The sequence below is a fragment of the Erinaceus europaeus genome, chromosome 14 (assembly GCF_950295315.1).
Source record: "Erinaceus europaeus chromosome 14, mEriEur2.1, whole genome shotgun sequence".
Taxonomy (NCBI): Eukaryota; Metazoa; Chordata; class Mammalia; order Eulipotyphla; family Erinaceidae; genus Erinaceus; species Erinaceus europaeus.
Window position 1 is genome coordinate 86102290 of NC_080175.1, and position 144179 is coordinate 86246468.

The 144179-nt window shown below is 38.3% G+C and overlaps 1 long non-coding RNA gene and 1 other non-coding gene across 2 annotated transcripts; one reads left to right on the forward strand and one right to left on the reverse strand.

Annotated features, from left to right (window-relative positions):
* The first annotated feature begins 14684 nt into the window (after window positions 1-14684).
* On the forward strand, window positions 14685-109242 carry LOC132532825 (uncharacterized). Its single transcript, XR_009544768.1, has 3 exons — window positions 14685-15287; window positions 85189-85314; window positions 108400-109242. It is a non-coding gene; the product is annotated as an uncharacterized LOC132532825 (long non-coding RNA).
* Window positions 96719-96824, reverse strand: LOC132532899 (U6 spliceosomal RNA). The gene has a single exon (XR_009544819.1). It is a non-coding gene; the product is annotated as a U6 spliceosomal RNA (small nuclear RNA).
* Window positions 109243-144179: the final 34937 nt, after the last annotated feature.

The window sequence follows — 144179 nt, forward strand, 5'->3', positions numbered from 1 at the left end:
TTCATCACAACATTGAAACATTATAGGGAACAACCCTAGAAAATGTCTCATATTTACTATAAAGTCTGTTTTTGAGAGAACATTATTTGTGTTGTCACACTGTCCTATTTATGGGAAACCTTTTTCTCTGTACCTGGAAAAATACTGAACAACTAGTTCTATTTTACCCAGTGGACAATTAATTGTTTTAGTTATCATGTTTGCCATTTTGCCAGGCTTCTAGAGAGCTTTTAGAAACAAAACTGCAACATAGTAAGCCAGAGTTGAGTAGTGCTCTGGTAAAAAAAAAAAAATGGTGGAGATAGAAATATACTGACACTTATTTTGTGGAAATGTGGGAAAGTACTCTCATGAAAACAACTATGTAAATCAGCATTTCCTTAATAAAGTCATACTGAAGTTGGAAAAACATATATCTATGTAATGTTGTTGAGAGTTCTCAGTCTTCAGGTAGACAATAGAGGAAACCAATAGATGTGTAGGGGTATTTATTAAAGTCTGGGTGGCATCTAGTCACTGGACTGAAGTCTTCCTGGTGTAGATGATGATAACAGTTAAAACGTTTTAAAAGTTGGGTGTCGTAGTGATGGCATAATGGTTATGTAGAGGACTTTTGCATCCTGAGGCACCAAGGTTCCAGGTTCAATTCCTAGGCTACAATTAGAGATATATAATGCCCTGGTAAAAACAAAAACAAAACAAACAAAAACCTCAAAATAGTTATGAATCCCATTAGGCAAATGGGTGGGATTAAGTGGAGTTAGAGACCTGGCCTATAACAGTGAGAGAGGATCTAGGTGAAGGAGAGTGTCTGACAGACACCTCTCGTGGGGAGAGGGGGGAGTTGTACCTATGTGTCAACAACTGCACTATAAACCATTAACCACTGCTCCAATAAAGTGAAAACAAAACAGTACAAAACAGAACAAAAACAAAGCTTCACAAAAGGTCACTTCCACAAACATTCAAGTCGTTCTCATAGTTGATACTCTTTCTGTCACTGTTCCGCATCCTCTCTCCTTCTTGCACGAGGACTTTTTTTTGTTTGTTTGTTAGTACATCATTTTTTACTTGCATTTTTCAGCAATTTCAGTAACTGCTAAGGGACTGTGCTACTTTGTAAAGTCAAACTTTTTATTTTTATGTTTTGATTGGCAGTTTCAATGATTTCCTAAGTACTTCCTAGTAAATGAGTAAAGAAAGGAATGAATAATTCTCTGTCCCACCCTCACTTTATATTTAGAAATTACCAGTGTGTAGCAATATATTTGTTTAATAAAGCTTCATCATTTAAATCTATCTAGTCATGGAGGGAGGAAATACTCAGCAAGAGTATATTAGACTTATATATCTGAGGCCCCAGGAAATACTCAGCAGAAGATTACCAGACATGTATCTGAGGCCCGAGGAAATAATTCACCAAGAGAGTACTAGACTCATATATCTGAGGCCCCAGGAAATACTCAGCAAGAGCGTTCTAGACTCACACATCTGAGCCTCAGGAAATGCTCCGCAAGAGTGTTCTAAACTCATATATCAGAGGCCCCAGAAGCCTTAGCTTTAATCCCCAGAAGCATTTATTCCAGAGCTGAACAGTGCTCTGGTCTGAATTTCTCACTTCTTCTTTCTCTCATGAAAATCAATAAATCCATTTAAATTGATGTATAATTTACATGCTCTCTAAGGAGAAAAGGAAATGAAAATTGCCTTATAAAAACAGGTGACTGAAAATATACATATAAAACAGCAAAAATCCATTAATCTATTCAGTGAAAATTTCACAACAAATTAAATTAATAGAAGCTAATAAAGGACCTAAATTGTTGTGGTGTGAAGAGAAGTTGTTCCCATGTGCCAAGGACTGCATTACAAATCATCCTTCCCTTATAGAATCTCTCTGAGTTAAAAGAGTACAAAGCTTTGGGTTACATAGTTTGATTTTAAAAGTTCTGCTGAGTGGTATTACGTTACATGATAGAATTGTTCTGAGAAGCACACAAAAATAGGTTGCTATTATATGCAGTGAAGAAAAAGTAACTGGTTACCTGTTGTGCTACAGTAGGAGAGGCAGAGAATAAGTTAATGTGTTAATAGTCTTGTGTCATGCAAAACATCAAATAGAGCGGATGGGAACTGTGGCTCTAGAGGTGAGTACATGGCCAGAGTGCGGGATATGCATGCTTAAGGCCCTCAGTGATCTTTCCTGTGTGTTCTCCTTCCCTTCCCTCCCTTCCCCTCCCCTCCCTTTTTGTTTTACTTATTTACTATTGGATAGACAGAGAGAAATTGAGAGGGGAGGAGGAGGTAGAGAGGGAAAGAGACAGAAAGGCACCTGCACCTAGGGCTTGAACCTGGGTCTTTGCCCACACACTGTAATGTGTGCACTTAACCAGGTGCACCACCACCTGACCCCATAGATTCCTAGTCTTCAAAATGGTCATAAGAACTCAACAGTGGCATTTCCATGCTCAAAGATATGGGTTCAGTTCCTACCTCCAGAGAAAAGCTTCAGTAATGGTGAAGCAGTGTCATGGGTGTCTCGCTCCCCTTCTCTCTCTCCCTATTCCTCTCTGTCTCTATAAGAACATGAGAACAAAGGGTTACTGGTAGTTGTGGAGTCATTGTGCAGCCTCTCAAATCACAGAGATAAAACAAAACAAAGCAAAAAACCCATAAAAGTTGAACTTTCTTGAAGGAAAATTTAATATCAAGATACTACTATCTCTTTAATCAGTTGTTTCTTCAAATGTATAAAGACATTTATAGAGAGGTGGAGAAACAGGGTAGGAGAAAATCAATAACAGTTTTGATATTCAAAACTGAATATTCCCAGTTTCCAGGTCTGAATAAAGTTCAGACTATAAATAAAAACTGTGCATATCTATGGAGTAACTTACAAATAATGGTGTTTTATGGGTGTCAGGTGGTGGCGCAACTGGTTGAGCGCACATGTTACAATGGGCAAGGACCTGAGTTCAAGACCCCAGTTCCCACCTCCAGAAGGAAAGCTTTGTGAATGGTGAAGCAGTACTGCAGTTATCTTTCTGTCTCTCTCCCTTCCTAATACCCCCTTCCTCTCAGTTTCTGACTGTCTCTATCCAGTGAATAAATAAAGATAATTTAAAAAAAACATTAAGAAAACAAATAATATTTTCTGAACTCTCTCAGTTCGTCATGGAAAACAAAGCCAGGCTCCCATTCCATCACTGTGATAGTGAAGCTGCAGTACAAAGAAGTCACAGGGTCTATGCTCCATAGAACAATTTCAAACACAATTAAGTAAAACCAGAATTTGTTACTACCACTCATCTGGTCCTTCCATTTTCATTTAAACATTAACAGTTTAGCAGGATTATTCACAGGGGGTAATGCATACATTATAGTTCGCACAGTACATGCCTACCAGGGAGGAAAAGGAACCAAGTAACAGATGTCCCTGGGTCACAGTTTACTGACTTTGTATTTCTGTTTTCAGAAAGGCGGGTGGACATGTCTCTTTCAGTCCTGAGTTACAGGAGCTCCCACATTTCTACAAATTGGATATCTATCTGTTAGACTGTGTTGAACCAGACTTCCATAATATGGAAAAGAAAGCAATCTTCAAGGGAGTTGTAGATAAAGTCATCAAAATTATGTCCTACCTGTGGCCATAGCCAAGAAAACTCTGCCAATTCTACTCCACCGGGGCTTGACTGGCAGCCTGCATCACCTGGTTTTGCCTGCTTTGTTCTGCATTCCTGACTTTCATTCCAAGTTGGGTTTTCTTCAAGATTCTTTAGGCTCAAACATTAGGTGAATCTAAATGATGAGAAATTCACTGTTTTCAGAAAGAGTCAGTCTATTCCACATGCATAATGTACATTAGCAATGGCTTCGTTCAGGCACCTACTGAATTCTTCTTTCAAATATGTTAGAGTTTGTGTGTATGTGTGTGCTTTAACAAAATGGTTTTATCTTACATTATATAATTATTCTTGGTAAATGACCCTAAACTTATTAAGACAAAATAATTTCTTGAAATGTTTTGTTATGTACCAGGAAATACATAAATTTGAAAGCTTGTGAATTTTTCTAATGACTCTTTCAATAATTCTTTTTTCTTTTTAAGTTGTGTTAGTCATTTAATATTTTTATAAAATTAAGAGTTAACAGGGGAATAATTCCACACTGTTCCCACCACCAGTGTCTGTGCCTCATTCTCTCTATTGGAAACTATGGTCACAGTTCTTCCAAGGTCACAGATGTGGGATGACTATTATTTTTGTATCTATATTTATATAGATATTTCCCCTTTTTTTCTATGATCTTGCCTTCTCTTCCTTTTTAAGTCACACCTACACCTATTACTACATCTGAGTGTCCTTTTCTTTTCTTTCTTCTTCTATCAAGATCCTATTGAAATTGGAGTTTAGAGCCCTCTGGTCATCTTCCCACTATCATATCTCCCCTTCTGGGAGTATGGACCAAAATACTTTATGGGACACACAAGGTGGGAATTTTGGCTTCTCTGATAGTTTCTCCACTGGACATGGGCATTGGCAGGTTGATCCATACCCCCAGCTTGTTTCTATTTATCCCAAGCGAGTTAGGACACTGGAGAAGTGACACACTGGTGGGGTTGAGAGACTCCTATTTCTGAATGCACGGTACTTGAAGCAATTCAACTGTGTGCTTTATAAATTAAAATTAAAATTAACTTCAAAAATACATTTAGACTTCCTCTTTTTCTTGATACTTTATTAACACTGGAAGGAAGGTTGAGAAAATTCAAAACAGTTATTTAATTTTGTAATGTGGAAGAAATAAGCTGTTGTGAGTTCAAAATTATAAGGTTGGAAGATGAAATTACTCAAATATCTTTTCCTTAAAGCAGATGTGTTATGTACCATATATGTATATATTTTAACACATATGCCCGCTATATACTACACATTTATACTAATAACAAATATATACATGCACAAAATAGTTTGTGCATAATAGAATTGTGTGCATAAGTTTCATTTGAATCAAAAACACAAGCAAATGATTAATATTTAATTTTGATTCAGTCTTTAATATTGAGTTTGCTATAATATATCCTAATCATGCCTTCTGCATGTTTCATAAACTATAATTAAATAAATGGAGTGTTATAGTGGGAGATTTAATGATTTTCTTATTCATAATACCTGGAATCTGATAAATAAAGATAGCATATTTTACAAACTATATATGATTATGTATGAAGTGTTGTTGATTAATCTATCACTATGAAGTTGAGTCTTCAAACTCCAAAGTTGAATGACAACACAATTGCCATTCTGTTATCTTCATGTACGCTTCAGCTCCCTAATATTGACAGATGTCATCTTAAAGTCTGCTGGAACAAGGAAGAAAATAAATAAACATTCACAGATCCTACTGAGCTTAAAAGAATTTCAGGCAGGAGACCAAATCGGTACTGGACTGGCATTGACAATATGTCCCTGGCAATGTTAATAGCTAACATTTATTGAGCTCTTACTATCTGACAGACACTGCTCTAAATGCCGCATCATGTTAATTCATTTAATTCCAAATTATATTCCTCCATGAGGATAATTTCTGGAACCATCCGTTCCACCCCGGTTCCATGGCTGCCAGTTCTTAGCAACATCGCCCCGCCAGATATTCGTCGGGATGCGGCATCATCTAAGTTCATTTCCCACGTCTACGCTCGACCGGACCTGCCAATATACGCGGATATCTTCGCCCACCCTGTCCAACGCTTGACGTCTCGTCACCCAATCTGGTCCCCTATGCCTACACTGAACTTCTCTGTTCCAGTCTCTTGGAAACAGAGCTGGCAGTCAGCTGAGGTAAAGAACAAACACCTCATCACAGACCCCTGCAAGCGTCAACCCGGCTTTGACCTAGCACGTTATGATTGGGCTCTCCTCCATTGCTATCGAACAGGCCATGGCCGGTGTGCCGCTATGTTCCATCGCTGGGGAGCCAGAGACGACCCGAACTGCCCCTGCGGCTCCAGACAGACTATGACCCACATAGTCAATGACTGCCACCTCTCCAGATTCAAAGGAGGTCTCGAAACTTTACATCAGGCTCAACCTGATGCTGTTGACTGGCTACGGAAGAAGGGCAAACGCTAGAAGAAGAAGGAGGAGGTGGAGGAGGAGGAGGAGGAGGAGGAGGAGGAGGAGGAGGAGGAGGAGGAGGAGGAGGAGGAGGAGGAGGAGGAGGAGAAGAAGAAGAAGAAGAAAAAGAAGAAGAAGAAGAAGAAGAAGAAGAAGAAGAAGAAGAAGAAGAAGAAGAAGAAGAAGAAGAAGAAGAAGAAGAAGAAGAAGAAGAAGAAGAAGAAGAAGAACAAGAGTCAGGATCCACCACCCTGGGAATGATTGAGATCCCCTGTAGGGCGATGGAGCTCCTTCCCATCAGCTGGCCAAAGGGATGCATTGGATCGACCTTCTCGTGGTGCATCCCGTGAGTACCCGTTCATTGGGGAAACTGACGATCCTTCCTAGCCGACTGAATCCAAATGGATCCCAGTCACTTTCAAAGCCAGCAACAAGCAGCTCCTGAAAGCTTTCAACCTGACCTGTTGACTGGCTACGGAAGAAGGGCAAACGCTAGAAGAAGAATTTAATCCATTACAAATAAATATCCTGGGACCAAAAGATAGCTTAAAAGGTAGAGCTTGTTCCTTACTCTGAGTGCAACCCATGTTCAAACGCCAATACCACATGGGGTTGCCATGATTCTGTGTCCCTCTCTCACTTCCCTTCTATCTGAATGAAAAAGTTGGCCTAGGAACTGTGAAACTGTGCATGCAATGAGGCAGAGATCTGGGCGGGGGGGAATCTCTGCTCCTGGTTTATAAGTAAGGAAAGTATGGTCTAGAGAGTTTTTGAGACTTGACTATATTTGCTTCCCTAGCAATTAGCACACCATGTATTTGGAACCATTGTTTTGACTCTTTAAGTCTGGTTACTATTCCCAGGTAAGTATTAATGACTATCTACCCCATGTCTGCATATCATTTCCAAAGTCAACTTATATTCCCCAAAATAATTCTTAATACTTAAAACATTTTTTATTATCTTTATTTATTGATTGGATAGAGATAGAAATCGAGAGGAAGGGGAGACAGAGAAGGAAAAAGAGAGAGAAAGACACCTGCAACCCTGCTTCACCACTGGCAAAGCTTCACCACTGGGGATGGGAACTTGAATCCTGCTCCTTGAGCATTGTAACATGTGCCACCACCCAGCCCCCAAAATAATCATTTATAAATATTTTATTTAATTAGTTTTGGGTTTACAGAAAAAATGCTGTAAAGATTGTAGAAAGAGGGAGCTGGACGGTTTTGCAGCGGGTTAAGCGCACATGGCGCAAATTGCAAGGTTCGGCGTAAGGATGCCGGTTCAAGACCCCAACTCCCCACCTGCAGGCGGGTCGTTTCACAAGAGGTGAGGCAGGTCTGCAGGTGTCTGTCTTTGCGCCATGTGGGCTTAAACCGTTGCACTAATGCCCAGCCCTCACAAGATCTAATTTACACATGACCTTCAATGAAATTGTGAGTTAACATGGAAAAGTCAGTTGTTATTGCAATTTATTTTATTAGGTTGTTTTTTTTTTTTTTTTACAACTTGTTAAAACTTGTTATTTGTTTTTGTTTTTGGTTATTTGTTCTGGTTATTTGTTTTGTTTTTGTTGTTGGTTTTCCTGTTTAGGCTGAACAATTAATAAATTGACAAAACAAAATTGCATAATGATCACCTAATATGTATCAACCAAAACATTATTTGTGAAGTCTGATTTCAAAAGAAATATTATGACTTTGAAGAAAATAGGGTAGCATTCTATACTAAGCCGTACATGACTGTCTCTGAATAAGTTTCCTATTTTTTCATTTAGTTCTCTAGACATTGTAGTTACTTTTCTTCTTGAAGTTATGACATTAATTTGTAAGAATTTTATGTGGTCCTTAAAATAGCACTACTTACCTTATTTTCATTGATAATAAAGCTAATTTTGAATGTGTTTTATAAAACACATACTCAAAAATTTATTGGTAAGATTTTTTTAAGTAGCTACAGGTGATTCACACCTGTTTTGTGTTTTCTAAAATATATCCCAAGAACAAAATAAAAAATAAATCATTAGTAAATATTTTGTCTCCTGAGTACAGAAAAGACATATAATGTTGCAATAAGAATAATTTAGATGACATATAAGTCAGAAACTCACTGTGATTTTAAAAGTAATAAATATTTATTGTATATTTTCAGGGGATTAGACTGTGGTATCATTTGTCATAGTGTGATAACTTAATGATATACTCTTTTAAAGTCAATTTATTTATAAACTGATAATAAAAAATATCTGAGGGAGTCGGGCCGTAGTGCAGTGGGATAAGCGCACGTAGTACAAAGCAAATGACCCAAGGACAAGCGTAAGGATCCTGGTTCCAGACCCTGGCTCCCCACCTGCAGAGGAGTTACCTCAAAAGCGGTGAAGCTGGTCTGCAGGTGTCTTTCTCTCCCCCTCTCTGTCTTCCCCTCCTCTCTCCATTTCTCTCTGTCCTATTCAACAACAACAACATCAATAACAACAATAAAAATAACTACAACAAGGGCAACAAAAGGGAATAAATAAATAAATATAAAAATTAAAAAATATCTGTTTATTCATTTATTTAATTAATTTAAGAGACATTCTTTGAGTACCCTTATGATATAGAAATTACTTTAGACATTTTAATAATAAGTTCTATTTTTTTCCCTTAATAACATTTTAAAACTTGAGATTTGGGGACAAGGTAATGTACACTCAATATACTCAATACATATGTCATGAAGTCCAAGGACTGAAGTTCAAGACTCTGGTCCTCACTTGCAAGGGGGAGGGTAGATTCATAAGCAGTGAATTAGTAGTGCAGGTGAGTCTCTCTTTCCCTGTCTCCCCCTTTTTCTTAATTTGTCTTTGTCAAGAAAAAGAATGAAATAAAAGAGAAAGAAAGAAGGTGGAATAAAGGAGAGAGGAAGAAAGAAAGAAAGAAAGAAAGAAAGAATATAGAGACCACTGAGAGAGGTGGACTCATAATGCAGGCAGCAAAATAAAAATTTTAAAAATGGCATTTATTCACTTGTGGAAATTTTTTCCATCAAAGTAAAATAACACATGTTATTGTAGATTTTGTCAGTTAATGTAAAATGCTTTTCCTCCTTCATAAAATATTATCAATAGTATCAGTTAAAAGCTATTAGTTGAAGGTGTATAACTATCTTTATTTATATAAAGTATCTTATATAAAGTATTTATATAAAGTATCTTCAATATTAAAGGAAAATAATAGTAGTTAGGGGATAATTCAGTGGATAGAGTGTATTCTTTGCATTAGTGAGGCCCTATGTTCAAAAAAAGAGTGCTCTATATGATGAAGCAACCCTCTAGCGTCTTTCTCATTCTCTATTTCTGTAATTTACTTGTTTACATACATAAATATTTTAAAATGTATATAATGGCATGTTAAAATAGACAGGATGTGATATATTCACTAATATAGGTCATCCTACTAAGAAATAAGAAAATCCGTCCATGACATTCAGGCATTAGTCTGACCTGTGCAGCTAGGCCAAGGGGCTTTTAGGAGCTATCCTGGTTCTCACTGTATCCCTGTTGTCCTCCATTTGACATGAACAGTCTCACAGAACACTAATATCAGACAAGGTCTCCCTGAGATCATGACACAGTGAGAAAAAACAAGGACATTTCACAGTCACATCTAAGCATATACAGAAATAAGGTCATTGTGAATATCACAAAACATTTAGCATTTCTCTTCTGGCTACATTGAGTAAGTGCTATATTTATTTATTTCTACTGCTCACTTTATCTTTGCCTTCATTTATCCTTCTTGAACATGGGGTATTTTGAGCTACCCTACTATAGATTTGTCCCTGTTTCCTTCCCTTCCCTCCCTCCCACTCTTCTCTCCTTCTTTCCTTCCTGTCTCGCTTTCTTCTCTTTTCTTTTTGCCACCAGAGTTATCACTGTGACTTGGTACCTGTATGACTCTACCTTTCCTGTCAACTATTTTTATAGAGGTTGAGAGACTGAGGAAGAGAGAGGGAGAGAGAGGGAGAGGGAGAGGGAGAGGGAGAGGGAGAGGGAGAGAGAGAGAGAGAGAGAGAGAGAGAGAGAAACCAGCAACATTACTCCATTGCTTATGCAGTTTCTCCCTTTCAGATGGGGACCAAGGGATTGAACTTGGATCCTTTTATATTGTAATATGCATGCTTCACTGGGTGCACCACCATTCAACTTCCTGTCTTCATTTTTGGACAGCATCTAATTCAGAGTGAATCCTCATTTTTTTTTTCTTTTCCCTGAGCACTACTCAGCTCTAGTTTACAGTGGTGCTGGGGATTAAACCTTGGACTTTGGTGCCTTAAGCATGAAAGTCTTACATAAGCATTATACTATCTTCCCAGCCTCATCCTTACTTTTTAAAAAATAATTTTATTGGGGGGGAGGTAATGGTTTATTATATGGTTATTGACACATGGGTACAATTTGCTATCTTCCCTTGATAGAGTTCTGCAGAAAATTTATCTCCAACTTAGAGCCTTTCTCACCATCATGCACCAGGAACTTAACACCGTCTCCACCCCTTCCTTCCCTTTATTCCTTAGAGTTCTTTGCTTTGATGCCACACCACACCTAGTAGAAATTTTGCAGTGTGTAAACTCTTTCTTATGTCCCATCTATTCATGAGATCATCTGATATTCATCCTTCTCTTTTTGACTCTCTAATTTAACATGATTTGTTCAAGTTCCACACAAGATGAGACAAATGAGATTTTTAATAGGTGAGTTGGATTCCTATATATCTATCTATATTATATATCTCTATCTCTATCTCTATCTCTATCTCTATCTCTATCTCTATATCTATATCGTTATGATTTTCTCAACCATTCTTCTATTGTTGGGCATCTGGGTTGCTTCCAAACTGGCTCTTTGGATAGAAGTTTTTGTTTAATTTGGATAAATCCTAGGATAGAAATTGTTGTGCCATAGGGTAGATCTATTTCTACTATTTTGAGGAATTTCTAGAGACTATTTTCCTCAGGGGTTAGACCATTCCCACCATCAATGTCAAAGGGGTCCTTTTCTCACAAATCCTCTCCAACACTTGCTGCTTATTTTTAAAAAAAATTTATTTATTTATTGATTCCCTTTTGTTGCTCTTGTTGTTTTATTGTTGTAGTCGTTGTTGTTGTTATTGATGCCATCAACACTTGCTGTTTCTGTCCTTTCTACTGTTTGACATCTTCACAGATGTGAAGTGGTATCTCTCTGCTGTCTTTATTTGAATTTCTCTGATAATCAGTAACTTCAACTATTTCACATAATCAAAGCCTGAATACTGTAACTAGCTATTTCTCTCACAGAGATCCTCATGGTTGAATATTGTGTGTCATTCTGTTCTGCAACCTAAAATATATCTAACTTGTTCAAATGCAGGTGTGCGTTTTGACTATGCTTTTATCAAGAGAGTAATGATACAACAAAATCTTTCCTTAGATTCCATTATAGGAGGATACGATTGCATTACTTCTCACTGAAACATCGTGTCTAGATGAAGAACTTGACAACAGGTCTTATTGCACCAAATCAAAGGACTCTGGGGAAGAAGGAAAAGGATGGGATAGAAAGGGACTGGGGTCCTGGTGCATGATGACTGTAACGGACCTAGGTTGGGGGAGAGAGTTCTGTTTTCTGAGCAGTGCTCAGCTCTGGCTTATGGTGGTGTGGGAGACTCAACCTGGGTCCTGGGAGCCTCAAGCATAAGAGTTGGTTTTCATAACCATTATCCTATCTCCTCCACCCGAGAGTGTTTTCTAGACATCTATCATGGAGGGGGGGGTGATATGAGGTGATATATGTATCATCTCTACACCGTATAGTATATATAGTATTTATACATGCATAAAGTATTAACTCCCTCAATAAAGTGAGTGGAAACAGAAAATGATCCATAGACCTAGAGCTAAACTAGCACTCTCTAGCTATATGACTCTTAGCAGATTCTTAGTGTTTTTAGTTCCTCTATAGATCTATAAAATTGAGATAGTAATAATTTCACTTTTAGGTTTATTATGGGACTGGCAATTCCTGGGACATTGCTAGTGTTTAACAGGTATTAATCATTGTTGTTTAATATAGCTGATGCTGAAAAGAAGGTAACACTAGCCCCAAAACAGAAATATTTCAACAAGGAGAGTAAAGTGAGAGCTGGTTCAGTAAGCGTTTTTGTCAGTACGTGGCCAGTCATGAGAAAATCAGTATTACTCAACATTAAAGGGACATTAAATAGAATTAGATAGTTTATATTAAATTGTGACTTCCTTCTGTGGATTCTTTAAATTTGAAGATTTTTCAAATGGGCTTCTTCTTTGTCTCTCCATATACAGTTGTAAGTTCTTATACTGGTCTTCAGAGATGCCACTCCCCAGATGCACTCCTTCCTGCAATCAGACAGACCTGCTAGTATTCAGGCCCTTGTATGTTCCCTTCCTCTTTTATTTTATTATTATTATTATTTTATTGCCACCAGGGTTATTGCTGAGATTTGGTGCCTATACAACGAATCTACTGCTCCTGGTAGCTATCCCCACCCCTTTTTTTCTTTCTATTTTTTTATTTGAGAGGACAGAGAGGAACAGAGAGGGGCTGGGAGATAGAAGAGAGAAAAAGATAAGACACCTGCAGACCTGCTTCACCACTTATGAAGTGTACTCCCTGAAGGTGGGGAGCGGTGGCTCCAGCCTGGGTACTTGCACTTGGTGTATGTGCACTTAACCCTGTCCACCACCGGCTGGCCCCTTGTTATCTTCCTTGTGACCTTAACTGAATGCTGCAACTTCTAATCTGAACAGTAGATAGTGATATATTAGATGCTGCATGGTCTCTTAATCTGGGTCCCAAGAAAATAATCTTTTATTACTTGAGAGGGTCACTCACTCTCCTTTGGATGGTGAATCTTTGAACCAAACTACCATGCTCTGAAATTTTCAAACCATGAAGATAGTTGAGTATAATGCCACAGTTCACATGTTTCTGAGCTCTCAGAAACAGCTTTTTTTTTTTTCAACAACAGCTATATAAATGAGGTATCATGATTATCTAATACAGTCAAATCTCAGATCCCACTGTTAGTCCATGAAAAGCTTCAGCTGATATCTCCCGGCTAATCTCAGTGACTCCACAGGCTAATTCATTAAGGTAGTAGTAAAATGTAATTTTTTAATCTATAAGTTTTGGGGTATTTTTGTTATGTAGCAATAAATGAAAATGAGGCATGGTTTTGACAGTCTGTGCCCACTTGAATTTTTGAATAGACTTATATTAAGGAAAATGTTGCCAGCTAACATCTATTTTTGTTGTGGTCACTAGTAACAATAACACAAAAAAAACGCAACACCTTTATAAACGTACTCTATAAATATTTCCTTCATGGTCAGTTCAAAGATTTTCATTCTCATTTCTCTTTTATATTTTAGGCTCTGGAATTTATTTTTTCCATATGGCAGAGAAGGAGCACATTGGCTGTTGAATAAAGGAGGAAAATTCATGACTTAAGCAACACAAGAAGCTGCTTATCATTCTTGATAGTTCTACAAGAAACAGATGTCATCACAGTCACTTCCTGCCAGAAAGGGAGTGTGAGAGGTGAGAAGAATTCTGGGAAGGCAAATTAGATAACAAGTGTGTTATGTTCACACAGTGTGCTAATGAATCCAGTCACATGCTAATTGTTTACAATAGGATGAATCCATATTTAGTCTTGTGGAGTGGTGACTGATTGAAACGCTTCATAGCCACTGATCTCAATTAACTTCATGTGTGCCTTCTCTGAAGGGGGCGGGGAATTGGGGGAGATGTTACAGATGTTTTTAAATAAAATTGCATTTTCTCTGAAAATGACCTCTTAAATTGTTGCTGTGACTCTCTCCTAAATTATAGGAGATTCATACTGGCATCAGAGGCTTCTTAATGTCACATAGATAGAAATTTGGATAAGAGGAATGCAATTCCAAAGAGTCTGTAAAATCTCGGAATTTAGACAAACATGGATTAATAAAAATAATAGGAACATAGTTAATAGTAGAAATAGACTTAAGAGAGGTATAAAAATATTTTCAGTAGTGGCCACAGAATTAACTGATTCTAAGAGTTATTTTTCTCTCAAAAAATTGAAAATGTGAAACTAGACGTTTTTGTCTTTAAAGTTGTAATTTTCAGATATAAAACTTTTCTCTCATTTTTACAGCTTTTATGTATTTATCAAAGTATATTCACTCTTTCTTGGTCGCAAACCTTTCTCAAGTAGCAGTTCATATGATTTCACTGTTACTCCTCCTCCTCCAAAATATTCTCCCTTACCAAACCATGCTACTTTAATCTGGTTTTGCCAGACCACAAATATATATATATATTTGGCTTACCGCTTGGATTACCTACATCTTGGATTACCTACATCTGTGAAACACTGTGCTGTTTACAAGCCCCATGTATAACTAAAGGAACTATAGGTACTTCCAAGGAATGCAGAACTGTTGGCTTCAGTTTCCAGTCATGGGTTCACTTCTCAGTCACACATTACTTGCAATTTTTTTTTTTTTTGAATGCTATGTTAGAGGCGATGTGTTCTTTTTGATGATTTTGTTTTGCGACATTGTATCCATGTAAAATCTCCAGGGTAAGGAAAATGATGACAGACTCGTTGTATTTCATGTGTCATACTTAAGATAAACTTTTGAGTGTCAGTTGTGTTTTGTAAGACCTGCTAGCAACCACCTCTATTTCTTGTCTCCTTTGCCTGTTTCTTATTTTTACACAGTTTAGTTCATTCAGCTAGGCTTTATTCCCAAACCATAAACTTTAAGGGCTGAAATATCAAAATGTGTGTTCTCCTATGCCTGGAGAAGCCATTATTTCCTGCTGCCTCATTTCAGTTTGTATCATCCAGGAATACAAACTAAGTTGAGGTAGCTCTTTTTTTTTTTTTTTTGCCTCCAGGGTTATTGCTGGGGCTCGGTGCTTGCACTACAAATCTACTGTTCCTGGAAGTTCTCCCACCCCCCTTTTGTTGCCCTTGGTGTTTCTTACTGTTGTTGTTATTGCTGTCCTTGTTGTTGCATAGGACAGAGAGAAATAGAAAGAGGAAGGGAAGACAGAAGGGGAGAGAAAGATAGACACCTGCAGACCTACTTCGCCACTTGTGAAGCAACCCTACTGTAAGTGGGGAACAGGGGGCTCCAATCTTGATCCTTGGGCGGGTTCTTGTGCTTGGCGCAATGTGCAGTTAACCTGCCCACTGCACTACCACCCCACCCTGGGGTAGCTTTCTATTGTTATCTCTGTTAGAATAAGTTCTAAGACTTCTGACTCTTCACTAGACATTGACCAATACAGTAAGTGATAGTGAATATGAAATAGTCAAACTAAAAATCCCTAAATAGTTTAATTCAGGGAGTTTACACACTTAGTTGTGTTAGATACTAAGATTCAAAAACATCAAGTTTTTTTTTTTTTGATACTTTTCTGCAACCACTTTTTGGTTCTGACTTCCAATTGAAAATTGCTTACTGTATCAAGTGTTGAAACACTGGAACTCTATAAAACTGGAATCCATAATGACCTTGATTATTCCCTTTTCCATGGAGGTTTTTTTTTTTATTATTCCCTTTTGTTGCCCTTGTTTTATTGTTGTTGTTCCTATCGTTGTCGTCATTATTGGATAAGACAAAGAGAAGTGGAGAGAAGAGGGGAAGACAGAGAGGGGGAGAGAAAGATAGACACCTGCAGACCTGTTTCACCACCTGTGAAGTGACTCCCCTGCATTTGGGGAGCTGGGGGCTGGAACCAGGATCCTTATGCTGGTCCTTGGGCTTTAGGGGAACATGCGCTTAACCCACTGCACTACCAACCGACTCCCCTATGGAGAGTTTTTCTAAACTACCTAGACTGTGTAAATGAAAGTCATATAAAGGATGACAATGAATTGAATACTATGCCACCACAAAATTCATATGTTAAAGTCTAACTCCCAATATATTGGTATTTGGAAAGTTATAAAGACCCCGCATAAACTTTATCACTGTTATTTACAGAGAAGATCACAGAAAAACTCACCCCTTCAGCCATTTGTGGACTGGGTAGGAAGGTAGCAGCTGATGCTCACCAGACACTGAATTTGCTAGTGTCTTGATCTTAAAATTTTCAACTTTTACAGCTGGAGAACTAAATTTCTTTTGTGGATAAGCCACTAAGTCTATGTATCTTGTGTCAGAAGCTGGAACAGGCAAAGACAGTCGGGAAGGCCAAATTTAGAGGACGATGTTGCAACATGTGATCCCTGGAATGTACATAGAACAGGGCACTGCAGAAGTGATGTGCTGCAGAAGTAAGTGAGAAATAAAAAGCAAATAGGCTGGAGGACATAACTTCTATCCCCGGATGTTTCAATCCTGATAATAAGCAATGTCATCCCCCCACCCTCACCCCCCACAACTGAGGTTTTGTCCTTGTCTTGGGGTTCATAGGCTACAGTTAAAGAACTCTGTTCAAGCACAGCATGTACACATGAAAAATACTTCTCTTTGAGACGGTTACCTTTTCAATCTTTTTAAAGTCTGTTAAGATACTTGCAATAATTATGAAGTTCTATTGAAACATGATTCAAAATGCTATTGACATTTCTAACAAAAATATTAGAAAATTTTCTACCAAATCACCATTAGCCAGGACAACAGCCCATCTTATTGGAATACATCTCTTTAGAAATTGACCCAAAGCTAATAAATAGACAGCAGCAAGAATTCTTGGTGTTTATGAACTATTAGAAACACATGGATGCCAATTTCTATAAATGATATAAAAAGAACAATCTTATATAAGATTGGCAAGTGTGCTGGGATGAATTAGAAAAATCTGCTAAGCTTTAGACATAGTAATTTTGTAGCCTTCACATGTAAGTATATTAAGATGGGTGGATTCATGTATATGGGAGTTGCAACATTGTTACTGGTATTTTGCTTTTATATTGACATTACTAATATATATATATATATATATATATATATATATATATATATATGTAGGAGGGTAAGAACTATCTCAATTCTTTGTCAGAATTGTATCAAATATCTTGTTACTTAGACTATCTAAATGTTTATTATGATTACTTGGATATTGATATTTAGTCAACAAACTGATTTTTCCTTTGATATCTCATTTCTTTAGCTTCATAAATACTAACCATTGATGTAAAGCTCTCCATAATTAAGTCTATAGATGGAATATGATTATTACTTATAAGAAATGGTAAGAGTTGCTATATATACAATTTCTAGATTTAAAATTTTATTTATTTATTTATTTTCCCTTTTTTGCCCTTGTTTTTTTGTTGTTGTAGTTATTATTTTTGTTGTTATTGATGTCATCATTGTTAGATAGTACAGAGAGAAATGGAGAGAGGAGGGGAAGATAGAGGGGGAGAGAAAGATAGACACCTGTAGACCTGCTTCACTGCTTGTGAAGCGACTTCCCTGCAGGTGGGTAGCTGGGGACTTGAACGTGCACTTAACCCACTGCACTACCACCCGACCATGGATACAATTTCTAATTAATGATTATCTTTTGCTGACTTATGCTTCCACTAATCAGATTATCTGACTCTAATGAGAACAAGTACAGAATATTAACAATATGAATGTTTCTGAGAGGTAAAGCTCAAGAGACAGAATATTTTCATAAAAAGTTCTTAAAGATTGTCTATTCGATGATTAACGGTCATCCTTTTTTAATATTCACAGAAATAAGACAACATAGACTGTGATTCTGATTAATTTAATTAGTATTACTTTTATATTTAAATATTTAGTTATATTAATAGCTTCACCTCTAGGTGGACAGCTGTAGTGAACAATTATATTCTCACAATTAGATCTTGGATGGACATCATGGATATATTGGTTATTTTACCATATTGATTTCTTTTTTCTTTTTTCCTCCAGGGTTATGGCCTGCGCTACAAATCCACTCTTCTTGAAGGCCATTTTCCCCATCTTGTTGCCCTTGTTGTAGTCATTATTGTTATTGTTATAACTGTTGTCATTGTTGGATAAGACAGAGAGAAATCACGAGAGGAGAGGAAGGCAGAGAGGAGAGACAGACAGACAACTGCAGACCTGCTTCACTGCTTGCAAAGTGACCCCCCTGAGGTGGGGTGCTGGAACTGGGATCTTTACACAGGCCCTTGCATTTTGCTCCATGTGTGCTTAACCGGCTAAGCTACCACCCAGTCCCCACCATATCAATTTTTTTTTAAAAAAATTTTATCTTTATTTATTGGATAGAGGGGGGTCAACTAGGAATACCAAAGGAGACCATCTGGGACCGCAACAAGACAGGACTAGAATGACTTCAGGAACCCATCAAATCACCGGTAAGTGCAAACACCCATGGCTCTGGATAAAAAGGAGTCTAGGGAGAGATGAAGTGGCTGGTAACATTCCTGCAGTTTACCAGTTGAGACACCACTTCCAATCTGTTTCACCAACAAGGGGACAGCTGAACGGAGGAGAAGATTCCCCTGAGACTCAGCAAATGCAACTGTGAGGCTCCATTGCTACTGCCATCAGAATCTGGAGCAGCAGCAGGGAGGCCCTGGAAACTCAGGAGAATATCTATACCTCCTCGGCCTAGTGGGGGGCTAGGAAAGTCTCTTTGCATAACCACTGGATCATCTATGCCCCACCCTGCTTTATCTCTTGGTCAGAAGTCAGTGATTAAGCTCAGAAGCCTACGTATAGTTTAAAAGCCCTCAAGCCCCCATAGCCTATAGGGAAGAAAAATAACTAAAGAGGGTTTGAAGCTACTGAGCTCCAACTCAGAGATTAAAATACTATTGAGACAACTGTCAAATTCCACAACTGTGAACCCTTTAATTACCTTACTTAGACATAAGTCAATTTGGTAAGAGTGATAAGTAATTTGAAAAGTACTGTGAAAGGGACCTCATAAAATACTATATAAAATGGTTAATCCAACAAGAAGAAATATTGGAGAAATGAACCAGGACAAGAGTCCAGCTAAAAGCCCCCCAAAGGGTCAAGCACAAAATAATGAGGTCAACATTCAAACACTAGTTAAGGAAATAATCACAGGAGTGAGTAAAGAGTTTGAAAGAATTGTCATCAGAAATGCAGAAACAACAAATGAGACCCTGGAAGAAAACACTAATGATCTCAAGGTTATTAGAGCTGAAAGCTGAAATAGCTGAGTTAAGAACACAACTAGCTGAACAAGCTAAAACAGTATCAGAACAGGGTAACAAAATAGATGAACTCTAGAAAACAGTAGAGGGAAGAGAGAATAGACAGAATTAGCAAGATCAAGGACAAAATAGAGACAACTAAAAAAGAGGTAAGAGATATCAAAAATAAATTAAGAGATACTGAAAACAACAACAGAGACCTATGGGATGACTTCAAAAGAAATAATATGCACATTATTCGCTTACCAGAGGAAGAAAGAGAGGGAGGGGAAGAAAGCATTCTTCAGGACATAATAGCTGAGAACTTCTCTAGTCTAGACAACATCAAAGACATAAAGGTTCAAGAAGCCCAGAGGGTCTCAAACAGAATTAAGCAACACTTAAAGACACCAAGACACATCCTATTTAGAATGGAAAGGAATAAGAATAAAGAAAAGATCCTGAAGGCTGCAAGAGAAAAACAAAGAGTCACCTACAGAGGAAAAGCCATAAGATTAGCAGCAGGGTTCTCCACACAAACACTATAGGCTAGAAGAGAATGGCAAGATATCTGTCAAGTGCTCAATGAGAAAGGCTTTCAACCAAGACTACTGTATCTTGCTAGACTGTCATTCAGACTAGATGAAGGTATAAAACCTCAGACAAGCAACAGTTGAAGGAATCAGCTATCACCAAGCCTTCCCTGAAAAAAGTTCTGAAAGGTCTCCTATAAACAGTCAGACCACCATAAATAGGCCATATATCTGAACACTCTAAAACTCTATAAGAATGACGTTAAAATATCCTCAGTCTTTGATATCAATAAGTGTCAATGGCGTGAATTCACCTATTTTTTGGATAGAGACAGCCAGAATTGAGAGGGGGAAGGGGTAATAAGGAGAGAGACAGAGAGACACCTGCAACACTGCTTCACCACTCGTGAAGCTTTCCCCTTGCAGGTGGTGACTGGGGGCTCGAACCTGGGTCCTTGTGCACTGTAATGTGTTTGCTCAACCAGGTGCACCACCACTCAGCCCAATTAATTTCTATTATAATAGCAGGATCTAAATATTCTTAAAAACTTCCATAGAGTTAGTGATGCTAATTAAGGAACTCTTTACTTTGATGGTTATAATGAAGCATATCTGAACAAACTTTATGTCAGAACTGGAAGTACTGTCCAGAGAATCTAGAGATATTTTTTCTCATAAGACAATATGATTGCCATAAAATTAATTGTTTTTTCTTTCTTTTTTTTTGCTTTTTGATGGCTCTGATTACAAAAATATCAAATATGTTTACTTTTCAATGAGAGATCTTGTTTCCATGGGGACCAAACCAACTTCATCTGCTGTTTTGCAGACCATGCTCCATGCACCACCTCCACTTTGGCAGGACTAGAGAGTGGCTGAACACAGCTACCCTGGCAAGTGTACACAGCCATATATATACTTTCCCCAATCTTCCACGCATTCCCAACAACAGAGCCCAGGAGGGGGACTTCAAGGATGTGTAGCTTTCCTCCCACTTTCAAGTTGCTTCAGTCGTGGTGCTCTTTGAAACTGGAACATTTGACATGATGATGATAAACATCCGCCATTTGTCACAATGTTGCTTCAAATTAAATGTTCAATTATCTGGCAACATAAATAGGTGCTTTTTTATTGTTATAACATCTTTATTACACCCCCTGCAAAGTGCAGTGGTGAATCTTCAGTAGATCCATTCAATATATACTTACTGACACATGCATTTATCTTGCATGCAGTTCACCTTAATGTGTGCCAAGTGTTCTACTAAGCATGGTATATGGAGATGAGTAAGATACAGTTCTTCATGTCAGTAGGAAAGATGCTAGAGAATCAGAAGTAGTGTTTGCAAATAATTATGACAAGTTTGATGATATGATATTTGCACCAGGTAACAAGGGGCCATAGAAGGGCATCAGTCTCATGTTGGATCATTAAGGATCAGGGGAAAGTCTTCTGACAAGTTTAAAGAGTGAATGCAAATTTTTCTGGTAAAGAAGCAGGAGCTTGTAGAGGTAAGTGAAATTGGGGGTCCAGGAGGTGGCACAGTGATAAAGCTTTGGACTCTGAAGCATGAGGTCCCCCCAACTCTTCATCTGCACTATTCCAGCCTTCGGGTTCATGATTGGTCAACAATTTGTTTGGCTTTGTGTGTTAACTCTTTTTTCAGCCACCAGGTTCCAGATGCTACCATGATGCCAACCAGACTTCCCTGGACAGATGACCCCACCAATGTGTCCTCTGATTACCCAGAATCCTGCCCCACTAGGGAAAGAGAGAGGCAGACTGGGAGTATGGGTCAACCTATCAACATCCACGTTCAGTGGGGAAGCAATTATAGAAGCCAGACCTTCCACCTTCTGCACCCCACAATGACCTTGGGTCCATACTCCCAGTGAGTTAAAGAATAGGAAGGCTATCAAGGGGTGGATGGGATATGGAGTTCTGGTGGTGGGAACTGTGTGGAGTTGTACCCCTCCTATCCTATGGTTCTGTCAGTGTTTCATTTTTATAAATAAAATAAAATAAATTGGAAGAAAAAACAAAAAAGAAAGTTTGGAAGGATTCTTTTTATTTTTCAAGATTTAAAAAAATATTTTTTTCAATTTTTAACTTGCAGGCCAGGGAAATTCTATGTTTGACCAAAGCCTGAAAGGGGTAAGGCAGTGAATTGAGTCAGGTTATCAGTGCCTCTTGTGGAATATGCAAATATTTGGGACGGTTTTCAGAGTCATTGAAAAAGTATACTGAGGATACAAGAATTGAACAATTGGTCAGTTGGGTATTTTTGAGTATTTTTCTTATGACTGTATGGAATATATGTTTAAAGAAAATTGGATATTTGAATAAGTGATCATTGTCTTTTTTTTCTGGGTCAAAAAAAATAGCCTTGATGAATGTTGGAGTCAAAATTGTTAACATCTGAAATTCAATATTTTGCTAAATTCGATTCATGTGTTGTCATTAAAATAGATGTCTGACATTTATTTTCTGGACTTAGGTTAGGAGAGAGGCGAATGGCACACTAGCAAGTTTAAAAACATGTAAAATACTTCAGGAGAAAAATTAAAACTACTGTTTCTTGAGTCACTGGAAGAAAATAAAGCCATGAACAAATGATAAAGCAAGTCTAAAATATAGTAAAAATTTAAGATTTTCGGGATTCTATTTAAGATGTAGTGAGCTGCTCACTAGTAAAAGTAGAAAGGAAGGTAACTAAGGCTTTATGGATCTTGGTGATTACTACTGCAATGATTTCATTTCATGGAGTGCAAACTGGTCACCCAGATGAAATTATTTTAAGTATTGCAACAAATTGCCTTGTTCAGAGATATTTTCCCATTTAGCCATACAAATAGGATAAACACAGCAGATGTAGAAAGAAGTAGTTGGGAGCCACTGAAAGTTATAAGCTTTAGTGATCTTTCTCCTGCCTGAGTATATGTATTTATTTTGAAGATTTTTCCATTTTTAATAGATCAAGATAAAATATTAGCAAATGATACAGACTGCTTTCAAAGTAATGTCAATTTATATTTTATAGCCATATCTTTTACATTATCTTATTCTCTCTACTTTAAAATGTAGTTGTTTAGTAATGACTTACAAGAGTATGAGAACACAAGATTATGGTTTCATAGCAAACCCACCACCAGTACCGGCCCACTGGCTTTTTATACTCCATTATTATTAGCCTACTGAAAGTTTAGAGTTCGGTTTACTAGACAAGGGTTACACTGACAATAGAGATTTCTTCTTCTAGAAAGGGATCTGATTTATTAGGGTTATCATATGTCACCAACATAACAAGAATTGTTTTCCTTAGGGATTTCCATTTAGATTTTCTGCCATTTATCTCCACATTTGTTGTGATGTAAGTCACAGTAATGAATTAGAATGTACATTAATAAATGATCACTTACTCTAGTGAAAAAAATTAAATGTCCAGCAAGAAACAAACTAAAGTGTGTCAGTACTTTAGTACTTTACTTGAAATATTTGTCAAGTGTAATGTGAATATGAAATGAGAAGGTAAAGCATTTGTCTTGTATCCGGAACCGCGATAAGTATTACTCAATATTTCAAGTTACAAAATATGTGGACATTTGTGTATGTGTGGGTGCCATTCAGTTCAGTCCTGGGCAATTGAAATGGCTAAATAACACCCATATGGTAAACAGCTTGTAACACCCAGTATAAAGGAAAAGGTGTTGGCAGGAAATTTGTGGCATCATTATTTTCAATCATAGAGGTGATAGAAATGTCCAGCTTCCAGGATTTTATTTCTTTCCTTTGTTTTCTTCTCTTTTCTGTGTTCTTTTTTGGCTAATATGATAGTTTTTTTTCTAGTTTTTTCATAAAATGGAATATGTTCACTACTAATGCTAATATCTGGAAATAAATTATGTTGTCACTTTGGATTGTGATGGGAGCATTCTATTTAAAAATTATTTTTGTTATCTTATTAATTGGATAGAGATAGTCAGAAATCGAGAGGGAAGGGGGAGATGGAGAGGAAGAGAGACATCTGCAGCCCTGCTTCAGCAATGCTGAAGCTTTTCCCCTACATGTAGAGACTGGGGGCTTGAACCTGGGTCCTTGCGTACTGTAATGTGTATGCTCAAACAGGTGTGCCACCACCCAGCCCCAATGGGGCATTCTAAATATTTAACTTTATAAAACAGGAATCAGAACCAATTCTATTTATACTTTACAAAGATTTCATTCACTGTAGGGAAAAATAACATGTGTAAAGAATAAACTTTAATTATGGTACTTAACAGTTAAAATAGATTGGAGTTTTATTGTCAACATGTCTCTGTTAATTTCTACATACTGTTGAATGAGACTATAAAATTAATATTGTGAAAATACTGATTTTGCATTGGTGGAAATTAAAGGACTAAGAGTTGAAGAGTTAAACAAGGGGGTTGTGGATAAGGAATCAAACCAATATTCCAGTTCAACATTCCAATTATCACTTCAATGGTCTGATTCTTTTACATAGCAAAATGTTAGCATACTGACATTTCAGGCAACGTTTCATAAGCTGTGGAACTGAGGAAGAAATTTATTATCATGATGCCTGTTATAGATATGGGAAAACTCACAATTAGGAGTTAAATCTCCGTGTTGCCAATAATGTGAAGTACTTCACTCTGTAAGCCTCACTTTTTTGTCTATAAAATAATAATACTGTTTCTTATATAGTGTTGCTCTGAAATTTAAATGAAATTGTATGTGAAATCCATTTAATCAATAGTTGTCATATATTGTGCTCACAATAATGGCAAACTTATTTTCTTTTTAAAAAGTAAATACATAATGGATTGCAAAAGATGAGTTTTCTTGATGTATAAAATACAATTTTAGGCATAAATTTTTTTTAAGTTTACCTTTCCAAATCAGAAAATAAGAATTACAAATATTTTAGTTGGAAATTCAGTAGTATCAGTATTTCATTTTGGCTTAATGTAATAACACCAATTCTACATTTCTGAGCTGAATCACTGAGATTTGTCAGAGTAAACTGAATTATTATAATTTTTAAAATTTTATAATGACTAAGAATCATCATAATTTTATATTAATATGTGTTCTCTGTTTTTAATATTTAATTAACTCAAGGGAATGTGAGAGAGAGAATCAGATCACCACATATGTGATACCAGGGTCCAATCACAGGAGGTCAAACTAGCAAGCCTGGAATTCTAGTCATTACTTTATCTTCTTGTCACAGCAGTAATTTTGGAAATGCAATTTCAAAAGACTGACATGAGAAGCCTTAAATATTATGCCAGTGTCAAATATATGATTGTTTATGAATATAAATGAGGGATTTTCAAGGGTTTTTTTTTTTTTTTCACCAGAGTACTGCTCAGCTCTAGCTTATGGTGGTGTGGGGAATGGAAACTGGGACTTTGGAGTCTCAGGCATGAGAGTCTTTTTGCATAAATATTATGCTATTTAACCTCAGCCTCAAGAAAAGATTTTTGAATTAAGTATCTGGACTAGCAAGATAGCTCACCTGTGTAATGTGTCTGCTCTGTCAAATTTAAATCCTGGGTTCAATCCTGGCCCCTTCTGCCCTGGAGGAAGCTGTTGTAATGTGGCAGTGTTCTCTCCCCCCTCCTTGGTAAAGTTGACCCAGAGTATAGCAACAAACAAAAATTAAAATAATAAATAAATAAATATTCATCTTTCAGGTCTTGGACTATAAATTTCTGAGTCATTCTCGAACATTTGAATCATATTTTTCTAGTCTTATATATGTGTGGTTTCATTATTTAGTGTTTTCTTTTTTTCCAAAGGAGAAAGAAACAGAGAAGAAAGAGAGATACCATAGTACCAAGTCTGTCCCCATATCCCCAGGATGTGGTATTCTCCTGTGGTGTGCCAGGACTCCACTATGGGCCTGAGAGACAAGACAGCCAACCACATGAGCTTTCTCTCTCTGAGCCCCTGAGTCACTTTTCCCCCTTAATATTATTTTATTACCACCAAGGTTATCACCAGGACTCAGTGTTGGCACTATGAATCCACTGCTCTGGAAGCTATTTTTTCCTCTTTTTTCTTTCTTTCTATTTTTTATGCTAGGGCAGAGAGGAGAGAGACAGAGAGAGAGATTGAAAAAGAGAGAGAATGAAGAGAGGGAGAGGGAGAGAGTGAGGGAGAGGGAGAGGGAGAGAGTGAGGGAGAGGGAGAGGGAGAGAATGAGGGAGAGGGAGAGAGTGAGGGAGAGGGAGAGGGAGAGGGAGAGGGAGAGAGTGAGGGAGAGGGAGAGAGTGAGGGAGAGGGAGAGAGTGAGGGAGAGGGAGAGGGAGAGGGAGAGGGAGAGGGAGAGAGTGAGGGAGAGGGAGAGGGAGAGAGTGAGGGAGAGGGAGAGAGTGAGGGAGAGGGAGAGGGAGAGGGAGAGAGTGAGGGAGAGGGAGAGAGTGAGGGAGAGGGAGAGAGTGAGGGAGAGGGAGAGGGAGAGGGAGAGAGAGAGTGAGGGAGAGGGAGAGGGAGAGAGTGAGGGAGAGGGAGAGGGAGAGAGTGAGGGAGAGGGAGAGAGTGAGGGAGAGGGAGAGAGTGAGGGAGAGGGAGAGGGAGAGAGTGAGGGAGAGGGAGAGGGAGAGAGTGAGGGAGAGGGAGAGAGTGAGGGAGAGGGAGAGGGAGAGGGAGAGAGTGAGGGAGAGGGAGAGAGAGAGTGAGGGAGAGGGAGAGGGAGAGAGTGAGGGAGAGAGAGAGGGAGAGAGTGAGGGAGAGGGAGAGGGAGAGGGAGAGGGAGAGGGAGAGGGAGAGGGAGAGGGAGAGGGAGAGCTGCAGACCTACAGGTAGAGAACAGGAACTCAAAAAGTGTGTGTTCTCATCTTAATGTACCTCACCATGGCTGGCCCCCCTTGGATTGTTCTTTTCAGCATGAACAACACATCCTGTTTTAATTATTGTCTAAATTTGGTGAAGAGTAGAATATATATCAAGTCCCTTTCATTATGTTTGCCTTAATAAATAAAATTGAAGCACAGAACGTATGTCATGCATCTTTTCTTGTTTAAAACTGATGAAGGATGCCAGAAGAATCATGAAGTAAAGAATCAGGGAAAGAACTGAAGTGGAAGAGATAGAGGAGATTCTCATTTAAATAAAATCCAACTTACTTGTGCCATAACCCTCTGGGATGTCCATTTATGAACACAAGGGATGACACTGTTGATCACAGTAAGTGTCCTTTCTCTTCCCAAGAATTCCACTCCATTGTTAAAGAATTGTTATATATATATATATATATATATATAACAGTTTCTCATCTTTCCTTGCTAAGTCTCTACAAATTACTCCCAACATCCAACTTAAGTCTTTTTCCAGCATCATGATCTCTCCCAACCAACAACAACACACACACACACACACACACACACACACACACACACACACACACATGTTCCTTTTCTTTTCCAGATTCTTTTGATTTGATGCAATCCAACACACCCAGTCCAAGATAGCAGTGTGCCCCCACTTTATACCTTTGAGAATTCCATACATTAGAAATTAGAGAAAAAAAGCAAATATTGGTGAGAATGTTGGGGGTGAGGGAGGAATCCTTCTATGCTGCTGGAGGGCACATAAATTGGCCCAGTCTCTGTGGGAAAATATAAATACTCAGAACTATGAAATGGGTCTACCTTATGACCCCGCAATTTCTCTCTTTGGAATATAGGCAAAAGAAACAAAACACACCTATCTGTGGAGTCCTATGTACATCTATGTTCACAGCAGCAATACTTGTGAACTATTTTTAACATCTTTTAAAATATAATTGCTCTAAAACAATACAGCTTTAAAGATACTATTCATTAATAAAAATGATTTAATTCACGTCACAACAACATCTTTAGACCACTTAGACATGTCTGCATGCAAATCATTTTTTAGACTATTCTAAATTTTAAGAAAGTATATTTAGTTTGGAGAAGGTAATGATGTCTGCAATTTGAAATGTCTCCTAAAATGTAGCTATGATACTAAATATAAAGTTTAGAGGGGATAATTGATGATGGACAATCCTAACATTAAAAAAATGTAAAAAGGCATTTCCTAAATATGGTAAAGAAATAAAAAATTGGTAAGACTGACAAAGTACAAAAACAGCAATTCAGAAAGTCTTAAATTTGTTTTCTTTAGAAAAGACACTTTTTCTTTTACACTCACAGAAAATAATCACTTAGAATTAAAACTTAAAGTTTTTCATTATCAAGTTTTAGGTCTTTCAGAATCTTCTGCTTTGGGAGTATACATTTAGAAACTTTGCAAAACTTTTATTTTAAGGTTTGTGACAAGGAAATCATCACAGCATCGAGAAGTATTAGTAGAATTTAACTCATCTTTTGGACCTATATAAGATTATCCTGTGATGTGACTTGATACATGCGGATCCCATGTGCTTGTTTTCAGTTTTTATCACTTGAGGAGATGAGAGCCTTGCCTTGAAATTCAGACAGAATTGTCTCTTCACTCAGCATGCAGAAAAGCTATGTGGCAGGGCTGAAATCAATATTCACACATGGCCTGTGAAATCGAATCCATTCTGAATTTTTCCTTTGTGATATTAGCAATGGTAAAGGATGATTTATCAGGCTCTATAACCACTTGGAATTCATGAATTTCAAATTAATATTTAAATATTCTGTAGCAAATAAATAGAACTTTGAATAACTTGGAGTTCTCAGTCTGGGGGCTTATAGAGGGACTTGAGGGGACCAAAGAGTCTGGGACCACAGAGTTATTTCCTGTGTTCTTGCATTTTTCTGTAGCAGTGATCTTTAACTCTCAATAAATTCTTAGTGGAATCCATTAACAACAACAAAAGTAAACAAAAAAACATTTAAATCTATGCCAAAAGGGATCCCAAATATTCATCAGCTGTCTTACAGCTGCATGAAAGAATTGGTCCAATTTTAAATTTTGTTAAACTACTGATTGTAGAAGTTTCTTAAACAATCTGCAGAAATGTTCTGATAAGGTGATCTAGGAACTATTTTTATGGATGATCTAATCTAAGAGAACCATGTCTGAGGGTTTGAAACCCACACTCAGATAAAGGCTTAAGAGTTGGGAAATGAAAACACAAAGAATATCTTCACAAGAAATATTATGCACCAGGCCCTGGGCAGGTCCTTTATGTGCATCAGTGCATAGTGATCTCAAACAACACTTGACAATGCCATTAATTCTCAACTAAAAGATTAAAAATTGAAAGCAGGAAAGCTAACTCACCGATTTAAGTTAGCACAGGTGATAAGAGTGAGACACGGGTCTGGAGGTTTTTAGAAATAATTTATTTAAACCTTTATTAGAAACCACATTTTCTCTACATAGCTTCATTCCTGTTTGTTTCGGCTCATTGTTTTATTTTGTGGGTGTTTAAAATCTTTGGGTTTTCTAAGTAGAAATTTCTAAGTAGAAATTAAATAGGAATTATTTTCATAATTTTTCTTTCCCACTACTTTAATAGAGGAAAATATATTGATTTAGAAAAATAAACTTAATTTGAAATTGGATGTTACTTGTTAGGTATAAGGCTAAGCAAGTTGATTCTCTTCCTGAATTTCCGTTTTTCCTCATTTATACAGTAGGAAGAATAAAAGTTATCCTACAGCTTTAAGAACTGAAAATATCATTTCCTAAGTACTTACAGAGAGACTCATAAGGCTCTAAATTTTAATTCCCCCTCACCTCCTAACCTTTATCCTGAAGGCAGTAATCAGTGTATATTTCCTCAGAAATACACTTTACTAACTATTCTATTAACATTTATATAATGTTTATTTCCATGAAGATTTTGAAAATAATGCACCACTGAAATGAAGCATAGTAGTTCCAAACTTATTGAAAATATTAATATCAAGAGATGAAAACTGTGCCCCCTTATTTTGAATCTGGACATATATGGAACTATTTTAATAGAGGAGAATGGATCTCTTCCGATTTATAGAAACTTATGATTGATGACAATAAAACATAAAAGGTGACATACCTCCCAACTTATTTGCTGGGATGCTTATTTCTGGTGACTTAACAACTGTAAATGAAGTAACTCCAAACCAGAAAAAAAAAAGATAAAAAGAAATTCCTTATGTTGTATATGTCCTGACATCCACTTTCTTGTGCTGTTTTTGTCAGTTGTTCATTCTGTAGAGTAGGTCCAATCTTTCGGCAATTCATTTAATTTTTCCCAGGAATTTTAAACTTTATTTAGGAAAATGAGAACATTTACATGTTAGGCAGAGAGAGAGAGAGAGAGAGAGAGAGGGAGAAAGAAAAGGAGAGAAGCCCCCATACATCTCATCAGAGGCCCACCTAAGCAAGAGAGTGAGAGAACAAAAGAGAAAGAAGCCCCTCAGAGACTTCTTACTCACATGTTGATGGGCAAAAGATACTGATAACACCTCCCCAGTTCATGATGCTTTCATGTGGTAGCTGGGGGCTTGAACTCTAGTCCTCACACATCGTAAAGCTTCATGCAGCTGGGTAAACTGTCTCCTACCCATCCAATTGTCCTTTTCCACTTGTTTCTATTTTCCTGATTATTTTTTAATGGGGTTTACAGTCAACAATATTTATACCCCTTTCCCATATTAGGGAGCTACTCTCTTCCCTGATGCAGCTTTTTGGTCCTTTTCCAGTCGTGACATCATCTCCCCAGACAATAACTGGGATCCACCTGCATATCAGATTTCAGGCTCAGAGGGAAAAAAATAGTATAGCCAAAAGCCCTTGGGAATATATAATAAAATATGCCTGCTAGCTATCTACAAAATGCAGGACCGCCCCACCTCCCAACTCTTCATCTGCACTATTCCAGCCTTTAGGTTCATGATTATTCAACAATTTGTTTGGCTTTGTATGTTAACTCTCTTGGCAACCACCAGGTTCCAGATGCTAGCATGATGTCAAACAGACTTCCCTGGACAGATGAACCCACCAATGTGTCCTGGAACTCCGCTTCCCCAGAGCCCTTCCCCACTAGGGAAAGAGAGAGACAGGCTGGGAATATGGATGGACCTGTCAACACCCGTGGTCAGTTTCAGTGGGGAAGCAATTACAGAAGCCAGACCTCCCACCTTCTGCATTCCACAATGACCTTGGGTCCATACTCCCAGAGGGATAAAAAAATAGGAAAGTTATCAGGGGAAGGGATGAGATACGGGGATCTGGTGGTGGGAATTGTGTGGAGTTGTACCCCTCTTATCCTGTGGTTTTGTCGATGTTTCCTTTTTATAAATAAAAAATAAAAATAAAATAAAAATAAAAACATCTATTCATTTGCTCTTTAGCTACTATTGTTCTTATCTTACTGTTTTGTCTACTAGTATTAATTTTCCCAAATTCTCTAGAAGCAGAGCAATAATTGATTTTGTAACCTATACCATCTGACACAATGAGACAATTATCATCAACTTTTTACTCAAGAAAAATATTATAAGACTACTGAAGCGCCAAAGAACTATATTCTCTGAAACACATATTGAAATTTAAATTCTTAATTTTATTTTATTTTAGAAGCCATTTATTCCTTGCCTTGCAAAATTTGGAAAGGAGAGGGTCTAGTCCAATTAAAAAGTTAATTATGTTGTAGCTAATACCATTTCTCCCTTCCAAAGGAGTTTTGTCTGCCTTTCCTTAGTATTTGAATATCTGGCCTAAGGATGAAAGAAAACATGGAATAGAAGGAAATTTTTTATTTACTATATTTACCAGGTGCTTTTGAGTGAAATCATACTGTTCACATTATTTGTTTACTACTTTTTAAATTTTTTAAATATTTATTTATTTTCCCTTTTAGTTGCCCTTGTTATTTATTGTTGTAGTTACTGGATCATTGTTGGATAGAACAGAGAGAAATGGAGAGAGGAGTGGAAGACAGAGAGGAGGAGAGAAAGACACCTGCAGACCTGCTTCACCACTTGTGAAGAGACTCCCCTGCAGGTGGGGAGCCAGAGGCTCAAACCCGGATCCTTACTCAGGTCCTTCCGCTTTGTGCTACGTGCACTTAACCCGCTGCGCTACCACCCGACTCCCTATTTACTGCATTTTAAAATATGAAACCCTTTCCATCAAAGAGAAATATACTGTTAGAGAATAAGAACTGTATCTACATCTAGCAGAATACATCATACACTGTTCATATAGCTGAATCATATGATGGTTATCGAGTATACGAAGTGCTGGTTAAGACATATAGTATACCTATTCAATAAACAAGCAGTTGCTGAAAGACAGTGCTAAGAAAGAAATCATATAATTAGTGTGAGAGGAGACTCTTCACAAGAGTCTTTGTTATTTGTGGACAGACATCCTGCAACTCTCTGAATTCCCGTCATGTTTTTTAATCGTAATTGCTTTCCTAGCACCCATCTGGGCTGCTATCAACAGAGGCTTATGACTTCCAGGGAGGAATAAACAGGGAGACAAGTGAATTCTTCTGGAGCCTGAGTTCTGCCTTAGTGAAGATTCCTCTGTAATAAAATAATGGAGTGAAGCATTAACAAAAGAGATTCAACTGAAGCAAGTATCTTTAAACAGATTATTTTCCACAAGGAATCAGTGGGTGCTAATGTTCCCTCGATGACTATAAAATCACTGGGGGAGAAATAACAATTATGGCAATCACAGCATACTTTAACCTCATGAACTTTGATACAAAGGAGAAATGGAGGGAAAAAATGTAAGAAGGCAGCACTTCCAGCTACTTTGCTATCTCTCTCTCTCTCTCTCTGTGACTCCAGGGTGTCTCGAGGTACCCTTCAAGGCAGGGAAGAATGTGTTTCTGTTTGTACCTTTTAGGGATTGAATATGTTATTAATCCAAAGACTCACTGTAGTTTCATTGCTTCTCGAATCTCCTGAGGCATGGTATACAGCTGCATTCAAAGAAAATGAACGGTTATAAACTTGATCATACTCATCCCCTTGGGCTCATCTGATTACGAAATTGCCCAATGAGCTGTTACAGTATTTTCAGCTAATTAGCAAGCCCATACATACATATATACAAAAAGGAAAGTTTGCTTTCCTTTTCTTTTTAGAGTATGTATTTATCCTTTATGAGTGTGAATTAATATCTTGGTGTTTGTTATACTATGCAAATGCATGCATTGCACTATTACTGTAGAGCATTTTTCAAGTCATGGGTCATGTGAAGGAAATCAGTGACACAGTTTTTTTTTTTTTTGCTATTTTATTGATCTTAAATCAGAGGGACTAAAGGGCCACACAGATTCAGTTCAGAAATTTATAGAACTATGTTTAACTTTCATATCTTGTGACATTCTGTATCAGTGGGCGAAGATTAAAGGGTCCTAAGAGTTATATAAAATAACAGAAATACAATTTTAATGAAAAGAGATTGTAATAGAGAGGAACAAGTGAATTATTCAGAGTGTTTTTCTACTTTTGTGCAAATTTCTCCATAATACCATAGAGTAAAGTAGTTTTTAAAAGGAGGATTTCCATCCTATCCAAGAAATGTCTATACAAGACTGTTTTAAGATCTTGCAGTCTAAGGGTCAGTTTTCTGTGTCTAGACTCTTGATGTCCTCCAAACAATAGATAAGGATGTTCTTAGAGTCCTTGTTTAGTTGTCCTTAATGAGTACTAACCTTGACCTCCACATGGAATAGTATATCTACAAAAAGGAAAAATGACAGCGTATACACACACACACACACACACACACACACACACACACACACACACACACACACACCTTATTTATAAAATAAAAATGTTGACAAAACCATAGGACAAGAGGGGTACAATTCCACACAATTTCTGCTACCAGAGTTCCATATCCCATTCCCTCCTTGAAAGCTTTCCTATTCTTTATCCCTCTGGGAACATGGACCCAGGATCCTTATGGGGTGCAGAAGGCGGGAGGTCTGGCTTCTGTAATTGCTTCTCAGCTGAACACAGTTGTTGGCAGGTTGATCTATACTCCCAGTCTGTTTCTATCTTTCCCTAGTGGGAGACCTTAACACCCCACTCTCACATTTAGATTATCTAAGCAGAGAGTCAACAAAGAAACAAGATAATTAATTGAAGAGATGGATAGACTAGATCTTCTGCCCCAAGAAATTGGAAGAAGCATGTATATTTTAAACTGAAGAAAACCTGAGAGAAACTTTTGTTGGCATATTATGCTACTTTTACCCTAAAAATTTCTGCTGTTGTCAGTGTTACTCCCTTAGAAATACTGGCCAATGAACTGCGCTCATCTGCTACAACCTTTGGAATCACTTTCACCAATGGTTGGTTGCTTTATTCCTAAAACCATCACTAAGAAAATTCAGGCAGCTTTCAAAAAATTGAGATTTCTGAAGTTTACTGAGCCCAGAGCTGAAATCTAGTATATATATGCAAGTATATTCCTGTGTGTAAGTATATTGCTGAATATATGTGCCTGTATATATATTCCATGTATAAAGAATTTGGATAGCAAATGGTTTAAAAAATGGAAGTTATATTTGGGAGGGTTCCAAGTAGTGATTGTCATTTGCATAATTCAAAGAATACCAAACTATTGTATTTCCTAGTCATATACGTAGTAGCACAAAGCTCCCAGAGATGGGGGATATGTCTACATAGAGAGAGGGAGAGAAAAGGAGAGGGAGGCGTAGTTGGAGAGAGAGAGAGAGACAGAGAGAGAGAGAGAGAGAGAGAAGAAAGAGAGAGAGAGGAGAGAGAGAGAGAGAGAGAGAGAAGAGAGAGAGAGAGAGAGAGGGAGAGAGAGAGAGAACTGTAGCACTGCTTCAGCACAGTAACATGATTGCTCTACTAGGTGCCTTGCAGCCTGGCTTCAAATGTCCTCTTTCATGAGAGATACAACAGCTATTATAATGCCATGGAAAGTTCCCAGACAGAAATGTTGACTTCCTATTCTTTCTCTACTTCTTGAAATTCTCAGCTGTTTCTCACCATTTTATTTCCTTCAGCCGCTCTTTTTGTCAATGACCCTAGCTGCTGCATGAATTTTCACTGACCTACTCTATAGCAGGTCAATATTTTTGAGTTCTTCTTTCTCACAGTTCCTTTATTACTTTCAGTATTGTACTTATGTAGCCAGAAGATAATACTCTAGCCCCAATAATTTTATTACACAAAGAAATTTAACTCTGTGCTATGTTCTTTTATCCAGATAATCCCTAAAAATCATTTTAATTAGTATTCTATGAAGCTACCTTTTATTTACTGTTCTATTATATTTAACACATATGTTTTAATTACACACATATAAATATCTATGCTTTATTGTACATGTACATGTGTTATATGTGTATTTCTGTGGGCATTGTTATTTTCAGGGTATACTATAGCTTCATTACACCTCAAAATTCTCTTTTGTTATCTCTTTATTTGACACTTCCCTTTGCTCTCTATCTGTATGGCTCTGTGAGAACTTCATTCATATAAGTGGATTCACAGATTACAAAGGCTTTTGATATTTTCCTTCAGTCAGCACTATGCCTTGCCATCCATTAAAGTTGTTGCATTCATCAATGGCTCAAGACTTCTTACTGATAAACAATACTTCATTGCATGAGTTATCATAATTTATTTCATGAGCTGAAGGACATGTTTCTTGTTTGATCGTTAAAAATAGAATTATTATAAAATTTAGGGTAGAATATTTTATATGAACTTAAGATTGTATTTCTTTAAGCTAAGTACCCAGCACTAGGATATCTGCACCATGTGATAAGTGCAAGCTTAACTTAAAGATAAACATGCAAACAAAACTAAACACCTACCAAACTATTTTTCAGAGACCTTACAATTTTTGCATTTCTGCCAATGATGTATGACACTGTAAGTTGTTCCACATCCACAACCATGAATGTTATTAAAATATTTTTAAATCATTGTAATGCGCTTATCGTAGTATCTTATTAATCCTGGTTTAGTCTTTCCCTAATAACTAATAGTGAATTTCCCTAGTAAATAAATGATATTTAATATTTCTTTCATATGCTTACTCCCTATCTTTGTTTCTTCTTGATGGATATCTCTTGCTCATTTTTTAAATTATGTTGTTTGGTTATGTAATATGTTTGGAGTGCTCTACACTTATTAAAATTTCCCCCATCTACAATGTTTTCTGAGATTAGTCTCCAAAGGACAAGTGATTCTTATGCTTTCTCTCATTGTTATGTTTATTTTTATTCCAGTCTCAGCAAAAAAAAAAACAACCACTTTCTATTCATACTTCTAAGACCTGTAACTATGTTTATTACCTTTTTACTTATTCATCCTTTGTCAGATTCTTTCAACTCTGCCTTTCTTTTGGTATTTTCAAAACCTTCTTTTTCCAAAATCCATTCTTTCCTTTACTGTTGAAATCACTACATCTAATTTTTAAAAGAAACTAATTTCTCCCTCCTTTCTCAATTACTGCATCCTATTTCTTTTATGCTTTTTGAAACATTTTCTACCTTTGCTTTCTTGTCTTGCCAAATTAATGAGCCCAGACTCTGCTTTCATTATCATTCTGCAAAAGCTCTTAGGACAGTCACCAGTGACCAGCCTCTGCCTCTGCTGGTTACCTCTGCTTAGACAGAGACTTTTTATCGTGACTGTTTGAACTTGGAATAGACTGTGTCTTCTTAATAAATTTGGTTAAATAATCTCTGTGTTGTTTTGCTACACATGTTAGAGCTCTATAAAATCAATGGGAACTCTGTCCTAGGAATGTACAGGCACCGATAGAAAAGAGAATCGTGAAGTAGTTCAACCACGACTTCACTTATTAACACAAGAATAATACAAAATGCTTCTGTTTACTTTCCTTTCTTAAAATTTGACTCTAGGGAGTTGGGCAGCAGCGCAGTGGGTTAAGCACATGTGGCGCAAAGCACAAGGACCGGCGTAAGGTCCGGGTTCAAGCCCCTGGCTCCCCACCTGCAGGGAGTTGCTTCCCAGGCGGTGAAGCAGGTCTGCAGGTGTCTATCTTTCTCTCCCCCCTCTGTCTTCCCCTCTTCTCTGCATTTCTCTCTGTCCTATCCAACACAACTACATCAATAACAACAACAATAGTAACTACAACAATAAAACAACAAGGGCGACAAAATGGAAAAAATAAATATTAAAAAAATTTACTATAGTAAGTTATTACACAAATCTCTGCATGTAGTTTAATTCTCAATATTTTTCTTGATTCAGCTGTACACATATTGTAAAAATGGTTATCGCACACCTGGTTAAGTGCACATAGGACTAAGCTCAAGGACCCATAGAAGAATCTGTGTTTGAGCCACCGGCTCCCCACCTGAAGACTGGATGCTTTACAAGCAGAGAACCAGGTCTGCAGGAGTTTAGTTTCCTCTCTCCCTCTCTGTCTCTCCCCCTCTCTCAATTTCTTTCTGTCCTATCAAATCAAATGAAAAAAGAAAATGGCTGCCAGGACTGGTGGCTTTGTACCGCTGGTACTGAGCCCAACAATAACCATGGAGGCAATAAAAAAAAATGTTACCAAAATGCATTTTTACTATCTGCTCCCATAGTAGATTCAACAGTCTTTTCCTGTGATGAGAATTTACATTTTCATTACTAGGGAATTGCTCAGGTTTGGCTTAGGGTGGTGCTGGGCATAGAACCTTGGACCTCCAAGCCTCAGACATGAAAGTCTACAGTGTAAACTGTTATACTATCAAATGGCCCTCCATGAAAACTTTTTTTTTTAACATGAGAAGTTTTAAGGCATATTCTTAGCGTTTTCAAACACTGAATATAGCATTATTGGCTATAGTCACGATCCACTGTATCCTTATGGATTATTTCTTCTATAGCTGTAACTGTACACATTTTTAATGGTTTCACTCACTTCATTCACTTCCCATCACCAGTGTTGACAAACACCAACCTATTCTTGATGTCCATGAGCTTGGTTATTTTTCTTTTTGAGAGTCAACATATAAATGAGATCTTATGTTTGTCTCTGTCTGAATTCTTTTGCATAGCGTAATACTCCCAAGTTCTGAGCCATGATGTTGTTCTAAATGACAATATATCCTTCTTTTTGCTTGACTAACATTCAATTATGTACATACAGATGTATATAACATTGGCTTTCTTCATTAATTCCATGTTGGACATTTTGGTTGTTAAGTTTTGTTTTGTTGGATAGAGTCAGTTAAAGAGACCACAGCACTGAAGTGTCCTTCAGCTCAGTGGGAGCCTGATTCAGTCCTGGGTTTTGGATATACCAAGTGCGACATTTCAAAGGACTGCCTGTTTCCATATCTTGTGTGAGTAGTATCTTTTTGAGTCAGATGTTTTCATTTTATCCAGATAAATAACCAGAAGAGGAATTTTTGGATCATATATGACTGTAATTTTAGCTTTTCGAGAAACTTCCATACTATTTTCCATAATGTGGCATACATTACAATCGTGCCACCAGTGAACGAGTATTCAGCAACAACTACTATTTCTTGGCGTTTTTAACATGTGAAAGGTTGGTGTTTATTTCACTGGACCTTTGATTTTCACTTCTCTTATGAGTAGTGATGTTGAACATCTTTCTTGTACCTGTATGCCATATGTTTGTCTTCTTTAGACAAAGCTGAGTTTTCAGATATGGCTATTTTTCTTTTAATTTAATCATTTTGAAGTTGAGTTGTGTGACTTTCTTATGTGTCTTGGATATCAATCCATTGTCCGATATGTGATTTGAAAATATTTCCCCTCATTTAGTAGGTTGCCTTTTGTTGATTTTTTTCTTTGCTGTATATTCTCATTTGTTTATTTTTCTTTTATTACTGTATTTTATTTTTATTGAGATAAAAATTTTATAACTATGACTAAACAATGTCAAATATATCTCTCATAGATTGTTCTAGGTATTTTATGGTTTCAGGTTTCATGTTCAACTATTTAATGCCCTTGGCTGTCCAGTTTTCCCAATACAGTTTACTGAAGAAACTGTCCTTTTCTGTATGTATTTGTCAAACTTTTATTGCAAATTAATTGCCCATATAGGATTATATAGTTTCTGGAATCTCTCTTTTGTTCTACTTATCTTTGTGTGTGCTTATATGTTACTATGATACTGTTTTGATTGTTATAGCTTTATCATATTGTTTGAAATTAGAATGCCTGATACATCCAATGTTGTTTGACTTTAATCAAGATTCCTTGGGCTATTTTTTTTGTTTTCATATACACCTTAGGATTGCTCTATTCTGATGAATAAATGTCATTGAAGTTTTGATAGAATTTATATGAACTCTGCAGCTTGATTTAGGTAGTATGGTTCTTCTTTCCATGTGCCTGTATAAAACAGTGCACTGACTCTGGAACTATTGACGTATTCTCTAGAAGACATTACTCAGCATCAGACATTCATTCCCCATCCTTTCTTTTGTAGGTCTTCTTGCCTAAATAACTCACTAGAGTCTCCTGTATAAATCATGTTGCCTTTGTTTATTTTTATTTCTGACTATCCATCTATGCTTTTATAATTCCAGTTTTACAAAGAAATGAAGGCTATTAATCAAATTTAACTAAAATGGCTCTTCTTTGGCCTATCTCTTTGACAATAACAAGAAGTAAACCATGTAAAAGGAATCCATTAGTACCATTATAAACAGAGAAACATGTTATGACTAATTATAATTATGTCTCTTGGTAATATCTTGATTTTATACTTGAGACATAGTGGAAAATTGCTCAATGTTCCTATTTCCCTTCAACCACTGAGATGGAGCAGTTATTTCTAACCAACTTTTGTGTGTATATGTAATATGTGTATGTATTGAGAGGAAAGAGTACAATAATTCTTCTTAAAAGTATTATATGACAGATATTTGTTTTAATTACAGTTGGTTTTTAATTAAATTTTATTTATTTTTAAAAATAACATTTATTTATTTATTAGCAGAGCACTGCTTATCTCTGGCTTATGGTGGTGCGAGGGTTGAATATGGGATTTTGGAGCCTCAGACATGAGAGTCTCTATAACTATTTTTTTCTCCTTTTTCTTTTCTTTGTTTAAATTTTTATTTATAAAAAGGAAACACTAACAAAACCATAGGATAAGAGGTGTGCAACCTCCAAAGAATTCCCACTACCAGAAATCAGTATCCCATCCCCTCCCCTGATAGCTTTCCTATTCTTTAACGCTCTGGGAGTATGGACCCAAGGTCATTGTGGGAGGCAGAAGGTGGAAGGTCTGGCTTCTGTCATTGCTTCCCAGCTGAACATGGGCATTGACAGGTTGATCCATACTCCCAGCCTGCCTCTCTCTTTCCCTAATGGGGTGGGTTCTGGGGAATCAGAGCTCCAGGACACATTGGTGGGGTTGTCTTTCCAGGGAAGTCTGTTTGGCATCCTGCTAGCATCTGGAACCTGGTGGCTAAAAAGAGCGTTAACATACAAAGCCAAACAAATTATTGACTAATCATGAACCTAAAGGCTGGAGTAGTTCAGATGAAGAGTTGGGGGGTGGTGGTCTACATTTTGTAGTTAGCTAGTAGGCCTATTTTAGTTATATTCCCAAGAGTGAGTGAGGGAAGTGTAAGAGGAAGTAGGTGAGGAGGGTATCTAAGTCTAAATAGACACAATTTCATTATGGACTTTATATTGACTCACTGCAGACTATTGTGCACTTTTGTTTTCAGGTATATATTTTACCCTAATTTATGGATACATGTGAAAATATGCCCTATCTTACAGGATCTGGTCTATATCTAGGTTTTTGGACTTTGTTAGGAAGTGAACCACCTGGAATGGAATTAGAGAATCCTATGAAACACAAGGTCTCACCAGAGTAATGAGGGTGAAGGGCTGACATTTTATGCCTGATGTCTCTATTCACAGTCTGAAGTGAAGCATGCTAAGGTGGTACTCGTTGCATTGATTAGGTTGAGACCATCAGATGCAATATTATTTGGTATGAATTGAGAGAAGCATGCAGGAAAGTGAGTCCCACCCTAGAGGTTCCAGGACTGGAGGGAATATAGGCTCTAAAGAGGAAATGGGAGGTTCCTGCTGTCTTAGGGCAATAGATAGTTATTGCTACAATCACATTATTTGGCAGTTGGGTTAACTTTGAAAAATCCCTTTAGGATTTGCTGTATCAAACAGAACATCATCATAATTTATGTCCTTGGACATTATTTGCATATAGCTGTGCTTCTGTTCTCCCTGGTCTAAGCTTTTAAGAGAGTCAACATATCAAAGACTCAGCCTATGGTCTGTGCATTAAAAAGTTTAAGACATTCAATTTTTCCCCTTTCATATTAATTAAATAGTTATTTATATGACTACAAATTAATAGGATTGTACATAAACAGCATCCCAACCACCAAAAGACTGTGTCCCATCTTATTCTACCCCCCCTCCATGAAGAACTCTGAAAATGTCCAGGAGGTCAAGCCTGTTCATCTCTTCATTTAATTCTCTTGTTTCTTTGCTGATTATCTTCTTTACTGATCTGTTTAAGGGTGAGAGTGTGGTGCTGAAGTCTCCCACTATTACTGTATTACTACTGATGTCTTTTTGTAGTTCTTTCAGTAGGTGTTTGATGTTTTTAGATGGGCCCTCATTGGATGTATAGATGTTAGTAATTGTTAAATCTTCTTGGTTGATTGATCCTTTAATCATTATGTAATGGCCTTGCCTATCTTTTATTACTTTTATTTAATTTAAAGCCTATGGTGTCTGAGATGAGAATGGCTGTTCCTGCCCTTTTTTGTGGTCCATTAGCCTGTATGATAGTTTTCCATCCTTTCACTTTAAGTCTGTGTTTGTCCTATTGAGTTAGATGGAATTCTTGCAAGCAGCATGTGGTTGGGTTGTGTTTTCTGATCCATCCTCCCACTCTGTGCCTTTTAGTGAGTGAGTTTCAGCCATTGACATTTATTGATATTATGGATTGAATGTATTGTAGTGCCATTATTCAACAATTTTTCATTTGCTCTGATGTATGGCAAGTATTATGGTGATGTTCTTCTTTATAAGAGGTATTTTAGAACCTCTTTAAGGGCAGGCTTGGCAATGGTTGCCTCATTTAACTGTTGTCTGTCTGAGAAGGTTTTGATCCCTCCATCTAGTTTGAATGAAAATCTAGCAGGACATATTATCCTTGGTTGAAACCCTTTTTCATTCAGGACTAGATAGATATCTTGACATTCTCTTCTGGCTTTTAGAGTTTGAGTGGAGAAATCTGCAGAGAGTCTTATGGGTTTTCCCTGTATGTGACTTTTTGTTTTTCTCTTGTAGCCTTTAGGGTCCTTTCTTTATCCTTACTTCTTTTCATTATAACCATGATGTGTCTTGGTGTCTTCAGGTCTGAGGTGATTCTGTTTGGGACTCTCTGGGCCTTTTGAATCTTAATGTCCTTTCTGTTGTTCAGGTCTGGGAAGTTTTCTTCCATTATTTCCTCTATAATGTTTACTTGCCCTTCCTCTCTTTCGTCTGGCAGGCCAATTATATGAATGTTACTTCTTTTGAGATCATCTCATATGTCTCTTTTGTTTTTTTCAGTATCTCTTAATCTCTCTTTGAGCTCTTTTACCTCTTTCTTAGTTTTCTCTAGCTCATCCTCTGGCTAATTCTGTTTTCTGCCTCTGTTACTCTGTTTTCCCTTCCCTCATCTACTTTCTTCAGTTCAGTTATAGTATTAGTTTGTTCTGCTAGCTCCTTTTAGCTCAGCTATTTCAGCTTTCATTTCTCTAACTACATCCTGGTAGCAAATATTTTCCTTGAGGGTCTCATCTGTTGTTTCCCTAGTTATGACAGCCCATTCCTCCATAGTTGTCTTTATTTCTGTGATAATTAGGTTTATTATTGCTTGACTATTTTTCTTATCTGTGGTTATTTCTGACTGATTTGGAGTTTCTTCTGGGCTATAGTCCTGATTCATTGTGGTAGCAGTTTCATTTGCTCTTGATTTAACTATATTTTATTGATATGGTTTTTATTTTTCTGTTCTGTTGTTCTTCACTTCTGTTTTGAATACAAACCACACTATACTAAAGAGCTTTCAAAAATGCAGTCACCAACCTCAGAAGTTACAGCAATAACAAATGAAACAAGGACTGATGCAGTTCAGCCAATACCAGTTAGTCAAACAACATCTCCAGTCCAAGAAAAATGCAACCAAAATGAAAAGAAAAAGAAAAAGAAAGGAAAAAAGGGAAAGCAAGAATAGACAATTATGCAAATCTACTGTTCACTATAAATTCTCGGGATAGCAAGAGGAGAAAGAGAAGTAGAAAAGTCACACACAGAGTCCACTCCAAGTCATATTTCTTACCCAAAATAATTCGCAAAATAGTGTAAGTTAATTCAGAAAGCAAAAGAAGGAAGAAAAGAATTTTTTTTAAAAAAGCAGTGAAAGGAAAGTTTTTTTTTTTTTAAATTAGCTAGTAGGAGAGAAAAAGGAGAGTGAAGGGTAGAGGGAGAGATAAATAAGTTCCTTTCACAATGGATAGGACATCCAGTCACTTATCAATGGAAAAAACAACAACAGTTAATTTTGATCATCCTGAAGAAGGAAGAGGGAAAAGGGACACATTAATATAATAATAGTAATAATAAAATAAAACAGAGTAAAAAATCCTAATAGCCAGTCTGTTGATTGGACCGCTCCAGATTGGCTGCAGGCAGCCTGAGCAAAGACAGCCAATTATAAGAAGTATCCAAAAAGAAAAAAAAAAAAAAACAGGCAGCTCTGAAGCTCTGATTGGTCAGGTATTTTGTCACTCAAATAGAGCTCCAGTCACCTAAAAAAAAAAAAGAGAGAAGGAAAACAAAAAGAAAAAGGCTTGCAATGACAGTCCTGGTGAGCCAGGAATCTTGCTAAAGAAAATAGCCTAATAGGAAGCCTGCTAGGAGTGACTGTCCAACCCCTGGAGGTGGGTTCTGGGTTGGCGGGAGGGATGAGCTCAGAAATAATCAAATCAAAGATTTTTTCTTTCTTTGTCCTTTTTACCTCTGTTTGCTAGCCCAAAGGTGGGTTATAGGACTCTTTTTTGGTGTCACCCTTCTTCTTCTAGCATTTGCCCTTCTTCTGTAACCAGTCAACAGCATCAGGTTGAGCCTGATGTAAAGTTTCGAGACCTCCTTTGAATCTGAAGAGGTGGCAGTCGTTGACTATGTGGGTCATAGTTTGTCTGTAGCCGCAGGAGCAGTTCGGGTCGTCTCTGGCTCCCCATCGATGGAACATAGCGGCGCACCGGCCATGGCCTGTTCGACAGCGATTGAGGAGGGCCCGATCATAACGTGCTAGGTCAAAGCCGGGTTGACGCTTGCAGGGGTCTGTGATGAGGTGTTTGTTCTTTACCTCAGCTGACTGCCAGCTCTGTTTCCAAGAGACTGGAACAGAGAAGTTCAGTGTAGGCGTAGGGGACCAGATTGGGTGACGAGACGTCAAGCGTTGGACAGGGTGGGCGAAGATATCCGCGTATATTGGCAGGTCCAGTCGAGCGTAGACGTGGGAAATGAACTTAGATGATGCCGCATCCCGACGAATATCTGGCGGGGCGATGTTGCTAAGAACAGGCAGCTATGGAACCGGGGTGTAACGGATGGTTCCAGAAATGATCCTCATGGAGGAATATAATTTGGAATCCACCAAGTGGACATGGGGGCTACGGAACCATACTGGGGCACAGTATTCTGCAGTGGAATAGCATAATGCCAGAGAGGATGATCGTAGTGTAGAAGCGCTCGCGCCCCATGAGGAGCTGGCCAGTCTTGCAATGATGTGATTCCTCGCGCCCACCTTTGCTGCAGTTTTTATGAGATGTTTGTGAAATGACAGAGTGCGATCGAGAGTAACGCCAAGATAGACTGGCTGGGCTTCATGCCGGATTCTCATATCGCCAAGCTGCACATTAAGCTCACGCGAGGCTGAGGCATGGTGTAGATGGAAAACAGATGATACCATTTTTGCAGTGCTAGGGATTAGTCGCCATTTTTTACAGTAATCAGATATCAGAGACATGTCTTTCGTGAGTGTTTCCTCGAGGATGTCACCCTGAACACCCCTTGTTCACCCTCCTACTGAAGGCTCAGTGTCCTACCGTATCCAGAGAACCCAAAATTGTAAGCTGCTTCTTTTTGGAGCTTATGCCAGCTGTTGTTTCCAAGTTGCCAACTTGGCTCTGCCCCCTCTTTCTATAACTATTATGTTATCTATCCCTGCCCTGTTTCTTAAATTTTCACAATTTAGATAAAACATCTTGAGTGAGGCTGAATTATTTATATTTTACTTTATATTTACCTTATATTTAACATGGACTTTAAGGTTTTCATAATGTAATATTTGTTGTTTCATTGCAAATATGTGTTATTCAATTTTATTTAGACTTGTTAAAAATAGTCAGTCAACACCAAACAGATGATATCTGTAATTCTTACTGTTAGGTTTACTGGAAATAATAGAATAAGTCTCTATGTATATCAAAACATCAAAGCTTATGTTTGAAATCTTGTTTTCCTCAAAATCCATCGGCTCCCTTAAATAAGGTTTACTGAAATGTAGTAAAATAATCTGAAAACTGATAAAGAAAGCATATCACTTGGAATCTCAAGTCCAGTATCCAATAGCCCTTGATGGTTTCCTTTTCAAACAATAGTGTATACACTATCATCTGGTATATTTGTCAGTTTGGACACCTGCAGCAAACTATATTAGACTGAGTGGCATAAAAATTAAACATTTATTTCTCACAGTTTTGAAGGCTGGGAAATCAGCTTTAAGATTATGGTTGGTACAATGTTTGATGGAAACCATTTTCTGGTTTAAATACCACCTTTGAAAACCTCCATATACAGAGAACATCTCTTATCACATAACTGGAGAGCAGTTTGGGTCTCTTTCATAAGGACTTTAGTCTTTTTTTTTTTTTTTCTCCAGGGTTATTGCTGGGCTCGGTGCCTGCACCATGAATCCACCGCTCCTGGAGGCCATTTTTTCCCCTTTTGTTGCCGCCTCGTTGTGGTTATTATTATTGCCATTTTTTATGTTGTTCGTTGTTGGATAGGACAGAGAGAAATGGAGAGAGGAGGGGAAGACAGAGAGGGGGAGAGAAAGATAGACACCTGCAGACCTGCTTCACCACCTGTGAAGCGACTCCCCTGCAGGTGAGGAGCTGGGGGCTCCAACCGGGATCCTTACGCTGGTCCTTGTGCTTAGTGCCACATGCGCTTAACCCACTGCATCACTGCCCCACCCCAGGACTTTAGTCTTAATGACAAGATTCCCTTCTTATGACCTAAGTATTTCCCAGAGATGAAGCCTTATATATAATACCCTCACATTTGGAGTTAGTATTTTAACCTATGAATTTTAGAAGGACATATTCAGTCTATAACATTTGGGGAATTGTAGTGAACAGATCATGACTTAATATCTTCTGGGTGGAGTCTGAAATCCTGCATTCCTAACAAGCTGCCAGGTGGTGTTCAGGTAGTATTGAGGTTACATCCTCCGGCAAACAGAGCACATGGTTAAGTCTACGTATTTTTCACCACTTTCTAGCTTAGGAATTATTAAGAATTTTTCAATATTCTCCAGTTTCCTTCTTTTTTTAATATTTATTTTCCCTTTTGTTGCCCTTGTTTTTACTTGCTTTTGTAGTTATTGTTGTTATGATGTCATCGTTATTAGATAGGACAGAGAGAAATGGAGAGAGGAGAAGATAGAGAGGGGGAGAGAAAGATAGACACCTGTAGACCTGCTTCACTGCCTGTGAAGCGACTCCCCTACAAGTGGGAAGCCCGGGACTCGAACTGGGATCTTCACCGTAGGTCCTTGTGCTTTGCGCCACGTGCGCTTAACCCACTGGGCTACTGCTCAACTCCTCCAGTTTCCTTCTTTATGTCTCACTAGAGAAATGACAATCTACTAGAGTGGTTATCATATGAATACAATCTCGCTCATCTTTATGTGACAAGCATCTGCAAACCAATCCCATAGTCTTCCTCCACCATGCGTCTAAATCCCCTCAACCTGCCTCCCCACGCCTTCTTCCATGCTGCATAAAAACCACACCTAGTCGAAGCATTACCTGTGTTTTGCCTTTCTCTCCTTGTTTCTCAAATTACACCTGCAGGTGTGATCATCTGATATTTATTCTTCTCCAACTGATTAATCTCACTTAATGTGAATTTTTTTCAAGTTCTGTCCAAGGTCAGGCAAAAGAAATGACTTCATCATTTTGAATAGCTGAGTAGTCTCATTCTTCTTCCTCTTCTTCTTCTTCTTCTTCTTCTTCTTCTTCTTCTTCTTCTTCTTCTTCTTCTTCTTCTTTTAATGAAATTACCAAAACATTCATTTAAAATTATTTATTGGGGAATTATGGTTTACAGTCAATAGTAAAATAAATACAATAGATTGTACCATAACTTTCTTAACTACTCATCTGTTGTTGGGCATCTGGGTTGCATCCAGATTTGGGCTATTACAATTAATGCTGCTATGGACACAGGTATATATGAATCTATTTGGACGTGTGTGTGTGTGTGTGTGTGTGTGTGTGTGTGTGTGTGTTTCCTTTGAATAGAACCCTAGAAGGAGTTGCTGGTTGTAGGATAGGTCCATTTCTAATGCTGTGAGCTGTCTCTGGACTGTCTTCCACAAGGATCGAACCAATGCACATTCCCACCCTCACTAAAGTGTTCCTTTTTCTTACATCCTTGGTAGCATTCGTTTCTGTTGTTTCTGATGCATAACATTTTCACAGGGATAGTGGCCATTTTATCGATTTTCAGGATAGGACAGAGAAATTGAGAGGGGAGGGGAAGATAGAAAAAGAGAAAGGCAGACACCTGCAGACCTGCTTCACTGTTTATGAAGCGGTCCCCTACCTCCCCCCTTCCCAAAGGCAATTTGGGGGCTGGGAACTCAAACCAGAATCCTTGTGTGGGTCCTTGTGCTTTGTACTATATGTGGTTAATCCACTGTACCACTGCAGGCCCTCTCTCCCTATTTTTAAATGTTGTTCTTTATTCTTTTATTGTTAAGTTTTGCGATTTATTTATGTATTTTAGTTATTAGCCCTTTGTCTGATAGATAGTATGTAAAGACTTTCTCCCATTCCGGAGGATATTTTTCTGTTTGGGTGATGGTTCCTTTCATTGTGTTAAGGCTTTTCAATTTGATGTAATCTCAATAGCTTGTTGTTGTTTTTCTCGCCAGTGGGATTGACTCCTTAAAGACATTACTGAGGTAAACATCATGGAGTGTTTTGGCAATGCTTTCTTCTATGTAGCTTATGGTTTCTGGCCTAATATCCAAGTGTTTGATACATTTGGAGTTGCTTTAAGTGGTGATCCAATCTCATCCTTTTGCACATTTCAACCTGGCTTTCCTAGTACTTTTTGAAGAAAAGACTCCTATCTTCATCGAATATTTGGGACTCTCTTCATAAAATAAAATAAAATAAAATAAAATAAAATAAAACAAAATAAAATAAAACAAAATAAAATAAAATTAGCTGTTTGTGAATGTGGGGGACTATTTTCAGGATCCCAATTCTATTCTTCTCTTTTGTTTGGTTTGTTTGTTTGCTTTTGTCCCAGTAACAAGCAGCTTTTATTATAATAGCCCTGTAGAATAATTCGAGGTCAAGAAGTGTGGTACCACCCTTCTTATTTTCTTTTTAAGAATAATATATTTATGGGAGTCGGGCGGTGGCGCAGCAGGTTAAGCGCACGTGGCGCAAATCGCCAGGACCTGCGTAAGGATCCCAGTTCGAGCCCCCGGCTCCCCACCTGCAGGGGAGTCACTTCACAAGCGGTGAAGCAAGTCTGCAGGTGTCTGTCTTTCTCTCCTCCTCTCTGTCTTCCCCTCCTGTCTCCATTTCTCTCTGTCCTATCCAACAACAAGGACATTAATAACCACAACAATGTTAAAACAACAAGGGCAACAAAAAGGAAAATAAATAAAAAAAAAGAATAATATATTTATTTCAATGAGAGAGATAAAGAAGAAAAGATACAGAGAGAGAGAGAGAGAGAGAGAGAGAGGAGAGTGACCAAAGCACTGCTCAGTGCTGGTTTATGGTGGTGTCAGGGATTGAACCTTGAACTTCAGATTCGCAATGATGAAAGTCTTTTTTGCATAACCATTATGCTATGCTCCACTCCTATTCATGTCTGTTTGTTTCTTTTTTAAAACTCAGAATTTCTCTGGGCATTTTCCAGTTTCAGATACACTTGTATATAGATTTTGTACTATTTCCTTGAAGAAATTTGGTAAAAACTTGATAGAAATTGCATTAAGTCTGTACATGTCTCTGGGTAGGAGTGTCATCTCAAGGAGGGTAATTCTTCTTTTTTTTTTTTTCTTAATATTTATTTTATTTATTTATTCCCTTTTGTTGCCCTTGTTGTTTTATTGTTGTAGTTATTATTGTTGTTGTCGTTGTTGGATAGGACACAGAGAAATGGAGAGAGGAGGGGAAGACAGAGAGGAGGAGAGAAAGATAGACACCTGCAGACCTGCTTCACCGCCTGTGAAGCGATTCCCCTGCAGGTGGGGAGCCGGGGTTCGAACCAGGATCCTTATGCCGGTCCTTGTGCTTGGAGGGTAATTCTTCTAATCCACGAACATAGACTATTTTCTAATTTTCTTTGTCTTTCTCTAGTTCCTTTAATAGTGACTCACATTTGTCAGTGTACAAGTGTTTCACTTCCTTTGTTAAGTTTATTCCTAGATACATAACTGTTTTTCCTGCTTTTATAAAAGGGCTTTCATTATGTATTTCTTGTTCTGATTTTCTATTTGCACAGAAGTGTGCCCCCATGTTTTTTATATTAACTTTGTCGCCTGCCATCTTACTTGTTTAACCATTTCCAGGAGTTTTGTTGGACTCGTTGGGATTTTTTAGATGCACTATCATATTATCTGCAAATAGTGACAATTTTACTCCATCTCTTCTAATTAGTGTTCCTTTTATTTGTTTTTCTTGTATAATTGTTATAACTAGTACCTCCAAGACTATGATGAATAGTAATAGTGAGGGTGGCCAGTCCTGTCTTGTACCTGTAGTTTCTTATTTGGAATTAAGAACATCTGATAATATGCAACATACTCTCACAAAACATACTTGCTTTTTTTATCTTTTTTTTTCTTTTTTTTTTTCCTCTCTCTCCCTCTCTTTATTTTTTATTATCACTGGAGCTTCAGTGTTCTATATGAACTTTTTAAGAGAGAGAGAGAGACCAACCGACCATAGCACAGTAACTTCTCTCAGTGTGGAAAAATCAAGATTGAAACTGGGTCAAATGCATGGCAAAGCAAGTACACTCATAGGTGACTATCTTAATAGGTTTTCTTTTTCTTTTTTGACATGAAGCTTGGACCTTGACTATTGATGGCTGACAGTGGAGAGAAATAAGCTTTCAAGATCTCAGTCTGAATTCATGTCAGGTTGTCAGCAGTGCTCCAACCATTTTAAACAAACCTCCTCTAGATGAATGTGGGTATGTACTGCCTGTCACTAGATCTGATATAACCTTTCTGAATGGAGCTTAAAGTAAAATATTCTGGATTCCCTGACCTTAGTGGATTTCTGGAATCCCTGATTCTGAGCTGGAATCTTTGATCTTTCTTTCTTATCAAAGAAGAGAGAAGGCATCAAGCTGAAAAAAATGCCTAAAAGTTATTTTAACAAGAGAAGAGTGGTTTTGATTATTTAAAATAATCTTTTACTGAAAAACTTGTATTTTCAGCAGCAAAATATCTTCTTAAATCTTAATAGTTTGCCCCAGATCAGATTGATGGGTTTACGGTTAATGGTATTTATATACTTTTCCAATATTTGGGAGCTACTCCCTTCATTGATCCAGCTTTCTAGTCCTATTTTCAACTCTGACACCATCTCTCCAGACAATACCTTTGGTCCACCTGCATATTAACTGTTATTTGTTATTTATGGGTAGTTGTCTGGAAGCCATTTTCAAATAATAGACATCAATATGCTACAAAGCTTTTGCAATAAGCACTGGCTTATACACTTTTACAAATACAATTATGCTAAAAAAGAGCTAAGTTCAAAGAAAGGAGGATCCATCCAAATATATCAGATAGCCAGGAATCCCAAGGTTCTTGTAATTGTAATGAGTAGATTAGCAATTATCATTGTTTTGAATCAATTTAATGCATACATGATTTTATAGTAGAAAAAGAAAGTCATTTAGAAAGTCATTTCTCCACCTTTCTCTAAAGAAATATTTTAAAGAGGTTAACTGCACCTGGCACAAAGTGCAAAGACCAGAATAAGGATCCCTGTTAGAAATCCTGGCTCCCCACCTGCAGGGGAGTTACTTCACAGGTGGTGAAGCAGGTCTACAGGTGTCTTTCTCTCCCCCTCTCTGTCTTCCCCTCCTCTCTCCATTTCTTTCTGTCCTATCTAACAATGATGACATCAACAACAACAATAATAACTAAAACAACAATCAAAAAAACAAGGGCAACAAAAGGGAAAATAAATAAACATAAAAATAAATAAATTTAAAAGAGAAATCTTTTGAAGAAACAGCTGGTGAATAGTACTTTTCAAATATCACATAGCTATAAGAATGTCAAAATATTACTATCTTGACAGCCACTTTCTAATGTGTTTAGGATATTAGACTTACCTGCCTTAGGAGAGATTGCAAAGTGAATTGTGCATAGGAGTCTTGGTTATGTGCTCTGTGAGGGACAGTGTATTTGCTCCCCACAAAGTCATAATCATGAGGCCTTTGCTTATTTTTTCATTTGCATTTAATAGTGGATCATAAGATTGTAAGATTACAGTGTATAGTTCCTCAGTGCACCTACTACCAGAGTTTTGTGTCCCCACCTTCCGACCTCCTAATCACCACAGTAGTTCTCACCCAGTCTTAGAAATTGCTTCTGGTTTGTTTTTCAGTTTGTTTTGCAGGTCCATTTGTCTTAGTTCTCTACATTCCATATAGGAGTAAAGACATCTGGTAGTTGTTTATTTCTTACTTATTTCATTAAGCATAGTCATCTCCAGTCTTATTCATTCTGTCTGGAAGAACACAGTATCCTTTTTGATTGCAAAGTAGTATTTTGTTCTATAAAAGGAAAGGTCTCACCTGAGTAATGAAGCTGAAGGGTTGTCATTCCACACGTGAAGTCTCTGGACACAGTCTGAGGTGAAGCATGTTGAGGTGGCAATCGTTGCGTTGGTTAGGTTGTGATTGGCGGATGCAATATTATTTGGTTTGGATTGGGAGATGCATACGGGAAAGTGGGTACACTCTAATTTCATCTCAGGTAGTTCACTTTCTAACAAAGTCCCATAACCTAGATATACACCAGTCTCTGTGAGAGAGAGCTTATGTGCACACGTATCCATAAACTACTGCAAAATATATACTTGAAAGCAGTAGTACACTAGAGTTTGCAGTGAGTACCTCCCTAACACTTCCTCTCCACTATTCCAAGCTTGGGATCCATGATTGCTCAACAAATTGTTTGGCTTCGTATGATAACTCTCTTTTCAATCACCAGGTTCCAGATGCCACCAGGATGCTGGCCAGGCTTCCCTGGATTGAAGACCCCACCAATGTGTCCTGGAGCTCAGTTTCCCCAGAGACACACCTTACTAGGGAAAGAGAGAGGCAGACTGGGAGTATGGACCGACCAGTCAACGCCCATGTTCAGCGGGGAAGCAATTCCAGAAGCCAGACCTTCTACCTTCTGCAACCCACAATGACCCTGGGTCCATGCTCCCAAAGGGCTAGAGAATGGGAAAGCTATCATGGGAGGGGGTGGGTTATGGAGATTGGGTGGTGGGAATTGTGTGGAGTTGTACCCCTCCTGCCTTATGTTTTTGTTCATTAATCCTTTCTTAAATAAAAAATTAAAAAAATAAAAAATAAAAAAAATTTTTTTTTAAAAAGTAGTATTTTGTTGAATATATATAATGTTGATATATATGTCTATATTGTATTGTGGCTATTGTGAATAATGTAGTAATGAGAGTAGAGGTGAGTATGTCCCTTCTAATTAGTGTTTGCTAAACTTTTGCATAAATGCTTAGGACTGGTACTGCTGGGTCATAAGCTGGTTCCATTTTTATGTAAGGACTCTCCCTACAGCCTTTCAAAGGGACGGCACCAATTTGCATGCTCCACCTGCAGTTTCCTGGTTTCCAAAGTTTCCTGGTTCTGTCCCCAGCACCACCATGAGCCAGAGCTGAACAGTCCTCTGGTAAAAGAATGGGAATGGGAATATGAATAGAAAGAAGAAATTAGTAGAACAAGAGAAAAATGACAGAGAAAGGTAAATATACATGTGTTGCCAAACATGATAACTATATTTAATTAATTAATCACTATCACTGTCACTTTCTTATTTTTTAGAGATTTTATTTATGTTTATATCCTCTCTTTATTCATTTATTGGATAGAGGTGGGTAGAAACTGAGGTGGATAAGGAGATAGAAAAGGGGAGAGACACCATTTCGCTGCTCATGAATCTTATCTGCAGGTGGTTTGAATGTGGATTCTTGAGCGTAGTAACATGTGTTCCCAGCCAAGTGTGCCACCACCAGGCACCATCAATGCCATTTCTAAAAGGAGCTCCTATTGTTCCTAGAAGGAAATAATATATTAATATAAAAACTCTGTTAACAGTAATGTTCTGATAAGATGTTGCACTAAAGCTCAACTAGCATAGTCTTTCTAATCTAAATATAAATTTCTTTCATTTTGAAGTCATGGAAATATATTCTCTTCTCTTTTCTCTTCTTCTTTTTTCTTTTCATTTATTTTTGTTTTGTTTCTTCCTTTTCCTTCCTCCAGGGTTATCACTGCCTGCACTACGAATCCACTGCGCCTGTGGTCATTTTTTTTTCTCCTATTTTTGAAAAGGATAGAGAGAAATTGAAAGAGGAGAGGAAGCTAGAGAGGGGGAGATAGAGAGGGGGAAATAGAGCGGGAGAGAGAAAGACACCTGGAGACCTGCTTCACTGCTTCACTGCTTGTGAAGATGGGGAGCTGGAGGCTCAAACCAGGATCCTCGAGCCGTTCCTTGCGTTTCTTACAATGTGTGCTTAACCCGCTGTGCCACCACCCCGCCCTCTGTTATGTTCCTTTTTGCCAGATTTCACTTGTTTACTTGTATTTCCCAAATGATAAAATTAACTACATGCTGGAGAAAACATCATTATAGACCATATTTTAGAAATAATAACAGGTATTTTTCTCCTAGCAGAAATGTCCAAATAACTAATATTACAGAAAAGGTAGAACAACATTTCAAGGGGCCTCTACATTACGTTGTTAGTGAAACCAAGAAATACTTAAAGGATGTGAAGAGACTTTTTGGCATTTATCTGCATACTTCAACTGCACTGTAACATATTATTGCTAATTTGTGTTCTCAGTTGCTGAGATATTTGCTTTTTCTTAAAGCATCTTCTTGCAGTGGATGCAGGGAATATTAATTAAAGTGCAGATACTTTTCTACTAATAGATGTATTATGTGCATATTTAATTAGTCATCATCATTTGAGATATTTTGAGCAATAATTATACAACAATGTTTAGTTCATATAGTAATGAATCCCTTGAGAGCTCATGAATTATGATGCAATTTAAAATATATTAAAGGTATTTATCATCCTGGAGTAAGAAAAGATACTGTGAAATACCTGATACAGCAAAGACTAGTTCAAGAAATTTGTTTTCAGAATAAAAGTTGACTCCATGCTCATTTTGAAATATGACTTAAAGAAAAACTTGGAAAGAAAGAAGCCATTATTTATTCTCTTATAGTTTGGTTATTTTTTATTGGGGAAAAACATATTAAAGTATTTGAAATATAGTATGGTATTTGAAACAATCATTAAGAGAATAACCTTTTTCCATTTTGTGAAACTTGAAATATTCAGTGTATCACTGAACAATGAGTCGGCACAATAATTATTATTTATCTAAATCAAGCTCATGTGCACAGCGATACATAGTAGAATTAGAAAGTATGTATTGGAGTCGGGCAGTAGCTCAGCGGGTTAAGTGAAGCGGGTTAAGTGCAGGTGGCACAAAGCACAAGGACAGACGTAAGGATCCAGGTTCAAGCCCTGTCTCTCCACCTGTAGGGGAGTCGCTTCACAAGTGATAAAGCAGGTCTTCAGGTGTCTGTCTTTCTCTCCCCCTCTCTGTCTTCCCCCTCTTCTCTCCATTTCTCTCTGTCCTATCCAACAACAACGACAACAATAATAACTACAACAATAAAACAAGGGCAATTCTTCTTCTAGCGTTTGCCCTTCTTCCGTAGCCAGTCAACAGCGTCAGGTTGAGCCTGATGTAAAGTTTTGAGACCTCCTTTGAATCTGGAGAGGTGGCAGTCGTTGACTATGTGGGTCAGAGTCTGTCTGGAGCCGCAGGGGCAGTTCGGGTCATCTCTGGCTCCCCAGCGATGGAACATAGCGGCGCACCGGCCATGGCCTGTTCGATAGCGATTGAGGAGGGCCCGATCATAACGTGCTAGGTCAAAGCCGGGTTGACGCTTGCAGGGGTCTATGATGAGGTGTTTGTTCTTTACCTCAGCTGACTGCCAGCTCTGTTTCCAAGAGACTGGAACAGAGAAGTTCAGTGTAGGCGTAGGGGACCAGATTGGGTGAGACGTCAAGCTCTGAACAGGGTGGGCGAAGATAACGTTTGGCGAAGGACAGCCCCTCAACATTAAGTTGGAGGACTCGAAGAGCAGGACCAACAGCTTGAAAGCTGTCAGGAGCTGCTTGTTGCTGGCTTTGAAAGTGACTGGGATCCATGTGGATTCAGTCGGCTAGGAAGGATCGTCAGTTTCCCCAATGAATGGGTACTCACGGGATGCACCACGGGAAGGTCGATCCAATGCATCCCACAAGGGCAATAAAAGGGAATAAATAAATTAAATAAATATTAAAACACAAAAAGTGAAAGTATGTATTATAGAAGTATAGAGTCATACTTTCAAATTTGATATAATATTGTAAATCAATCAAATGTGATTTAAAAAAGAAATATACAAATGGTGAGGGAGGTGGCGTAGTGGTTCTGTAAAACAGACTCTCATGCCTGAGGCTCCAAAGTCCCAAGTTTATTCCACAAAGAAATATATATTTAATAATATCTACTTAATTAATTTAAAGGCAGTTGAATGTATGAGTTTCTCACCTGTCAGTGTTTTCTTCACTGTAGTATTTTGTATGTGAATTGAAATTTAAAGTTGACTTACAAAGTTGAAATTTTTAAGATGAACTTAGAGATAGCAACTCAGAAGAAAAGTTACCATTGGGCTGGGGAGGTATCTTAGCTTGTAGAGCACAGGACTTAACATACTTGACACCTCATTGCTATATAATCAGAGCTAAGCAGTGTTCTCCTCCCCCCGCATAAAAACAAAACTTTATAAACTAAATATTTTTAAAAGAAAAGAAACTATACATGGGACACTCATCAGTAGAACACTCATGTTATTATACATGTAGACTCAGGTTTGAGTCCCAGAAAGCCACATGGGAGTGCCTGCAGGGAGAAAGCTTCATACAAATAGTGGAGCAGTGTCTTTCCTTCTCTCTCTGCTTCTCTTTCCCTCTCTATCACTCTTTTTCTCTCACTATCTATAGGGAAAAAAATTTTAAAAGAAGGCCATCAGGAGTGGCAAAGTCATGTGGCAGTTGATTCTAGTGATAATTCTGGTGAGGTGTGGGGGGGGAAAGAAATGATACAGTTCTTAGGTGTTCAAAAACAAGGTAAATCAGCTTATACTGATCTAAAATTGCAATTTCTGCCTTGTTCATAGAAACACATTCTTTAAAAATTAATAACATGAGGTTTTAAATATTCTCTGAAAATGCCTTTTTATTATAGAGACAAGGTCAGATATTATTATATCAGTCCAGAGATGTGCAAATTTATTTTCTTTTTAACTTTAGAGTTTTATTGCATGATGGTTCACAGTATAGTCTTTTTTTTTTTTCACCTCTCTCATCACCAAGGCCTGTGTCCCCATCTGTACCTGCATAAATAACCGTGATACTTCTCCCACAGTCTTAGATACAGGTTAACATTTATATGCTCAATTCTCTATATCCTCATATGAGTAAAACCACTCTGTAGTTGTCCTTCGCCTGCTTACTTGCTTCACTAAGCATAATCTTCTACAATTTCATCCACTTTATCCCAAAAGTCACAATATATAATCTTTTTTTTATTGCTGAGTAATTCTCTGTTGAGTTTATGTTACATAACTTTTTAACCCAGTAATCTGTCAAAGGGCATTATGGTTGTTTCTAAGTTTTTGCTATTGTGAATAAAGCCACTATGAATATGAAGGTGCAGATATTCCTTCAAATCAGTGTTATTATATATTTTGGGTATATGCCTAGTAGAGGAATTTCTGGATCATAGATGTTTCCATTTGTATTTATTAAAGGATTCTCCACACTTTCTCCATAATGGCGACACCAGTTAGCATTTCCAGTAGCAGTGTAGTAGAGGTCTGTCACTCCACATCCCCTTCAACACTTATCTTCTCGTGTTTTACTGATGGAGCCCATTCTCATAGCTGTGAGGTGGAATCTCAATGTGGTTTTAATTTGCATTTCTCTAATGATGAGTGAATTGGAGCATCTCTGCATATGTCTGTGGGCCATTTGTATCTCTTTTTTAGAGAACTCTTCTTTTTATATCTTCTATCCATTTTTTTATTGGGTTGTCCTTTTTCTTTTTGTTGAGATGTGTAAATTCTTTATAGATGTTTGATATCAACCAACTGTCTGAAGTGTGGTGTGCAAATATCTTTTCCCATTTTCTGGGTTTCCTGTTTATCTTTTTGGAATTTACTTTTGATGTGTAGAGGCTTTTCAGTTTGATATAGCCCCATTTGTTCAGTCTTTTGTTTATTTATTTGTTTGTTTCCCCTGTCAATGGGATGGAGTCTCCAAATTCATCTTTAATGTTAAGGTCTGTCGGTAAACTGTGAGGATGTGGTAGAGCCTGGCAGGGCTTGACCTGAGGAGTGTGTCTATCCTGTCAGTCTCTCTCTCTACCAAGAGGCTGAGCAAAAAGGGACAGGAGTAACCCTAAAGGTTTGCTTTTTATGTTTGTTTGTAGTAAAACTTAAAGTTCCAAAGCTTTTCAATTTTGATTAATATATGACAAGAGCAAATAAAGATTTACTAATGACGCTTCAGATTTAGTAATGCAAGATAGGTTAAACTATTTTGTGGAAGGCATCCACAATAATAAAACAAATAAATGCATAGTTTAACACTTTGTTTCCCAAGATATGAAAGTTTATACAAATATGTTTTGTCAGCTTTACACATTTTTTTTTGCTCCAGCATAAGTTGAAATACATCTTAGCAGATTCTACTTCAGATTTTTGCTGAATTTGTGCTTTTCAAAATTCTTAACCTGTGCCTAATTACAGGGCATTTTTGGATCTCTTACTAAGGGAGCAATTCCAGAGGGGAAAGATGGAAAATGCAAAGGAGGATTTTCTCAGGAATGGGTCTCACTTTTTTGTTGGGGATGGGAGGGACTCTCAAATCTCTTTTCCCCAGTCTTCTTGTTTTAAAAAATTCTTTATTATATTTGAGACCATTGTTTTATCCTTGATGCTATTAAAAATGAAGTACCATATTCACCATAAAATCAATTTAATATACCTTTAATGTTAATATTTAAATGAAGGACTGTCATCTGCTGGGAGTTAGGCTGTAGCACAGCAGGTTAAGCACACATGATGCAAAGCTCAAGGACCAGCATAAGAAATATCTTCTGCTGCACTAACTGTCAGATCCATGAATGATTTCTCGTTCATCTCTGTCTCTCTCTCTTTCCCTCTGTCTCCTTTTTTTTTAATTTAAGAAAGGATTAATTAACAAAACCATAGGGTAGGAGGGGTACAACTCCACACAATTCCCACCACCCAATCTCCATATGCCACCCCCTCCACTGATAGCTTTCCCACTCTATCTCTCTGGGAGCATGGACCCAGGGTCATTGTGGGTTGTAGAAGGTCTGGATTCTGCAATTGCTTCCCCACTGAACACGAGCATTGACTGGTCGGTCCATACTCCCAGTCTGCCTCTCTCTTTCCCTAGTAGGGTGGGTCTCTGGGGAATCGGAGCCCCAGGACACATTGGTGGGGTCTTCAGTCCAGGGAAGCCTGGCCGACATCCTGATGACATCTGGAACCTGGTGACTGAAAAGAGAGTCAACATATAAAGCCAAACAAATTGTTGAGCAATCATGGACCCAAGCTTGGAATAGTGGAGAGGAAGTGTTAGGGGGATACTCACTGCAAACTCTAGTGTACTTCTGCTTTCAGGTATATATTATGCAGTAGTTTATGGATACATGTGAACATATGCTCTCTCTCACAGAAACTGGTGTATATCTAGGTTTTGGGACTTTGTTAGAAAGTGAACCACCTGAGATGGAATTAGAGTATACTATGAAAGGGAAGGTCTCACCCGAGTAATGAAGCTGAAGGGTTGTCATTCCACACGTGAAGTCTCTGGACATAGTCTGAAGTGAAGCATGTTGAGGTGGCAATCGTTGCGTTGATTAGGTTGTGATCGGCAGATGTAATATTATTTGATATGGATTGGGAGAGGCATATGGGAAAGTGGGTCCTACCCAAGGGTTCCAGGACTGGGGCAAGTAGAGACTCTGTAGTGGAGATGTGAGGTTCCTGCTGTCTTAGGGTTCAAAAAGACAATGGATAGTTAATGTTATCACCACATTATTTGGTAATTGGGTTAACTTTGAAAAGTCCTTTTGTTAGGGTTTGCTGTACAGTACCCAGTATCTTGTATATAGATGTGCTATTGGATGCTTCTGATCTACTTGGTCTAGGCTTTTGAGAGAGTCTGCATATCAATTACACAGCCTATATATTAAAAAGATTCAGTCTGTGTTTTAAAAAAACTTTGAGACATACAATTAATTTTCCCCCTCATATTAATTAACTAGTGATTTATATGACTACATTTTACTAGGAGTGAACATAAACACCATTCCCACCACCAAAAGACTGTGACCCATCCCTCTCACCCACTCCCATGCCCCACTGGCCCAGGAAGCTGCAAGTCTACCCCTCACCACAGGGTTTTTACTTTGGTGCCCTACTGCCAATTTGGTCAGGTCCTGCTTTTAGTTTCCCTTTCAGATCTTCTTACTCAACTTCTGTTGATGAGTGGGATCATCCCGTACTCATCTTTATCTTTCTGACTTAGCTCACTTAACATCATTCCTTCTAGCTCTGTCCAAGATGGGTCAGAGAAGGTGGGTTCATTGTTCTTGATAGCTGCATAGTATTCCATTGTGGATATATACCACAGCTTTCTCAGCCACTCATGTGTTGTTGGGCACCTGGGTTGCTTCCAGGTTTTAGCTATTATGAATTGTGCTGCTATGAACATAGGAGTACACACCTCTTTTTGGTTGGGTGTTATGGAGTCCTTGGGGTATAAGCCCAGGAGAGTAATTACTGGACCATATGGAAGGTCCATGTTTAGCCTTCTGAGAGTTTTCCAGATAGCTCTCCACAGAGGCTGTGCCAGTTTACATTCCAACTAGCAATGTAAAAGGGTTCCTCTGTCCCCACAACCTCTCCAGCATTTGTTGCTGCTGTCCTTTTTGATGTATGCCATTCTTACAGGAGTGAGGTGGTATCTTAGTGTTGCCTTAATTTGCATTTCTCTGACAATTAGTGACCTAGAGCAGTTTTTCATATGTTTGTTAGCCTTTTGGATCTCCTCTGAGGTGAATGTTTTGTTCATATCCTCTGCCCATTTTTGGATGAGGCCATTTGCTTTTTTGGTGCTAAGTTTGCTGAGCTCTTTATAAATTTTGGTGATTAGTTTCTTGTCTGATGTATGGCATGTAAAGATCTTCTCCCATTCTGTGAGGGGTCTCTTTGTTTGTTTAATAGTTTCTTTGGCTGTGCAGAAGCTTTTCAATTTGACGTAGTCCCATTGGTTTGTTTCTGCTTTAGTCTTCTTTGCAATTGGGTTTGATTCATCAAAGATGTCCTTGAGGTGTAGGTGGGAAAGTGTTTTACCAATGTTTTCCTCTAAGTATTTGATTGTTTCTGGTCTGACATCCAGGTCTTTGATCCATTTGGAGTTGATTTTTGTTTCTGGTGAGATAAAGTGGTTCAATTTCATTCTTCTGCATGTTACAACCCAGATTTCCCAGCACCATTTATTGAAGAGAGCCTCCTTCTTCCATTTAATCCTTTGGGCCCCCTTATCAAAGATTAGATGTCCATAGGTGTGGGGATTTATTTCTGGGCTTTCAATTCTGTTCCACTGGTCTGTGTGCCTATTTTTGTTCCAGTACCATGCTGTTTTGATGATGGCTTTATAATATAGTTTAAGATCTGGGAGTGTGATGCCTCCATTTCTGTTTCTTTTCCTCAAGATGGTTTTCGCAATTCTAGGTGTTTTCAGGTTCCAGATAAATGATTGTAGTGTTTGTTCTATTCTCTTAAAGAAGCTTGGTGGAACTTTGATGGGTATTGCATTAAATTTGTATATGGCTCTTGGGAGAATATTCATTTTGATGATATTTATTCTTCCAATACATGAGCATGGGATATCTTTCTATTTCTTGGTATCAGTTTCCATTTTCTTGAGTAGCAACTCATAGTTTTCAATATACAAGTCTTTCACTTCTTTGATCAACTTTGTTCCTAGGTATTTGATTGATTTTGCTGAAACAGTAAATGGGAGTGATTTCTGGATGTCTTCTTCTTCAGATTTAGTGTTTGCATAAAGAAATGCCACTGATTTTTGTACATTGATTTTGTAGCCTGATACCTTGCTATATTGCCTAATAACTTCCAGTAGTTTTCTGCTGGATTCTTTAGGTTTTTCTATGTATATTATCATATCATCTGCAAATAGTGAGAGCTTGACTACTTCGCTTCCAATCTGTAGTCCTTTAATTTCTTTCTCTTGCCTGATTGCTATGGCAAGAGCTTCCAATACTATGTTGAAGAGTAACAGTGACAGTGGACAGCCCTGTCTAGTCCCCGATCTGAGGGGGAATGCTTTCAGCTTCTGTCCATTGAATATGATGTTGGCTGTAGGTTTTCTATATATAGACTCCACTATCTTGAGGAATTTCCTATCTATTCCCATTTTTTGTAGAGTTTTGAGCATGAATGGGTGTTGGATTTTGTCAAAGGCTTTCTCTGCATCTATTGAAATAATCATGTGGTTTTTGGCTTCGCTTTTATTGATGTCGTGAATGGCATTGATTGACTTACGGATGTTGAACCAGCCTTACATTCCTGGGATGAATCCCACTTGGTCATGATGATCAATCTTTTTGATATGTTGCTGTATCCGGTTGGCCAAGATCTTGTTTAATATTTTGGCATCTATATTCATCAGAGATATTGGTTTGTAGTTTTCCTTTTTTGTTCTGTCTCTATCAGCTTTTGGTATCAGGGTGATGTTGGCTTCATAGAAGGTAGAAGGTAGTATTCCTGTTTCTTCAATCTTATGGAAAAGCTTCAGAAGTATGGGTACTAACTTTTTCCTGAAAGTTTTGTAGAATTCGTTTGTGAAGCCATCTCGTCCAGGACTTTTGTTGGGGAGATTCTTAATAACGGTTTCAATTTCTTTGTCTGTGATTGGTGCATTTAGATTTTGTAGTTCGTCTTGTTTTAGTTTTGGAAGGGCATATGCTTCTAGGAATTGTTCCATTTTTTCTAGATTCTCTAATTTGGTGGCATATAGTTCTTTATAGAAGTTTCACAAGATTCTCTGGATTTCTGTGGTGTCAGTTGTGATATCTCTTCCATCATTTACAATTCTATTAATTTGAGTCTTCTCTCTTTTTTGTTTGGTGATTCTGGCTAAGGGTTTGTCAATTTTGTTTAATCTTTCAAAGAACCAACATTTGGCTTCATTGATCTTTTGTATGGTTCTTTTATTTTCGATGTTGTTTATTTCTGCTCTAATTTTAGTGATTTCTGTCCTTCTGGTTGCTTTAGGGTTCCTTTGTACCTCTTCCTCTAAGTCCTTGAGGTGTGCAGTAAGGTCGTTCATTTAAGCTTTTTCTTGGTGTTTGATATGTGATTGTATGGCTATAAGTTTCCCTCTCAGTACTGCTTTAGCTGTGTCCCAAATATTTTGATAGGTTGTGTCTTCATTTTCAATTGTTTCCAGAAACATTTGAATTTCCTGCTTGAGTGAATCTCTAACCCAGTGGTTCTTAAGGAGTATGTTGTTTAGTTTCCAAATTCTGTGACTTTTAATAATTTTCTGTTAGTTGTTAAATGTTAGTTTTACTCCACTGTTGTCTGAGAAGACATTTGATATGATTTCAATGTACTTGAATTTATTGATGCTCTCTTTGTGGCCTAACATGTGGTCTATCTTTGAGTATGTGTTATGTGGATTTGAAAAGAAAGTGTATTCCAGTTTTTTGGGGTGAAGTACTCTGAAAATGTCCAAGAGGTCTAGTCTGTCAATCTCTTCATTCAATTCTCTTGTATCTTTATTGGTTCTCTGCTTTGTTGATCTGTCTAAGTGTGAGAGGGGGGGATTGAAGTCTCCCACTATTATTGTATTACTATTGATGTGTTTTTGAAATTCTTTCAGTAAGTGCTTGACGTATTAGATGGTCCCTCATTGGGTGCATAGATGTTAATAATTGTTAAGACTTCTTGGCTGATTGATCCTCTAATCATTATGTAATGTCCTTGCCTATCTTTTATTACTTTAATTTGAACTCTATTGTTTCTGAGAGGAGAATGGCTGTTCCTGCCCTTTTTTGTGGTCTGTTAGCCTGTATGATAGTTTTCCATCCTTTCACTTTAAGTCTGTGTTTATCTTGTTGTGACAGATGTGATTCTTGCAAGCAGCACATGGTTGGGTTATGTTTTCTGATCCATCCCCCCACTCTGTGCCTTTTGATGGGTGAGTTTAAGCCATTGACATTTATTGATATTATGGATTTAATGTATTGTAGTGCCATTTTCCAAAAAATTTTTTGTTTGCTCTGATACATTGCAAGTATTATAGTGATGTTCTTGTTTATAAGAGGTCTTTTAGAACCTCTTTCAGGGCCAGTTTGGTGATGGTTGCTTCCTTTAACTGTTGTTTGTCTAAGTAGGTTTTAATCCCTCCATCTAGTTTGAATGAAAGCCTAGCAGGATATATTATCCTTGGTTGAAACCCTTTTTCATTCATGGATCGATAGATATCTTGCCATTCTCTTCTGGCTTTAGAGTTTGAGTGGAGAAGTCTGCAGATAATCTTATGGGTTTTCCCCTGTATGTGACTTTTTGTTTCTCTCTTGCAGCCTTTAGGATCCTTCCTTTATCCTTACTCCTTCTCATTTTGACTCTGATGTGTCTTGGTGTCTTCAGGTCTGGGTTGTTTCTGTTTGTAACTCTCTGGGCCTCTTGAATCTTGATGTCCTTTCTGTTATTCAGGTCTTGGATTTTTCCTCTATTATTTCCTCTAGAATGTTTGCTTCCCCGTCCTCTCTTTCTTCCTCTGGCAGGCCAATTTTATGAATGTTACTTCTTTTGAGATCATCCCATATGTCTCTGTTGTTGTTTTCAGTGTCTCCCAATCTCTTTTTGAGCTCTTTCACCTATTTCTTAGTTTTCTCTAACTCATCCTCTGTCTGACTAATTCTGTTTTCTGCTTCTGTTAGTCTGCTTTCCCTTCCCTCAGCTTCTTTCTTCATTACAGCTATTTCAGCTTTCAGTTCTCTAATTGCCTTAAGATAATCAGTATTTTCCTTGGGGTCTCATCTGTTGTTTCCCTAATACTGCCATTCCTTTCCTCCAATGTTGATTTCATTTCAGTAATTAATAAGTTTATTATTGCTTGCTTACTTTTCTTATCTATGGCTACTTCTGGCTGATTTGTAGCTTCTTCTGGGCTCTTGTATTCATTCATTGGAGTAGCAGTTTTATTTGTTTTTGATCTACCCATTTTTTTGATTTATGTGTTTCTTTTTTTATGCTCTGTTGTTCCTTAGTTGTTGTGTCTTGAGTACAAGCAACACTGTACTAAATACCTTTATGACAATTGCACTCACCAACCTCAGGAATTATAGTAGCAACTGAAGCAAGTATTGAAGCAGTTTAATCACTGCCAGTTAGCTAAACAATGTCTCCAGTCCGTGAAAAAATAGTAACCAAATCCCAGTGAAGATGAAAGAGAAAAGAAAGAAGGGATAGCAAGAATAGACAGTTATGCAAGTCTACTATCCACTGTATATTCTAAGGGTAACAAGAGGGGAAAGGGAACTAGAGCAGAGATACACACAGAGAGAGTCCACTCTGAGTCAGATTTCTTCCCCAAAATAATTCACAAATTCAGAAAGGCAAAGAAGAAGGAAGGAAGAAATGTATGACAAGATAAAAAAAAAAAAGAGAGAGAGAAAAGATAAGAAAAAGAGCTGTAATTAAAGAGCAGTGAAAGGAAAGTTTTTTTTTGATTACTTTATTTTAAATTTAATTTAATTTTATTTTTTTAATTAGCTAGGAGGAGGAGGAAGGGGAGAGTCTGTAGAGGAGGGAGGAGTAACGAGACAAGTTCCTCCCACAATAGATAAGATGCCCACTACCCTAGCAATGAAAGATACCCTAAGAGTTAATTCTGATCAACCTAAAGGGTGGGGGGAAGATATATGCCTTTATAGAATATTAATAATAATATAGGACAGGGAAAAAAAAAAAAGCCCTGTCCCAGATTACCTCAAACCTCGTGATCAGAGGCAGCTGATTGTTAAGAAAGAAAAAATAATAATAAAATAAAATAAAAAACCTCAGTACTAGACAAGTATAGCTGAAATATACAGTTATGCAAATCTACTATCCACTGTATATTCTAGGGTTAGCTAAAGGAGGAAAGGAAGTTGAGCAGAGATACTCACAGTTAGAGTCCACTGTGAGTCAGAATTCTTCCTCAAAATAATTCCCAAATGTGTATCAGTGAATTCAGTGAAAGCACACTGTTTGGTGGTGTGGGGGATGGGGCCTGTGGCTTTGGAAGCTGTAGGATTAAGGAAGAAAGGATGACAAGAATGAAAAAAAGAAAAAAAAGAGAGAGAGAGAAAAAGAAAAAGATAAGAAAAAGAACAGTAATAAAAGAGTGGTGAAAGAAAATAGTTATTTATTTATTTTTAATTTTTTAATTAGCTATGCGGGGTGGGGTGGGGGGGTTGGCTACTTAGAAAGAAAAAAGGCCAGAGGTTTCAGAAGGGAATAGACTTAGAATGAATGATACTCCCTGGTGGGACAGGAATCTTGGTAAAGAAAGAAGCTCAGCAAGGGAGCCTGTTAGGAGCCGGTTCCCAGGGACTGGTTATGGGGGGGGGGAGGGGAAGAAGGTGTGCTTTGGGATTAATAATTTAAAAGAAAAAAATTTTTCCCCTTTTTTTCTACTCTATTTTTTAACCCAAATTAAGTTATAGTCACCTCCTTGGTGTCACCGCTAGGACCCCTTATTGACTGGCCTACTAAAGGCAGAAAATCCTACCGTTTACAGAAGATGTGGTCAGAGCTCAAGCCACTAGCAGCTTCTCAGTCCGCCATCTTCCGGGAACCCCCCTCTGTCTCCTTCTATCTAAAATTGAAAGTGTGTGTTTATGGGGTGGGTGTTCTGCTGAGAGTCATGGAATCAAGCAGGTTTCAAGCTCCATAGATAGGAAGGAAGGTGGGAAAGAAGTAAGGAAGGGAGGAAGGAAGGAAGACATGAAGGGAAGGAGGTACCTAGTAGAAAAGTCAACCTAGTAGAAGGAAATAATAATAGTTTACATAGTAAATTACAATCCCAACTGTTTGTGAGACCCTGAGTTTGAACACCAGAGGTGCATGTGAGTACTATGGGCTTCTTCTTCTTCTAGCGTTTGCCCTTCTTCCGTAGCCAGTCAACAGCGTCAGGTTGAGCCTGATGTAAAGTTTCAAGACCTCCTTTGAATCTGGAGAGGTGGCAGTCGTTGACTATGTGGGTCATAGTCTGTCTGTAGCCGCAGGAGCAGTTCGGGTCATCTCTGGCTCCCCATTGATGGAACATAGCGGCGCACCGGCCATGGCCTGTTCGATAACGATTGAGGAGGGCCCGATCATAACGTGCTAGGTCAAAGCCGGGTTGACGCTTGCAGGGGTCTGTGATGAGGTGTTTGTTCTTTACCTCAGCTGACTGCCAACTCTGTTTCCAAGAGTCTGGAACAGAGAAGTTCAGTGTAGGCGTAGGGGACCAGATTGGGTGAGGAGATGTCAAGTGTTGGACAGGGTGGGCGAAGATATCCGCGTATATTGGCAGGTCCGGTTGAGCGTAGACGTGGGAAATAAACTTAGATGATGCCGCATCCCAACGAACATCTGGTGGGGCGATGTTGCTAAGAACTGGCAGCCATGGAACCGGGGTGTAACGGATGGTTCCAGAAATGATCCTCATGGAGGAATATAATTTGGAATTGACCAAGTGGACATGGAGGCTACGGAACCATCCTGGGGCACAGTATTCTGCAGTGGAATAGCATAATGCCAGAGAGGATGATCGCAGCGTGGAAGCACTCACGCCCCATGAGGAGCTGGCCAGTCTTGCAATGATGTGATTCCTCGCGCCCACCTTTGCTGCAGTTTTTATGAGATGTTCATGAAATGACAGGGTGCGATCGAGAGTAACGCCAAGATAGACTGGCTGGGCTTCATGCCAGATTCTCGTATTGCCAAGCTGCACATTAAGCTCACGCAAGGCCGAGGCATGGTGTAGATGGAAAACAGATGATACCGTTTTTGCAGTGCTAGGGATTAGTCGCCATTTTTTACAGTCATCAGATATCAGAGACATGTCCTTTGTGAGTGTTTCCTTCAGGATGTCAAACTTGGATGCCTGAGTTGCACAGCAGATGTCATCGGCATAGATGAACTTCCTTGAAGAAGTTTCTGGGAGTGATTTAATAATGATTGGCCAGACTATGATATCATAAGGGTACAATTCTCACCACCAGAGTTCCATATCCCATCCCCTCCATTGGAAGTTTTCTATTCTTTATCCCTCTGGAAGTATAAACCAAAGCTCTTTATGGGGTACAGAAGGTGGGAGGTTTAGCATCTATAATTACTTCCAATGGACATGGGCATTGACAGTTCAATTCACAGCCTGTTTTTACCTTTCCCTAGTGGGGTAGAGCTTGGGGGAGGTGGGGTACCAGGAACATTGATGAGGTGGTCATAGCTAGGAACATTTAGGCTGCACACATTGCGGAATCCATCTCCCTCAAGTGGCAGAGTATGTTGACCCAGCTTTCCTTTGGAGAGTGGGGCAATCCCTACCATTGTCATTTCACTTTGAAGGGAAGGTCCTAGAGAGGTCCACAGAGGGTTTATGATGTTGTTCCTGATGGAAATGACCAGTGATGGTGGAGAGAGGGCTCTGTTAGAGGTCTAGGCCCATCATATCTATATGGGAATCCCAAGATTCTCTTAGTAAGGCCCCACATGATGGGGTGGCCTGGTATGACTAAAAGAGGCATCGTTAAAGTGTGCCAGACTCTTGCCCTTATCCAGCTTTGGTAGTCCTTACTTTATCTGACACAATTGAACATAGACTGGTTGAAAAATGTGAAATAGGGACTAGGTGAGGAGGGTATCTAGGCTTATGTAGAAAATATTTGATTAAGCACCTTATGGTGTCTTTTTTTACGTTTTTCTACTTGCTTGCTGCACTTAATTGAGTCACTGTAGACTTTTGCACACTTTTAAGGTATATATTTTCCCCTAACTTATGGATACATGTGCACATGTGCCCTATCTTATGGGCCCTGGTCTATCTCTAGCTTCTGTAAGTTTTTAAAAAGTGTGCCATCCAAAATGAAACTAAGGAGTCCTCTGAGCTTGGAAATATCTCACCAGAGTATGGGGCAAGCTCTGGATGGCCTGTATTGACCACCCCCACGCCTACCAGTCTGTTGGCCACCAGAGAAGTGTTGTAGGGGAGAAGAAAAGGCCATGGTGGGGTGGGCATGCAGAGAGACTTCTCTGGACACTGGCAGAGGATAGTGTGTTTACTGGGTTACAGGAAGGTATTATACTCAAACAAGCAAACAGAAAAAAAGAAGTATGGTCAGACCAAAAATTGTAAAGGTCAATATCGTGAAGTGAGAATAAGCTGGGGACAGGAAAGTTGCAGTCTTATCAGGAATGGGCTGGGACAAAGGCTGATGCAATCTCAATGGTTAATATATTTGTGGCAACACCCTTTTGCCTGTGAGAAATGAAATTTAGCTATAATCTGTGCAGCAGTTTTAGTAAACAGCTCCTGTCCTTGGGCCAGGTGCAGAATGCTGGCAATAAGGCCAACTGGGGAGAGGGAGGAGGGGCAGGGAGGCTTTTTGGGGTGAACTCCTACAGGTCTCAGAGAGATGATCCGGGTGTCAGCCCTGCTCAACCTGCCATATCTCCACAGCAGAGTAATGGAACTAAAGGGCTGACATTGAAGGTGTGGCGCCTCTGGACATAGTCTAAAGTGGAGCATGTAGAGGTGGCACTGACTGCATTGATTTGCATTTGAAACCTTAGATGCTTAGATTGAAGGAGTATATCCTCAGAATTGAACTCTGTAGTAAAAAGCTTGAGATCCCTCTCACATTGATTAAACAGTGACATATAAGACTATAGGTTAATAGGAGAATATATTAACACCATTCCTGCCACCAAAGGTCTGTGTTTCTAACCCAACGCCCATACATACCCTACGATGGAGATGAAAATTTACCTCCCAGAGTTTTTTTTTTTTTTTTTTTTTTTACTTTGGTGTAATACTCCAAACTCAGTCAAATTCTGCTTTGCATTTCCTTTTCTGTTCTTCTTTCTCAGTTTCTTTCTGTTTATGAGTGGGATCATCCCACACTCATCTCTCTCTTTCTGGCTTATCTCACCTAGCATAATTTCTTCTAGCTCCATCCAAGAAGGTGGGTTCATTGTTCTTAATAGCTTAGTAGTATTCCAACTTCCTCAGCCACTCATCTATTGTTGGACACCTGGGTTGCATGCAGGTTTGACCTACCTTGAATTGTGCGTCTATGAACGTAAGTGTACACCAGATTGTCTATATTTTTAAAAATCCTTTCCAGAATGCTTCTGACAAGCAAAATGTTTCTAAGATTCTGTGAGAACTATGGTAGTTATTTTTTGGAGGTGGAATATGGGGGCACAGAATTTGGTGGTAGATGTGGTGTGGATGTGTACTGTTAGCTTACAATCTTGAACCTACAATTAATCACAAATAAAAATGAAAAAAAACCAATACTTCTGATATCGATAACACTTCCAAATACTATGTACATACTTAACACCATTGTGGAGAAAAAAATTGTCAAGTTTTATTCATTAAGTACCAGCTTAATATTTATTATCTGCCAGATACTGAGGAAATTTCCTTGTAGTGATAGGAAAGGAGGAAACAGATTTCATGTTTCTTAGGAAATGTTGTCTGTATGTGGATTTGCACAGGTAGGCAGAGTTGATTTCCTTGTTCCATTGGCAGAGTCCACTGGACTAGCTTTGATCTATGCAATGTGGGCAGACATTGCAGTATGTCAAATTATGTTGAAGCCTTATGAATGCAGTTGTGTTCTGTTTCGCTTTTTTTATGCATAGGATATTTCCCATGAGAAGATGTCTGTGAAACTCTTTTATCCTGGGATCTCAAATAAGAAACAGACCTGATTAAATGGTATAGACTGAAAATCAAAACCCAACCAAGCCTAGGGGGAGCTAGTGCCTGATCTGAAGAAGTAAAGTTGAAAGTCCATTTTTCTTGTGTCAATTCCTTGAGATTTGTAAGTTGTTATTTATCCCTGTTAATGCAGCAAAAACTCTGTCTCACATACATACATAGATATATGCATGCATAAACCAATTTTGTTCCATACAAATGTCCTAACCCCGCTCCTCTATCCTACCCTAGAATTTATTGGAATAATAAATGAAGGGAAATAGATCTGACCTCTGGTCTGACTACATGGAGATGTGGGACATGCACATCCAAGAAATAGGAGACTGGGTGGTGGTTCACCTGGTTGAGCAGACATGTTACTGTGCACAAAGGCCTGGGTTCCAGTTCCCAGTCTTCCCCTAAAGGGGGAAAGCTTTGCAAGTGGTGAAGGAGTGTGGTAAGGTCTGTTTCTCACCCTGTCTTCCATTTCCTTTTTGATTTCTGGCTATCTCTATCAAATAAATGTCATTTTTTAAAAAGAAAGAATCACATATATGATTGCACACAGTCATAGATTATTCAAGAAGACTGTGAAAGTGTAAAGTTAAAATGGACTTTTTGTTTCAGTTGAGAAATCACTGAAAGGTTCTTCAGATACAGGCAAAGAACAAGCAGAAAGCGTTCCAGGCAAAAAGAAAAGAATGAGCCAAAGGGAAGAGCCACTTCAGGTGCCAGGTGCCTGAGATCAAGGTAGGAAGCCAAGATGTTTGGGGTGCAGCGAGCATGAGGCGGAACTCTGGGGCCATCGAAAGGCTCCTACTCACTCAGGTCCTTGAAATGCACAGTGGTCAGTTTGGTGGATTTTTTTTTTTTTTTACTAATAATCTATGAAAAGTTTTTTTTTCTATACTAAATTTTATTTATGTAAATAATTCTTCTCAGAAATTCAGTATATAGGAATGAACTTGGAATTTAAAGATTTTCAAGTATGTCCTACACAACTCTTGCTAAGCTTTTATTATAGTGAAATCATCCATTGAAATACTATCTCAAAGCAGAAAACATGAAAGCCATTTACTAGTGAAGTTAACTTTAAAAGAAGTGACTATCCTCAGGACGCTATCCTGAGAGCTACAATTTTTTTTTTTTGTCACACACTTAAAGATCTTGACACAAAGTGGTAAGAAGAAAGAGAAAATTCCTCCTTTTAGAATAGAGACAAAAATACTGCATCCTTCCTGGGCTAGCAACAAACTTGCTAAATAGCAACAAAAAGAATACTAAAACGACAAAAATAAAGTAAAATAGAAACATCCACTCATAAGAATCTTATTTACATAATTAACATTTTAAAAACTCTGTTCAAAGAATTGCAATCTATAATATTATATTTCAGCTATTTATATATAATCATTCAAAGTATGATAATAATGCCAAAATAGAATGTTTTTTCATTATTGGGGAATAAATGATTTATAGTTACAGTAAAATATACTAGTTGGTACATATGTAACATTTCTCAGTTTTCCACATAACATTCTAGCCTCCCACCTAGATCCTCCTCTGCCACCATGTTCCAGGACCTGAACGCTCCCGTCCCCCCACTCCACCCCAGAGCCCTTTACTTTGGTGTAATGCAACAAAAATAGAACATTTTAACAATTATTTCAGAAATTAAAATAAACTTTGTATTTTGGAATTATAAAGTGAAACTTTTTGACAACAAAATGAAATAAAACATTTTATAAAATTCCCTTTTAAATAATATAAAGTTATAAAGCATTATCATTAGATTTCTAGTCATATCAAGTTTTCATTTGATTCATAAATAGTGATTAGACTTAGTTTATAACAATAAAACTAAGGGGGACTCTTACCTTTGGGTTCCTGCTCACTGAACAATTTACTTCCTCAAGTATTTGAGCTTCTCTCTGCCCTAATCCAACTTTCTAGTCCTCTTCTGAACTCTGACTGCATTTTCCCAGACAATATTTTTAGTTAGTCCACCCCCATGTTAACAACTATCAAGCTCAGGCAAAAATCACTAAAATATCATAGTCCCAAAGGAACATACCTAAAATAGCTTTTTACCACCCTAAAATCCCTATTCTCACCTGCACTATTCCGACTATCTGGTTCTGACTTATTAAACATTTTGTCCTGCGTCATCACTTACTACCTTTCAGACACCAAGTTGCAGATGCTACTGTGATTCCATCCTGAACACCATAGGCAGATGACTTCACCAATGTGCCTCGGAACCTCACCTTTCCAGAGCCGTACCCCACTAGGAACATAAAGAAACAGGTTGTGGGTATGGGTTGACCTGCCAACGCCCATGTCTAGCAGAGAAAGAATTATAGAAGACAGACTTCCTACCTTCTACAACCCAAAAAGAAATTTGGTCCATACTCCTAGATAGGGAGAAATGTTAAGGCAAGATGACTAGAGGAAACCCAGTTCCATCAGGACTCAGAGAAGATGAACAGATATTCAGAAAGTAGTTTGGGAAGTCATTAGGAAGTAGTAGTAGGTGACTTAAAATTGAAGAGAAGGCAGGATCATATAAAAAACTGGAATATCGGGAGTTGGGCTGTAACGCGGGTTAAGCTCATGTGGTGCAAAGAGCAAGGACTGGCGTTAAGGATCCTGGCTCGAGCCCCCGGCTCCCCACCAGCAGGGGAATCGCTTCACAGGTGGTGAAGCAGGTCTGCAGGTGTCTATCTTTCTCTCCCCCTTCTCCTTCTTCCTTCCCCTCCTCTCTCCATTTCTCTCTGTTTTATCCAACAATAACAACAATAATAACTACAATAATAAAAGAACAAGGGCAACAAAAGGGAATAAATAAATATTAAAATAAAATAAAACATTTTAATGGAATATCTATATCTAGATAGATAGATAGACAGACAGACAGACAGATAGATAGTGATAGAAACAATAGTCAGCTCCTATCGGTGACCTTGGGAGAATCACTGTAGTTTCTAATGAAGAGAATGGGGACACAGAACTCTAGTGGTGGAAAGTTGTGGAATTTCACCCCGTTATGGTGTAATTTTGTAAATCACTAATAAAAAAATAACTTAAAAATAGTCCCTTAATTTTAACAAATGTTCACCCAGAAATCTGATCTACTCTTCCAGAAATACCAAAGGTCCCAGATTCAATCTCTAGCACCACCATATGCCAGAGCTGAGCAGTGCACCCAAAATACATAAATAAATGAACAACTAAAAACTACAAAGAAATCTTATATAAAGTCTACTTTTACTTTCTTCTGTCTCAATTATGAGAATGAGAGAGAGAGAGAAAGAGAGAGAGAGAGAGAGAGAGAGAGAGAAAGAGAAACCAGAGCACTGCTCCATCATTTCCTGTAGTGTCCTGGGGGTCAAATTCAGAATCTCAGACAGGATTTCTAACACCTGCTTGTCCTTTGACTAACCTTAAAAATGGCTCCATACCACTTCAGAATCCTGTAGCACTGCAATTTTTTTAGTGTTCACTTAGTATTCTTTTTCATCATTCAAAGTTGGAATTTCTATTCAGAGCATATTTTAAGATTGTCTAAAGTTGTGCTTCATTTTTTTTTCCTGATGTGTTTTAGAGGCAGGTTTTTGTTGAAGCTACTTAAAATGTTTAAGTGTCTTGATGTACCTTTTGACATTTAAAAATTGAATTTTTCTTGTTAGCTGTTCCATCAGTCTGTCTCATTCTAAACAGTTAGATTGCTCTCCATCCTATCCCTTTAAAAGCTTCTTAAGTCCAAGTAAAGATTTGCAGACTCCAGGATTTTATTAATGGTCTCCAGCATTTGTACTCCTGTTACAGTGCCCTCAAACCTGGCTTCCATTAAGGTAGTCTGATGCCTGCTTTCTTTCCTTCAGGAGGACAGAAACTTCACTGGCCGTTTACTTCTCTAACCGGATAAAGAAAGTTCTAGTGATCAAATAATCCTAGCATAAATGGTACATCAACCACCTCTAACAGCAGTCTTTACGTATTTGTACCTAGTCTGAAGTTTTCTTTCAGCACTGGGTGACTAAGAGCATCAGAGTCATCATTTAACCTGACATGACCCCACACAACACAGCTATGTCCCTTTATGTTGTGAAATCAGAGAATTCTGTGAGCGTTTTCCTTAGAGAACACTCCAGTGTTTAACAACTAGAATAGACATTATTGCAGGTGGGGAAAAAATACCAAATGCAGAAGTCAGCCTTCCAAACTTCCTATGACGATGAAAAATGGAACTAGGGGGTGTAGTCATGGGTTCTAGATGCCGACATGAGATTGGTGTTCTGGTTACAATGGTCTTATTTGGTGTCCTAACACTATGGGAATTCATGTCCTGTTGAACTTGCAGTGTACTCCATGGAGCTTTCTTGTGATGTTCCATAGTCAAAAACTACCAATTGGGAGGATTTATAAGTTAACAATTTAAAAATATATATATTAGTGATTTAATATTCATTTATAAAATTACATGTCAACAGAGGTATAAATCCACTCCATTCCTACCACCAGGGTTCTGAATCTTCAGTCGCCTCACTGCAAACCACCACATGGGCCAGCCATCATCTCTACAATTATCTGTCTACATTTATATATAATTGCCCCATTGTTCTTCCAATCCTCTCTCTTTCCCTCCAAGCCACTCAGGACACCATTAATACCTCCATATGTCCCTCTCCTTTCCCTCTTCTCTTTCTGGGTGCTGATGAAGCTGGAGTTTAGATCCCTCTTATCTTCTTCCTCCTATCATCTCTCCCCCATGGAGCATGGATCAAAGTTGTTTTTGGGGAGCAGAAGGTAGGAGTTCTGGCTTCTGTAATCGCTTCTCTACTGGATGTGGGTGTTGTAATTGCTAATATTTTATCTTTTCTTAAATATATTTTTCACTCTGTGGCACATTCTATTGTTGGCATAGAGCATCATGTTTAGTTGTAGAATATAATGATTCAATAACTTAGTATGATGTGAAATGATGCCAAGAAGTACAGATAACCTTTATCATAAAACATGGTTAAAATTTACTTTTCTTAAAGACTCTAGAGGTAGTTAGCACAGAGATTTATGCAATAGATTTTCATAATTAAGATTTGGCAGTCCAAGTTTCAATCCCCAGCACTACGGTAAGCGGAACCTGGCAATTCCTCTCCTGGGGATATATCTTAAGGAATCAAACACTCCCATCCAAAAGGATCTGTGTATATTCGTAGCAGCACAATTTGTAATAGCTCAAACCTAGAAGTAACATAAGTATCCAACAACAGCTGAGTGGCTAAGAATGTTGTGGTATATATATGCAACAGAATGCTATTCAGCCATTAAGAAGCATGAATTCTCCATTTTTAAAGAATAATGAATTCACCTTCCCTCAACTTTGATGGAACTTGAAGGAATCATGTTAAGTGCTAGCTAGAAAGAGAAGGATGAATGTGAGATGATCTCATTCATGGACAGAAGTTGAGAAATAAAAAAACGAATGGGGAAACACAAAGTAGAACTTGGTCTGGATTTGCTTTACTGCACCAAATTAAGTCTCTATGGGGTGGGGGTAGTGGGTGGAAGGTTGCTTCCAGATCCTGATGCATGATGCTGGAGGAAGACCTAGGCTGAGGGTAAAAGTGTTTTTGCAGAAAATTGAGAAACTTTTACAAATATAGCAATGGTTGTATTTACTTTAAACCATTAATCTCCCTAATATATATATTTTTTAAATCTTGGACTGTTTCTCTGCAGTGCAGATTTATCTAGTGTTCTATGTTAATTTATCTGGTAACCTTATATCCTGAAGGTATAATTTTCTCACAAGAACAACAAAATCTCACCACCGTATTGGCTCACTTTATTTCGTGTTTGGGCAGATTTGAACACTGGGGAAATCAAGAAGAATGCAACAAAGAATGTGTTACCATATCTATGATTTCTTCAGATTTTACTCATCTATGTAGAGCTGATCATAAGCTTATTTTCTGTGTCCGTAAACTCTCTTGATTGAGACAGACTTTATTTGGCATTTGTATCAAAGAAATTTTACAACTAGAGAAATAGATAAGCATTGTGATGAAAATTGTGTCTGTCCTCCAGTAGCTCAACACCCTGTCCCTAGTTAGTTGTTTTTACTTCCAAGGGACTATTTGTAATAGGTTCTCTTTAAAAATAATCTCTGTTATTTTCCCTATTTTCAAATATCACTAGCATCAGTATCTCTCCCCGCCCCCCTCTTTAAAGTTGATAGAGAAATACCATTGCCACCAGAGGTCAGTCTTAGCCTCCTGAATCCAAAGGTATCAAAGATCCTCTTCTTAGAGCATGGACTCGGGAAAGTCACTTTATGGATCATAAAACAGATAACCTGAGCTTCACACTGCATTCTTTACCTCCACTGTTGAGCTCCTACGGGAGATAAAATTGAGGACCAGCACTTTAGATGTTTTTAGTTACCATCACTTTCTCATTTACTATAAAATACAGAAACATCGCTATCTTCATGCTTTACTGCTATATTAAATTTATATTTAAAAGACTTTGGGTAGAAAAAAAAGACTATAATTAGCTAGTAAGGTAGCATAGTGCTTATGTGAACAATTTTCATACCTGAGGTTTTGAGGGTCAAAGTTCAATCTATGGCACCATCATAAACCAGAACTGAAAAATGCTCTGATAAAAAAATACTTTAATAATGATATTTATCTTGAGTAAATGATAGAAAAGGTAATGGCTTTCCTAAGATGATACCTCTTATAGAACCAAGGTTTGAAGAGGTCTACTCAGTCCAGTCCTATTCTTATGACAGTTAGCATCAAAGTACTTTTCTCTGGTGGTAGATAGAGTTTGTTGTCCAGCCTCCCTTTGGAGGATGAAACATTCTCTACTGTTGTTGATCCACAGTGGGGGCAAGGTCCTATGAGGCCCCCTCTATTGTGTTGTTCCTGATGGAGATGACCAGTAACAATGGAGAGAGGAATCTATTCGAGGTCTACGCCCTGACTGTTTGGGAATCTCAGGACTCCCTGAGTAGGGCCCCAGATGATGGGGTGACCTGATAGTGACTAAAGAGTCATGATTAAAGTGTACCAGTCTCTTGCCCTTATTCAGCTTTTGCAGTCCTTGCTTTGATAAGGTTACCTTTGGGGTGACTGAGGAAAGTGTAATAGGAAGTAGGTGAGGAGGGTATCTAAGTCTAAGTAGAAACTATTTCATTGGGCACTTTATAGTGCCTTTTTAGGTCTTTCTACTTGCTTGCTGCATATACTGACTCACTGCAAACTATTGTGCATTTTTGCTTTCAGGTATATATTTTGCCCTAATTTATGGATACATGTGAACATCTGCCCTATCTCATGGGACCTGGCCTATATCTAGGTTTGGGGACTTTGTTAGGAACTGAGCCACCCGAAATGGAATCAGAGAATCCTATGAGAAAGGAAAGGTCTCACACACAAGTAATAAGGCTTAAGGGTTGACATTCCATGCCTGATGTCTCTGGACACAGTCCGAAGTGAAGCATGCTGAGGTGGTACTTGTTGCATTGATTAGGTTGGTATCAGCAGATGCAATATCATTTGGTATGAACTGAGAGAAGCCTGCAGGAAAGTGAGCCTCACCCTAGAGGTTCCAGGACTAGGGAAATATAGGCTCTATAGAGAAAGTGGGAGGTTCCTGCTGTCTTAGGGACAGTTATCAATCTCATTATTTTCCCTTGAGCATAATGATGCTTAGTAAAGCTTCACAAGTGGAGAAGCAGTGCTATAGGTGTCTCTTTCTCTCTCCCCCTCTACCTTGTCCTTCCTGCTTGTTTATCTCTGTCTCTATCCTGTGAATAAATAAACAAACGAAAGATGCAACTCCCTGTGTTCTCAAGGGCATCACTGAAAATAAGCTTGAAGACCAGTCTGTCTTACCCTCGCCACTGTCACAAGAGGTTTTCTTGGTGTTTCCTGCATTCTGGCCCCCCTCCTATGGGATTTACCATTACTGGGACAAGTGCTCTATGCGCTAGGTCCTGCACTTAAATCAGGCACTTCAAATTTGCCTAAACCACTAAAATTGTTAAGATGGCTCCAAATGCATTAAACTAGGAACCTCAAGGATAGGAACCTATTATACAGAATACACATGGAGTGACTGTCCAATTCTTGCCCATTTAGCAGTCCAGTTTTATGTGTGTTGATCCTGCCATAAACAGGCATGTCAACCTGGACACAGTGGCCCTTTAAGATCTGACCCTAGTAGGACTAAAATGAAGCTGGCTGTTGAAAGTCCTACCACACAATGGCAGTTGTTAGAACTTGGCTAACACAGTGTACACAGTTTTTCTGTCAGCAGTCTCAACTCTTACTCACTTGTAAAATGTCTGTGTATGTTGGGGGCCAGGCTGTGGTACACCCAGTTAAGTGCACACAGTTCCAAGAACCAGTCATTTTTTTTATTCTTCCACCAGTAGCCTTTCATAGACAGTGCAACAATGAATTGCTATGTGGTATACTTTCTTAGAGATAATTTAACAAACCCACCCCAGGTAGTCTGATGCTGCACTCAGATATAAATCGCAATGATAATCCTACACAGGCTGGTACAGGCTGGTGCTCATAAAACATAGCTAGCAATTGTAAACACATTGGCATATTTTATTTCTGGAAGTGATGGTATGAACTGTATGAATTATAAATAGTAGAATGAGATTACATTGTGACTGAATAACCAACCTTAATAAAAAAAAAATCTCTTTTCATATTCAGGATATACAATGAAAATGTGAATACCTTTATTCTGTCAAATTGAAGCTATAGGTTCCATATTTTCCACTGTCTACATTTCAACAAAAGGGTTAAAATATTATCAAATGAAATTGTTTAAGCATATTGTTATATCTCTATCTTTGTTTTGAGCATTATATGTATTAATAACATTAATAACATACATTATAATAGTATAATTTGTATGGTTTATGGACTAGTAACATATATACATTCACTTGTATGACTACATTATGTACTACAGTGCATACACACTATGGAATACATAATCTGACTAGCCATAGTCAAATTTTTCATATTAGAAAAATCATCTTAATGTGTACTATGGAATATGCCAAGAAATTAATAATTTCTTGGTTCAATTATTATTTATAAAAGCTTCTATGTGTTGTCATCACTTCCACTGAAGCAAATGTGATATTAAAGTAGATTAATAAATGCATTCCAGGTTTTGAACAGCCCCACTGTATATAGCACATGGATCATATTTGGGTAGATGTTGAATTCAGATACCACATTTTAAAAAGAAATATTGGCAAACTAATGATTTCAGGGAGAAGCAATGGGAATGTAACATGCTTGCTTATTTGAAATGGTAGATGGAAAGGAAGATATCAAAGTTAGAAAAGAAGTGATGCTAAGGAGAGCGGGCAGTGAGGAAGTAGGACAGATAGTTTTATAGATCTAAGGAGTTTCAGGAATATGGAAATGTAACAGGACAGAGAAAGCAGCTTGGCTCATGAGACATCAGAAAAAACAGACTAGGATGATGGAAGCAGAAGAGTCATTTTAGGCTGAGAATTCTCCTTAAAGAAAGAACTTTCTGGCAACTATTCATGTCTAAAATGATGGTACATTGCTATGATAAAATAAATATTTTTTTAAAAATTTTTAAAAAATAAAATAAATATTTTGTTGCTAACTATTTTTATTGAAGGGATAATGAATTATAGTATATTTGCTTATACATGTGTATGGTTTCTCAGTTTTGCATAACATATATCTGCTACACACTCTTATCCACCTCCCATCAAGGACTCCAAACTCCTCCTCCCAACACCCCTGCTCCATTCCCTTCCCAGAGTTCCTTGCTTTGGTGAAGTACACTACCCCCAGTTCAAGTTTTATCCTGTGTTCTCCATTTCTAACTCTGTCTCCCAAGTTCCACCTACATGTGGAATTATCAAGTATTCATCCCTCTCTTACTGACTCATCCCATCCAACACTTTTCCTTCTGCTTCCTGTGAAGGTGAGGCAAAAATTAATATTTTAGAGTTTTTTTTTTTTCCCTGAGCCTGAAACCTGATATGTAGGTGGATCCAAGTTATTGTCTGGGGAGATGATGTCATGGCTGGAAAAAGGACCAGAAAGCTGGATCAGGGAAGAGGGTAGCTCCCAGATATGAGAAATGTGTATAAATATTATTGACTGTAAACTCCATCAATTTGATGTGATCTGGGGCCCATATTCAGCTTAGGAGCCTATGTGACCTCTGCATCCCTGTAGATCTGAGCTCACATCCTGAGGTCATGAGTAGGAATGTTCTAAGCTGCCCCAATTTCAGGACCCATCTTCCTCAGGTGAAGCATAGAGTATGTTGTCCAGCCTCCCTTTGGAGGATGGAACATTCTCTACTGTTGATCCAAGTTGAGAGCAAGGTCCTATGGGGGCCCACAAAGGGGTCTATTGTGCTGCTCCTGATAGAGATAGATGACTGGTAACATTGGGGAGAGGGATTTATTTATGATGTCTAGGTCTTTGACTGTTGGCATTGGTTCACCAACAATGGTCTTACCACTGTCTTTTCTACCTTTTCTTTAGGTTTTAGGGTTATGTTTATTCCCTTTGTTGCTGTTGTTTGAGTTCCCATTTACATTCTATCATAGATTATTTCACTTGGAATCAGAGTTCCTTTCATTCTTTTCCTATCGGACTCTTTTCAGTAGTTTCTGCAAGACAGGATTGGTGGTGGTAAATTCCTTCAATTTTTGTATGTTTGGGAAGGTTTTGGTTTCTCCTTCACACTGAAAGATAGTTTGGCAGGATAGTGTATGGAGCCGATAATTCTTCTCTCTTAATACTGTAAAAATGCCATCTCATTCCCTCCTTGATTCTCGGGATTGTGTTCAGAAATCTTGTGAGAGCCTGATGGTTCTTTCTCTTCACGCCAGCTTCTTCTTTTTTCTTGTGGCCTGCGATATTTATTCTTTTTCCTTTCTTTTAGAAAGTATGACTATTATGTGTCTTGGTGTTAGCTGTCTGGAGTTCAGTTGTTTTAGTTTCCATTCAGCTTCCTCTATATTTTGACCATTGCCCTGGTGTGAGAAGTTTTTTGCAATAATTTCTTTGAATATGCTCTCTGCTTCTCTCTCCTTCTCATCCTCAGGCATGGCAATAACTTTCACATTTTTTCTTGTGGTGGAATCTGCTGTTTCACAAAGACTTGCTTCATTTTTTGTAAGCCTTTCTTCAGCTGCTTTGCAGTCCTAGAATGTGGTTTTTATCTTCCAGTCCTGCTATTCTATCCTTAAGCTGGTCTACTACTCTCAATGCAAAACCTGTTACATGGGCTTTTGTGCTATCAAGTGTTTCATTTATTTTCAGGATTTCCTTTGGGAATTCTTTTTTGTGAATTCTTAGCTCTTTGCTGAAGAGATCTTTATCTTACTGAATTTCCATTTGTACTTAATGGTTGGAGTCTTGAATTGCTTTCAGAGTTAGCTTTCTGAATTCAAAGTCAGCTGGATCTTCCAAATTCTCGTGATGAACTTTTTTCTTTTTTCATGTTTTGGTTGGGTGTAAGCTTTGCCATTCAGCTGACAGATGGTGCTGTGGTTGTGTCCTTTTATAAGTGATGCTGGCATGGTGGGATCAGGAGGAGTCTTCCTCATTACTCACGCCTGGTTAGGGTAGGGCTGCAGGGGCTGTGGATGTTTCAATATGGCTCCACCTGTTTCCCACGGCTGCGTTCCCAGTTCTTGTCTGAGACAGTTGTTGTGGATGTACCTGACAGCAGCTTGGTACCCAGCTGTGTCCTTTTCTCAGACTGTACTTTGGCCTCTGGCTGTCCTGTTTTGCATTCTTGGGTGTCTCCATGCCGCTGCCCGCTGCTCAGTGCCCACACTTCACCATGGCTCCAGCTGCTTGATCCCAGCTGCTGGTATGGCTCAGATTTCCAGCTGCTACTGTGTCCCATGATGCCCCCCCTCCCTCCCACTTTCCACTATCCTGTTTCCACCTACCTGATCCTCAGACTTTGTAGGTTGTGTTGTGATGTTCCAGGCATGCTTTTCCCTTCGCCTCTCCTTTTCTCCTCCTCCTCCTTTTTATTAATCCCTTTGCCTGTTTTTAACTGGCACAATCTTTCAGTCATTGCTGCTCCTTGGTGATATCCCTGGAACTCCCCCTTGTTGACTGTTTTTAAAAGGAATCATTCAAAATGAATTGAGATGCTAGAGGACACTAATATGCACTGGATTAAAGTAGGCTTTAATTATGGCATCTACATCTTTTATAATGCTGGTAAAACACATTTAAGGTGAAAGAGAATGTTAATAACAATTGGCTTGAGACAAAGATCCTATGTTATTATGGAAAGTCTACTGTTGGGTCTATTCTATAATTTTAAGACTTCTCAATAATGCCACGAATTATGAATTTCTAATCTTGATGATAATAATATATACTACATAAGTAACATTTCCTAGAGAATACAAAATGGCTGAAGTTATTTTATATAACAGGTAGGAAATAGAGATAGTAACAAAAGTCTGATTTTAAGAATTTCTATAAGGTCTGACACTAGAAAAAAGAAAATAGACAAACCCAGATGGTAAGTGGTAAAGCATGATTCAAATACAGAGAATCTGTTTCCAAAGTCCATAGAGCTGCACATACACTGTACAGAGACATGTATTTAAGTTTATTTTGAACCAATAATAAGTTTACATGATGACAGAAAATAGTACAGTGAGGTCTTATAATCCTTTATCCCAATTATCGCTAGGGGCTGCATTGATGCAAATAATGTACATCGAGTCTAGGATGTTGACATTGGTGGAAAGTGTAAGTATATTATATGTCATTTTATCACATGTGCAGATTTATGTAATCATGGCTGGAATAAAGGAGCCAATTTCGTCTATTCTCGAAAGAATCTCCTTCATAGTTATGTCTTCTTTACAGTCATTTCCCCTCTTTTCTCATCACCATTTCTATCACCTTTTGCAACTACTGCTTCATTCACCATTTTTATAATTTTGCTATTTTTGAATAAACTTTTACAAATGGAAATGTTACATGTAACCTTTAAAGATAAATATTTTCATCCCAAAGGCACTGGATATTTTTTAATGAGGGAAAATTTAAATATATCAATTGTGCAGTTTCTCTTTTCTTATTATTAGTGATTTCATATTGAGTTACAAAATTACAGGGTAACAGGGAATCAACTCCCCGCCATTCCCACCACTGGAATTCTGAATACCCAGTCCCTTCATTGTAAGCTACAGCAGTTCTCTTAGGGTACCTGGGGGTTAACTATTATTTATACAACTATTTGTCTATATCTGCATATATTTTTTGCAGTTTCTATGAGTAAAATTCCATTTGATTTAAAAATAACACGCTTATTGAAAAAATGCTTCTATAAATAGTACATAATATAGAAAATGTACAAGAATCAATACTAGGTCTGAGTATACGAAGAATAATGGATGGAATATAAACATTTAAATTGAGCTAAGATACAAGAATTGACATTTTGTTTGCATTTTTTTATGATTATCCACCAATGATTGGGTGAATATTTTTTATAACATCACAAATGATCTGTTTTGCTGTATATAAGCAGAGAAACAAGTTAATGTGCTGATGAGAAAGAACATAATTAGCAATCAACATTCAAATTTATTTTAAATTACATTCCCAGACACAGGGAAATATTAAAAAAGAATTAAGACTTTTCCTCCATTAGAGTTTTAGTTAGAACTATTTCATTAAGTGACAGCTTCAAAGCAAATAGGCAGGCAATTATGTACCTTTACTAATCACTGTGACTGGTAAAATCTTTTCCTACCATCTGATTTCCAGATAACGCAGTAAAATAATTTTGTCTATAAGATAATGTTTCTGTCTGATGAAAACAAAAAAAGGCAAATAAGGAAAGCTAACTGTAAAAACAGTTATATCTAAAAGATTTTTTAAATATAAAAACACAGCTTAAAAACTTGACAGCTGACACGGCTAACAATTTTCATCATCTCCAGGTCTTTATCAACCTGAGTCTTTTTTATTTTCAGGGAGAGAGAGAGAGAGAGGGGAGGAGAAGGAGGAGGGAGAAGGGATAAAGAAGGAAGGAGAAAAGAGAAAAGAGAAAAAAGTAAGCCTTAGCATCAGAACTTCCGCCAATACAGCGGGGGCCAGACTTGAACCTGGGTCTTGCCCTTGATAAAGTGGGCTCACTAACCAGGTGAGCAGCCTTACCTACCAGAACACATTCTTGCCTCCTTTTTACTTTTGACTTAGTTTACTTATTTTGGATAAAAGAGAGTACCATTGCCACCCAAGCTTGTTGAACTATCTTGGGAAGGTAGCATAGACTCTGGACTTCTGTTTTATAGGATGACTCAGCATTGATGCTTAAACTTTGCTAAAGAGATGTTCAGATAACAGAAAGGACAAACAAAAAGCAATGAAAACCTAGAATTTTAATTGAGTGTTTCATTTAAATTACATATATTTAAAAATGCACATGCATACCACATATAGACATGTAAATATATAGATTGATATTTATTTAGCAGAGCAGTATCCAGTATCCCATACATGTATGATATCACTGAATTGTCTCTGAGAAATGATTTTTTCATTCACTGCTTTCTTGAGGTGAAGGGGCCAAGAAGAGGCAAGGTAGTGGTGCTTTGCCACCCATGGAGTTGTCCCATTATGCCATGCATGATGTTCCATGTGTTAAGAAGACCCTAGAGCCTGGAAGGTTATATGTTCTATCAGGTAAGCGATCCTCTCTGCTTCTACCCCCAACTTGTCTTCTTTCTTCACACAGAATCTGAATCCTAGAGATAGGTTATGGGGAATACCAAAAGTGTGTGTGTGTTTCGAAAAGTTCAGTGACAGTGGGCCTGTTAAGCTTAAAGTTGCCAAATTTTCTCTTTTAAAAATATTATTCCTGAAGCTGGGGATCACTCACATGTCTATTTTCAGCTCTAGGCCACTTTTTCATTCAGCCAGATAGAGCAAGAGTCAGAGAGAAAGAAACACAACACAGCACTCAAGCTTCTTCTGGTGTCCTAGTATTTTCCATGTTTCCAGATCTTGACTCAGGGCCATGAACGTGACAAGACAGTTACCCTCCCTAGTGCTCTATCTCTCCAGCTCTCATCGAATTATTTATTTTTGATCTTCCAATATATTTTGAACTACTCATTCATATACATGCAAACATATCTGAAACACATGTGTAAATGCAGCATGGAATAGCATAAATGCTAAAGCAATGAATGGCCAATATAAACACAGCATGTTTTCACACTCATGTTTCAATATACACAAAACCAAAACCAACCAACAAGCAAAAGTCGAAGCACTCACTATTCACAAATCAACTCCCTTTCACATTTGTAAATATATTATTTATGCTTTGCTTCTTTAAAATAAAATATATCCAACTAAAAGACTTAATCCTAGACTTGTAGTGAATATTTATATACTCTTTCCCATCAGCCTGCTGATAAACATGAACTATATCCCAAAGCATAGTCTTTGATTACATTCATTTGCTACACAACAGTTGTTCATTAAGCCTCTACTATATACAGGCAGTGGAACTATAAAAGTGAATTGTTTGCTCTCCAGAGTATAGCTGATCACAGATGAAGGTATAAAAATGAACTCTGATATGTATGATACATGCTGAAGTAAATCTATTTTGATATTTATCAAGCCAGAGTAAGGGTGCTATTAATGAAGAGTAAAAATAGTGGAAAACATATTATGGGTGCTTAAGACTAAAATTTAAAAAATGACACCTGGATATTTAAATCTAGTGGTCTCATTTTAGAGGTGGAAAAACAGAGGTTCAAAAAATTACCATAGCTAGTTAGAATACATTCTTATTAGATGCTATTTTTTTTATTTACTGGAGAATTAATGGTGTACAGTCAACAGTAAAATACAGTAGTTTGTACATGTGTAACATTTTTCAGTTTTCCACATAAAAATGTAACCCCCTATAGGTTCTTCTCTGTCATCATGTTCCAAGACCTGAACCCTCCCCCCAAACCCAGAGTTTTATACTTTGGTGCAATACATCAAATCCAGTCCAATTTCTGCTTTGTAGTTTCTTATTTTTCAACTTCTCCTCCTCCTCCTCCTCCTGCTCCTCCTCCTCCTCCTCCTGCTCCTCCTCCTCCTCCTCCTTCTTCTCCTCCTCCTCCTCCTCCTCCTCCTCCTCCTCCTCCTCCTCCTCCTCCTTCTTCTTATTATTAGAAACTTAGTAATGATTGACAAGATTGTGGGATAAGAGAGATACAATTCATATAATTCCCACCACCAGAGTGCCATATCCCATCCCCTCCATTGGAAGCTTCCCTACTCTTTATCCCTCTGGGAATATGGACCAAAGACCTCTATGGGGCGCAGAAGGTCAGAACTATGGCTTCTGTAATTGCTTCTCTGCTGGACATGGGTGTTGACAGGTCAGTCAATCCATATCCCCAGCCTGTTTCTTCCTTTCCCTGGTGGGGTAGGGCTCTGGGGAGGTGGGTTCTAGGACTCATTGGCGAGGTTATCTGCCCAAGTGCTAAAATTTAAAATAGCCTTACTGTTGACTTTACAAGGTTGTTGTGAACAACAAATTATATATACTATATAAAGTTTTGGCATATAACAATGTATCACTAAACATCCAAGAAGTCTGAAGTGGTTCAAACTGCATAGATTCAGAATAAAACATATTTGGGCTAAAATTCCATTTATTCCTAATGTGGCATTTAATTTGTCTTTTTTATAGGCTTATAGTAATCCTCTTTAACACAGTAACAATAATTCTAATACTTAGTCCCATGTTGATTTAGATATATTAAAATTCAATTTTAATCAAATTTATTATGTGATGCATTTATTACATCATAATTCTATAGTTGGCAAAATTTCAATGACTTACTATATATAATATATATATATATAATATATTCATATCCATGCCAAAATCCATATAAACTAGAGAGAGAAACAAAGGAGAGAGGCATAGTACTAGGCTAAGGCAAAATGCTGGTATATGTGGTGTCAGGACTTGAACAGAAGAGTTCAGGTTCATAAGTCCAAAACTCCACCACTCACCCACTCCCAGGATTTATAGGTCTTTTTTTTTCTTTTTCCCAGGGCTATTGTCACTGGGGCTCAGTGAGGGCTCTGTGAATCCACAGCTCTTGGTGTCATTTTCCCCCCTATTCTCTCTCTCTCTTTCTTTCTTTCTTTCTCTCTCTTTCTTTCTTTCTTTCTCTCTTTCTTTCTTTCTCTCTCTCTCTTTTCCTTCCTTCCGTCCTTCCTTCCTTCCTTCCTTTCTTCTTTCTTTCTTTCATTCATTCTTTCTTTCTTACTCCCTTCCTTCCTTCCTTCCTTCCTTCCTTCCTTCCTTCCTTCCTTCCTTCCTTCTTTTCTTTCTTTCTATTTTATTTGATAGCACAATAGTAAAACTGAAAACAACAGGTTAGATAGAGAGAAAGACACCTGCAGATGTGCTTCACTACTCTTGAAGTGTCCCTGCTGGTGGGGAGTTGGGGGGGTACCAGGCTTAAACCTGGGTCTCTGTGCATGGTAATGTGTATGTTGAGCTGGGTGTTCCACCTCCCCTCCACCTCCACTTCCTATCCCCCCTCCAACAGATTTTTAAAAAGTAGACTTTCTGTTTGGGAGAAAAATCATGATTAGTATACTGAATTTGAGGAAACATTCCTTGTGGCATATCTGAAAGTTAATTTGTACAACATGAGATGTGCAATTTTGATTACCTTATTTATTTATTTAGCCTCCAGGATTATTGCTGGGTCTCGGTGCCCGCACTAAGAATCCACTGCTCCTGGAGGCCATTTTTCCCATTTTGTTGCCCTTGTTGCGCTTGTCATAGTTATTTTTATTATTGTCATAGGTGTTATTGGATAGGTCAGAGAGAAATTTAGAGAGGAGGGGAAGACAGAGAGGAGAAGAGAAAAACACCTGCACACCTGCTTCCCCACTTGCGAAGCGACCCCTGCAGGTGGTGATCTGGGGGCTCAGAACCGGTATCCTCACAGCAGCCCTTGCGCTTTGGGACATGTGTGCTTAACCCACTGTGCTACCGCCCAGCCCCACAGCCCTGACTTTATTTTTAATTGCTGGCCTCTGAGTAGAAATTGACCACAGAAATGCCAGTGCTGCATGAATTGAGAGACCAATGTGGTATTACTAAAAATCTGATGAAGATTATAGGGAAACTTGCTAATGTTTGGTTATGATGTGAAACTTTTTTATAATTCTAAATCCTTAGTATGAGTCATGATATATACAAATAATTTTGTCTGCATTTTAGTAGAAATTGAATAAGGGGCTGAGTTTATATTTCAATTCAAATAAAATAGCTAGTAACCTGGAGATGAACAGTGTAATCTTCTTGGGAACCTTGTAGATAAAATTGAACTTCCACAAAGCATGTAGCGGGGGTCTAAGTCAGTAATATTTATAATTCAAAAGACAGGAAGACTGGAGTTGATGTTTCAGTTGCATTTGATATAAGTACTGTTCAAAAATTTCTTCATTAATTTTCTATATTATTTATGAGAGAGAGAGCAGAGAACAGGACTATACTCAGCATATAAGAAGTTAGGGATCTGGGACTTCATGTGTTCAAGTACTTTGCTCTACAGCTGAGTGTCTCCCCAGCCCTTGGTGTGAGTATTTAATAAGAAAATGATATAATTTAGTGAGTACCGAGACATATTTTTGAATGTCTAAATAAACAATGATGAATCTTTTCTCCTTAACTGGTTATTGGTTTCAATCAACTTCATCCAATTAAAACATCATTTCACTTCCCAATTAAAGCATTTTTTTTCTTGAAAAAGATCGACAGTAAAATATTTGCATGGAACTGGGTGGTGGGGTACCTAGTTAAGTGCACATAGTACTAACCACAAGGACCTGGACTAGGATCCGGGGTCGAGCCCCCACTCCCCACCTGTGGGGGTGGGGGAGAAGCTTCACAAGTGGTGAAGCAAGTCTACAGGTGTTTCTCATTCTCTCTGCCTCTCTGTCTTCCCTTCCTCTCTTAAGTTATCTCTGTTCTATCCAATAAAATAGAAAAACTGTTGAGTCGGGGGGTAGCACAGCGGGTTAAACGCACATGGCACAAAGTGCAAGGACCTGGGTAAAGATCCCTGTTTGAGCCTATATATATATAGTAAAATATGAGCACTTAGGGACTCTTCTAGATCTATTCTATAGACAAAGAACAAATTAAATAGTTTACTGGGTCAATACTGATCAAATCCACCCACATTTATTTTCATTCCCTGTTTTTTCATCCAGTCACTGAAAAGAAATTGCTCTCTTCACTGCTTTTAAAGTCAAATTAATATTTAAAGATTTTTTTCACCTTGTAGGACAGCACCCAGACTCACAAATGTTCTAATATATTCCACAACTGATTCTTCAACAGGCCTCCTGACATTCTGCAAGGCAAGATACTCCAGGATGGTAGAACATATGATAGAATGGAAAAATCCATTTGACCCAGTTAATTTACAGAAAAAATGAGTTCCTAAGATAGAAGCAATAATGTTTGGGAAATGATAAGCTATGGATGACTGTATTGAAAGAATTATCATAAATTAAAAAAAGGGGGGGATCATGCTCAGCTTGTGTATTATTAAAATAAGCAAAAAATCTGTCCCCTTCCTGGTGTGGGAAATCCAAATGAAAAGACTCTCTCTATTTGAAGCCAGTCAGTCCATTAGATAATAAAGTCATATAAGCAACTTAACCATTTCAGTTTGGGAATACATCAAGACAGTTTTTAAAAAGAATTATCATTATTTATTTGATAGAGACAGCCAGAAATTAAGAGGAATGGGGAGATAGAGAGGAAGAGAGACAGAGAGACACCTGCAGCACTGCTTCATCACTTGTGAAGCTTTCCCCCTGCAGGTGGGGACCAGGTGCTTGAACCTTAGTCCATGTGCATTGTAACATGTCCACACAACCAGGTACACTGCCACCTGGCCCATCAAGAGAGTTTTCAAGACAAATATCCTATTGTTAAGCCTGTACATCACTGATAACTTTGTCACTCTAGGCACTGCTTCTATCTATGAGCTGTGGTTGGAGCTCTAAGAACTGATGAACTTGTCTGCATTATTACCAAGTCCTCCAACTGCAACAGGTGCCTTCATGAGCTTTGGTAAATGTAGATGATGATTTTTATTTTAACCAATTTAACTTCATTAAATTCACAACGATTTTAGTGACAGATTCAGTTTTAGAGAGTTGGGACAATGCTGTGAGGAATAAGTAACATGAGACTCTAAAGCAAATCTATATGAAACTTCCTTGTACTCTCAGAGATTGTAAAAACCTTACAAACTCCATTTGGTAGGAGAGGGGTGCAATGCATGACTCAGTTTTATGATTTAGTGGATTGGGTAACAACTAGCTCATAAATGTGAAGATGAAGGTACATATCCACCCAGCCTACAAGATCAGGCACTCAGTCTTCCTCAGTCTTCACCCGGGCTTTAGAAAAAACCTAGGAACCATTTTTCAAAGTATGCCTAAACTGTTTGTGTTCTTCTAGCATTTGCCCTTCTTCTGTAGCCAGTCAACAGCATCAGGTTGAGCCTGATGTAAAGTTTCGAGACCTCCTTTGAATCTGGAGAGGTGGCAGTCATTGACTATGTGGGTCATAGTCTGTCAGGAGCCGCAGGGGCAGTTCGGGTCATCTCTGGCTCCCCAGCGATGGAACATAGCGGCGCACTGGCCATGGCCTGTTCGATAACGATTGAGGAGGGCCCAATCACAACATGCTAGGTCAAAGCCGGGTTGACGCTTGCAGGGGTCTGTGATGAGGTGTTTGTTCTTGACCTCAGCTGACTGCCAACTCTGTTTCCAAGAGTCTGGAACAGAGAAGTTCAGTGTAGGCATAGGGGACCAGATTGGGTGACGAGATGTCAAGCGTTGGACAGGGTGGGTGAAGATATCCGCGTATATTGGCAGGTCTGGTCGAGTGGAGACGTGGGAAATGAACTTAGATGATGCCGCATCCCGACGTATATCTGGTGGGGTGATGTTGCTAAGAACTGGCAGCCATGGAACCGGGGTGGAACGGATGGGTCCAGAAATTATCCTCATGGAGGAGTATAATTTGGAATCGACCAAGTGGACATGGGGGCTACGGAACCATCCTGGGGCACAGTATTCTGCAGTGGAATAGCATAATGCCAGAGATGATGATCGTAGTGTGGAAGTGCTCGCGCCCCATGAGGAGCTGGCCAGTCTTGCAATGATGTGATTCCTCGCGCCCACCTTTGCTGCAGTTTTTATGAGATGTTCGTGAAATGACAGAGTGCGATCGAGAGTAACACCAAGATAGACTGGCTGGGCTTCATGCCGGATTCTTGTATCACCAAACTGCACATTAAGCTCACGCAAGGCCGAGGCATGGTGTAGATGGAAAACAGATGATACCGTTTTTGCAGTGCTAGGGATTAGTCGCCATTTTTTACAGTAATCAGATATCAGAGACATGTCTTTTGTCAGTGTTTCCTCGAGGATGTCGAACTTGGATGCCTGAGTTGCACAGCAGATGTCATCGGCATAGATGAACTTCCTTGAAGAAGTTTCTGGGAGGTCATTGATGTAAATATTAAATAGCGTAGGAGCCAGAACAGAGCCCTGGGGGAGGCCACTTGAGACAAGTTTCCATCTGCTAGACTTGTCACCCAGATGCACCCGGAATCTTCTGTTTTGGAGAAGAAAGGATATAGTGTTGGCCACCCATGGAGGCAGGCATCTTGAGATCTTGACTAGGAGACCACGGTGCCAGACCGTGTCATAGGCTGCTGTGAGATCAACAAAGGCAGCACCCGTCTTTAAATTCTTCTGGAATCCATTTTCAATGTAAGTTGAGAGGGCCAGGACTTGTTCGCAGGTAGATCTTCCTGGGCGGAAACCAGCTTGGGCGGGTGATAGGAATTTCTCTGTAAGAGGAGAAATACGTGACAGAAGCAGCCTCTCAAGGCGTTTGTAACACACGGAGAGGAGAGAAATTGGTCTCTAGCTGGCGGCCAGTGTAGGGTCTTTCTTTGGTTTCAAAACTGCTATTATCTTAGCACGACGCCAAATTTTGGGCATAGATTCGGATTCCAAGATGTGGGACAGGAATGTAGTGAGCCACTTCTTTGCCACGGGACCCAGGTTAAGAATGAGTTCTGGGGTGATGTTATCATAGCCAGCAGCCATTCCCGGTTTAACCCTCTTCAAAGCGTCTTCCAGTTCAGACAGTGTAAAGGGGGAGAGTTTTGGAGATGGACAAGGTAAACGGAAGTGGGATGACCACTCATGGGAAATTTCTCTTTTCCAGACTGGGTCGATCTTAGCACGTCCAACTTGAGTTAGGTGACTGGCTACTGAGTTTGGAGATACGGGAGGATGGGAGACGGGAGGGGGTTGGCTACCGGCACCCAGACTATGAAGAAGCTTCCAGGCCTTCCTACTTGAGTGGGTGAAGTTCAGACTTTCCGTGAGTTGTTGCCAGCGGGCTTGGTGTGCTGCATCCAGGGAGGCAATGTTTGTGTAGGAAGGTATAAGTGCAATCCATAACTCTTGGAGTCTGCATGATGATTATCTTAAAACTGATTCTTAGATGGTCCATTAGCATGTCTGTCTCTGGAAGATCTTTAGAGTACCTCTGAATCTCCTGGACTGTAAAATCTAGGGATGAAAACAACTTAAACCATTCCTACAAGTCCAGAATCTTGTCTTTATCTGGTCATGTATTAATTCCCTATTGCTAGTAACTACACACATACTGACCAAGAACAACCACAAAGCACCATTGTTCTATGAGTCAGAAATCCAACATGGGTCATCAGACTGCATTCTTTCCTGGCAATTGAAGAAGAGAATCCATCTCTGCCTCAGTTCTAGCAGTTAGAGATTGCCTGCATTCTTCATTTTGCATGACTGTCAAAGTTCTTTCTTTCTTTCTTTTTTTTTTTTTCTGAGTAGTATAATACAGTTATAGGTCCCAAGTGGTAAGTATATCTGTGAAGGTTATTACTGTGCCTGATATTAACACATTAATTCAAATGATTCAAGGCAGTTTATTAGAGTGCAATGAGCAATCTTTTTCTGAGTTAGAGGATTATGAAGAACAACAGTGAAAGGCCTTTCTTATAACTAAGCATTCCTCTGTTTCACTGAATTCTTAGAACCTCCTCAAGATTAATTTTTCATGAGGTTTTTCTCTTCCCTCCAGCATGCATATGTCTTGTCAACACATTTAAGATACTTGCTGCTTCCTGTTCTGTAAATATGTCCAAGACGAGACCATGAATATATGTGGGCAGTATAATAACCTGTGAGATGGACCTGTGATCCAGTGCTCTAAACATCAGAAGATGGGAGATAGGTAGAAAATTGAAATAAACAAATATAGATTTATGACTATTCTTGTCAGATGATATCTAATAGTTACTAGTGTGCCAGGAAGCCACGTGGCAGATTAAAATTTGAACATTTAAAAAGAATGGATATGTTAATTTTCTCTAGTAAGAAAAAAAAAAACAGCCCTCGCATATCAGTTTCAGTTAGTGTCACAATACATCAAGGGTACAAGTAGGTAAGGATATTTTTTCAACAGTTTAAATTTATTTATAGGTTTAAAAGTAATGAAATTAGAATTGTTGTAGATCACATCAGGTAGAAGGATGTTAAGTTATTTATTAATCTTTACAAACTTTTATAAAAATAATTATCATACCACATCTCTGGAGCAAACGTCACGGACTAGTGCCATTTTTAAAGACCTGGAAGAGACAGAATGACTTGTCAGCTTGATCCAACTCTAGGGGATTTTTGCACTAAATCTTTATCCCATGACATCTGTATTCTTCCTTCTAATAGTGATCCATAAAGGCATTTTGAATCCCCAGGAAATCGTGTCTACTCTGATTCAAAGTCTTATAACAACCCCCCACCAAATATATATATATATATATATATATAAAGAAAAGAAAGAAAACTTTAGTATTTAACTCTCTTCTGTTACAGTGATCTTGGTAGATTTCTATAGGTCCTTTGGGGAAGGAAAGGAGGATGACATAATAAGTGCTTTTGGCAGATTCTCAGCCCTTTGTTTAAGAGGTTTCAGGTATATAAACAGGATGGGGTCTAGGATTTCATTGAAAGCCTAAGAATTTTCATTTGGATAATTTGGATCCAGTTTCTATTAGAAAGTCTAGAGAATTTTTATTAAACACACTATTGGATACTTTTGTTGTGGGCAAAGGAGATAACAGTGTCAAAGCACAGGAAGTCTAGGTTTTTATTCCAGGCTTCAATACATGCCAGAACTGAGGAGTACTATCTCTCTGCCTCTCTCATTAAATAAATAAAAACATATATACATTAATAGTTTGTGCCCTGACTGTATGACAGCTGTCAAATACCCCTACAAGTGAAATCACTCTGAGTCTAATTTCAATGCCAGCCATATACAACCTATCTTTGTAGTCTTCTCAACTTTGTCATGGACATTCAAATGGCATCGCTCTTCTGCCACAGACCTAAAACAAACAAACAAACAAACTCACAAATAGTTTCTTCTGGTAACATCATCTCATAGTTCTATATACACAGAAAGCACAACAGAGAATTTTTTTTTTCTAAGTGAACTCTAATGGTGTTTTTTTTCTCTTCATGATATCTTGGTGACAGTAGTCCTCAGGGCCTTTCTAAGAGCTCTGTTTTAGGATGTAACCAAACAGGAGCAATTTAAATTTCATTTTTAACTTAATCACCATGCTCTAGTTAATGGCTTTTACTTCGTGATTTTCCATGTTATTTTTCTCCATAGCCATCACTTGATGTTTTCCTATGCTATCTTGAGTTTGCTATAACAACTAGAAAGTCTTTTTTGTTTTTTCCCCCTATTAACTGTGCACGTGTTTGAACTTTGCATCTGTTTAAAAAAAAACAAACTACGGACCAGTTGAAGATGGAAAGCAGAGAATAGATATGAATTCCCATAAGGTAAGTCTCAGATGCCTAGCAAGAAAACCTCTAGGTTAACGCTTTATAGAATAATGCTATCTTGAATCATTTTAACAACCTTAACACTGACTTCTGGTGCCAAGGAGACAACCTTGTAACTGGAACCTTTTGCCTTCATTAGTAATACTGCCTCTTTCTAAAATTATTCTCCCTTTTCCATGTTTATCAAACACTAAAAATTCAATCTTACTTACAGTGAGATCATTTCTGGAGATGAAAACCTGCCATCTTGTCAGATTTCTAGCATCTGAATAAACCCATTTTCTTCTCACTGCTACTTGTCTCTAGAATATCGACCCAAAGGCGGTAAGCACTGACTCTGAATATTCAGTAACAAGAATAATTCCATTCTAACATTTGATTCTTTATATTATACTAATACTGTAATTAAGGAATAAAATGATGTCTTGCAGGCACGAATGAGTGCTGGTTTAAAACAATCAAGGTTTATTACATTGCCTTACAGCAGTACAGAACGGTATATTTTAGGTTCAGCAAAATAGGTAATTATCGTCAGGGGTAAGACTAGGCCAGGCCCATGAGTCCAAAAGTTAGTTACCAGACTTTAGCTACACCTGTTCATGTCCTGGGAGGAGCCACCATAGCGGGCCCTGGGAGGCCCAGAAGGCATAGAGAGAGCTAGAGAGCACAGGAGAAGAAGCCCAGAAAAAGCCCTGGAATTCCAGCTGCCCTGGACTTCCTCCAGCTGCATGGAAGTTAAATAACTTGGTTTAAGTAAATCAATCAGCCTGATAGCAACCATTTGCTAACTATGTTCTCATGCTGAGCCTCAGTCATATGCTAATCAAGTCCCAAAGTCCTATTCACAGGATGTGTCAAAACATACTAAGACATTTATGTACATGGAAACTTCCATGGAAAAACCCAATTAAGTCAAAATTTCGTCAAGAACCTAAGCAATTTGTTGTAGTCACTTATTCATTGAGTTAACTCAGAGGATACAAAGCCATTTTACATTTAAATTTCGCCTAAGAGTCTTCTGAGCTTGTGAGATACTTAACCCAAACAGGACTCCAGGATTCACAAAAAGTAATAAAAAACAATCCAATTACAACTTTTTTTTTGTTTTTGTTTTTTTATGGAATACTTCACAAATTTTTATGTCATCCTCATGCAGGGGCCTACTAATATTTTTCTGTATCATTCTAATTTTAGCATATATGTGCTAAAAAGAACATGCATGGTACTACAAATTTTATACCCCTCCCCATGAGTATGTTAACTCTGCAAACCATTTATATCCCTCATCTTGATGGACTGATTTTTCTTCAGTTTTTAAACAAAACAGAATTCCAATCACTTTATAGTCTAATAAGTTCATATTTTCCCATATATTTCTAAGAAGTCCTGGAGATTGTGCTTATTTGTCTTGGAAATTATATGTTAATTATTGTGCTGAAATCCTGGTCTGGGTTGACGGCTCCTTTACAGTTTCAATCACCTTTCTACTACCACCTCTTCATATTCCTGTATCTATTCTATCCTCGATCCATTATCTACCACAAAATTGAAATATAAATTTATTCCCTAAGTCAAGGGAGTCTTTACTGACTTAATAATTAATAAAGCTATGTTATAGTTTGTTAAGGGAAAGATTTAGAGTTAGGAAAAAATAGGAAACTGGTCTTTCTAATTTTATTAATGACAAACAATCTAAATAAATAAATAAATAGACAATAGCTATTCTTTTGACTTGGACTTAGTCTGTTGCTGTGACTCACTCTGTCTTATAAACTCTTTTTTCCTTTCTCAATATTTTTTATCCTTGACCATTCCATACCTTCCCATGCTCTTTACAACTCCCACTCTTAGCAAAACTCTAAGCAAAATAAAACAAATTAACCAAGAGCACCACACACACATGCTCCCATGTGAACACACAATTTCTGTCTGTGGGGTTACATGGGTACACCTGTTAAGACTAAAATTATTTTACATTAAAATAATTTCTCTATGTCTTTTAAAGCAAGTATTAAGTTTATTATGCAAATCACGTAAATTTTTCTTTCTTTTTCTTTTTTAAAAGAACCAGACATCACTCTGGCACATGTGCTGCCAGGAATCGAACTCGGGACCTCATGCTTGAGAGTCCAAAGCTTTATCATTGCACCACCTCCTGGACCACAAACATATAAATTTTTCTTTCTCATTCAAACTCTACCTTTTGTCATGTTTCTTACAATTACACAGGGATAATTTTTTTTTAAGGAAGAAGCTATTTTCTACTTAAATGAACTACCCAAGACCAAATGAAGAAAAGGCTGCAACACTTTTTATTTAAAATACTAGTATTTCCTTACTTCCACAGATAAATAGTGTACAGCCCTTATTATTATTATTATTATTGATTTAATAATGATAGACAAGACCATAGGATAAGGGTGGTTCAATTCCACACTACTCCCACCACCGGAGTTCCCTTTCCATGCCCTCCGTTGAAAGCTTCCCTATTCTTTATCCCTCTAGGAGTATGGACCTAGGATCATTATGGGGTGCAGAAGGTAGAAGGTCTGACTTCTGTAATTGCTTCTGTGCTGGACATGGGCATTGGCAGGTCAATTCATACCCCACCCCCAACCTGTTTCTGTCTTTCCTTAGTAGGGCAGGGCTCTGGAGAGGTAGAGTTCTAGGACGCATTGGTGAGGTTGTCTGCCAAGGGAAGTCAGGTTGATGTCATGGTAGCATCTGCAACTTGGTGGCTTAAATAGCATTTAGATTTAAAGCAGAACAAATTGTTTAATAATCAGGAACCTAAAGGTAAGAATATAGCAGATGAGATTTGGAGTCTCCATTTTGGAAAAAGTTAATAGATTTACTTTAGGTACATTCCAAGGGGCCCAAGACTTTACTAATTTTTGCATGAGCCCAACAGCTAACAAGCAATTGGACTAAAGGCATTGTCTGGGGAGACAGTGTCAGAGTTGGAAATAGGACTCATGGGATCAGGGCAGAGAGTAGCTCCCAAATATGGGAAAAGTATATAAATACCATTATATGTAAGCCCTATTGATCAATCTGGGGCCCATATTCAGCACAGGAGACTTTATAACCTCTGCATCCCTCTAGATCTGAGCTTGCATTCCATAGCTTCAGCTAGGAATATTCTAGGCTGCACCCAAATCAGGACTAGTCTTCCTCAAATGGCAGAGTATGTTGACCCAGCCTCCCTTTGGAGAGTGGAACAGTCATTACCATCATCATTTCACCTTGAACAAGGTGCTGTAGAGGCCCACAAAAGGGTCCATGATGCTCTTACTGATGGAGATGACCAGTGATGGTGGAGAGAGGTATCTTCTAAAGGTCTAGGCCCATCACATCCTTGTGAGAATCCCAAGCTTCCCTAACTAGGGCCCTGGGTGATGGGGTGGCCTAATAGTGACCAAAAGAGCCATCATTTAAGTGTGCTGGTCTCTTGCCCTTATCCAACCTTTGTAGTGCTTACTTTGTTTGACAAGGTTAGCCTTAGGGTGAACGAGGGAAGAGAAACAGGGAGTAGGTGAGGAGAGTATCTAGGTCTATATAGAAAATATTTGATTAAATATTTTATGATGTATTTTTTTTAGGTTTTCTGTGGGTCACTGTAAACTCTTGTGTACTTTTACTTTAAGGTATATATTTTACCCTAACTTACGATACATGTGCACATGTGTTCTATCTCATGGGCCCTGGTCTATATCTAGGTTCTTTAGCTTTGTTAGGCAGTGTGTCACCCAAAATGGGGTTAAGGGGTCCTATGAGTTAGGAAAGGTCTTACCAGAGTAATGGAGCTGAAAGGTTGACATCCCGTGCCTGTCATCTCTGGACAGTCAGAAATGAAACATGTCGAGGTGGTATTTGAGACTACATCTGCTGATCTCAACCAAATGAAAGAGGACACTTTTTTAACTCAAATATACCGTGAGAGAGGCAAGAAGAGTAATGAAGAAAAGCGAGTATGGCGTTTTCAGTGATCTAGGGTCTTGAATCCTTCAACACATTTTCAGAACTCAGAAGAATTCTTTATATTGACTATCGTTAGAATCACTAGAGAGCTTTAAAAAAAATCCCAGTGCCCAGGCTCTGTGCCAGAACTATTAAATCAGAATCTCTAGGGTTGGGACCCACACATCACTCATTTTAATAACGCCCCCCAGATGATTCCAATATGCAGTCAAAGTTGAGAATCACTGGTCTAGAGAAAACGAGGACACTTTTAAGCACAGTCAGCTAATGGCCAAGTGTCATGTTGTCAACACTTTCAAAACTGTATTACAAGTAACTGCCTATGTCAGGATGGGGGTAGGTATTTAAGGAATTTTTCACAATCATGGTATTTAGAAAGCTTAGAAGTTATTTCTTAAAAACTATCTACTTGGGGGTCGGGTAGTGGTGCAGTGGGTTAAGCACATGTGGTGCAAAGCACAAGGACCGGTGTAAGGATCCAGGTGCGAGCCCCTGGGGGCTCCCCACCTGCAGGGGAGTCGCTTCACAGGCGGTGAAGCAGGTCTGCAGGTGTCTGTCTTTCTCTCCCCCTCTCTGTCTTCCCCTCCTCTCTCCGTTTCTCTCTGTCCTATCCAACAACGAACAACATCAACAATGGCAATAATAATAACCACAACGAGGCTACAACAACAAGGGCAACAAAAGGGGGGAAAAATGGCCTCCAGGAGCCGTGGATTCATGGTGCAGGCACCGAGCCCAGCAATAACCCTGGAGGGAAAAAACAAAAACAAAAACTATCTACTGGTCATGGGGTGTATACTACCAGTGAATGAGAAATAAGTAAGCCCTTGTATTTAAACGCAGGTAGTCTCAGTTTAGATAGGTGGGTGTGTGGGGGAGGCAGAGGGGATCGGGGGTAACTGATTTGTGTCAACTTTATCAAACCATTTGAATCAAAAAAATTTTGTTGATTTTTCACTTTTTATTTAGAAGAATATCAGAATCATCTACAATGGCTTCTGTTTTCCTCAGATGAAATTATCTCGCATTAAATAAATCAGACTCTTAAAAAATCTACTGTGTCAGTTAAGGAAATGGTACCTCTATCAGCTTGCCACTTCTTTTGTTTTATACTATAGTAGTATGGGTATGAAATTCTAGATAGAGATGAGTCCCTGTAAAAGTGTAATTCAATATTTGTACTCCATAGGTATACAAAAAAAAAAAAAAAAAACAGACCCGTCTTCAGCAGAATCTTCTGTAATTCATTTTCACTTTAAAATGGATTTTCCTCTTTCGAATTTTCTCTCTTTTTTTCTATCTCTAAAATGTGGACCATTTGTGTAAATATCTATTGAGTTCATTTTAAAGTTCAGTGAAATGATATATTTCAACCCTGGCATAATAATTTCCCATTATGATTATTACATAGAAATAGGGGGGGAAAAGTTAAGAGACTGATAAAATTAGTGTGTCACAAGCTCTTTTCCTCACTACCTTGTTGCAACTTATTAATTAGGTCATCGGAAAGCAGAATTATTCTCAGATTTTGTTATAAGTATGAAGAAAAAATGATGCTAGGATGAAAAGGCTGTGAGGTGATTATTATATTTAAATTTGGGGTCAGTCTATATTTCGGTACTAATATTCACTGAAGCTTATACTTGATAAGCATAAGTAGCAGTATCATTATTATCTATGCAAGTGAACTTGGAACAAAGGAATGAGGCATTTGTTGAGATTTTATTTGGCAGATGGAGAAGTGAATCACACAAAAAAATGTCATTCAGCTGGCTTGGTAAAAGAAGAAATAGAATTGTGAGAAGTATTGGACAGAGAAGTACATAAGAAAAGTGTGTCAGTCTACGATGGTATTAAAGTTTTGTAATATATAAAATGTTTGCCTCTCACTAGATCTGCATCTTTGGACAAACCATTAACCTCTAGCTTCATTCTTTTCTGCAAAATGGAAGTATACTCACTCACTTTGTAAAAGTTGATATATCTAAGTGCTTATATACAAAACTGTATTTCACTATTTCTTTTTAGTATCTCTTGACCAGTTGACCAATCTATTTAGCTACTCTTGTACGAATCTAATAAAATTCAACTAACTCTATTATTGTAAGGTAGTTTATTTCTGGTAGGATAGGATGTCTCAGGCTAGCTGATAATACAGAAAACAAAACATGAGAAGCAATGTCAAGCAATTAAGGTTAAGAGTCAGGTCAACATGTGGAAACTAATTAAGCAAAAAAGAAAACGCCGGATCTTAATCCCTCAGCAGAGAAAAGTAGGAATTGAGCTGTTTTCAACAGTTGAATTTTCCAGTGTCTTGGGAATCTACCTCTTCAGACAAGCCGGGGCAAAGGAAGGGGGGGAAATTAAGGGGCTGGGTGGTAAGCTGTTTATAGTTAGATAGAAAGATAGATAACACATAACTTGTGTTTCCCTCTAAGGAGAGAGGAATAGCAGGTTATAATGTCTGCTGCAAAACACAAAATCTCTGTATTGGGACTTGTCAGTTACAGCTGTATGGGTGGATGTAGATGTACAGAATGTACTAAAAAGAAAGCAAAGAAATGAAGAAAAAAAACACTGGATGTTGAAATTTTCCGTCTTCTTTAAGTTGGGTTCAAGAATCCTGTTAGTCGGGGGTTGGGCGGTGGTGCAGTGGGTTAAGCGCACGTGGCGCAAAGCGCAGGGACCAGCCTGAGGATCCTGGTTTGAGCCCTCGGGGGCTCCCCACCTGCAGGGGAGTCGCTTCACAGGCAGTGAAGTAGGTCTGCAGGTGTCTTTCTTTCCCCCTCTCTGTCTTCCCCTCCTCTCTCCATTTCTCTCTGTCCTATCCAACAACGAACAACATCAACAATGGCAATAATAATAACCACAAAGAGGCTAAAACAACAAGGGCAACAAAAGGGAGGAAAAATGGCCTCCAGGAGCAGTGGATTCATGGTGCAGGCACCAAGCCCAGCAATAACCCTGGAGGAAAAAAAAAATACTGTTAGTCAAATGGCTTTTGACTAAATATGGAGCATTAGATAGTGTCCTTGGGTAATCTGAAAAGACCTGGAGGGAAATAGTGACTGAGAGGTTCCCAAAGATAAGAGGTGATCTGATCTTTCTACTGAAACCAACGTGGCAGAATCCCATCTACATTCAGAAATAAAATTTAGTTTCAACTCTCCACTGTTAAATATGAGTATTCACCTAAGATAACAGAAATGGGAGAATTACTTCATGACCAAGAAATACATCAAAATCAAGAAAAGAAATATTTGAAAAGTTATCAATATTACTTGAGATGTAAATATAGATATATATAGTGGTCCAGGAGGTAGTGCAGTGGATAAAGCATTGGATTCTCAATCATGAGGTCGTGAGTTCAATCTCTAGCAACGCATGTGCCAGAGTGATGTCTGGCTCTTTCTCTCTCTGCCTAATCTTTCTAATGAATAAATAAATTCTTTAAAATATATATACACATGTATTGTATATATTTTATATTAATAGTCAAGATATAAAATGATTAACAAAAAGAAAATTGTTCTTTGGTGAAAAGGAATTATAGTAGAACACCTACCCCTCTTCCCTCTCCTCAAATAAAATAAAATGAAATCAGTAGGGTAACAAGTAAGGTTGGGAAAGGACTTTAGACTAGATGTTCCAGATAGCAGAGCAAAACTATAAGGTAGAAAGAAATCCCAGATAGTAGAACAAAAGTATAGAAACAAATGATAAAATATGAAAAAGAAAATTACCAGCTTAGTCCGTAAGGGATAATTACCATACACTAGGCATTCCGGATGGAGAAAGGGAATTTGAGGTCGAACAAATTTGTTAATGCAAGAATTTAAGAATGTTCATAAGTTTCTCAGTTACAAGACTCTAACAGTTACTGTCAAAGGGGCCAGGGAGGAAGCACAATGATTATAGAAACATATTTTCGTATCTTGGACATTAAGGTTCCAGGTTCAGTATTTGAACTGCTATAAACCGGAACTGTAGAAAATGCCCCTGTAGGAAAAAGGAAAAAGAAAGAAAGAAAAGCAAAGAAAGGAAAAGCAAGGTGTTCCATCATGAACTTTCAGATAAACAAGAATTAAGGATATGTAAACATGGCAGCTTTAGACTGAAGAAGAATATGTAAACATACAAAGAGAAATAAGAAACAAAAATGAATCAAAAGAAGTAATACATAATGTGCATAAAAACCGATATAGAGTTTTCAACAATAAAATAGAAAGCATTAATGATAAAGCCTTTTGTTTTTCAAAAAGATTTTCTTTATATGCTTGCTTGATTATTATGAGGTACAGAGATCAAAAGAGCACTGAACTCTGGCAGATGGCTGTGCCACAGATTGAACTTTGAGCCTCTGGGACATCAAGTATGCAAGTCCATTGTTGAGCTAGTTCTTAATTCCCCCAAAGCCTCTCAGCTCGGAACTATTTTCAACCCAGAATGCACTGATCTGCCAATAAATGGTGAAAAAAGAGCTCAAAATATGGAGATCTGAAAGATGAAAAATCTCACAGACTAGGAAAGATATCTTGTGAGACTACTGCAGGACAGGACATGTTCCATGAAAACAAGAAAAGAACCGAGAAGTAGAAAACAACGAGGCAGACTGACGATAGTGAAAGGAATCCACTGTCAGATTTTGAAGGCAGGTGAAAATCAGACATGGTAGCCAGCCAGTTACACAGATAAACAGTTTTGGAACAGCAACCAAGAAGCAGAACCTGAAAGAGAATCTAAGAATGCAAATAAATTTAGATATAGATAGATATCAACTGGCTAAGAGTTTGACATCATTCAAAAAGCACATAAATAAAAATTACTAGTCAAAAATTTTAGGAGCATAAAATATCGTGCCAACAATCAATGATTAAGAATTCTGAAACAAGAAATAATTATAAACATATATGTTCATATGTATTGTATGTATACTTAATTATTTTGCTAGATGTCTCTAGAGACAAATAATTAGCTAATAGAATGAAAATAGGGGGCTGGTTGGTGGCATAACCAGTTGAAAGCGTACCTTACCATATATAAGGACACTCTGCCATTGGGGTGTAGGAATCATGCAATGCAGGAGGGGCCAGGTGGTGGCGCACCTGGTTGAACACACATATTACAATGAGCAAGGGCCCAGGTCTGATACCTTGGTCCCCACCTGCAGAGGGAAAGCTTTATGAGCGTCGAAGCAGGGATGCAGGTGTCTCTCTTCCATTCTATCCCCCTTTAGCTTTTCAACTTATGGCTCTCTCTATCTTATAAATAAATAAAGATAATAAAAAAATTAAAAGAAAAGAGTCATACAGGATTTGGGCTTTGTGGTGGCATATCTCAGAAAAAAAAAAAGAATGGGTAATTTTTCACTTTCAGTAAAGATAGAATAAGTTCTAATCAGGTTAAGCCAGCTAAAACTATTACCCATGGGTGACTTTAAGGCTTTTTTGTGAGTAACAGTAGGATAAAGATCATCAGAGAAAGGGGAAGAAGAAGTACTTAAGTTTTCTTTCATAATGACTTAGCTGGAGGTGGTATGATGTATTGAGTAATGGTTCAGTATAAGGGTCTGGAACTCAAAGGAAAATCTAGGCTGGAGGTAAAAAGTAGGAATCTGGGGGTCGGGCCGTAGCACAGCAGGTTAAGTGCACATGGCGCAAAGCGCAAGGACCAGTGTAAGGATCCCAGTTTGAGCCTGAGCTCCCCACCAGCAGGGGGGGTCACTTCACAAGCAGGTCTGCAGGTGTCTATCTTTCTCTCCCCTCTCTGTCTTCCCCTCCTCTCTCCACTTCTCTGTCCTATCCAACAACAACGATATCAATAACAACAGTAATAACCACAAGGATAAAACAAAGATAAAACAACAAGGAAAACAAAAGGGAATAAATACCCTCCAGGAAAAGTGGATTTGTGGTGCAGGCATGGAGCCCTGGAGGAAAAAAAAAAAAAAGTAGTAATCCTGGACACTGCTGTAACTCATTAATTATGTTTTCAGCAACTGGAACAGTGCAACATGTAGTCAATTACCAGAAAAACAGCAAATAAAGAGCAGCCTTTCTGTTAGCTGTTGATGAGCACTTCTGATCTCTGTCCATTTTCCCCTTCCCTCTCACATTTCACCTAGTTTTCCTGGACCTCTGTCCTCTTCCCCAAAGTACACTTGTTGATGGTCCTCCAAGATATAAAAGTGTGGTGGTTTGGCAACATCCTGAAAGTATAATCTTACTATCTTTTCTTTAAGAGTGTATTTAGACATTTATAGGTTTAATAGTCTTTTGACTTTTTCACTCGGTTCTACTACACTCCTTCCCTTCTAATTGTTTGCAAAATGGAGTGATGAGGACGAGCTAGCCTTCGTGGTAAGATGACTCTAAAGATGGAATCATAAACTGGGATAAGAATTTATGATGAGGACGAACAGATACTCCAGCATTTAAATGTTGCATGAAAGAGAAGCAGGAAAATTGTGAAATAGTGTTCAAAGGGAAAAAACAAACAAACAAAAAAGATAGGAAGAAAGAAAAGGAAAAAGAATGAAAAAAAGCAAGAATGCTGGGAAGATTTAGCGTCCCAGAGACTAAGAAGTTAAGAAGGAGTTTCTAGGAAGAAATCAACCATATGGAAAGTTGATGAAGAGTTGTTTTAAAAATGAGTCACAGAGAAGGTGTAGGTGTGACGTAGAAAGGAAGTTATAGAAGGGTAGAAAAAAATGAACAAAAAAATTATATAGACATAGATACATATAGATACAGATATAAAGTCAACCCATATATTTGACTGCGGGAGAACTATTGTACTTTCTGCTGGAAGGAGAATGGGGACAGAGAACTCGTGGTGGGAACAGTGGGAATTATACCCTTATTATTTTACTTTTTTAAATAAATCTTTACTTATTGCATAGAGACAGGGAAGGGAGAGATAGAGAGGGGGAGAGACAGAGAGACACCTGCAGCTCTGCCTCACCCCTTGCAGAGCTTTCCCCTGCAGGTGGGGACTGGGGGCTCGAACTCACGTCCTTGTGCATTGTCACATGTGCATTCACCCAGGTGTGCCACCACCTGCCCACACCCCCCTATTATTTTACAGTTTTGTAAATCACCAAAAGAAAAAAAAATGAGTTGCCAGGTGGTTCATTAAATTTAACAACATTTTTATTAATGGTTTTCACTTACCAGAGCACTACTCAGCTCTGGTTTATTGTGGTGTGAGGGGATTGAACCTGGGACTTTGGAACCTCAGGCATAACCATTCTGCTATCTACTCCCACCCACTGGTGACTTTATTGTATGAATTTTGTGGAGTGACAGAAACAAAGGTGAGATTAATGAGCTGTTCAGATAGAAATTCTGTCTTCTTCTTCTTTTTTTTTTTTAAGGATATCTCTTTGCCTTTTAGGACAATTACTTATCTTAATTTTTTATTAGAGAGAGAAAGCAGAACACTTCTTACCTTTGACATATGGAATACCGACACGTCCTTCATTCAAAGTTCAGTTCTTTATATGAACTACCTCCTTGGCTATCAATCTGTTTTGGTTATAGTAAAGTCTTAAATCATATTTGCCCCAAATTTATGGTAGCCAGGGTTATGATGACAATTTGGTTAACCAATAAGTGATAACTCATATATTTGATTTTTTTTTCCTTTATTGAAATAAAAAATACACAGGACACATTGTACTTTCACTTAAATATGCATACACTTGTGTATGGAAGCATGATGATGAATAACAAATGAAACGGTTAATAAAAACTAACAAAATGCTGAATTTCCTCTAACCAAATAAGTTTGCCTCTTTTACATTTTGCTAGAAAATACTACTTTTGCTGTGTGTCACTGAATATATCACAGTAGATACCAATTTAATTCAGGAATTATAAAGCAGTATCAGTTGTTAAAATAAAAGAACAGTACTAAGTTTTCCTAAAATTACTTAAACTTTACTATTTTTAACCTTTCTTTTACCTAATTGAGCACACTCTATTATCTAGCTTTATATAACCCTATAAACTAAAAAAAAAAAAACACCTGATGAATGGGATTACAGGACAGTCCAGAAAAAGTTGATTTTAAATTTGGAAAGACTGCTTTTTTGTTTGATTTGTAAGACAACAATAGCAGAACTCACTCCTGTTAGGATTAGGAAGTATTCAGGCCACATTGTGTTCAGGTTCATTTGAGATCCTTCTATTTGAATACTCTTGACCTGTGTTAAAAGTATTTTGTCTTCTTCTGTGTACATTAGAGGCAAGCTTAGCAACCTTGTAGTTATAATATGTCTAAAGTCTTTGGTGCCACTACTGGTGAATATCAATTCAAATGGCATTTGCTTTGAAATGGGTGATTTGCAACTTTGCATTTAGAACAAGACTAGCACAAGCCTTCAGAAACTCAGGGACGTAGTCTCTTTTTTTATACCTTCTCCTTTTTTCCTTACCCTATTTTTCCCCCTAAAATTCTAGAGCAAAGTAAGTAGTCCCAAAGTGTTAACCTTGTTCTAAACTCTGCAGTGATCTGAGAGGGTTTGATATCTTCTACTTGGAGCACTACTTAAACTGTTTTCTGTTCCTTTTCCAGCCATGACATCATCTCCCCAGACAATCACTTTGATACACCTGCATATCAGATTTCAGGCTCAGGGGAAAAAAAAAGCTAGTATAGCCACAGGCCCTTTGGAATGTAACTAAAATATGCCTACTAGCTATCTACAGAATGGAAGACTCCCCCAACACCTTATCTGCACTACTCCAGCCTTTAAGTTCATGACTGATCAACAATTTGTTTTGCTTTGTATGTTAACTCTCTTTTCAGCCACCAGGTTCCAGATGCTAGTAGAATGCGGACCAGACTTCCTTGGACAGACAACCCCACCAATGTGTCCTGGAGCTCCGATTCCCCAGAGCCCTACCCCACTAGGGAAAGAGAGAGAGAGACAGGCTGGGAGTATGGATCAACCTGTCAATGCCCATGTTCAGCAGGGAAGCAATTACAGAAGCCAGACCTTCCACCTTCTGCATCCCACAGTGACCTTGGGTCCATATTCCCAGAGGGTTGAAGAATGGGAAAGCTATCAGGAGAGGGGATGGGATACAGAGTTCTGGTGGTGGGAATTGTGTGGAGTTGTACCCCTCTTATCTTATGGTTTTGTCAACTTTTCCTTTTCATAAATAAATAAATGAAATTTTTTCTTTCTCCTTTCTTTCTTTTTTTTTTTTTTTTTTTTTTGTCTGCAGGGTTTTCGCTGAGACTTTGTGTCTGCACCGTTAATCCTCTGCTCCTATAGCCATGTTTTCAATTTTTTTTTCTTGGCCAGAACAGAGAGAAATTGAGAGGGAAGGGGAAGATAAAGAGGGAGACAGAAAGATAAACACCTGCTTCAGTGTTTGTGAAACAACCCCTCCATCCCCACAGGTGGAAGGCCGGAGGCTCAAACTGGGATCCTTGTGTGAGTCCTTGTTCTTTGTACTATGTGCACTTAACCAGGTGCACCACCACCAGGCCCCCATCGCTCAAGTTGTTTGACCCAGTTCTTTCAGCTGATTTACAGAGGTCAAGGAGTGATTCTGTTATCAAGAGACATTACCACTGCCAACTTTGCTTTTACCACAATAGCATATACTAAGCATCAAGTCATTGGGGAAAAAAGAGAGAGAGATGTTTCCAAAACACTGTTTAAGTCAATAAGTAAGTGGTGACTGCATTGCAGCACAGAAAGAAGAAGCTCTAAGAGGGCTACATTAGCGCACACTATTGCCTAGAAGCCTTTAGACGTTTTTTTTAACCTGTGGTAAGGGGAGAATGTTGATCGAGTAGAAGCTGCAGCAATCTGATCCTGAAAGACCACATTTGCCATGACCTCTGTTATTTTCGACAAGTTACATCTCTGGGCTGAATTTCCCTAACCAATAAAGAAGATATTTCTACTAAATTATGCTAGAGAAAGAATCCAATCTACTTTTATAGTCAAACATTCATTCCTAGTCTCTGAACCAGCATTAGAGCTGTGTTCTGAATATCTGCTTGGTGAGAATATTGATGATAATAAATTTCAATAACATTAATTTAGGTTTCAAGAATACATTTTCAAAATCAGTTCTTCATGGTATATCAATACAACAATAGACTGCTCTTGATCTCATATGTCTTTATTGATTATTTACACACTTGTACAAGAAGATAGGATAATTGACTTTACCTTTTGGAATAAAATGTTTTCAATTAGTTAATGCATATCTGATATATCTCAAAGGTAAGGGACTTTTACCTCTTTTGTCTAAATGTCATTTATCTTTATGTCAAATGTCACTGAATTGTAACTGTAGAAAGCAAAGAAATGTTATTTGATGACTGGGAAAGTGACTCAGTGATAGAGGGGTTGCATGTGTGAGGTTTTAAATCTGATAGCCAACATGACATATCAGAATATTATTCTTGTTCTCTCACTAAATAAGTAAGTAAATAAATGCTTAATGAGATAAAATGTTAGTTTTAGGGCTAGACAGCAAATAAAGTATAAAGCAAGCATTTAAGGAGTCAAGCAGTAGCGCAGCGGGTTAAGCACAGGTGGCACAAAGTGCAAGGACGGGTGTAAGGATCCCGGTTTGAGCCCCCGGCTCCCCACCTGCAGGGGAGTCACTTCATAGGCGGTGCAGTAGGTCTGCAGGTGTCGATCTTTCTCTCCCCCTCTCTGTCTTCCCCTCCTCTCTCCATTTCTCTCTGTCCTATCCAACAACGATGACATCAACGACAACTATAATAACTACAACAATTAAAAAACAAGGACAACAAAAGGTAATAAATATTTTTTAAAAAATCTCTGTATTTTTATCTTCTAACCTGAAACTCTTAAAATAATATCTCCATTCTCTCTTCTTAGATTCTGGCAACCACTATTCTACAATCTGCCTTTATGAATATTAACTTCTATACTTTCTATAAGGATAATCATAAAGTATATGTTATTTTATTAGTCTTTATAATTTTAGATTATTTCATGTAATAGTGTCTTCAAGATAGAGCTGGGAGTCTGGTGGTAGCGCAGCAAGTTAAGAGCATGTGGCACAAATCACAAGGACCAGCGTAAGGATCCTGGTTGGAGCCCCAGCTCTCCACCTGCAGGGGTGTTGCTTCACAGGCGGTGAAGCAGGTCTTTCTTTCTCTCTCCCTCTCTGTTTTCCCCTCCTCTCTCCATTTCTCTGTCCTATCCAACAACGACGGCATCAATAACTACAACAATAAAAAAGGGCAACCAAAAGGAATAAACAAATATTAAAAAAAAGAGAAAGGCAAAGAAAATTGCTTTATGAATCACAAAATGATTTCTCATTTGCAATGTCAATACCCTGTAAAACAGAGTGTGTACAGATTAATTCTTTAAAAATAGTGCTCTGGTAAAACTGTGATTTAAAAGGGGAAAAGTGTGAATTAACAAAATGTGTAGAAATGGTTTGTGAAATCCATTCAGGTCTGTATGTGCGCAGTCTACATATTAACACGGCGTTCCCTCTGAGGGAGCATCAAAGGATGATAGGCTGCAGCTACTGAATATGTTACGGTCGCTCCCTAACATTCATTGCTGAAAAGCTGCTGTCTAGAGAGCTCTCCTGCTGTGTTGTTAATAACAGTAGGATCTTAAATGGAGCTATTACTTTCACTCTACAAATCACAATTGTTTTTAATCAAAGAACATTAAAATGAGTTAGTTGCCACTGAGGGATTATTCAGGTTAAAAGGAACTACCGTAAATAGTCAGATTACAGTAGAAATATTTTTTTAAGCAAAGATTTTGCCTCTGCACCATACTGGGAAAAATCCATTAGTAAAGGGGGAATAAAGGGAGAGAGAGAAAGAGAATGATTCTCTATAGAGAAGAAGGAAAATGGGGGCTGGGTGGTAGCACAGTGGGTTAAACACACATGCCGCAAAACACAAGGACTGGAGTAAGAATCCTGGTTAGAGCCTGCAGCTCCCCATCTGCAGGGGGTTGTCACTTCACAAGAGGTGAAGCAGGTCTTCAGGTGTCTCCCCCTCCTCTCTCTTCTTCTCTCTGTCCTATCCAACAACAACAGCAGTAACAATAACAACAAGAAGGGCAACAAAAATGGGAAAAAATGGCCTCCAGGAGCAGTGGATTTGTAGTGCACCGCAGCAAGCAGCAAGCCCCAGCAATAACCCTCGAGGCAAAAGAAGAAGGAGAAAGAGGAGAAGGAGAAGAAGAAGAAGGAGGAGGAAAATATACAATCTCAGGTATAACATGGTCCTATTATTTCTATTTTGTGTATATGACTTACAAGTTTCAATTTTGAAAATTCAATTCTGGGAACATTTAGAAAAATGGGGAAGAATATATCATTACTATCAGCTGTATCTACCTTTAAAGATTCCCAGGACTTTTCAATGACTAGGGAGATTAAATAGATCATAGGTCTGCTTTGGACACTCTACATTCAGATGCATGGAACCTGGACAGTGTTGAACTCAAAATGGCTTTCAATTTCTCTGAATCTGATAACATTCTATTGAGTGAAAAAAACAGATATGATTCCTCCTAATTACAATATCCAGAAGACCAATATTCAGTTAAGATCTGAAATAGTCAGTTACAGTTGATTGACTTAAGTTAAATACTGCCATGAACTGCAAAGATATGTCAGGATCAGCTCTTGCCCAGAGGGCATTTAGGAAAAGACATATGCTCAAGTAGCAGCAGTTCAGTTCTCAGCATGCTGCATGATTACACACTTGAGTGCGTGTGCTTAATGACAAGTGGAATGAAAGTCAGAACTGCCTCCGAGAACATGAGTCTATTGGTCTAAGCACGCACACTTACCTAGTTCCTGCAGCTTTGATAATTTTGGGGAGATAGGTTCTCATAATTAGAAATACAGTATTATATCTTAAAAGCGTTTTGCTGAAAATCCATATAAACTTATTTTCAACATATACTTCAATGAATTTTTTTATTTTGTTGATGCTAGCAATATTTAACTGACAAATGATAGGTAACATAAAACCAACGACAAAGACAAAACTGAGACAGATCTTGTCAACCATTACTAAATCACTAATGAAAAGAAAACAAAACTTGTGAGACAGCCTGAGTTTGTCGTGGAAAACACTGCGACTCCCCATTTGCCAGTGCTGCCCTACTCAACATATCACACTGAAACCACATTCACAGGACCTCCATTTTTCTGAGCCATGGGTGTCTTTCTTCTTTTGAGCTCCTAGTAAAGATTTTAATACATTTTTTTTTCCTGAGCTGAAATTAATTTCAGTATCAGATTTCTGTTCCAAAGCACCCCACCTATTCTTTACCTAATTTTTACTCACAATTGTGTACTATTTTTCTTAAACACTGATCTCAAAAAAATAGCCTCTACTTGTATGATTTCATTTTCCAAGGTCTGTTATTTTGTACAGAGCCCAATGTTTTAAAATAATGTGATGAAGCTGTTGAAGTCTAATTGAGTATATGACAATGATGAGCAAGAAAATCTTTCTAAAGTTTGAAGTCAGATTTTTTTATTAGTGATTTAGTGATGATTAACAAGATTGTAAGGTAACAGGGATACAATTCTGCACAGTTCCCACCATCAGGGTTCCGTGTCTCCGTCCCCTCCATTGGAAGCTTCCCTATTCTTTATCCCTCTGGAAGTATGGACCCAAGATCATTACGGGGTATAAAAGGCGAAAGGTTTGACTTCTATAATTGCTTCTCTGTGGACATGGGCATTAGAAGGTTGATCCATACCTCCAGCCTGTTTCTATCTTTTCCTAGTGGGGTAGGGCTCTGGAGAGTTGGGGCTCCAGGATTGGTGAGGTTGTCTGCTCAAGGAAGTCAGGATGGCATCATGGTAGCATCTGTAACTTAGTGGCTGAAAGGCAGTAAGGTATAAAGCAGAACAAATTGTTTAATAAACAGGAATCCAAAAGTAAGAATAAAGCAGATGAAACTAGAGTGGGAAGAAGCTAGAAAGTCTATTTTAGGTAGTTTCAAAAGGACCATGTCTTTAGTAAAGTTTGTCTTATCCCTATAGTTAATATGCAGGTGAACTAAAAGTATTGTCTGGGAAGATGGTTTTGGAGTTGAGAATAGGCCCAGATAGATGGATTAGGGCAGAGAGTAGCTCCCAAATATGAGGAAAGTATATCAGTAACATTAACTGTAAACTCCATTTCGCTGTCGTAGGGCCCGTATCTATTCACATTTAGCACAGAAGCCAGTCTAACCTCTGCTTCCCTGTCAGTCTGAGCTCACAATCTATGCACTGATATCTCCGTAGACTAAATTGATATGGCGGCTTACTGGATTGCTCTCTTACTCTTTATGGTGTGGGGAGGCCTACTTATACCTGTACACAGTAAAAATAAGTACATTAAAACTGAGCACATAATTAACGTTGAGAACATTTGCTAAGCTGTGGCTTTCATGAGAACAAGAATATTTACCAAAGCTATTTCCTGAATGTCAGGTCTGAACCACAGAATATAGAATGAATCAGGTTTGGAGTTCAGGAAATGGAAAGATAAACTTTTGGAAAATATTGGGAAAAACAGTAAAAAATTTAAGCCAAAATTAAATAATGATATATTTTTTCACCTCTCACAATACCATGCTTCAGGACACAACAATAACAAAAGAGCCACAGAATCTCCTAAGTGAAATGGCAGTTTTAGTTTCTTATCTATTTGCGAAGATTCTCTGGATTATCTTAAAAGAGAAGCCATTTACTGTATTGCTGTAGACATTTCGGTTTACTTATTTATTTTATCACATCTATCTCTGTCTTTAGTAGAGTCAGAAAAACTATAGCCCTCAAGCCAAATTCCATCCTGCTTCCTGCTTTTGTATGACCTGATAAATAACAGTGATTATCATATTTTTAAATTACTTCAAAAATAAAAAGGAAAATAATTATTTAATAGCAGATGACAACTATACAAAATTAAAATTTGTATTTGTAAATAAGATTCTATTAGGAAATAGCTGTATTCACTGTTCATTCACCATGACGACGTTCAAATTATGATGACAGAAGTGAGTGATTTTAATTGACATGTTCACACCCATAAGCTTAAAATATTTCTCACTATTTATAGAAAAAAACGTTTGCTAAATCCTCGAACTATAAAAATAAATGTATTCTCACTTCCTCAGATAGACAATATATGTTTCAAATGCTTCTAGTACATCAACTCTTATTTTAGACTTCTCCCAAAAGAGAAGTCTTTTATCCAACTACATATATATATATCTGTATATACATACATATATCTTTAATTCAACTACATATATTTAATCTGAGATACTTACAGATTCACATGTGGATGTAAGAAATAATGGAAGAAATCCCCTTAGAAAAATATAAGTCTGGAAACATGGCGCAAAACACAAGGACTGGTAAAAGATTGTGGAAAATCCAGACTATTATAATAAAAGAGGCAAAATATTAATCTAGAATTTAGAAAGAATATCAGCCCAGAGAGAAAGACTAGTGGGGCAGAAAGCATACATACATAAAAAAATATGCTTTCTCCCTCACCAGTCTTTCTCTCTGAGCTGGGACTCAGTGCCTGCACTCCGAATCCACTGCTCCTGGAGACCATTTTTTTCCCATTTTTTGTTGCCCTTGTTGTTGTTATTATTGCCATTGCTGTTGTTGTTGCTAGATAGGACAAAGAGAAATCGAAAGAGGAAGGGGAGACAGAGAGGGTGAGAGAAAAATAGACATCTGCAGACTTGCTTCACTGCCTGTGAAGCCCCCCCCCCCCACCAGCAGGTTGGGAGCTGGGGCCTCAAATCAGGGTCCTTACTGGTCCTTGTGCCTTGCACCATGTGCGCTTAACCACTGCTCTAACACCAGCCCCCTTATGTTTTCTTTAAAAAAAAATTATTATCTTCGTTATTTATTGGATAGAGACAGCCAGAAATTGAGAGGGAAGGGGGTGATGAAGAGGGAGAGAGACAGAGAGACACCTGCAGCCCTGCTTCACCACTCATGAAGCTTTCCCCCTGCAGGTGGGGACTGGGGGCTTGAACCTGGGTCCTCGTGCACTGTAACATGTTCACTCAACTTGGTGTGTCACCAAACAGCCCTTAGTTCATGTTTTCCATGGTCCTTCCTTCTCTTCCTTTCTAAGTTACACCTGCACTTATTACAACTTTTGAATGTCCTCCTTTCCTCTTCACTCCTCCAGGTCCTGATAGGAAATGGAGTTAGGAACCCTCTGGCCATCTTCCACTAACATATCTCCCTTTCTGATACTATGGACCAAAATTCTTTATGGGGTGCAGAATGTGGGAATTCTGACTTTTGTCATCGTTTCTCTGCTGGACATGGATAATGGCGGATCGATCCATACTCCTAGACTGTTAGGGGTAGGGCTCTGGAGAGGTCAGGTTTTAGGGCATATTCGGAAGGTCATGTGCCCAGAAAGGTCAGGATAAAATCATAGTAGCATCTGCAACTTGGTAAGACATAAAGTAAGGCAAATTGTTTAATGAAAAGGAATAATAATAATAATAAAGGAATAGAGCAGAGGAGAACAGGGATTTTACAGAGGAAAAAAGAGATAGGAGGTCTTTTTAGGGGCCCATGTTCTTAGGGGCCCATGACTTTGATAGTTTTTCCTTGAGCTTGATAGCTAACCTGCAGGTGGACTAAAAATATTGTCTGGGAAGAGGGTGTTGGAGCTGAGAATACGGCTAGAAAGCTGAATTAGGGCAGAAAGTAGCTCCCAAACTGCAAAGAATTGTTTTAATCTCTATAACAAGTAAAGAATTACAAAGTTTTCAGAGTCTGAAACATGAAGTACTAGCTAGAACTAATGTAACAAATTTGAGGATACTGTGTTGTGAATTGATAATTAATAGTTGATTCAATCAACCACAGACAAAAGATTATTAATTTTCAGGGAAACACAAGTAGAAAAATAATACTATTTTTGTTAGATTTGTGTATTAACTGAGCAGTACTCAAAATAAAAAGAAAAATCAGGTCTAGAAAATTGTGTAGTAAAAGACAGTGAAAATATGCATATTACTTTATTTTTCACGTTCATTTTTGTTTTGTTTTGTTGTGATATTTAGTGGGCTTATGCCTTAAATCAACAGGACAAGTGATCTTGCTCTACAATATTTAAAAGATATACTCTAAGCATCTTCTATTATTTCATTTATCGAGTCTTTTCTAACAATGCACTCACCATATTAGTACTCCTGACCATTTATTTCTGAATTGTCACTCACTATATTACATTGATTTATTTTATTTTATTTATTTATTTAAATGTATTTTATTATCTTTATTTATTTATTGGATAGAGACAGCCAAAAATGGAGAGGGAGGGGGGACAGAGAGAGGGAGAGAGACAGAGAGACACCTGCAGCCCTGCTTCATAGCTAGTACAACCTCCCCCAGCAGGTAGGGGTGGGGGTGAGGGTGGGGGGCTCAAACCTGGGGTCTATGGCACTGTAACATGTGCCTTCAGGCGGGTGCTATACTGGCCATCCGCAATTTATTTTTTAATTTCTAATTTTTATTTATTTATTTATTTCATAGAGACAGGCAGAAATCAAGAAGGGTGGGGGGGATAGGGAGAGAGACAGAGAGACACCTACAATAATGATTCACCACTTGCAAAGTTTTCCTTCTGGAGGTGGGGACCTGAGTTCCAACTAGGGTCCTAGCGCATTTTTAAAAAATTTTTTATTTAAGAAAGGATTAATGAACAAAAACATAAGGCAGGAGGGGTACAACTCCACACAATTCCCACCACCCAATCTCCATAACCCACCCCCTCCCATGATAGCTTTCCCATTCTTTAGCCCTCTGGGAGCATGGACCCAGGGTTGTTGAGGGTTGCAGAAGGTAGAAGGTCTGGCTTCTGTAATTGCTTCCCCGCTGAACATGGGCGTTGACTGGTCGGTCCATACTCCCAGTCTGCCTCTCTCTTTCCCTAGTAAGGTGTGTCTCTGGGGAAGCTGAGCTTCAGGACACATTGGTAGAGCCCCTGCTTCCCCCAGTCCTGGAACCCTTGGATAGGGCCCACTTTCCCGTATGCATCTCCCAATCCAAACCAAATAATATTGCATCCGCCGATCACAACCTAACCAACGCAACGATTGCCACCTCAACATGCTTCACCTCAGACTGTGTCCAGAGACTTCACGTGTGGAATGACAACCCTTCAGCTTCATTACTCGGGTGAGACCTTTCCTTTTATAGTACACTCTAATTTCATCTCAGGTAGTTCACTTTCTAACAAAGTCCCATAGCCTAGCGCATTTTAACATGTGCGCTCAACCAGGTGCGCCATCATCCCCCCATTCATTTTTTAAATAGCTATAAACTCACAAAAAAAAAACCTTGTAAATGTAGTAGAGTCTCTTTTAATTTCTCATCTTTTTTTCATTAATTCTAACACAGTGCATGTAACCGTGGTACAAAGATCAAAATCAGCAACTAGCATCCATAGGTTAGTATTGACTAAATCACAAATATTTGAATTTCATTAATGTATCTGTGTTTGCAGACTGAATCCAGACTCCCGTGTTTCGTTTAATCAATACTAATTTACCATTAGTTCCCACTAGAATGTTTTATCAAAGATTTTCTTTTCTTTTCATATTTGGTCATTTATGATCTTAGGGCTTTTTAAAACATGCTAGATAGTTGGGTTTTTTTTTTATAATTTTCATAGCATAGCTGTATGAAGTCAAACAGAATAAAAAATCTTACTTTGAAAAATCTATGAAAGTGAGACCCATCTAGTGGACAGAATACTACATCACATAATAATCAAATGCTACTATATATTTCTGCTTGTATATATTTAAACATATATACACATTTATATAACTTACAGTGAAATAATTAAATATTATCCAGTGTCATAATCCAAAATAAAATATTTTATAAAACTACACATCCAAAAAAAATTAGAGATTGCTCTGCAGATACTAATCTCACTTTATGGAGATATTGACCAAGCATTTTTTTAATCTAAGTGTTTTTTGTATGCTCTGTCACTCACAATCTTGAAAATTGCAGTAATTAATGTAATGCAGGTAATATATATGTAATAAATGTTTTGATAATGTCACATCATGCTGTGGTAAATATAACCTCTCTTCCAGTTAGTGCCAAATCATGGAGGGAAACTACCAAAAAAAAAAAAATCAACCAACTTTTTGTATTAATTCTGGGTAGCTAGTCTAATCATTTCTTCATGAAATAGACCCGTCAATCTAAAAAGTTCAGGAAGCTATTAAAATGCAACTAGCATTTATTTGGTATAAAAGAACTGTAGTTCTGGGTACTATGATTTAGATAAAACCTAGATTGTGCTATAAGTAGGAATACTTACTGCAAGGCAGTACAGCAGTATGCAAGACAGCTCTCCTAGAGGGTTCTTCTGATCTGTCATGTGCAGAACCTAGTTTAGCCCAGCCCTGTCACAGAAGACAAAAGTTTTGGTGCTTATGTTTCTTCTCCTCTATCCATCTGCCTATTTGCAATGTCTATTTATGCCTGAAAAAAATTGTCCTTGAGCTGTAAAGCCCTGAGGATGACCAGGAGGAAAATTGAGAGAGAGAGAGAGAGAGGGAGAGAGAGAGATGGAGAAAAGCTGGGTTGTTTCATGGGAAGATGTCGGGTTGCATCTTGGGGGAGAGAGAAGAGACCAGGAATTTGTGAGCAGAACACAAATCTTTATTCAGGTGGGGACGCCCCAGAATTGGGTGTGGGCACAGCGGTTCAGGCCACGTGGAGCTAGCAAAATGGCCGCATCCCACTGTGCCCAGCAGCCCTTCTCCAGGTCTGGTTTCGGGAGAGAGAAGCGCAAAGAGAGCAAAAGCAGAAATAGGGGAGGCTTTTATGGGAGGATTCCGGAAGTGGCAAATCGGATGGGATTGGCTAGGAAAGGCCGTGGAGAGAGGCAAAAGGCATGTTGGGAAGGTGGAAGTGTCCTTAGCAACTGTTGCAATGGTTTTAACTGAATTAGCAATACCCTGAGGGGATAATGTGGTGGATAGCTGTAAAAAAAATACTTGCATGGAAATATAGTGGTTTGTGGGCCCTGCCAATGTTTGACCACATCTGCACAATTCCCCAACAGGAAGAAAATTAGAACATGAACCAAATAGTTAAAGAAAACTATTAAAGTAACAGGCTTAAAATACTCTTAGCTATAAATAATTGGTTACTCTTACAAATATACTACAATCATTGGTCTTTGCCACCAGGGCATTCTTCAGCACCTTTCTCAAACAAGTATTCATGAAACAGTAGTTTTTGTTTTAACTCAATCCAAATATTTTTGAGGGAGTCGGGTAATAGAGCAACGGGTTAAGCACACACAGACCAAATATTTTTGGCCCACTGAAAATGGGGAAGTAACAGTTTCTCTACAATATGTCTCTGGTTCCATTTTAACAGGCTCCTCTCATCATGTCTCAAACTTTGGGCTGATATTGTATAAGCTGTTTGTTCTATTTTTTAATATGCATTTATCTAATAGGAAGGAGAGAAATTGATTGGAGGAAAGAGATAGGGGTGGAGAAAAAGAAACACCTGCAACATTGCTACACCACTAATGAAGCTTCCCCACCCCAACTCTGCAATTAGGTACTTAGGGTTTGAATCCTGGTCCTCATGCATTGCAATGTGTGTACTTAATGATAGGTGCCATTACACATACCCAAGTGCTAGCTATTCTTCTCAGTCTTCACTGACTACATGTCTGCTTTTTTACAGAGTTTCCCTGTCATTTGTTTGCTGATAAGATTAAAATTCTTCTGGGAGTCGGGCAGTAGGGCAGTAGGTAAGCGCACCTGGCACAAAGCACAAGGACTCATGTAAGGGAGGGTTCCAGTTTGAGCCCTTAGCTCCCTACCTTCAGGGGAGTCACTTCATAAGTGGTGAAGCAGGTCTACAGGTGTCTTTCTCTCCCCACTCTGTCTTCCCCTCCTCTCTCCATTTCTCTCTGTCCTATCCAACAACGACGGCAACAATAATAACTACAACAATAAAAAAACAAGGGCAACAAAAGGGAATAAATAAATAAAAGGTTAAAATTCTATTAAAGATGGTGAAGTAGAGCAAATACATGCTTTCTTATAGAAAGTCTATTAGCTTAAAGACATAATATATATTCTAAATGATGGTAAGTGCCCATGTTACTAGAATGCACATGATAGGCTAGGAAGGCAGCTGCTACATGATACACTAATGAGAATTAACAATATACAGAGTGAAAACAATGCCTTTCCATCACTTTTATTTTCGAGTAAAGCAAAATAATTTATATCACTTGGTAAACATGTTTTATATGCAAGTATAGAAGAAAAATAAACCTGTGTGCTTGGTGAAAACCTGAAGTAAATGAACACCCTGAGAGCTATCAAAGGGGGGAAGAAAGTATATTGAGCCTATATATGATTCCTGTTATTGAACTGAAAACCCTTTGTTAAGAAGTAATGGACTAGGGGCTGGGTGGTGGCACACCTGGTTAAGCTTACATGATACAGTGTGTGAGGACCCAGATTCAAGCCCCTGGTCCCCACCTGCAGAGGGAAAGCTTTTCGAGTGGTAAAGCAGGGCTGCAGGTGTCTCTCTGTCTCTCTCCCTCTTTATCACCCACTTCCCTCTCTATTTCTTATTGTCTCTATCCAATACATAAATAAAGATTTTTTTTTTTTAAGTGATGGTGGTCCGGGAGGTGGCGCAGTGGACAAAGTGTTGGACTTTCAAACATGAGGTCCCAAGTTCGATCCCCGGCAGCACATGTGCCAGAGTGATAATCTGGTTCTTTCTCTCTCTCCTACCCCTCTCATAAATAAATAAATATATTTTTTAAAAGTGATGGACTAAGGAAAGTATTTAATTCTATATTACAGATATGTTATAGATGGGTTAAGTAAAGAAACCATGAATCCCAGACAAAGGAGGCTAATGCAACTGGACGGCATGCAAGTCAAAATCAGATGAGAACAAAAGAATTTTGTAAATAGAAAAAAAATACCCCTTCAGCTAAACACTGAAGTGCACCTCCTGTTTTCATTTACATTTATATTTACCAAAATTAGCTCTCTGTTGTGAAAACCAATTTTCCCCTTTTCAGTGAAATCTGTAAAATGTAAACTGTTAGATATCTGTAGACTCTTCTAGAATGCACAGCTGGAAAAACAAGGATATTTAAATCCTCAAATGGTTTGGGTCTTTTTCAAGGTTTTTGTTCTTGGCCTTCTGCACAAACCAAAAAGTTGTCCTTGGCCTCTAAATTCGAGAATGACAATTTGAAGCTTGCAAATACTTTCTACATTAAAAAATTGATACATAATACTTTTAATAGAGGGCTCCCCATATTTATGTATGTTTATATGTACATATAAATAAACAATAATTTTGGCTCCTTTTCTATGAAAGTAATATTTCTTGAGTCTGGACATTATCTGTAGTCTTATCCTTCAACATATTATTTTATCTGAAGGCTTATAATTATCAGTTTAATATTGAAATATATAGTTAAATTTCATCTCTTGCAATAGCATGTTTCATTGCAATGAGGTAAAAATAAAAGAGAATCTTTATGCATAAACACTCATATGGTAATAATAGAAAAATGATATTATCCTTTGTATTCATGTAAATCAAGCCTGGCAGCTGGTGCTTGGCAGTTAGAGACGATCCACAAAATTATTCTTGAAAATTACAATGAGTAACTGAACCCAAAGCAACCCCTGGCACAAATGAATAACAAGTTAGTCAAAGAAAAAAAATTACTGGCAATTAGGTTTTCTGATTGCCAACAAACAGCCAAATTTGTGGTTGATGTAGTCTTGTGTGGGTCTGTTTTCTTACCTTTCTTCTTACTCTGCCCCCCTTGAAGCACTATGGGCACAAAAGGGTCAAGTCACTATTTTTCTTTTAGAATCAGAGCACATGTTTATCAACTGCCACCTTGCTTCTTCCCAATTTCAGCTGATTACTAAAACTTCTTTTACTCTGTTAGTGTTAGCAAGATTAGCCAAACTCAACTGTTATGACTTTACTACTAAAACAATTCATGCATTTATGAAAAATAACTAATGAATGAAACTTTCCTGGAAATATAATTTTGTGGTTCCAAAAGAACAAAAGAAAACTAAAGTAAGAGAAGAGTTAATGACAGAACAGGTAGGTGGGATCCCCAGACCAGTTTCTCCACTTTGTAATTTTGGCAACAGTAGCTCTGGTGGAAGATTGGTAGTTTTAGATCCTGACACTTGACTCTTTTTCATGTCTTTTTGTGGAACAGAATAAAATCGTAAATATTTTATCTATACAACTTACTCTGTTTATCATCTGGGTTTTATTTCTCCCCCTTTTCCTGACTCCAACAGATGGACTTTGCTTTTTTTCATTACTTTTAGTAGGCAAGTGTCAAAACAGAAACACAATGACCACAACAGCTACAAGAGCAACCAAAACAATGACAACTTTAAAGAGATCAAATGTTTGAGTCTTTTCATATCTTATGTTTTCAGATACTTAAGGCCTTGAGGGAAAAATAAGATTTAAGATACAAAGATACATGTCCTTCAAGAAGGAGAAATTGTGTGATAACAACTTCTAAATGGAATTTTGATGGTAAATGTAGTGCACAGATGTTGAATGTAAATACTGTACATCTGAAACTTAAAAAACTATAGTGGGATAATATTATTTCAATAAAAGAAGTACACAAAGGGAGTAATAGCCCTCTTCCCACTCCTTACAGGAAGGGAGAATGATGAAGACGTTATGAGACTGAAGTATGTTGAAGAGATGTAGGAATTTTGCTAGAGAGCTTGATCATACACCTCATATCTTCTGGTTAGAGTCCTGCAGTGTAGACATCCAGACAGATGACAAAAAGAATTGCACAGTGACTGGGACTTTAACAAGTCATGGATACACTATTAATGGCCACCAACCAGCTCACCGCTGAATAGAGACATAAGAAGGGTAGGAACTGGGAGTCCAGTGGTAGCACATTGGGTTAAGTGCACTTGAAGGACCAGCATAAGAATCCGTTTCAAGCCTCTGTCTCCCCACCTGCAGGTGAGTCATTTCACAGGCAGTGAAGCAGGTCTGCAGGTGTCTATCTTTCTCTCCCCCTCTCTGTCTTCCCCTCCTCTTTCCATTTCTCTCTGTCCTATCCAACAATGACGACATCAATAACAATAATAGCTACAACAATAAAACAACAAAAGGCAATACATAAATAAATATTTAAAAAACAAAGAAGGGTAGGAATTTTAGTGCTTTGCTGAATGCTATCTTCTTCTTCTAGCGTTTGCCCTTCTTCCGTAGCCAGTCAACAGCGTCAGGTTGAGCCTGATGTAAAGTTTCGAGACCTCCTTTGAATCTGGAGAGGTGGCAGTCGTTGACTATGTGGGTCATAGTCTGTCTGTAGCTGCAGGGGCAGTTCGGGTCGTCTCTGGCTGAATGCTATAATGAAGGTCCACAGAGAGTAATACAAAGGTAGAAGAACTAAAGATACCATTCCCATTCTGTTTTTTTTAATTTTTTTAAAGTTTATTTAAAAAAGGAGACATGAACAAAATCGTAGGATAAGAGGGGTACAACTCCACACAATTCCCACCACCAGGCCTCAGTATCCGTCCCCTCCCCTGATAGCTTTCTATTCTTCATCCCTCTGGAAGTATGGACCCAAGGTCATTGTGGGATGCAGAAGGTGGAAGGTCTGGCTTCTGTAATTGCTTCCCGTTGAACATGGGCGTTGCCTGGTCGATCCATACTCCCAGCTTGCCTCTCTTTTTCCCTGGTAGGGTGGGGGTGTTTCAATGCACAATGACCTAGGTTTGAGCCCCCATACCCACCTGCAAGGGGAAAGCTTTGTGAGTGGTGAAGGAGTGCTGAAGGTGTCTCTCTGTCTCTCTCCCTCTCTATCTCCCCCAAACCTCTCAATTTCTGGTGGTCTCTATTCAATAAATAAAGGTAATAAAAAAGAAAAGAAAATGAGTTATCAAAATAAAATTAATTCTTGATACAAACACATGAAGCATAGAAACACTAGAGGTTGTACAGTGGGTAGTCTACCTGACTTGCAAACATGAGATTCTGAGTTAAATCCCCAATATTTCATATACCATATTAATATTCTGGGGCATTCTCTCTCTCTCCCCTTTTCTCCTATGAGTAAATACATCCTTAAGAAGTGTAAAATACCATGAAAGGAAAGGTCTCATTCAAGTGATGAGGGTGAAGGGTTGGCATTCCATGCCTGATGTCTCTGTACACAGTCTGAGTCCCAAAACCTGAGTCCCAAAACCTAGATGTAGACCAGGTCCTGTAAGATAGAGAATATGTTCACATGTACCCATAAGTTAGGGCAAAATATATACCTGAAAGCAAAAATACACAATAATCTGTAGTGAGTATCAAGTTCATAATAAAATAGTGTCTACCTAGACTTAGATACCTTCCTCACCTACTTCCTATTACAGTTCTCTCACTCATTCCAAAGCTAACCTTATTAAAGCAAGGACTGCAAAAGTTGAATAAGGGCAAGAGACTGACAGACTTTAATGATGACTCTTTAGTCACTATCAGGCCATTCCGCCAGCTGGGACCCTAATCAGGGAATCCTGAGATTCCCAAACTGATGGGCCTAGAACTCAAAAAGTCCCTCTCTCCATTGTTACCAGTTATTTATATCAGGAACAACAATATAGACCCCTTTGTGGGCCTCCATAGGACCTTGCCCTCAACTTGGATCGACAATGATAGAGAACACTCCATCCTCGGAAGGGAGGATGGACAGCATACTCAGTGCTGCACCTGAGGAAGATGGGTCAAAACTGGGGCAGCATGGAATGTTCCTACCCATGACCACAGAATGTTAGTGCAGATCTAGAGGGATGCAGAGGTCACACAGGCTACTAAGATAATTATGGGCCCCAGATCACATCAAATCAATGGGGTTTACAGTGAACATTATTTATATACCTTTCCCATATTAGGGAGCTACTCTCTTCCTGGATCCAGCTTTCTGGTCCTTTTCCCAGCCATGACATCATCTCCCCAGACAATAACTTTGATCCACCTGCATATCAGATTTCAGGCTAAGAGAGAGAGAAAAAAAAAACTAGTATAGCTACAGGCCCTTTGAAATATAACTAAAATATGCCTACTAGCTATCTACAAAATGGAGGACTTCCTCAACACTTCATCTGCAGTATTCCAGTCTTTAAGTCTATGATTGTTCAACAATTTGTTTGGTTTTGTATGTTAACTCTCTTTTCAGCCACCAGATTCCCAGATGCTAGCAGGATGTGACCAGACTTCCCTGGACAGACAACCCCATTAATGTGCCTTGGAGCTTTGCTTCCCCCAGAGTCCTTAACCCACTATGGAAAGAGAGAGACAGGCTGGGAGTATGGATCGACCAGTCAACGCCCATGTTCAGCGGGGAAGCAATTATAGAAGCCAGACCTTCCACCTTCTGCATCCCACAATGACCTTGGGTCCATAATCCCACAGGGATAAAGAATAGGAAAGTGATCAGGGGAGGGGATGGGATACTGAGGTCTGGTGGTGGGAACTGAGCGAAGTTGTACCCCTCTTATCCTATGGTATTGTCAATGTTTCCTTTTTATAAATAATAAATTAAAAAAAGAAGTGTAAAATAGGTTCTTGCACACTTACTAAGATGCACAACTGATACTAATAACATACATAGAACAAAATATCTTGTCCTAAAGTAAATCTTGATACTATTTGTATATATGGTGATATTTGAGAAAATTTTGAATAAGTATTTGCCAGATGAATTATGGATGCAAAGCCTAGAACACCACCTCTCCAGAGCCCTGCCCCACTAAGGAAAGATAGGGACAGGCCGGTATTATGGATCCACCTGCCAACAACCAAGTTCAGCTGAGAAACAACTACACAAGCCAGACCTTCCACCTGCTGCACCCCATATTGATCATGGATTCATGCTCCTACAGGGATAAACAGGAAAACTTCCAATGGAGAGGTTGGGTTACGGAACTCTGATGGTGAGGAATGTATGTAATTGTATCCCTCTTATTCTATGGTTTTGATCATTATTAAATAAATAAATAAAATTTTAAAAGTGAGAGAGTAAATGCAATGCTATGAAAGAGGATTGTGTTTGGCTAAGATCAAAAGATGTAAGTTGGAAGCAACTAGGAATTAGTGAACAGATAATAGTGATGATAGAGAATAGTTTGAACATTGACGCTTTTGTTAAGTGTTGGTTTAGTTCTATAGCTGACAAAGACCTCTTATAATATTTGAAATGATAATTCAAATAAAAAATAAGCACAAATTATTTTTATAAAGATAACTTAGGAAAAATGTGTCAGATTCATTGGAAAGTAGTGAAAATAGAGACAGACAGAACTGATGAGAAATCACTAGGGTTAAGCCACAAAAGTGAAAATAGAAGACAGTTCAGATTTAGGTGATGTGAGAAATTGATGGAACTTGGCAAATTAGACGTCGGTTATAAGGGAGAGGTTGACGGTAGTTGCCCATTTCTGAAAGGAATGTAAATATAATTTATCAAGTAAGATAAGGACTGTGAGGGGAGGAGATGTGCTAACTTTTGGAAAGAGATTCTTGGATCTCTGCAAAATCTTTGGGTTAAAAGCTCATTAGCAAAATTCCATGACCATACAATATGATTTAGGTAAATTTGGACAAATTTTCCAGTATTTGAAGACTCTACCATATGTCCTCTACTTCTATGTCACTTTCTTCAAATTGGAATGAAGTAACAAAATGTAATATTTCCAATACCGTTGAAGTTTAACATCTACTGTGACTTCAGATTTGGTCCCAATCTACTATTGAACTTTCCCTTCTAGGAATCTATTTTTAAATTTTGAAAACTATCCTTTCACTTCAAGATGATCTGAAATACCTTTACTCTCACTTTTTTTAATGGGAAATAGAATACAAGCTATTGCAAAAAGAGGGAAATAATTAACTTGAAGACAATATACTTTTTTATTCTATTACTTCTTTTATATTATTTTTATTTATAAAAAGGAAACATTGACAAAACCATAGGATAAGAGGGATACAACTTCACACAATTTCCACCACCAGAACTCCGTATCCCATCCCATCCCCTGATAGCTTTCCTATTCTTTATCCCTCTGGGAGTATGGACCCAAGGTCATTGTGGGATGCAGAAGGTGGAAAGTCTGGCTTCTGTAATTGTTTCCCTGCTGAACATGGGCATTGACAGGTTGATCCATACTCCCAGTCTGTCTCTTTCCCCAGTGTGGAAGGGCTCTGGGGAAGTGGAGCTCTAAGGCACATTAATGGGGTCATCTGTCCAGGGAAGTCTGGTTGGCATCATGCTGGCATCTGGAACCTGGTGGTTGCCAAGAGAGTTAACATGCAAGGCCAAACAAATTGTTGAACAATCATAGACTTAAAGGCTGGAATAGTGCAGATGAAGTGTTGGGGGTCTTCCATTTTGTAGATAGCTAGTAGGCATATTTTAGTTAAATTCCAAAGGGCCTGTGACGATATTAGTTTGTTTTTTGTTTTCCCTTTTTCTTTTTGCCCCTGAGCCTGAAATCTGATATGCCAGTGGATCCAAGTTATTGTCTGGGGAGATGATGTCATGGCTGGATAAAGGACCAGAAAGCTGGATCCTGGAAGAGAGTAGCTTCCTAATATGGGAAAGCGGTATGAATATTGTTGCCTGTAAACCCCATCGATTTGATGTGGTCTGGGGTCCATAATCAGCTGAAGAGTATATGTAATCTCTGCATCCCTCTAGATCTGAGCTCACATTCTGTGGTCATGAGTAGGAACATTCAATGCTGCCCAAATATCGACCCATCTTCTTCAGATGTAGCATAGAGTATGCTGTCCATCCTCCCATACACTATAGACAAAAGTCACCTCACCAATGGACCAACTGGCACAAGTCAACTACCTGAGCAGGTGACAGCTAGATAGGATCAGTAAGCTTTCAGGTATGTCAGTTTTTCCAATGCTTATGAAAATATTATTTCATGTTCAGTAGATTTACTCATTTCATACTCAAAATTTAAATCCTTTACATATATTCATTTTGTCCCTTGCTTCAGCTTTGTGAAGTTGTTAATAGCATCATATTCTCCAGATGAAGAAATTGAGACATAGAAGACTTCAGTTGATCATTGTTGTACAGTAAAGTGGATTCAAACAAAAGACTCTAATAATGCTCATTTACACCAGCTTGCCATTGCTACTGCAATTCATCACTACAAAAGGATAGAAACAAGGGCCTCACAACAGTTTCTACCATGAATCCTGCTACCTATCCATGGAATTATTTTCTTGGCCACTGCAAAATTCTTTTTGACACATAAGGTAGTATTCAGGTTCCAGGAATTAGGACCAATGCATCTTTGGGAGAACACTATTCTGTCTGTCACAGAGTTGTTTGATTTTTATTTGAAGCAATATTGTGTGTGTGTGTGTGTGTGTGTGTGTGTGTGTGCAGAGTCAATATAGGTGCTGTCTTTATGTGGCCATCTTGTTGGGGACTGAATTTACTGAAAGCTAGTCTTAAAGAGTGAAGGTAGTTGGCTAGTAAGATAGGCAGTAATAAGGCTCTTCAATTTTTGCTCTTCTTACAAGAGGGAACACTACTTAATCCTAGAAAGACAGTATCCTGTTAATGGGTGGTTTAGAGATTCTTAGCATTTAATAATAAACTTCCTTGCCAAATTTACTTCAACTCATACTACTTGTGAACAGGAAAGTCTGTGACTATTGCAAACTAGTGCACATGTAATCAGATTCTTATTAAATGCTTGTTGACTATATTGCTCATGGGAGTAATAACTGAAATTGTAAGTGTGTCCTGAGAAGGAACTGGAGCAGGTTGGTTAGGAAGGAAACAGAGAGCTATTGGAAAGTATGCTGCATAGAGCAGAAGGAAATCTCAAGCTAATTCCAATTTATGGTGGAAGTGGGAGAGGACTAGGAAAGACTTGTGAGATTCTTTCTTTCTTTCTTTCCTTTCTTTCTTCCCTTCTTTCTTTCTTTCTTCCTTCCTTCCTTCCTTCCTCCCTCCCTCCCTCCCTTCCTTCCTTCCTTCCTTCCTTCCTTCCTTCCTTCCTTCCTTCCTTCCTTCTTTTTATTTTTTAGAGAGAAATGGAGAGAGAAGGCGAAGAGAGAGAGGTGGCAAGAAAGATAGACACCTGCGGACCTGCTTAACCACTTGTTAAGAGAACCCCCTGCAGGTGGAAACTTTTTTATTGCAATAACAAACTACAGTTGGCATTAAAAAAAAAAAAAACAACTGAGTTTAAGGATCCAAAGAGCTGAATTTGAGCAGAATCTGGAACTTGCTGTGATGTAACTCAGAGGAAGCATATTTACCAGATCTGTGCATAACTCTTACTTTGTACAAAACTGCACGTAGGTCGATTTCTTTAGAGGAACTTTTCCAGAACCATTGGGATTATGATGACTCTGATCCCTTTGAGAATAAGTTGTTGACACTGAAAATCTTTAGGCATCCAAGTCCTTGCCATTAAAATGAAAAGATCACAACTAATGTGGTCTAAAGTTGTTCACAAACTGTTGGGGATTTGAATAAATATAAATGAATCCTAAAATCCTATTGATTTGCCAAGTATTGTGTCCTCTCAGTCATTTCCTCCATACCTTTTCATCAAGAAATAGTTGTTTCACCAGACGTATTAATATGTGGTGGTGAAATCTGGGTCCAGGTTAAAAATCTCTGTCATTCATATAAAAATCAGAGTTTTTGAATATTCACAGGTTTGGGTAGGGCCCCTGAGAAATGAATCTCAGCAAACATGTGGTATGTAACATCCCTGCTCTCCTGGTTTAGCAGCCAGACTCCAGACACTGTCCCCTCCAGAAGAGCAATACTTTATTGCTTTTGGGCCAGGTAACCAAGAACAATAAACTTTGTAATTTAGAAATATAGACCTGTTGAAACAATTTATACACTTTTCCCTGAAGAAATTCTGGACTAGAAAGAACTGAGACCATTATTTTCCTAACCTATATTTTCCAGTTGCTCTAGATTTTTTCTAGTGTGTTGTCAATATTTTGCTAGCAATATTATGCAGGAAAAAATGTTTTTTTATCACTAATTTCAAAGTAGCTGGTGCATCAAGCTCTTACATAGGTATAGTTTAAAATAAAATCAGTAAGCAATTATTGCCTTGAAATGAAATGAAGATACCCAAGTTTTGCCACAAATAGGTACAAAAAACCCTTAAAATAAGTACAAATGACACTAGAGTATACATATTAATTATCTGAAAAGGTATGAATGGTCACAGTAAATACCTAGATGCCTCTTGCCCTTTCCTTAAAGATTTATAAACATAATTTTAGCTGATCACTTTAGGTTTGGAAGGGTTTTTCTCCTTCTCCTCTTCCTCCTCCTGCTCCTCCTCCTCCTCCTCCTTCTTCTTCCTCTGTTATCCTTATTTAGCATAACCCAGGAGTAATTTCAAAGTTCTGCTCGATATTTTCTTGGCTCATCACAGAACTTCATAGGAATAACAAAATTTGTGAGCCTAGAAACTTGGTCTACAGAAAAGATTGGCTCAAGGAGGAGTGTGGTGTTCATTGTTTCAAACTTTACAGTCCACAAGTGAAATGGCCAACACCATGGGGCAAAGGAACAAGTGTAGTAATGTATTGATGTCTTTTCCATAGAACAATCTTGTTAAACTCTCTCTTAGCCACTAGATGGGTATTTTTAAGAGAAGAGAAATACAGAGGGAAAGGGAAACTCTGTCTGTGTTTATGTGGTTCATTACTACTTAAAAACATTTGGCATTACTGGATCATATGGAAGGTCCATGTCTAGCCTTCTGAGAGTTTTCCAGACTGCTCTCCACAGAGGCTGTACCAATTTACATTCCCACCAGCAATGTAAAAGGGTTCCTCTGTCCCCACATCCTCTCCAGCATTTGTTGCTGCTGTCCTTTTTGATGTATGCCATTCTTACAGGAGTGAGGTGGTATCTTAGTGTTGTCTTAATTTGCATTTCTCTGACAATCAGTGACCTAGAGCAGTTTTTCATATGTTTGTTAGCCTTTTGGATCTCCTCTGTAGTGAATGTTTTGTTCATATCCTCTGCCCATTTTTGGATGGGGTCATTTGCTTTTTTGGTGCTAAGTTTGCTGAGCTCTTTATATATTTTGGTGATTAGTTTCTTGTCTGATGTATGGCATGTGAAGATCTTCTCCCATTCTGTGAGGGGTCTCTTTGTTTGTTTAATAGTTTCTTTGGCTGTGCAGAAGCTTTTCAATTTGACTTAGTCCCATTGGTTTGTTTCTGCTTTAGTACCCCAGGGACTCCATAACACCCAACCAAAATGAGGTGTGTACTCCTATATTCATAGCAGCACAATTCATAATAGCTAAAACCTGGAAGCAACCCAGGTGCCCAACAACACATGAGTGGCTGAGAAAGCTGTGGTATATATATACAATGGAATGCTATGCAGCTATCAAGAGCAATGAACACACCTTCTCTGACCCATCTTGGACAGAGCTAGAAGGAATTATGTTAAGTGAGCTAAGTCAGAAAGATAAAGGTGAGTATGGGACAATCCCACCCACTCACCAACAGAAGTTGAGTAAGAAGATCTGAAAGGGAAACTAAAAGCAGGACCTGACTAAATTGTAAGTAGGTCATCAAAGTAAAAACCCTGTGGTGAGGGGTAGATATGCAGCTTCCTGGGCCAGTGGGGGGTGGGAGTGGGTGGGAGGGATGGGTCACAGTCTTTTGGTGGTGGGAATGGTGTTTATGTACACTCCTAGTAAAGTGTAGTCATATAAATCACTAGTTAATTAATACGAGAGGGGGAAAATTAATTGTGTGTCTCGAAGTTTTTAAAACACAGACTGAGTCTTTTTAATATATAGGCTGTCTAATTGATATGTGGGCTCTCTCAAAAGCCTAGACCAAGTATATCAGAAGCATCCAACAGCACAGCTATATACAAGATACTGGGTACTGTACAGCAAACCGTAACAAAAGGACTTTTCAAAGTTAACCCAATTACTAAATAATGTGATGATAACATTAACTATCCATTGTCTTTTTGAATCCTAAGACAGCAGGAACCTCGCATCTCCACTATAGAGCTTCTACTTCCCCCAGTCCTGGAACCTTTGGATAAGGCCCACTTTCCCGTATGCCTCTCCCAATCCATATCAAATAATATTGCATCCGCCGATTGCAACCTAATCAATGCAACGATTGCCACCTCAACATGCTTCAGCTCAGACTGTGTCCAGAGATTTCATGTGTGGAATGACAACCCTTCAGCTTCATTACTCGGATGAGACCTTTCATTTCATAGCATACTCTAATTCCATCTCAGGTGGTTCACTTTCTAACAAAGTCCCAAAACCTAGATATACACCAGTTTCTGTGAGAGAGAGCATATGTTCACACGTATCCATAAACTACTGCAAAATATATACCTGAAAGCAGAAGTACACTAGAGTTTGCAGTGAGTATCCCCCTAACACTTCCTCTCCACTATTCCAAGCTTTGGGTCCATGATTGCTCAACAATTTGTTTGGCTTTGTATGTTAACTCTCTTTTCAGTCACCAGGTTCCAGATGTCATCAGGATGCCGGCCAGACTTCCCTGGACCCCACCAGTGTGTCCTGGAGCTCAGCTTCCCCAGAGACCCACCCTACTAGGGAAATAGAGAGGCAGACTGGGAGTATGGACTGACCAGTCAACGCCCATGTTCAGCAGGGAAGCAATTACAGAATCCAGACCTTCCACCTTCTGTAACCCACAATGACCCTGGGTCCATGCTCCCAGAGGGATAGAGAATGGGAAAGCTATCAGGGGAGGGGGTGGGATATGGAGATTGGGTGGTGGGAATTGTGTGGAGTTGTACCCCTCCTACCCTATGGATTTGTTAATTTATCCTTTTTAAAATAAAATAAATAAATAAATTTTTAAAAGCATTTGATAAATTGTTGAAGTGTGACTGAAGAAAAAAAAGAAACATGGAAAATGGGTACCTTAAAATGTCCTACACAGTAAAATAAAAGTTAACAATTAATTAGAATTATTATGATTTGAATTTTAATTAAGACAAATTCAGTGAACATATATCTATGAAATTAAATCCTGAAAGTATTATTATTAGTATTAGTATTCCCTTTTGTTGTTCTTGTTCTTTTAATGTTGTAGTTATTATTGTTGTTGTTGGATAGGACAGAGAGAAATAGAGGAGGGGGAGACAGAGAGGGGATAGAAAGAGAGACACCTGCAGACCTGCTTCACCACCTGTGAAGCAACCCCCTAGCAGGTGGGGAGCCAGGGCCTTGAACCAGGATCCTTACGCCTGTCCTTGCTTCACACCATGTGTGCTTAACCTGCTGCACTACCACCCAACTCCCTGATTCACAAAATTGTAACATAATAGGGTATAATTCCACACTGTTCCCACCGCCAGAGTTTTGTATTCCCATTCCCTTTATTGGAAATTGTAGTAGATCTCCCAAGATCACAGATATAGGTTGACTATTATTTCTATAACTAATAACTACATATATATAATATGTATATATTATATATATGCATTTTTCTATGACATTGCTTTCTATTCTAAGTCATACCTAGTATTTCTGAGTATTCTTCCATTTTTTCCCCCTCTCTCTTGCTGAGTCCTGAAGGAAATGGATTTCAGAGACCTCTTGTCATCTTCCCCTAACATTTATCCTTTTAGGTGTATGAACCAAAATTCTTTTTAGGGTGGAGAAGGTGAGAATTCTGGCTTCAGCAATTGCTTCTCCACTGGACATGGGTGTTGACAAGTTGATCCATACCCTCAGCCTGTTCTATCTTTCCCTAGTGGATTAAGGCTCTGGAGAGGTGAGTATCTAAGACACTCTGGTGAGGTCATCTGCCCAGGGAGTTTAGGATAAAATTGTAGTAGCATCTACAACTTGGTGGCTAAAAGGCAGTAAGATACAAAGTAGGACAGAGTGTTTAATGAACAGGAACCACACATTAGGAATAAAGCAGATGGTATTAATGATTTTAGGGTGGAGAGTAGATAAGAAGTCTATTTTAGGTATATTCCAAGGGGACCCATGAATGGTAATTTTTGAGCTTGAGGGCTAACCTGTAGGTGGACTAAAATTATTGTCTGGGAAGAGAATGTTAAAGTTGAGACTAGGTCTAGAAATCTATAAGACTAGGATAGAGATAGGGAGTCAGGCAGTAGTGCAGTGGGTTAAGCACACATGGCGCGAAGCACAAGGACCAGCGTAAGGATCCTGGTTTGAGCCCCCGTCTCTCTACCTGTAGGGGAGTCACTTCACAAGCAGTGAAGCAGGTCTGCAGGTGTCTATCTTTCTCTCCCCCCTCTGTCTTCCCCTCCTCTCTCCATTTCTCTTTGTCCTATCCAACAACAATGATAGCAACAACAGCAATAATAATTACAACAATAAAAAACAACAAGGGCAACAAAAGGTAAAATAAATAAATATTTTTTAAAAATTTTTAAAAAGGATTAGGGCAGAGAGTAGCTCACAAAACTGAAGAAAAACTATAAAATACAATTAACTTTTTACCACATTGAAAGTTTATTTTATTTTTATTTATTTTATTTTATTAGTGATTTTAATAATGATTTACAAAGTTGTAAGACAGCAGGGGTATAACTCCATACAGTTTGCACCACCAGAATTTTGAATCCCTAACCCTTCCATTGTAAGCTACAGCAGTTTTCCTAAGGTTGCAGGTATGCATTAACTTCAGCTATCTGTCTATATTTGTATATAATTGCTTCCCCCCATTATTTTGTTTTTAAGCTCTCATCTTCTCTTCCTTTCCAAGTCACACACAAACTTATTACTACATCGAAATGTTCCTCTCTTTTTCTTCTTCTCTTTCCGTGTCCTGATAGAGTTGGAATTCAGAGCCCTCTGATTATCTTTCCCCTATCACTTCTCCTCCACTGGGAGTATGGATCAAAATAATTTATGGGGTGAAGGACGTGAGAGTTCTGGCTTCTGTAATTTATTCTCTGTTGGACATGAGTGTTGACAGGGTCAATCCATATTCCTAGCCTGTTTCTATATTTTTCTAATGGGGTAGAGCTCTGGTTAGGTGACATTTCAGAACATATTAGTGAGGTTGTCTGCCCAGATAAGTCAGGATGGAATCATGGTAACATCTGCAACTTGATGGCTGAAAGGTGTCAAGATATAAAGCAGAATAAAATGTTTAGTGAACAGGAACCGAAGAGCAGGAACAGAGCAGATGAGAATAGGGATCTTAGGGTGGATGGAAGTTAGGAAGTTCATTTTAGACATGTTCCTAGAGACCACGACTACCATAGCTTTTGCTTGAGTTTGATAGCTAACATGGAGCTGGATAAAAATCTTGTCTGAGAAGTAGAGAAAAGGGCTAGAAAGTTGGATTCAGGCAGAGTATCTCTCGTCCTCGAAAAAAATCTATTAATAAAATGAACTATTTACCCCCCCATGCACCCAGCCCAGGGCCCATATATATATTTACACTTAGTACAGAAGCCTGTGTAACCTCTGAGTCCCTGTTGGTTTGAGCTCGAAGTTCATGGTCACAGCTGGGAGCATTCTGGTCTGCATTCATTTCAGGGCCAGTCTTCCTCGAGTGACAGGGCAGGATACTCCAGCTTCCCTTAAGAGACTGGGAATTTTTTTTTTTTTTGTAATAGCCCAGAATTTTAGGTTATAACAGCCTTATTAATAAAAATTGATCAAAATATTTTCTTTTTTCTAAAGAAAATCATTTGATGAGACTGAAAATAGTTTAGTACTTAATTCTGTTAAACTGTATCTCAATTGACTGGCTGATCACTGATCCCTGATTTAGGTAAGAATATAGTAACAGGGAGTCGAGTCAGGAGGTAGCGCAGCTGATTAAGCACACGTGGTGCAAAGCGCAACAACCAGCTTAAGGATCCCGGTTTGAACCCCCTGGCTCCCCATCTGCGGGGGAGTCGCTTCACAAGCAGTGAAGCAGGTTTGCAAGTGTCTATATCCTTCTCTTCACCTCTCCGTCTTCCCCTCCTCTCTCCATTTCTTTCTGTCCTATCCAACAATGATGACATCAATAACAATAATAATAATAACTATAACAATAAAACAACAAAGGCAACAAAAGGGAATAAATAAATATTTAAAAAAGAATATAGTGACAAAAACATTTAAAATGAAATCAAATCAGATTCCTGATTAATTTGTGAGTGTTGCACTTAAGGTGTCTGTCTCATCTTTAGAACTTGACTGAATATCCCAAATTTGGAAGCATATGAGAGACAAAATCTCCATAGTATCTAATGATCATGGTATCTATGCTATCAATCATGTGACTACAAGTGAATCTTATTAAATAAGGTTTGTTGTGTAGGGTGAAGATACCACTGGTTCATGTTAGGATCTCCACTTTGTGTTTGAAGATAGAATCTGGATGCAGTATACTTCCCTCAGTCACTCCAAAGCTAACCTTATCAAAGTAAGGACTGCAAAAGCTGGTTAAGGGCAAGAGACTAGCATACTTTAATGATGACTCTTTAGTCACTATCAGCCCACTACATCAGCTGGGGCCCTAGTTGGGGAGTCTTGAGATTTCCACACAAACACAATGGACCTAGACCTCGAATACATCCCTCTCTCCATTGTCACTGGTCATCTCCAACATAATGAACCCCTTTGGGGGCACCCATAGGACCTTGCCTTCAATGTGGAACAACAATGGTAGAAAATGTCCCGTCCTCTGAAGAGGGGTTGGATAACATACTCTATCTACCAGGACTGAAGAAGAGGGGTCCTGAAATTAGTGTAGCTTGGAATGTTTCTACTCATGACCACAGAATGCGAGTTAGGACCTACAGGGATACAAAGATTACATAGGCTACTATGTTTAATATGGGCCTCAGATCAAATGGGGTTTACAGTCAATAATATTTATACACTTTTACCATATTTTAGAGCTACTTTCTTCCCTGATCTAGCCTTCTAGCCCTTTTTCCAACCATGACATCATTCCCTCAGACAATAACTTCAGTCCACCTGCATATCAGATGTTAGGTTCAGGCAAAAACTAATAAAATCAAGGGTCATTTGTAATATACCTGAAATAGACCTACTAGATCTTTCCAAAACGGAGACCCCCAAATCTTCATTTACAATATTCCAGTCTTTAGGTTCATGATTAGTCAATAATTTGCATGGCTTTCTATGTTAATTGTTTTTTCAGCAACAAGGTTCCAGATGTTACCATGATGCCAACCACACATTCCTGGGCAGACGACCCCACCAATGTGTCCTGGAACCCTGCTTCCTCAGAGCTCTGCCCCACTAGGGAAAGAGAGAGACAGGCTGGGAGCATGGATTGTCCTGTCAATGCCCACGTTCAGCAGGGAAGCAATTACAGAAGCCAGACCTTCTACCTTCTGCATCCCATAATGACCCTGGGTCCATACTCCCAGGGGGTTAAAGAATAGGAAAGCTATCACGGGAGGTGATGGGATATGGATTTCTGCTCATGGGAATTGTACATTGTACCCCTCTTATCCTATGGTGTTGTCAATGTTTCCATTTTATAAAAAAAAAAAAAAAAAGAATCTGGATGCAGACTTCCTGCTTTTGTAAATCCAAACAGCTAGCCAGCTTGATCACAGGTATGGTGATTTAGAGCATAAATAAGTCACTGGTGCTTGAGGAAGGTTTGTTGACCCTGCCATCAAATAATATCTTCAACTGATACTGGAACAAGAACATCTTTTGGGATGCAAATTGTCATAGCTGAATTCTACATGCAATAGGAATTTGAGAGCAGGAGTAGCTGACAAAGTACTTGTGGAGCTATGAATACAGCCTTTCTACATGTGTTACATCTTCTTGCATTTCCCTCCTACCCGGAAGTGAAAGATCCTGTTGATACAAAAGGGATATATGGTCAATGTGTTGGACAAGTGTGCAAGCATCTGCTGATTCTGATTGCTAATAATTTCATATTTGTATGTGATCCTCTGGGACATGCTCACACTTCTTTGACTATAAAAGAAAATGCTGAAGAGACCAAGATGGCATCCTAGAAGTGACATGAAGACAAATAAGTAAATAAGATAGTATGTGGTGATCTGGCACCTGAACACACAGGAATACATAGTTGCCTTGTTCTGTTCAATCTTCTCCAGTACCTTAATGATCTGGTAATAATCCCAACAGGGAGTGCAGATCCAAAATGGAGTGTCTCCACACTCATTTCCCAGCCAAAAGTAGTCAGGTATCGTATTGAGGGAGTTGCATCTAGTTGTGCTCTAGGAATCACCTTGGTCTGTATATACCTCTAATTGCTGGATGAAATTAAAAGTGTCTGTCAGAGAGTGGAAGGCATTGAAGACACTGAGAACATTCCAGTTTGGTGAGCTGGAATGCACAAAGTCAGTTTTTTCCTCTGACTTATACAACAATAGTGACTGAATTGGTGAAACTGTTCAATGAGCTGATGGATTATAATCTTAGGACCACCATTTGGTCAGTGTAAGTGGAGTATTAGCATCAGTGTTAATGATGCAATTGAAGAGATTAAATTAGTTAAAGTGGGATTCAAACGTGTGTTTTAAAGCTCATCTCCCACTGACTTTGGAATACATGTACCCATAGTATAATACTTAGTACACAGTGAGAACAGCGTCATTATCACCTTATAAAGAGCAATGACTTTAACTTCAGACCAAGGATTATTCTGGCATCTCTCCATCAGCTTGGCCCAGCTATTTTCGGCTACCTGCCCTGATCTCATTCATCCCTAGTCAGTAAGATTGCTAATGAAATTATTTGATTTGTAAGTCATAGACCTCTGGCCTACCAAATATTAGACTTTTTTTTGTGGAAGTAATGGATGAAGTTTTTGACCAGTTCATGATTTGCTTGATAATTCTACCCCTCTGTGCACATATTACACTGGCCTAAGTAAGCACAAGAATCATAATCAGCCTCTGACTAATAATATTCAATAAAAGTCATGGTTGAACCCTCACAAACAGAACTGGAGAGAAAATATTTTCTTAAAAAAGAATCAAACCATAAAATTGTCACTGACTTTATATATTTATCAAGAATGGATGACATGGAGCTATAGAATGAGCAAAGTAAAATGTCTTTCAGGACATAAAAGAGTATTTATTTTGTGTAATTTTTAACCCCAGTACCTACTATGTCATACACTGTAAAAGCATGATATAAAAAGTCAGTAAATTTCTGAATATTTAATAAATATATCAACAATTTGAATACAGAACTTTACATAATTTAGAACACAAGCTCTAAAATTGAGATTCATTATTATTACTATCATTACTTTATAGTATGTTTTTACTTTCACCCTTAAACTTACTGACACTATCTCTCTCTCTTTTTAATATTTTTATTTATTTATTATTGGGCAGGGACAGAGAGAAATTGAGAGGGGATGGAGTAAAGGCAATAGAGAGAGACATCTGCATCCCTGCTTCACCACTTGTGAAGTGTCCCCCTGCAGATGGGGACCAGGAGCTTGAACCTGGGTCCTTGCGCACTATAATATGAGTACTTAATCAGGTGCACCACTGCCTGACCCCTCACTCTGTCTCTTCACCCTCATACAAGAAAAACAATGGCTGCTGAGAACAGTGGAATAGCACAGCAAAAATTCTAGTGGCAAAAAAAAAAGAAGAAGCAAATCTTTGCAACAAGTGAGGATATGATTTATTATAAACCACAAAACATTTTCCCCTTTAAAATTTTCAAGTAAAAATTGAAATAAATTGCGAATATATTTTGTATTACAAAATTTTCTGTATTAAGTTAAAAATATTAGCCATCTTTCAACATGTGCAATGACCAGTCTTTAAAATTAGACATAGGATGCCTGAACTTCTTTTTCTAGTATTGATTTGGATTGTTTTGACACTGGTCTAAATTTCAGGTAATTCCTTGAAAGTGGAAAATACATTTAAAATTACTTAACATTAACAAACATGACCATATAATTTAGGAAATTATTAAAAATGCATTGCAATAAAAAGGGGGAAATTAGTCATATCTTATGGAAAGAGGGGTAACTTAGAAAACAGTATATAAAAAGACTGTATTTTTTAGTAAAAAACTGAGTCCATGAGAAACACTGTTTTTCAGAATACACAAAAGAAACCAACTTCTTCATATATAAATTAAAAGCAGAAAAGGAAAATAGTTCCCATCCAAAACCATTTCTTCTCATGGTTTATATGAAGCTAATTTTGATGTCCTCTTACTTCATTGTAATTGCTTACTAACAATAAATACTTGCTTATTTTCGTAGTTCAAGTATTGCTGATAGTTTTAAAGTTTTAGTGGTGAAACTCATAGTATATACACATGTTGATTTTCAGTAATGCATACCTGAAACTCATGTGTTATGAGGCAATGTTGCTTCAAAAAATAAATAAAAACACAAAATAAAATAATACATAACATATATTAGCATGCTGCCTTTTTGGAATCCATATGTCTTACAGCAAAACATTAGACTCTTCGCTGAGGTATATAGCTTCTTTTAAATAGAATGAAGTCGTAAAATGAAAGGCTTGAAAGCCAAGCTTGAAAGACTATGTTAACAACCACTGAAAGTTCTTCACTAATGCTATTTTCCCTGTTGTCTCATTCACCTCTAGCTCCAGATATCATAAAAGATGGAGGGAGCAGAAGAAATGGGCATTATACGGTATATATGTTGATCAGAAGTGCTTGTCATTCCCACGAGTCACATAACCGTGACCTGTTTCAGTATAACACTGGGCTGGGAAGTAAAGATTGTGAATATTGATTAACATACCAAATGAGTTACTATCTGAAGAGTATCTAGCTCAGCCGAGTGGGAAAGGACACCTTGAGGTTATTCTATAGACTTTAAAAGCTCTGCTGCATCCCAGAGTCAGAAGAAAGTCACGTGCGTACTTATTATGTGTTTTAGAGGCTTCCTTCTCCCACAGCAGTCAGTGTTTGATGACTAAAGTGGAGTAGGGTTTGATTTTTCTCAGTATAATCTGAGCCCAACCAGGTTAAAGACTTTAGAAACACATTAAAAGGAGACTACTTTTTTTTTTTCACTTTACCTTATACCCAACTTTGAGGCCCAAGTTTTTATTTTTCTTGTGAATTTGAGACAAGTGCACTGAAAAAAAAAGGAATATTAAAGTCAAAGAATTGGGAAAGCAAGTTCACAGTATAATTTTGGTGAATTTGAATCATACAGATCAGTTCTCAGCATAGTTCTGTGTAAGTGCTTATCTTCTTTTTGAAGACTTGAATTGTTCCTGGGCCAGGTGGCCGAGCACATGGTTGAGCGCACATGCTGCAATGTACAAGGACCAGGGTTCGAGCCACCTAGTCCTCACCTGCGGGAAGAAAGTTCTGCAAGTGAGGAAGCAATGTTGCAGGTGTCTCTCTGTTCCTCTTCCTCTCTATCATTTCCTTCCCTCTCAATTCCTGCTGTCTATATCCAATTAATAAATTAAGATAATGCAAAACGATTTTAATGAAAAAAAAACCTTGGAAATTGGCAGGCAATTTTATATATTTGGTGATAAGCTGCTAATAAGTATTCTAAACCAAAACCAGTTCCCTCACCACACACACACACAAAATAAACCAACTCCATTTAGCCACCCAAACTTCCTAGACTACAGCAAACTTCACTCTTCCCACATGCAGAGTGTGTTGCCTAGAAACCCACTGCAGAGTTTGCCCAGCAACTTCAGATCCCAACAGCCGCCCTTGTGAAGAAGCAGGCATTCAGAAAATATAGACATGCAAGTGATCTTTAAAGGACGCAAAGAGGGCCACAAGCAGGTCTAGACATTAGAGATTTTATTTGCTCTTTTGGAAGTGACAGAAGTGTGGCATCCTGAATTTACTAGTTTGTCTCTCAGATCAAAATTCATGCTGCTTTCAAGGTGTTTTGGTTTTATTTTTTCTCATATATTCTGATTTCCTGCCTCTGATCAGACACTGTTCACATAGGGTGTTAAAGTCTCTTGCATGCAAGAGACTTTCCTGTGATTTCACATTAACGTAACTCTGCTGCACATGGAATAATTCCAGGTTATGAGCTGTGCACAGTGAAACCATCTCTTAGTCAGATTAGTACTGTAGTCATCTGTCTGTTTCATTGTTTTGTCCAACTCTCATATCCTAGTTATGCTAAGAGCAGGGAAAACTTGCTTTAAAGAAATTCATATCTTGTGTGTGTGTGTGTGTGTGTGTGTGTGTGTGTGTGTGTGTGTGTGTGTCCCATCTTGTCAGTCTACCACTTGGAAACTGCTATTGGTTCACCACTAAAAGCAGAAAAAAATATCTAGATTCAAATACAAAGTAGAAAAATGCCTTATTACTTCCTAATAATCCATTCTATGTGTTTATGAAAGACCCTCTCAAGCCTTCATAGGTTTTACTCATCTCGGAATGTTCAGCCTTTTATTGCAATCTTTTAGTATCTACATACACTTAGAAACCCCAGCAAAAGCGTTAGTAGTAGATGCTTTGCTGACTTTCCTTTGGGTAAGACAGCTTTTACTATAAACTCCCAGCCCTGAATTTGATCCGAAGCAGCTTACAAATTGTGTTTATGAATCTCTGTGATTTTCGCAAATGCTCTTGATGCAGAAGTTGTGTGCATGTCTCAGCATTAAGAGATCCGAGGTCCTGTATAATTGCTTAGTTTTTAAAAAATATTTATTTATTCCCTTTTGTTGCCCTTGTTGATTTATTGTTGTCGTTATTATTGATGTTATTGTTGGATAGGACAGAGATAAATGGAGAGAAGAGGAGAAGACAGAAAGGGGGAGAGAAAGATAGACACATCTGCACACCTGCTTCACTACCTGTGAAGGGACTCCCCTGCAGGTGGGGAGTCCAGGGCTCGAACCGGGATCCTTACACCGGTCCTTGCGTTTCTCGCCACCTGCACGTAACCCGCTGTGCTACTGCCTGAGTCCCATATTGCTCACTGTAATAGTGCATTGCTTTGCCATATGAATAAGCCAGGTTGAGTTTGGCCCCCCACACTGCATTGAAGAAAGCTTCAGTGATGTAGTTCCTTTACTTTCTCTCTACCTATCTCTCTGACTCTGTCTAAAGGGGGCGTGCGGGTTAAGGGGGAGAAAAAGAAAACAGAAAATTGGGCCATCAAATTTTGGGCCAAGATAAAATTGCCATGTACACAGCTCAGGTTTGAACCGGGACCTCACCGTGTCGGAGCAAGTTTCCCTGTTTTGATGTCTTTTCCCTTTCTCACTGTCTCTGTGTCCCTGTTTCTCTCTTTCTACTGGGAAACAAAGTTGGCCTGTCGCCCTGAAACTGTTCTGATGATAGAAAGAAAAATGAGGGAAGAAAATGTTTTGTGCTTGTGTTCTAAGAGAACTGTGTGGAAAAGACAGTGAGGTCTGAGGACAGAGAAAGAGAAGGAAAGAGGGAGAATTAGGGAGGGCTATTTCCCTTGGTTTAAATATTTGCACTTATATGT